General features: G+C 43.5%; 3 protein-coding genes across 5 annotated transcripts; 1 reads left to right on the top strand and 2 right to left on the bottom strand.

Moving 5' to 3' along the window:
• Nucleotides 1-3,347: 3,347 nt before the first annotated feature.
• LOC106612290 (arf-GAP with Rho-GAP domain, ANK repeat and PH domain-containing protein 3) lies at nt 3,348-51,845 on the bottom strand. The gene is made up of 32 exons (XM_014213320.3): nt 51,713-51,845; nt 32,176-33,326; nt 32,029-32,066; nt 30,978-31,060; nt 30,564-30,637; nt 30,054-30,290; nt 25,491-25,560; nt 25,255-25,375; nt 24,361-24,652; nt 23,769-23,968; nt 23,315-23,400; nt 22,823-23,005; nt 20,623-20,773; nt 18,775-18,879; nt 18,146-18,299; nt 17,856-17,958; nt 17,403-17,601; nt 16,585-16,648; nt 16,159-16,322; nt 15,594-15,806; nt 15,244-15,352; nt 14,463-14,610; nt 13,874-13,942; nt 13,720-13,794; nt 11,530-11,647; nt 10,031-10,159; nt 9,716-9,852; nt 9,449-9,567; nt 9,010-9,073; nt 8,669-8,812; nt 6,404-6,442; nt 3,348-4,856 (listed from the first exon to the last, which is right to left on the bottom strand). Exons 2-32 carry the CDS (start codon nt 33,243-33,245, stop codon nt 4,389-4,391), a joined length of 5,226 nt encoding a protein of 1,741 aa, XP_014068795.3. The 5' UTR covers nt 33,246-33,326; nt 51,713-51,845; the 3' UTR covers nt 3,348-4,388.
• A 1,243-nt stretch (nt 51,846-53,088) lies between these two features.
• Nucleotides 53,089-74,553, bottom strand: LOC106612291 (START domain-containing protein 10). Its single transcript, XM_014213321.3, has 6 exons — nt 73,970-74,553; nt 62,712-62,859; nt 59,196-59,299; nt 58,617-58,734; nt 55,276-55,328; nt 53,089-54,686 (listed from the first exon to the last, which is right to left on the bottom strand). Exons 1-6 carry the CDS (start codon nt 74,114-74,116, stop codon nt 54,465-54,467), a joined length of 792 nt encoding a protein of 263 aa, XP_014068796.3. The 5' UTR covers nt 74,117-74,553; the 3' UTR covers nt 53,089-54,464.
• Nucleotides 74,554-98,526: 23,973 nt separating this feature from the next.
• Nucleotides 98,527-116,645, top strand: LOC100195362 (transforming growth factor beta induced). Of its 3 annotated transcripts, NM_001140391.1 has the most exons (18): nt 98,580-98,722; nt 99,002-99,100; nt 106,718-106,782; nt 107,029-107,186; nt 107,475-107,639; nt 108,102-108,248; nt 108,489-108,630; nt 108,745-108,957; nt 109,387-109,524; nt 109,750-109,892; nt 112,624-112,760; nt 113,311-113,441; nt 114,507-114,631; nt 115,171-115,182; nt 115,335-115,437; nt 115,566-115,615; nt 115,780-115,807; nt 115,892-116,645. In NM_001140391.1, the coding sequence occupies exons 1-18, from the start codon at nt 98,607-98,609 to the stop codon at nt 115,951-115,953; spliced, it is 2,034 nt and encodes a 677-aa protein (NP_001133863.1). In that variant the 5' UTR covers nt 98,580-98,606; the 3' UTR covers nt 115,954-116,645. The 3 variants fall into 3 exon arrangements, with proteins under 3 accessions (XP_082811554.1, XP_082811553.1, NP_001133863.1); XM_082955427.1 differs by lacking the exon at nt 115,171-115,182 and having other exon boundaries at nt 98,528-98,722; XM_082955428.1 differs by lacking the exons at nt 115,335-115,437; nt 115,566-115,615; nt 115,780-115,807; nt 115,892-116,645 and having other exon boundaries at nt 98,527-98,722; nt 115,171-115,278.
• Nucleotides 116,646-120,669: the final 4,024 nt, after the last annotated feature.

Raw genomic sequence — 120,669 nt, forward strand, 5'->3', positions numbered from 1 at the left:
GTATGGTCATAGGCCCCTGGAAGGGATGTGGTCCCTGGAGCTGTTGGCAACACCACGTCTATATGCTGTACACCCAGGAGACGGCTTTCTATTATATAACAGCAGTTTATTATGCTAGGATTCTCAGTTGAATGGTGTGTTATCACATTTTACATATGATTCATAGGATTCTTCATATGATTCATCTGAATAATAATACTGACTGTGGTTATAATATAGTAATAACAGTATACTAATACATTTTGGGAGTTTCAACCTGTATTTTAAATTCAACAGTTCCCGGTATGTTGACTGTTGACTATATCCCAATAAAAGTTTCAATATCACAACTCTTGTGTCTGGTACCCTGAACTGGACTTCTCTGGTAAGGTTCTGTTGCAGAGATGGCATCACTTGAGCCATATGGTTTGGAGTGCAATAACTTGAAGCCGGTGCCAACAATGGAGTAATTGAGAAGGGGAAAGGGTCTGAGCTTGACTCGACAAAGCTGCAAAAACTCCCTCTTTCACTCTAATGAAGCTGTTGTCTGCTGAGTCTGTGTGGGGTTGGGGGGGCAGGGGGACGTGATTTGTCATACAATCTGAAACTTTAGGAGGGCCGGAGAAAGCCCTCCTCTCCATATGTCTGCTTATTTTGCATCTGAAAGCTACTGGTTAAGAGAGAAGGGGAGAGAAGGGGAGAGAAGAGGAGAGAAGGGAGGGAAGAGGAGAGAAGAGGAGAGAAGAGGAGAGAAGAGGAGAGAAGGAGAGAAGAGGAGAGAAGGGGAGAGAAGAGGAGAGGAGAGAGGGGAGAGAGAGGAGAGAAGAGGAGAGAAGGGGAGAGAAGAGGAGAGAAGGGGAGAGAAGGAGAGAGAAGAGGAGAGAAGGAGAGAGAAGGGGAGAGAAGAGGAGAGAATAGGAGAGAAGAGGAGAGAAGGGGAGAGAAGGGGAGAGAAGAGGAGAGAAGGGGAGAGAAGAGGAGAGAAGGGGAGAGAAGCGGAGAGAAGGGGAGAGAAGGGGAGAGAATAGGAGAGAAGGGGAGAGAAGGGGAGAGAAGAGGAGAGAAGGGGAGAGAAGGGGAGAGAAGAGGAGAGAAGGGGAGAGAAGAGGAGAGAAGGGGAGAGAAGCGGAGAGAAGGGGAGAGAAGAGGAGAGAAGGGGAGAGAAGGGGAGAGAAGAGGAGAGAAGAGGAGAGAAGGGCAGTGGTGGACCTGCCATTACAGCCAGGAGAGTCAACTGCCTCAGGCCCCACATCATCAAGGGGCCTCGTCAACTGGGCATAATAATAATAAATAATAATACTAGCAATCATTTATTTGATTTATCCGCTTGAGGCCCCCCCATGCTCCACTCGAGGCCCCCCCATGCTCCATTCGAGGCCCCCCCCATGCTCCATTCGATGCCCCCCCATGCTCCATTCGAGGCCCCCCCATGCTCCATTCGATGCCCCCCATGCTCCATTCGAGGCCCCCCCATGCTCCATTCGATGCCCCCCCATGCCTTCGGGCCCCCCCAGCTCCTCGAGGCCCCCCCATGCTCCATTCGAGGCCCCCCCATGCTCCATTCGAGGCCCCCCCATGCTCCATTCGAGGCCCCCCCATGTTCCATTCGAGGCCCCCCCATGCTCCATTCGAGGCCCCCCCATGCTCCATTCGAGGCCCCCCCATGCTCCATTCGAAGCAGCAATGAGGTGCTTTTAGAGTGGGCAGAGAAAATGTTTAAAAAAAATAAAGACGATTTAATTTGAACTAAAAAATGACTTAAATGCATTAAGTTCTTTAGTCAAAAAGACAGGTGCTGCTGATAACACTGCCATCGTCGTGGAAACAGAACACGTGCTGCTGCAGTCTGGCTATAAAGAGTGATGCCATCAGATATGTAGGCTACAAATAGTAAGAGCGTTTCGCTCTGTTTCGCTCTCTCGGATGCTTTCTCTGGTGACATAAATTCACAAGTGGCTGAAACCAAGGAAAGTTTGTGGGTGCACAGCGCACTGTTTGGATTATGGAATTATTTCGGATGAAGGTGCAAAAGTAACCTACTTTAAAATGGTTTTGTTTGACAATCAGATGGAAAACATCACTGTTTGTGTTCATGGCACATTAAAAAGGATAAGACATTTTTACAGTTCAATTCACTATAAACCCCATCAAAACAAATTGTGCACGCACATAGGAGGGGCTCAAACTGGCCTCTGCCTGGGGCGTCCAAATCATTAGGTCCACCCTTGGAGATGGGGAGCAAGAGGAGAGGTGGGGGGAGGGGGGTGGGGGAGAGAAGGAAGGGGAAGTGGTAGAAGCATTGGCATCAGGGAGGGATACATTTTTTTATTTATTTGTATCCATTCGAGCTGGAACAAATCTAAACCTGTATCAGGGATGGAAGTTGGAAATAAAGATTTTAAAAGGAAAATTACCTTTGGCAACAAGTAATAAAGTGTAACATTTATTATTTATACCCGTCTTTGACCATGAGGACGATAATTGACAAGGAAAGCCTTCTACACGTCCTGGTTCAGTTATTCGTTTAACCTTTTTCTAAATATAGATCCGTCTCAGGTTTGAAAAGGCTTCTCATTTCAGCGGTCAGTAGAAGCAGAATCCATCCTCTCTTGAAAAAGCTTCTCATTTCAGCGGTCAGTAGAAACAGAATCCATTCTCCCTTGAAAAGGTTTCTCATATCAGCGGTCAGTAGAAACAGAATCCATCCTCTCTTGAAAAAGCTTCTCATTTCAGCGGTCAGTAGAAACAGAATCCATCCTCCCTTGAAAAGGTTTCTCATATCAGCGGTCAGTAGAAACAGAATCCATCCTCCCTTGAAAAGGTTTCTCATATCAGCGGTCAGTAGAAACAGAATCCATCCTCCCTTGAAAAGGTTTCTCATATCAGCGGTCAGTAGAAACAGAATCCATCCTCCCTTGAAAAGGTTTCTCATATCAGCGGTCAGTAGAAACAAACTGATAATGTACAGATGACAAAAGGCACTTGTTAACTGATCTTCTCTTCTACCAACCTGGAATCCTCCTCAATCCTTTATCATAACTTGTTTCTGTTTAATGTTAAATCCCATGCTAGATTAAAACAATCCACTAAAACAAGGCTGACTTTAAAAAAGGAATGTGATTGGACAAAGAAGAGGTAAAATAATCACCATTCTCTGTATATGAGGTGTCACCATCAAGACAGTAAGAAGACCGAAGACCACAAGGTAATGAAAGAACCATGACTACGTTTAAACATCACTTACTCAGACACTAGTGCTGTGCTACTTCACACTCTACTTACATATACAAATAATGTGAAATGATAAATCATTGAAATGATAATTTTCTACCGTTTTAGGATTGAGAATTAAGAGATTGGACGCATCATAAAACTAAAAATAACATATTTAATATAGACCTTCATGTAGCGACAACAAAGTGGAATATTGAAAGGGTATAAGCACACAGAATAATGTACAATATTTACAGTAAGAATAAAACTAATGGACGACAATGCAAGCAAATGCATTATAACACACTATAGACACTTGGCAAAGGCAGTCAAATTGGAATATCTTATCTATTTAGATTGATGAAAAAGGGAGGATCTCGAATATGGCATATTAATGTAAAAGCAATAGACTTAGTAGTGCAAACATGAATTCAGAATATTTAAATGTAGTGCCACTAACAATCATTATATTTGGCTGTATTCACATCAGACAGTGGTTGCGCATGGTGAATAAAACTAAGAATCCATTTGTACTATCTAAAAGACAGTGTGGCATATTGCCACCTTCTGGCCAGATAGTGTAGCAACACTGGAATATCTGGGGCTGTCTAGACAGAAGATAGTTTGTCCATACTGCCACCTTCTGGTCAGACAGTGTCGCAACACTCTGGATTATCTGTGGTTGTCTTGAAGCAAAACTCTGCTTTTGTTACTTTCACAGCTTTTATAAAAAAAATAAAACAAAGTTGATCAAATATTCTTGAAAATAAATTAATACAGAGACTAACATTTCTATTTAAAATCCAGTTGTTTAAAACAAAACAAAAACAGTTTAATGCCTAACGCATCACAACCAGAAATGAGAGAAGCATCCATTTCTCTTCTCCCTCAGAGGTTTAGTAAACTATGAAAAAAACTACAAAAAGGTATCCCCCATAGTTCATAGCTTAAGCAATTAGCAAGGATGTTATAATCCAATAAGCATCTTTCAATATAAAACGGATATGTACATACCAGTGACAGAAGAACAGTAAGTAGTTTGTAGGATAAAACATAAGTAAAATGGTTATTCCTATCTGATTATATATTTTTGACACACCATCCAAACAAATGGGTTGCGTCTGTACTCCCATGCTATTACAGTCTTCTGTCTGTCTGGCCTGAGTCTACAATACAAGTGCACACATCTCTTCTCCTCAGATGACGTTCTTCTCTCCTGGCGGATTCTCCTCATTCTCTGTCTTCTTGGTGAAGACGGAGGACAGTTCCTGGAGGAGCAGCTCCTGAGAGGGGGTACAGGGCCTGTGCTGCTGCTGCCTCCTCCTCGGCACTGGCTGAGGAGACTCCTGGAGGTCCCCTCTTCCACCCAGGACCAGGGTATCCAGAGAACCAGCAGGGGGCAGCACACCCTCTCCTCCCAGCCCCAGAGAGTGAACCGGGTTGGGGCCAATCATGCGGTCCAGGGAGCCTGTCTTCCGAGGGCCCAGGCTGAGGCTCAGGGGCCTGTCAGGGACCTCCTGTGTCTCTGAGGTGTTGTTGGAGAGGAAGCTGGTCTCCAGAGACTTGAGGACCTGCAGGCCGAAGTCTCCTACTTCCTCATACAGGGGCTCTGGGGGTTCTGGCTCTGGATGCTCCTCGAACGAGTCCTGCTGCACCTTCATGGGCTGGGTGGAGGAGAGGGGGAGAGGAGGAGAGAGGAGAAGAGCGAACAGAGAGAGGTAAGAAACACTCTGAATTTGAACCAAACCCAGAGTTCTTGGTATGTTTGATTATACACTATGTAAAGCTCTGGAAGGTCCAAGACAAACGCAGAAGTAGAACTATTTTAATAATAAAGGGGGTTGAGGTGTAGCTATCTGTTAGGAACTTTAGGTAGGTAATAAGGAGGTGATCTGCTATTACATTGACAAAGAAACACGTGTGGTTAATTTAAAATGGGACAAACATCGTAGGGAGTTACCCTTCTTCGACAACGACGTTAAAAACAACAGACTTCCTCTTATTAAGGTCTGGCCATTGTTCTAGCGCCTCAAGCAACAACCTCAAGACAATTACTCAATACACTGAGGGACAAAAGAAAAATACAAGTAAAACAATTATCTTGTAAATGCGTTTGGGTCTGTGGTTGGGTTAGTTCCAGTAGGTACACCAGTAGCCTAATAGCCACAGCAGACGGTGTTCTGTAAAACACAAGAAGGTACTTCACTAAGCCTCCCAGACCTCCCCATCAAGGCAAAGGGCCATAAAACCTGAACAATACTGGAGAACAATATCTCCTTCCCAGTCCATCCTGTTGTCTACACTTCAGAAATCCACATCAACATCCTGATGCTCTAATACCAGGAAGTCAGGGCTTCCATCAGGAAGTGGAGGAGTGGTTGAGTCAGATATAGTCCCTGTATAAACCAAGGGAATGTCCATACACAGACAGAGAGAGGGGCTTTGGAGAAATGTTAGTTATGCAAGTTAGGAGAGCGTTAAACAAGTCCAAAAGCAACCTTCAAAATAAACATTATGTTTTATTGTCATCCTTAGCTTCTTGTTAGATGAGAGAAGTCAAATCAAATCAAAATCAAATTTATTTATATAGCCCTTCGTACATCAGCTGATATCTCAAAGTGCTGTACAGAAACTCAGCCTAAAACCCCAAACAGCAAGCAAAGCATGTGAAAGAAGCACGGTGGCTAGGAAAAACTCCCTAGGAAAAACTCCCTAGAAAGGCCAAAAACCTAGGAAGAAACCTAGAGAGGAACCAGGCTATGAGGGGTGGCCAGTCCTCTTCTGGCTGTGCCGGGTGGATATTATAACAGAACATGGTCAAGATGTTAAAAATGTTCATAAATGACCAGCATGGTCAAATAATAATAATCATAGTAGTTGTCGAGGGTGCAATAAGCACGTCCGGTGAACAGGTCAGGGTTCCATAGCCGCAGGCAGAACAGTTGAAACTGGAGCAGCAGCACGGAAGTAAACAAAAATAATACATTTGACATTTTAGTAATTTAGCAGACACTCCAGAGCGAGTTACAGTAGTGAGTGTATGCAGTTCCTCACTTTTCCCATACTGGTCCCTCGTGGGAATCAAACCCACAACCCTGGTATTGCAAGCGCTATGCACTACTAACTGAGCCCCCGGGATTAAGATTCAAAATGGCATGCAAAGCAAACATGTAACATTGAAATGACCAAGCACCAGGGTGTGGATACTTACAAAGAACATGGAGAGAGTCCTTCTAGCGTGAAGCTTTCGCTGCAGAGAAAGACAGAAGATACCAGTGTACACCGTGAAATATAGTCATTTAAGTGATGATGTCAGAGAAGCCGGTGTTTGGAGGATATATTGGCACGGGTGTTGTTGGGCCCGAGACTAAGTCGAGGACTGCAAACTGTGCCAATATATCCTCCAATCACCAGCTTCGAGGGCATTATCACTTTTATGCAACGGTTACCAACATATTCAAATAATGAGTCACATATTTTCAATAAATGTAGTGTATTTTCACTACACTACATTTATTCATACTATTTAATCCTTCCACAAGATATAGTCCCAACACAAATCTAGGGTTGCTACCCAAGCCATTTGTATACATTCATTCATAAGAATGAGCTAATGATGCACAATTTCACCTGGCATTGGAAATGTGCGCTTTCGTCAGGACACTGTTGTTCAGAGGAGCTAGCCAACAACACAGCTAACACAATCACTTCAAATTGAAGATGGAAAGACTGCAAATTAGCTGCTTTTTGTTTCGTTTGACCTGTTTTCCACTGACATTTCTTTGTATATGTCCATAAAAATGATGCTGATTCATGATTTTGACTGGTTGAGAAAAGCTGCCTGCCTTTGTCTCTTCCTGACTCCCAACCCATTAATTTACTATGGGACAGCTGGGGATCTAATTTCAATATTGAAACAATGTTGCAAATGTCAGAGAGACAGACAGCAAGTTTTATAAAATGTCCGCTATTGAAAAGAAAATGCTAGTCTAAAAGAAATGAGACATAATATCTAGATGCTTTTTACAGTGGAGATCAAGTTTAAAAATTGGCTGGCTGGGCTGATGAGACAATGGATTGCGTAGTGAGATGAAACAGAGTAAATAGGCATTTCAACATCATAGATTTAGCTGGTGGTAATTTGTGGAATAGACACAGGCTGCAATGTGGTTTTAACCAATCAGCGTCCAGGATTAGACCACCCGTTGTATAAACAGAGAAGTCTCAATCTGTGTCAGGGAAAAGGGCCCATAGTGAATGCTATGCAGTTTACCGATAGTATTTGAGGGATACTGAAGGATAAGGAATAGTAAAAATACTAGACACCAAAGGGGAGACAGAAAGGGGAGACAGAAAGGAGCGATCTTGATACAAAAACAAGCTGTGTGTGAAGTAAACAACTTGGGCTAATGGAATCATCTCAAAGTTTAAAACTTCAACCCAAATGTGCAAGAACCCCATACTAGGTTCAGTTGGCTAAAGGCTCCCCATACTAGGTCCAGTTGGCTAAAGGCTCCCCATACTAGGTCCAGTTGGCTAAAGGCTCCCCATACTAGGTCCAGTTGGCTAAAGGCTCCCCATACTAGGTCCAGTTGGCTAAAGGCTCCCCATACTAGGTCCAGTTGGCTAAAGGCTCCCCATACTAGGTCCAGTTGGCTAAAGGCTCCCCATACTAGGTCCAGTTGGCTAAAGGCTCCCCATACTAGGTTCAGTTGGCTAAAGGCTCCCCATACTAGGTCCAGTTGGCTAAAGGCTCCCCATACTAGGTCCAGTTGGCTAAAGGCTCCCCATACTAGGTCCAGTTGGCTAAAGGCTCCCCATACTAGGTTCAGTTGGCTAAAGGCTCCCCATACTAGGTTCAGTTGGCTAAAGGCTCCCCATACTAGGTTCAGTTGGCTAAAATACCTTTGCTTGAAAAACAAGAAAAAAAGCAGGAATATTACTTTTTGTCTCTTGAGATGCCGTAGCAACAACATAATCAGTATACACTTCCTCAATATAGTCAAAATTAAATCAAGAAATCTTTTATTTTTGCGTTTTTGCCAAGGAGGTCTTAGTTCCACAATTTTACATCTAAGATGTTTAGTGCAGTATTTCTCAAGTGAAAGAATTTACATGAAAACTAGTCATCTCTCATTGAATGACAACAAACACTTAATTGAAGAATCCCGTCCATAGTTCCCACTCCTACCAGGAGTAGTACTGTTGACCAATCACCGACGAAGGGGCATAGACTTCGACTAACGAACTTCCACTTGCCTCAAGGGAAAAAAACCTGCCTAACACCAAAACGCCACAAAATGTTGTCATAATACAGGTGCAAACTGGGAAGCGAGAGGTTTGTATCCTGCAAAACCATACCAGAGTCTGATTGGATACGAGCATAGTCGAGTGTAAACGTACCAGAGTCTGATTGGCTGACAGCATGGTAGGGTTGGAACATACCTGAAGTCTGATTGGTTGAGTTTAAACATACCAGAGTCTGATTGGCTGACAGCATGGTAGAGTTGCTCTCATGTCCGCCCCCTCTGATTGGTACTAGGGGCATGGTCCCAAACTTCTGTTTGGAGATGTCTGAGGAGGAGTGACGCCTCAACACCGGAGGTCGGGGGTCAACATTCTGTTAGAGGGGAAACAAGTGAATCCAAATGAATCAACATAGAATTGAATGGATAAAATGAAACAGACAGAAGTAAAAATCTAAAGCGTAGGTGTTACACCTAAAAAAAAGATGGGGGAAAGCAAACTGAATCATTTAAAAGTGATACAACACAACCCATACAGATGGGGAGGGGGGGAACAAGCTCCACAACATACCTGTGCTTTGAGGAAATTGGTGACCCAATCCCATAGGTCAGACTCACAAAAGCAACAAAGGTACCTGGGAGACACAAAAACACAAAAGCAGTGATTAGCCCTTAAAAAGGGGAGGGGAGGGAGATGTCATTTAAAGGGGAGGAGAGAGGCAGATCTAAAACAAGACATTCCACCCTCCCTCCCTTTAAACAATGTAGTCCACTTACATAATATCATAACATCTGATATCATGCAAAATCATTCACTACAGTAAACAACAAGGAATACTAAGAGGAATTTCCAATAGTTGAGAAAACATGGTGTGTGTCCTCTATGTTTCAATCTTATCCAATAGAAGTTGGATTCAAGATTTACAGACACCCTGTGCAATAACCCAAATAATGTGTAGCAAGATAGTGGTATTTCCTTTCATTGCCAGACAAGAGTTTAAAACACTTACAGTTGCTGTTTTTCCATCATGAGAGTAAAGCCCCATCTTGTTGGGGGTTTCAGCTTCTTTCGAATTCCCATGTAGATCTTCATAGATTTCAGAGGCCATTCCTTTTCAGGCTTGATGCTCTGAGCAGACAGACATGTTATACAGAAAGAAAATATTTATAGGAAAGACAAACTGACAATCACAGCTCTACCTGCAATAACTACATCAGTCCAAATTAGCGCAGAGTTCCAACTTCAAGATGTGACCGTGACGTGAGAGCAGAAGTACCTTTTTGTCCTTCAGCAGTAGCAGCTTGTGGTCTTTGATCTGAAAGGTGTGTTCCTGAAAGACTTTTCCGTGGAGGAGTTTGGGAGGCTCTTCACGACACTTCAGAACTCCCATCTTCATTATCTCACTCTCGTAGGCTGTGAATAAAAATCAGACTGTCTCCAAATAATATGTCACGTACGAACGTAAGAGCAACAAGAAATTGGGCTGATTACAAAAAGACGATCAAAAATCAAAGAGGGTCATTTGATTGTGATTGTTTGGATGGATAGACCCAAGCTAATGAGCTATTTCTCTGGTCTGTGCCGTATTCACCAGTGAGGATGTTGATGCCCTCTCCTTTGGGAACTCTCTTCACCACCAGGTAAGCTGAACTAGGATCAGCCATTTTACACCACTGTAGCGCCTGCTCCAGCACCTTCTCTTTGGGGTGTAGGGGGCGCTCTGTGGAAGACAGACAACATTTGAACATTATATAACAACTATTCTGGGATAGCTTCTCCTTGAAACATGAAGACTTTCTCAGTCCAGTTGTATTTCACAGAAGTTCATTCCAGGACATCATACTGTATAGTTTTTCACTTCAGTTTTTATTTTAGTGGTAGTTTTACTATTAGAGATAAGTACTATTTTGAGCTGTTTTAAGACTTTCTATAGTATTTCCCAGTCAGAGATGGCAATATCATGCTCCTCACCCAGTCAGAGATAGCAACACCATGCTCCTCACCCAGTCAGAGATAGCAACACCATGCTCCTCACCCAGTCAGAGATAGCAACACCATGCTCCTCACCCAGTCAGAGATGGCAACACCATGCTCCTCACCCAGTCAGAGATGGCAACATCATGCTCCTCACCCAGTCAGAGATGGCAACATCATGCTCCTCACCCAGTCAGAGATGGCAACATCATGCTCCTCACCCAGTCAGAGATGGCAACATCATGCTCCTCACCCAGTCAGAGATGGCAACATCATGCTCCTCACCCAGTCAGAGATGGCAACATCATGCTCCTCACCCAGTCAGAGATGGCAACATCATGCTCCTCACCCAGTCAGAGATGGCAACACCATGCTCCTCACCCAGTCAGAGATGGCAACACCATGCTCCTCACCCAGTCAGAGATGGCAACACCATGCTCCTCACCCAGTCAGAGATGGCAACACCATGCTCCTCACCCAGTCAGAGATGGCAACACCATGCTCCTCACCCAGTCAGAGATGGCAACACCATGCTCCTCACCCAGTCAGAGATGGCAACACCATGCTCCTCACCCAGTCAGAGATGGCAACACCATGCTCCTCACCCAGTCAGAGATGGCAACACCATGCTCCTCACCCAGTCAGAGATGGCAACACCATGCTCCTCACCCAGTCAGAGATGGCAACACCATGCTCCTCACCCAGTCAGAGATGGCAACACCATGCTCCTCACCCAGTCAGAGATGGCAACACCATGCTCCTCACCCAGTCAGAGATGGCAACACCATGCTCCTCACCCAGTCAGAGATGGCAACACCATGCTCCTCACCCAGTCAGAGATAGCAATATCATGCTCCTCACCCAGTCAGAATAGCACTATCATGCTCCTCACCCAGTCAGAATAGCACTATCATGCTCCTCACCCCTGTCAGAGATAGCACTATCATGCTCCTCACCCAGTCAGAGATAGCAACACCATGCTCCTCACCCAGTGAGAGATAGCAACACCATGCTCCTCACCCAGTGAGAGATAGCAACATCATGCTCCTCACCCAGTCAGAGATAGCAACATCATGCTCCTCACCCAGTCAGAGATAGTAACATCATGCTCCTCACCCAGTTGTCCTTCCTCTATGGTCTCGAACGTCAGCCACACGTCCTTCTCTCCTGCTGGGACGTTCCTCATGTACAGGACCTGGTTAGTCAACTCCTCAGCACCCATGGTTGGAGATACCTAAAGAGAAGCAGACCACAGAGAGATACCTACAGAGAACCAGACCATAGAGAGATACCTACAGAGAACCAACCAGACCACAGAGAGATACCTACAGAGAACCAACCAGACCACAGAGAGATACCTACAGAGAACCAACCAGACCACAGAGAGATACCTACAGAGAACCAACCAGACCACAGAGAGATACCTACAGAGAACCAACCAGACCACAGAGAGATACCTACAGAGAACCAACCAGACCACAGAGAGATACCTACAGAGAACCAACCAGACCACAGAGAGATACCTACAGAGAACCAACCAGACCAGAGAGAGATACCTACAGAGAACCAACCAGACCAGAGAGATGGCTACAGAGAACCAACCAGACCATAGAGAGATAGCTACAGAGAACCAACCAGACCATAGAGAGATAGCTACAGAGAACCAACCAGACCATAGAGAGATAGCTACAGAGAACCAGACCATAGAGAGATAGCAACAGAGAACCAGACCAGAGCTTCCTAGCTCTTCTATAGAGATGCTCATGTCTATCATGTATAGAATAGAGGATGGTAGATGGTTATTATTAGAAATCCCAGACCTAGGTCAACATTGGTACATTGTGGAAGCCCATCTGTCTGTCTAAAGCAGGAAGTCTCCAACCTTTTGGTAGCATGAGCTACTTTAAAAAAAATTAAACATGTTGTGAGCTACTATTTTTCTTTATAGCTTTCTCCTCTACCCTGCAACTCTTCCCCAGGTCCTTGGTGTACAAGAGATGTGTTTTCTGTCATTATAACTAGTAAATAAATGGTTAGTAAACAACTCTAAAAGGGGGCCACATAAAAATCATATTTAGTATTTTCCTGAATTCAGTTCTATGTTGTTTTTTCCTTATGTTTTTTCCTCTCAATATTATAATTTTTTGTTCTGGATAGAAAACGAACCAAACATTCTTTGAGTGTAATTTCCATTTAATTGCACATCGAGCAAGAGAGGAATGTGTCAATCTGTCATGTCCTGACCAGTAAAGAGGTTATTTGTTATTGTAGTTTGGTCAGGACGTGGCAGGGGGTGTTTGTTTAATGTGTTTCAGGGTTTGTTGGGCAATGTTCTATGTTAGTCTATTTCTATGTCTGTGTCTAGTTTATTTCTATGCTTAGTTTATTGGTTTGACCTTCAATTGGAGGCAGCTGTTCCTCGTTGCCTCTAATTGAAGGTCCTATTTAGTAGGGGTGTTTTTTCATGGGTTTTTGTGGGTAGTTGTTCCATGTGTAGCTGTGTGCCTCACAGGACTGTTTCTTCGTCGTTGTTTTTGTTTAAGTGTTTGTTTTGGTTTTCTTCTAAATAAAAGAAGATGAGCATACACATTCCCGCTGCGCCTTGGTCCCATCCTTACGACGATCCTGACACAATCTAGCGATGCTTCTGCCATCAGGCCTACTGCTGCAGAACGTGTCATGGCAGAGCTCTCTAAACAATCTCCACCCAATTGATATAGTTCTGTAAGATAAACCTACTTTGCATTTAATTGAGAAGGTTTTTGGGGATGGTCTTTCTGTCTACCCACCCACAAGACGGTTATCATCAGCATCGCTAACTGGCTACATACAGAGTGATAGACAAACACGCACCAAACAGACAGACAGGGGCAATATTTCTGGAAATTAATTGGCAGATATTGTATTAAATGTGGCTTTTTAAACCAATAGTTTCTAACCAGGGATGGGATAATGGCAATGTGGGTTTGATTGGATAGTAGCCAGGAGCTCTATGTCAATGATGGTTTGCATGGAACACATAAAAAAATGCATGTACTTCCAGAATTGATCACGAGCTACTCCTAGGTGGGCTGCGAGCTACTGGAAGGTGGGCTGCGAGCTACTCCTAGGTGGGCTGCGAGCTACTCCTAGGTGGGCTGCGAGCTACTGGAAGGTGGGCTGCGAGCTACTGGAAGGTGGGCTGCGAGCTCCTGTTGGAAACCCCTGTTCTAGAGAGACTAGTGGAGGGTGGAGAGGCGCCACCAAGTGGCTAAATAATAACACCTTTCATGAAATAAAATCAGAAGACAACCTGTCTCCACTTACCTTGAGAGTGATGCAGCAGTCTGCCATCTTCTTCTCCAGGTACACTTCAATGATCAGATCACCTGCTTGGGACAGCTGCACAGACAGGACAATTATTACAGACAACCAGGAAAAAAACTGTTATAACCCTTTATAAATCCTTTATAAAGTATACCTGTGTGTCCTTCCAGGTGGTAATGAGGCTGAGCTCCAGTTCTATCTGGGTATGTTGCTCCTCATCAATCTGAACAAACACAATTAAACATTTACTGATTATTCATTAGATTATACAGAACAGATTGACCTGGGGCATGTTCAGTAGGGCACACTGTAGCAAAACAATTTGCAATAGAATGTGAAGATCTGTGTTCTGAATGGACAAGTTCAGGTAGATAGTACCTCCCCGTTTCAATCCAGTCAAAATGCTTTCTACCTATGGAACACAACCCTGATTTCTAAGTGATGAATTTGAGCTTAGACCCCAATCTGGTTCGACACTAGTCACATCAAGACAGACAGGTAGTTGTCTATGAGACACTACTCATTTACATTTTACATTTTTAGTCATTTAGCAGACGCTCTTATCCAGAGCGACTTACAGTAGTGAATGCATACATTTCATATATTTTTTTTTTCTTCTCCGTATTGGTCCCCCGTGGGAATCGAACCCACAACCCTGGTGTTGCAAACACCATGCTCTACCAACTGAGCCACACGGGACCACATCAAGACAGACAGGTAGTCGTCTATGAGACACTACTCACATCAAAGACATACAGGTAGTTGTCTATGAGGTCTTCAACGATCTTCACCTCGTGTTCTCCTTTCCCATCTGTCTGGAAGAGGCTGGGGGCGAACAGCAGGGCCAGGTTCTTGGTACACATCTGGTTTAGGTCTGCACACTTCTGAACCCTGGGACCGAGGGAGAGAGAGAGAGAGAGAGAACACTTCTGAACCCTGGGACCGAGAGAGAGAGAGAGGAGAGAGAGAGAGAGAGAGAGAGAGAGAGAGAGAGAGAGAACACTTCTGAACCCTGGGACCGAGAGAGAGAGAGAGAGAACACTTCCGAACCCTGGGACCGAGAGAGAGAGAGAGAGAGAACACTTCCGAACCCTGGGACCGAGAGAGAGAGAGAGAGAGAACACTTCCGAACCCTGGGACCGAGAGAGAGAGAGAACACTTCCGAACCCTGGGACCGAGAGAGAGAGAGAACACTTCCGAACCCTGGGACCGAGAGAGAGAGAGAACACTTCCGAACCCTGGGACCGAGAGAGAGAGAGAGAGAGAACACTTCCGAACCCTTGGACCGAGAGAGAGAGAGAGAGAGAACACTTCTGAACCCTGGGACAGAGAGAGAGAGAGAGAGAGAGAGAGAGAGAACAAATAATGGCAACTGTCAACTTTTTTTTACCAACTTGCCAGTGAGGCTGTCTAAGTATGAAAAATTGTCCTGTTTAGGGTTGGGGTCAATTCTATTTGACTACAGGAAGTAACTCTGCTTAGTTGCTCAACTTTAAACCTGGTCCAGTTTGAGGCTATACTAACCTGTAGAGGTGGCTGATGAGAGCAGCCAAGGTAGTCCTGTTGACTCTAGGTAAACTACGGATGATCTCCTTGTATCTGTCCAGACGCTGGTTCTTATCCTTGGCTGTTCCTATAAAAAAAGGCACAAACAGGAACCAGTTAGACTTCAAAAGGATGCATTGTGGGTACATCCTGACCAGCAACAGTGACAGCTTGATGGAAGCCCTATAATTCTAAGGGGACCAAGAGGACTAGGTCAAGTGATTAAGTCAGAGACGCAACTTAGAAAACACAACAAAATAGTAGCTTCATATGTGTGCTGTCTGTGATAATAACTTAACATCTCTTTTGCCAGAGACACCTATACTTACGGACAGCCTCCTTCCATAGCTGATGCAGGTCAGCCATGAAGATGGGGTCGTCTATCTCCCTGAAGAACCTCTTCAACACGTCAGTCACATCCTCGATGAAGTTATCCCCCATCCGGAGCTTGACGTTCCGAGCATCATTCCTGAACTCCTCCATCAGTAGCTTGATCCTGGACGTGGCTCCGTTCTTCCTGTAGATCCCCTCATGACCCAGACCTGACGAGCAGATCACACATCCGATCCAGTACATCAGTCATCAGCTAGTATCTCCTGTCTCTGGCTGGTGTAAAGTACAGCTAAGCTGGGTAAAGAATCCCTTCAGTACACAGGCCACTGCAGAGTTATAATGAATTGATGAACTATTTATAAACCCCTTTTTATACATTGGTATTGTATACCTTAATATAAAAGGATTACCTCCACTGAAAATGCGTCAAATGCCATGGATCCTACCATGGATCCACAAGATCCCTGGAAAACGTGCCCTTTTGTTGTTGATGCAGAATCCTCTATCCCCTTACTATACTGTGTAATGGAATAGAATAGCCTATCCAGACTCCTCCCTTACCATACTGTGTGATGAAGGCGATGCAGCTGTCTACGATGATGGGGATATCATTCCTGCTGAGCTGCTGTTCTCTCAGGGTGTTGCCCTTCCCTCCAGCAGCTCTCTGGATGTCTGCGTACCACAGGGAGAAGTCTAACCGCCCCATCCCCTGGAGGTGCAGTGTCCTGGGGGGGGAGACATGTCGATACTCAGAGGTGATGGTTCAGAGAAAATAAACTCACTCTGAATCCGGCTCCAAAAAAACTCCTTTTACATGGTCAAATTACTTTCATTCTGGAAATTCCCCCCTAGTTGTGGGCAGAATTGGTGGGGAATGGAATTTCCAGAGTGAAAATAATTTGACCATGTAAATGAGTTTTTAGGCACCAAACTAGCCACGATATGTTGACATACTTATATAATGACAAAAAGAGACTGAAAACCAACCTTCCTTTTTCAACCAAAACCAGAATTTCCTTCTTCTCATGGTTTTGGTTCTCAGTTACTATACCTAGGAGACAAACACAGAACAAATGGAAGACAGACTACATTATTCATCAGCAGACAGGTGCTCAAAGAAACAGTGCTTGGGTTAGTTAAGGCAGAGAAATGTCCATGGTCAGTGTCTTCTGATCCCTCCTGTCTCAGCCTCCAGTATTTATGCTGCAGTAGTTTATGTGTCGGGGGGCTAGGGTCAGTCTGTTACATCTGGAGTATTTCTCTCGTCTTATCCGGTGTCCTGTGTGAATTTAAATATGCTCTCTCTAATTCTCTCTTTCTCTCGGAGGACCTGAGCCCTAGGACCATGCCTCAGGACTACCTGGCATGATGACTCCTTGCTGTCCCCAGTCCACCTGGCCGTGCTGCTGCTCCAGTTTCAACTGTTCTGCCTGCGGCTATGGAACCCTGATCTGTTCACCGGACGTTCTTTTTGCACCCTCGACAACTACTATGTTTATTATTATTATTATTATTATTTGACCATGCTGGTCATTTATGAACATTTTAACATCTTGACCATGTTCTGTTATAATATCCACCCGGCACAGCCAGAAGAGGACTGGCCACCCCTCATAGCCTGGTTCCTCTCTAGGTTTCTTCCTAGGTTTTGGCCTTTCTAGGGAGTTTTTCCTAGCCACCGTGCTTCCTTCACATGCATTGCTTGCTGTTTGGGGTTTTAGGCTGGGTTTCTGTACAGCACTTTGAGATTTCAGCTGATGTACGAAGGGCTATATAAATACATTTGATTTTATTTTGAGACTCACTGAGCTCTTGCAGACGTTTAAGGTTGATAATGTCCTCAGCTGCTCCGTCGTTCCCTGGGCAGATGAAGAGGTTAGACTTCTGAAGGACAAAATATCCCTCTTTCCACTGAGAAGGGTCTCGCATGGCCTTGTAACGCAGCACTCCCACCCGCTCAAACTCCCTCGTTAGCAGGCAGTGGCAGCTTAAAGGTGTGGCGGCCTGAGGAAGACAACACAGGAAGTGGTTCAAGTACAGGAGGGAACACTGGACAGACACATCCCAGGCTAGTACAGTACATAGACAGTGTTAGTTAGAAAGGAGGTAACAATTCACTGTAACCCCACCTTTATGTATGCATAGGGACATTACAACGTTCTGAGCTGGAAGAGCTGTAACTACGTCAGTAAAGCTGAGAATTGGCATCATCAGTGTGCAGGCATTGCACTCTTTTGAGATAGAAAGTCATCTCATACCTTTCCGATGGCCTTGACCCAACACTGCAGTGCATCACGAGTTTCCAATCCAAACTGATAGAGCTTCTCCGAGGACAAGTACAGTTGAAATGTATAGAGAAACCTACAACAAGACACAGGAACATAAGTGAAGGGCATTAGATCAACACTAGTTGGTAGATATCTGTACATTGAGTGGCAGTGATATAACCATTTCATGCTAAATGTACCTTTTCTCCACGCGCGTGTTTGAAAGAGACAGTATGATTGGCCGCCTACATTAGTTCCTGTGCCATGATTGGTCCTCTAACCTGTCAATGAAGCCGTTGTTGTTGCAGGAGTCCGGCCTGCTGACCCCCAGACAGACGATGTCTTTGACGTTGATCTTCATGCTAGGATCAGGACATCGGTCCGACTCATAGAACAGAAGAGACCTCTCCACCGTGCACCAGTACTTCTGGAAATCTGGGGGGCAAATAACAGCAAACATATAAGCCGTCACGTTCTAAAATAGTCTGGCGTTGCCGTACTTCAGAATCACGCTCATCCCTCGAATATTAGAGCGAACAAACGTGAAGAAGCCTGGAAATCGTGGTCCCTTTAAAAGAAAAAAAAAAACATTAGGGATTTTTATGATGGGCTGTGTTTTTAGAGGGAAATAAACTACAAGTAACTATGAGTGACTTTCTAAATCACAAAACTCTGTTTTACTGTAGAGAGTCCAGCCCCTAACAGTGAGTAGTGTATTTCCTAACAGAACAGTATTGGCCCAGTCAGTATTTGGTCATATAAAGTGCTTTGTTCTCTCCAGGCCTTTATGCTGATGTTACTGTGGAGGCAGTATTCCTCTATTCAATCTGTGCCAAGTGGTGTGTTGTTAGCACCTGCCAACACACACACACACACACACACACGTGCGTGCGTGCGCACACACGCCTACCTTCTCTGGTTTTCCTGGATAATGTCCCTTTGTTCATTGAGGATGACTTGTAGAGGTAGCCGGAGTGCAGCACGGCCTGCATAATCTCATCATACACACTGGGGTCTGAGAAAACAGGGAGGAACAGATGAAAGAAACTGATTTTGACACTCCAAAAAAAAAAAAAACACGAGTTGGGGTCTAGGCAAACAGGACAAAACATTAAGTCATACTTCATAAAGAGTTTCATGAATAAGCCATAATAAATGCATTTACAAGATGATAAATACTTTATAAATGATCAGACGTGTGCTGTTTCAACAGAGACAGCTCGGTGTGCTGTTTCAACAGAGACAGCTCGTTGTGCTGTTTCAACAGAGACAGCTCGTTGTGCTGTTTCAACAGAGACAGCTCGGTGTGCTGTTTCAACAGAGACAGCTCGGTGTGCTGTTTCAACAGAGACAGCTCGGTGTGCTGTTTCAACAGAGACAGCTCGGTGTGCTGTTTCAACAGAGACAGCTCGGTGTGCTGTTTCAACAGAGACAGCTCGGTGTGCTGTTTCAACAGAGACAGCTCGTTGTGCTGTTTCAACAGAGACAGCTCGTTGTGCTGTTTCAACAGAGACAGCTAGTTGTGCTGTTTCAACAGAGACAGCTAGTTGTGCTGTTTCAACAGAGACAGCTAGTTGTGCTGTTTCAACAGAGACAGCTAGTTGTGCTGTTTCAACAGAGACAGCTCGTTGTGCTGTTTCAACAGAGACAGCTCGTTGTGCTGTTTCAACAGAGACAGCTCGTTGTGCTGTTTCAACAGAGACAGCTCGTTGTGCTGTTTCAACAGAGACAGCTCGGTGTGCTGTTTCAACAGAGACAGCTCGGTGTGCTGTTTCAACAGAGACAGCTCGGTGTGCTGTTTCAACAGAGACAGCTCGGTGTGCTGTTTCAACAGAGACAGCTCGGTGTGCTGTTTCAACAGAGACAGCTCGTTGTGCTGTTTCAACAGAGACAGCTAGTTGTGCTGTTTCAACAGAGACAGCTAGTTGTGCTGTTTCAACAGAGACAGCTAGTTGTGCTGTTTCAACAGAGACAGCTAGTTGTGCTGTTTCAACAGAGACAGCTAGTTGTGCTGTTTCAACAGAGACAGCTCGGTGTGCTGTTTCAACAGAGACAGCTCGGTGTGCTGTTTCAACAGAGACAGCTCGGTGTGCTGTTTCAACAGAGACAGCTAATTGTGCTGTTTCAACAGAGACAGCTAGGTGTGCTGTTTCAACAGAGACAGCTAATTGTGCTGTTTCAACAGAGACAGCTCGGTGTGCTGTTTCAACAGAGACAGCTCGGTGTGCTGTTTCAACAGAGACAGCTCGGTGTGCTGTTTCAACAGAGACAGCTCGGTGTGCTGTTTCAACAGAGACAGCTCGGTGTGCTGTTTCAACAGAGACAGCTCGGTGTGCTGTTTCAACAGAGACAGCTCGGTGTGCTGTTTCAACAGAGACAGCTCGGTGTGCTGTTTCAACAGAGACAGCTCGGTGTGCTGTTTCAACAGAGACAGCTAGGTGTGCTGTTTCAACAGAGACAGCTAGGTGTGCTGTTTCAACAGAGATAGCTAGTTGTGCTATTTCAGAGACAGCTCGGTGTGCTGTTTCAACAGAGATATTTTACTCCTACAACACTAGAGGTCAACATGCAGAGGAAGACCAAACTGTTTCATCACAAAAGCTCTGGGTGCTCTATCAAACCATGAACCATGCTGTAATTACTTGAAAGCTTTTTCCAGAGAGCTGCTGAGCACACTACATTATACTGCACGGTCGCAAAATAGTCACATAATGCATCAAAAGTCCAGCAGGCAAATAAAGCCTGTCCCCTGTCTCACCTGAGGTTCCTTGCGGGAGGGAGTATTCCTGAGACAGATGCTTGTCATATCCATTAGAGGCAGCGAGGCGGGCTCGGACAGCCTCTGCCTCGGTGAAGATCTGGGTGACCGTCTTCAGCAGGTTTTGCTCGGTCACAGCAGTACACAGAACCTGCAGGGTAGAGAGAGAGAGAGGAGAGACAGAGAGAGGGAAGCATTAGGGGATATATTAGGGTGACGCAACAAACACACACACAGCATGTACGTACCACTAAAAGCATCCACAGCCACAGGGACAGACATTCAGCCTATATTACAAAAAGTCCCCTCTCCATTCAACTGGCTCCCTTTCATCTACTCTCTGTAATTGTTTTAGTTTCAAAGCACATTCCATGTCATTGTTGTTGGGATAAAAGTCTGGCTGCATGCTAGCTACAGGCAGCTATAGCCGTAACTTGAACCCTAGTATAGCTTACAGGTACTAAAACTACCACCAATACCATCTAGTCTAAATGTGTACCCTTACAGAAAAACACGTGAAATTCATGTGGTTTTTCCCGTAAGGGTAGTGAGCAGCAATGTTTGTTTACTGAGAGACAGAGCAGCCAGCAGCAATGTTTGTTTACTGAGAGACAGAGCAGCCAGCCGCTGTTTTTACTGAGAGACAGAGCAGCCAGCCGTGTGTTTTTACTGAGAGACAGAGCAGCCAGCCGTGTGTTTTTACTGAGAGACAGAGCAGCCAGCCGTGTGTTTTTACTGAGAGACAGAGCAGCCAGCCGTGTGTTTTTACTGAGAGACAGAGCAGCCAGCCGTGTGTTTTTACTGAGAGACAGAGCAGCCAGCCGTGTGTTTTTACTGAGAGACAGAGCAGCCAGCCGTGTGTTTTTACTGAGAGACAGAGCAGCCAGCCGTGTGTTTTTACTGAGAGACAGAGCAGCCAGCCGTGTGTTTTTACTGAGAGACAGAGCAGCCAGCCGTGTGTTTTTACTGAGAGACAGAGCAGCCAGCCGTGTGTTTTTACTGAGAGACAGAGCAGCCAGCCGTGTGTTTTTACTGAGAGACAGAGCAGCCAGCCGTGTGTTTTTACTGAGAGACAGAGCAGCCAGCCGTGTGTTTTTACTGAGAGACAGAGCAGCCAGCCGTGTGTTTTTACTGAGAGACAGAGCAGCCAGCCGTGTGTTTTTACTGAGAGACAGAGCAGCCAGCCGTGTGTTTTTACTGAGAGACAGAGCAGCCAGCCGTGTGTTTTTACTGAGAGACAGAGCAGCCAGCCGTGTGTTTTTACTGAGAGACAGAGCAGCCAGCCGTGTGTTTTTACTGAGAGACAGAGCAGCCAGCCGTGTGTTTTTACTGAGAGACAGAGCAGCCAGCCGTGTGTTTTTACTGAGAGACAGAGCAGCCAGCCGTGTGTTTTTACTGAGAGACAGAGCAGCCAGCCGTGTGTTTTTACTGAGAGACAGAGCAGCCAGCCGTGTGTTTTTACTGAGAGACAGAGCAGCCAGCCGTGTGTTTTTACTGAGAGACAGAGCAGCCAGCCGTGTGTTTTTACTGAGAGACAGAGCAGCCAGCCGTGTGTTTTTACTGAGAGACAGAGCAGCCAGCCGTGTGTTTTTACTGAGAGACAGAGCAGCCAGCCGTGTGTTTTTACTGAGAGACAGAGCAGCCAGCCGTGTGTTTTTACTGAGAGACAGAGCAGCCAGCAATGTGTTTTTACTGAGAGACAGAGCAGCCAGCCGTGTGTTTTTACTGAGAGACAGAGCAGCCAGCCGTGTGTTTTTACTGAGAGACAGAGCAGCCAGCCAAGACAGATAGTCATTTAGTTTTTATTTCATAACAACCTAGAAATGTTCTCCATTCGTACACCTTGTAGACTAATAAAAAGGGTTTATGATAAGAATATAGCCTATACAACACACCACATAGGGGTGGCAGGTAGCCTGGCGGCTAGGAGCATTGGGCCAGTAACCAAAAGGTTGCTGGATCAAATCCTCGAACTGACAAGGTAAAAATCTGTCGTTCTACCCCTGAGCAAGGCAGTTAACCCACTGTTCCCCGGGCACCGTGGATGTCGATTAAGGAAGCCCCCCACACCTCTCTGATTCAGAGGGGTTGGATTAAATGCAGAAGATACATTTCAGTTGAAGGCATTCAGTTGTACAACTGACTAGGATCCCCCTTCCCCTAGATCCTCTTATAGCAGCTATACAAAGTGTTCCTGTACCTTGAGCAGCTCCTCCTGTGTGTTGAAGTTGGGGTGGGGGTGTCGGTAGCGCCCCTCACGGTACTTATGGATGATAAACTCTCTCCGCTGGTCAGGTGTGGCATCATGGTCTAACTCGTCAGCTGGAGATAACCTGGCCGCCCAGAACTCATTGGCTCGGTCGTTCCCCAACATTATGAAGAGCTGACGAACACACAAAGACAGAACAGTTTCCACAAAAAACACAGAATAATCATAACTCATGAGGTCCTGACTATATTCACAGTCTATCGTCGGACTTTCAACTTAAAAATGTACAAAACATATTTAAACTCTGTTCCAATATAATGGATTTGTTGGAGGTGAAAATGGTGAGAAGTCCTTGATGCACAACAAAACAAACTCATTTCAGTATCCCGAAAAATATTTAGCCACTTAACTAAAATAAACGTGAGCATTTCCCCTGACTTTCTCCCTCCCCCTTCCCTGATGAAGCCCCCTGGTTCTTCTCACCTGCACGATCTCATTGCTCCACACGCTGGTGTCCAGTTTCAGGCTCTGTACTTTAGACACCATAGTTCCCAGACCTCTGTGTTGACCTGCAGGGGAAAAGGGACAAAAGACCGCCGTAATCACTCTCCTGGCACTAGACAGTGGTACTGTGTTGGTAACAGGACACTCAGGCGCTGCCTCGCTAGAGAGAACCACGAGACAGAGAAATGATGTGTGTATTTGGAAACATTTCACTTCACCTGGCACAGGTGGGATAAAAACAACACAGGTGAGAATGAAACGGTTGTGGCTCATGACAATGGGCTGATAACTAAGACACCTGGCCAACAGCTGCCAATGCTATATCATCAGTCACACGCACCCGATGGGACCCAACACCCAGCTAGGCCCTCTGGCATCAAACTGAGGGGGAGCCCGCCCCACCTATACAATAGTAGGGGAAACGCTGTCTCACCTGCACAGTTCTTACAGATGACAACGCAGAGGTTTATGGAGGCCCAGTCAGGATTGACTGCTTGGCAGTCAGCACAGAGCTTATTAAACCTGTTGGACCAGATCTTCTCAGCCACCTCGTAGTCAGACAGGGTCTCTGCTATGGACTCCTGTACAGCCTCCATCCAATCTCTCTTATCCCGCTCAGACTCAGCTGTGAAACTACAGGGACAACCAATCAATCAAAAACTTTCCTGGCTCAAATCAATCAAACACAATTGTCTCTGTTTTCAGGGATTCAAAAACAACAGCGTAGGAAGTTTATTTAACTAGGCAAGTCTGTAAATAAGAATTTGTTTTTAACTATGACGTCCTACACCAGCCAAACCCGGACGATGCTGGGCCAATTGTGCGCCGCCCTATGGGACTCACTGGCGGACGTGATTCAGCCTGGATTCGAACCAGGGACTGTAGTGACGCCTCTTGCACTGAGATGCAGTACCTTAGAACGCTGCACCACTCGGGAGCCCCGAGTGATGATGAACAGAATGTATTTGTTGCCAAAACTAGAGAAAGGTATACAAGTGTTATTCCCATGTCAGTAAACAACTAACCTGAATGTTTTGTAAGGAGTGATGAGGTCAAAGCTTTTTCCTTTGCCGTCTCTGATCGTAGCTCCTCTGGCCTCGATCAGCGTGATTCCAATCCCATTCCTAAAACACTGTTCAGTCTTGTACAGCCAGACCTGCTCTGTGTTGATGGCCACGTAGACTTTTGACTTGGTCCCTTTGAGCTCCAGAGGACCACTCCTCTGACAGTGGCTGCCAGGACCGAAGCGAGGGCGCCCAAACACAAGCTGTTCCTTCACCCTCCCCTGTAGGGTACTGCACCACTGATGTCTCTGCACTGAGAGGGGACAGGTAGAAAGATATCGGTTGGCATTACCATTTTTTTGTACTTAAAATGGTACAGAAAATACCAGGTATTTACTATGAAATTATATGGTAAAAATGGTAATTACACAATAACAATGTGAATTTATTGTTTGTGTCGTTTGGATTCAAACCAAGCATCCTTTTGTACCAGTCAGTTACCAATTGTACCAGAAAGTGTCTTTCGATACCAAATCATTTCCTAATAGATAAATACCAGAGGAATCAGTAGGCTAAAATAAAGTCGTAAATAAGATGTTTTTACTATGAGATTATGACAGAGGCTATTTTGCTCGTTTGGGTCATTTGAGTCTCCAGAGAGAAAAGAAGGTTATTGGGTCAACCTTCGTCCAACAGAGGTTGTCACATAAGTTGTTTTCTGCTTGTATGCCTTGAGGACTCCTCTATAGCTGCGTCCCAATCCTTCACGCTTCTCCTAAAGTACGCACTTGGACACTTGGATTTAATAACATCTATCCAATGCTTTAAAATCCACGATGGGAAATTGGGACAACTAATTTCTGTAGTTGCCTGTGTGTGAGATTTTAATTGTTTGTTGTTAAGTGCTTTGTTTACCTTCGTTATCAGCCCGGAAGACAAACGTCCTGTGACTTGTCACTATCTCAAATTTATTGTCTTTGGCCATGCGGGCCATCTGTATCGCAGCCAGAGGAATCACTCCTTTAGAGTACGGATCCTTGGAGAGAATAGTATAAAGAGGGAGAAATATTGGTAAAGAGACAAATATTGTAATGAACAATGCTGATTATCTCAATGTGATTACAGTCCATCATTCAGGAAAAAAGGCCTACCTTTTCACTGCCGAAGTACAGCAGATTTTTGCCATCAAACTTCACATAGCGTTTCTGGAATACATAGTTCCTAGAATGCCAAATACAAAATGATCAGTGTCATACCACTGCTTTAAAAAATATATAATACATAAAAAAAATTATATATATATATATACACACACAGTTGAAGTCGGAAGTTTACATACACCTTAGCCAAATACATTTAAACTCAGTTTCACAATTCCTGACATTTAATCCTAGTTAACATTTCCTGTCTTAGGTCAGTTAGGATAACCACTTTATTTTAAGAATGTGAAATGTCAGAATAACAGTAGAGAATTATTTATTTCATCTTTTGTTTCTTTCATCACATTCCCAGTGGGTCAGAAGTTTACATACACTCAATTCGTATTTGGTAGCATTGCCTTTAAATTGTTTAACGTTTCAGGTAGCCTTCCACAAGCTTCCCACAATAAATTGGGTGAATTTTGGCCCATTCCTCCTGACAGAGCTGGTGTAACTGAGTCAGGTTTGTAGGCCTCCTTGCTCGCACATGCTTTTTCAGTTCAGCCCACAAATGTTCTATAGGATTGAGGTCAGGGCTTTGTGATAAATAAATTGACTTTGTTGTCCTTAAGCCATTTTGCCACAACTTTGGAAGTATGCTTGGGGTCATTGTCCATTTAGAAGACCCATTTGCGACCAAGCTTTAGCTTCCTGACTGATGCCTTGAGATGTTGCTTCAATATATCCACATAATTTTCCTCCTCATGATGCCATCCATTTTGTGAAGTGCACCAGTCCCTCCTGCAGCAAAGCACCCTCACAACATGATGCTGCCACCCCCGTGCTTCACGGTTGGGATGGTGTTCTTCGGCTTGCAAGCCTCCCCCTTTTCCTCCAAACATAACAATGGTCATTATGGCCAAACAGTTCTATTTTTGTTTCATCAGACCAGAGGACATGTCTCAAAAAGTACGATCTTTGTCCCCATGTGCAGTTGCAAACCGTAGTCTGGCTTTTTTATGGCGGTTTTGGAGCAGTGGCTTCTCCTTGCTGAACGGCCTTTCAGGTTATGTCCATATAGGACTCGTTTTACTGTGGATATAGATACTTTTGTGCCCGTTTCCTCCAGCATCTTCACAAGGTCATTTGCTGTTGCTCTGGGATTGATTTGCACTTTTCGCACCAAAGTACGTTCATCTCTAGGAGACAGAACGCGTCTCCTTCCTGAGTGTTATGATCGGCTGCGTGGTCCCATGGTGTTTATACTTGCGTACGATTGTTTATACAGATGAACGTGGTACCTTCAGGCGTTTGGAAATTGCTGAACCAGACTTGTGGAGGTCTACAATTTTTTTCTGAGGTCTTGGCTGATTTCTTTTGATTTTCCCCATTTTGTCAAGCAAAGAGGCACTGAGTTTGAAGGTAGGCCTTGAAATAAATCCACAGGTACACCTCCAATTGACTCAAATGATGTAAATTAGCCTATCAGAAGCTTCTAAAGCCATGACATCATTTTCTGGAATTTTCCAAGCTGTTTAAAGGCCCAGTAAACTTAGTGTATTTAAACTTCTGACCCCCCGGAATTGTGATACAGTGAATGATAAGTGAAATAATCTGTCTGTAAACAATTGTTGGAAAAATTACTTGTGTCACGCACAAAGTAGATGCCCTAACCGACTTGCCAAAGCTACAGTTTTCTTTAACAAGAAATTTGTGGAGTGGTTCAAAAACGAGTTTTAATGACTCCAACCTAAGTGTATGTAAACTTCCGACTTCAACTGTAGTTATAAAATAATAAGCAGAGCTCAGTTTCAAGCGATATTAACTGTTTATCATTTAGCCAGAAACACAATGGGAAAAGGAAGAAAAAAAAGACACGAAGCAGAGAGTGCTTTCAGAAAGTAGTCACACCGTTGTGTCAATACTTTGTAGAAGCACCCTTGCCAGTGATTACAGCTGTGAGTCTTTCTGGGTAACATGCTGATATTGTCCACCCACACCAAATGCGATCAGGACATGCAGGTTGAAATATCAAAACAAACTCTGAACCAACTATATTGATTTGGGGACAGGTCAAAAAGCATTAAACATTCATGCCAATTTAGATAGCTAGCTTACTGTTGCTAGCTAATTTGTCCTGGAATATAAAACATTGGTTTGTTATTTCACCTGAAATGCACAAGGTCCTCTACTTCCGACAATTAATCCACAGATAAAAAGGTAAACCTTGTTAGTTTCTAGTAATCTCTCCTCCTTCAGGCTTCTTCTTCGGACTTTATATGCCGGTTGGCAACCAACATTAAAGGTGCATTACAACTACCAACTGGAATGGAGAGTGTACCTCAGTTCATCTGTCAATCACCCACGTGGGTATATGCTCCTAAAAACCAATGAGGATGTTGGAGAAATGGTACTTGCAGTGCGTCAAGCATCACAAATAGAACCAAGTTCTATTTTAACACCTGGCTATGCAGACGCTCGTTGACGCGGGCGAGCAGTGTGGATGTAATGATTTAATAACATGTATGTGTAAATGTATTGTGCACCGCTCGCCACTTGACATGAGCTGTGTGTTCGGCATGTAAGATCTTTGCACACCTCGATTGTACACTATTTGCACACTATTCTTTTTTAAATTCTTCAATCTCTGTCAAGCTGATTGTTGATCATTGCTAGACAGACATTTTCAAGTCTTGCCATAGATTTTCAAGACGATTTAAGTCAAAACTGTAACTAGGCCACAACATTCAATGTTGTATTGGTAAACAATGCCAGTGTATATTTGGCCTTGTGTTTTAGGTTATTGTCTTGCTGAAAGGTGAATTTGTCTCCCAGTGTCTGGTGGAAAGCAGACAACCAGGTTTGGATCTAGGATTTTGCCTGTGCTTAGCTCTATTCTGTTTCTTTATTCATCCTGAAAAACTCCCTAGTCCTTGCCGTGCAAGCATACCCATAACGTAATGCAGCCACCACTATGCTTGAAAATATGAAGAGTGGTACTCAGTGATGTGTTGTTGGTGTGGGATTTGCCCCAAACATAACGCTTTGTATTCAGGACATAAGTAAAAATGTGTAACAAAAATGAACTTTAAGTGCCTTATTGCAAACAGGATGCATGTTTTGGAATATTTGTATTCTTTAAAGGATTCCTTCCTTTCACTCTGTCAATTAGGTTAGTATTGTGGAGTACAATGTTGTTGATCCATCCTCAGTTTTCTCCTATCACAGCCATTAAACTCTGTAAATGTCACCTTTGGCCTCATGGTGAAATCCCTTGAGCAGTTTCCTTCCTCTCCGGTAACTGAGTTAGGAAGTACGCCTGTATCTTTTGTAGTGACTGGGTGTATTGATACATCATCCAAAGTGTAATTAATAACTTCACCATGCTCAAAAGGGATATATTTTCTATTTTGAGCCATCTACCAATAGGTGCCCTTCTTAACGAGGCATTGGAAAACCTCCCTGGTCTTTTTGGTTGAATTTGTGTTTGAAATTCATCGCTCAACTGAGGGACCTTACAGATAATTGTATGTGTGGGGTACAGAGATGAGGTAGTCATTCAAAAATCAAGTTAATCACTATTATTGCACACAGAGTGAGTCCATGCAACTTATTATGTCACTTGTTAAGCACATTTTCACTCCTGAATTTATTTAGGCTTGCCATAACAAAGGGGTTGAATACTTATTGACTCAAGACATTTCAGCTTTTCATTTTGAATTAACTAGTAAACATTTCAAAAAATATAATTCCACTTTGACACAATGAGGTATTGTGTGTAGGCCAGTGACACATCTCAATTTAAATATATTTTAAATTCAGGCTTTAACACAACAAAATGTGTAAAAATGTAAAGGCGTGTGAGCAACTTTCCCTCTAAACTGGGACTGCCGTGCAGAAGAAATATCAGCCCTGCAGAGAGAAACACGAGATTAAACTTCATTCAACTTTCTAGAGTTATCCCCATTAGTTAACATGTTCAGTCACCTCCTTGTCTGAAGGACCAGTGAATAAACAGGTTAATGTCAAGCGCTGCATGTTTATTTCAAAAGTCTCATGGAATGTAGGCCAACATCAAACACCACACATTGGCTGCGCCTGTAGTCTGAATGATAGAACAGCTATTTCCATGTTAAAATGTTATGGGATGCATTTTCTCCATTGTTTTTGATGGTAGGTCACTCTGGTAGGCCTACATTAGAATCAAATAGCCACAGTAGCCTACTTGACCACTTAAAACTAACTTAAAGCGGGTACAGCCTCAGTGTTCACAGTAAACGTGCGCAGGAAGTTGCACAGAAGTTTCATAACGTTCAAGTTTGTGCTCAGCAGACCAGAAATGTGCTCAGTGATGATTTTTTTTTTTTAAGGGAATGTCAGTTGTGAATACTTTCTGAAGTTACTGCATATTAACTTTTTAGCATTTAGCAAGACACACAAGAAGATTGGAGAAACACAGTGGGGAAGAAGAAGCGAGAGACACACCGGTTTGAGAGGACAGGCACGAGGCAGAGACAGTTCCTCAGAAGGGAGGAGAAGACAGAGGGAGGCAAGGAGGACCAGGACCAGGCATACCCTTGTGGTGATAGCTTATCCAGCCAGCCACAGATGATGGGTTCAGTCTGCTCAGAGAGAGAGGTGTAGCTGGCGTAGGGGGATATCGTCTGGTCCTCATCCGGCTCCGAGGGATACAGGTTGGGGGGTAAGGAGAGGCAGAGAGGGGGTGGTGCTGCCTCTCCTACTGTGCTGTAGCCCTGGGACTCACTGTGGAGGGCGTGGGACAGACGTTTGGCCCAGGAGAGTTTGGGTGTCCTGCAGTGTAAAAACAGTCTCTGTAACTGATTGATGCATTTGTAATAATCTTGACTCCAGCCGCTTTAGGTTTCTCTAGCGTAGGTAGCAGGCAGCAGGTAGCAGGCAGCAGGTAGCAGGTACCAACATTGGATTGAAAAGATGGAGCACAAATAACATTTTAAATCTACAGCAGACTATTTTCTCTCTATGGCTGTAGTCAGAGTTGTGTGAGAAGATGTTTAATTGGCAAGCCAGTAGCATTATCCACTCCTCTAGACACAATAATCTTACCCATGATCCTCTCCATGTTTCTCTTCCACCGCTCTTGTCATTCCTGTCTTTCCTTCACATCTGGTCCTTTCCGCCTTTGAGAAAACAACATGGATAACATATACATCAATGTCAGGAGAGCCAAAGTGACCACAAACACTAACACAACTCGGATGGGTTCTAATAACAGACCCAGGTCCCAAATGGCCCCCTATTCTCTATATTGCACACTATTCAGCACCCTATTCTCTATACGGCACCCTATTCTCTATACGACACCCTATTCTCTATATAGTGCACTACTAGGGCCCATAGTGCCATTTCAGACACCATTTGATGTTTCCTGGAAAGCCTATAGGGTTCTGGTCTAAAGTAGTGCACTACATAGGGAATAGGGTGCCATTTGGTACGCATCCTCAAGAGTCCCAGTCTCACCTCAGAGTGCTGCAGCGGTTGTCTGGTCTGGAAGACCGTTTCACAGTAGGGACTGATCTCCTCCTCTGGGTCCTCCATGGGGACTGCGGTGGAGGAAGAAATGACATATTATAAGCTTTGTTATAAGATACTATAAATAAATAAAAAAGTTCATACATGCTTATAGTATAGAAACAGTGTAGTGTAGAAAACCAGTACAGTCCCTCTCCTGAACACTAACTCACACCCCTCTGTAACTCTGGAAACAAGTAGCCTACCTGCCCCCCAACTCTGCCTGACCCTGCAGAGGCGGGGGATTGGTCCCCATTGTTTACAGGCTCCTCTGTTTACACCTCTGGAGCGCTCCAATTACATGCTACACACAGTGACCTCTGATTGGGACATTTGACCGCCCATTCACCACCTTTGACCCTGCCTACATGCATCTCCTCAGGACATTTGTCCAATAGGCAGATGGGACTGGAACAAGTATAAAAGCACAGTTCAGCCTAGTGCGGGCTCAGTTTTCAGCAAGCAGTGGCAGAGTAAGGAGCATAAACCTCTGTCAGGCACATCAACAGCTGGGTCACAACCCACAGACCATTTGTCCTGCAGCCCTGGACTCTCCCAACACACGTTAGGGCACCACTGACCAACAAAACCACTAAAGCTCTTCCACCTAGTCCACTTCCTGTTTGCAGTGTGTGTGTGTGTGTGTGTGTGTGTGTGTGTGTGTGCCGGTCTTGTGTGTGGCCATAAAAGTGTGACTTGTATCCCTGTCTCCTATTGGTCATTTCCATCCTCTACAGGGACGCCTTGACAGTTATATCTAAACCAGCACCTCTATTGGACACCACCATGCTCTTTTTCAACCAGCTATAAAGAATTTAAACTGGATGCTAAAGTGTAAGCGAAAAGTAAAGTTTGAGCGATGCAAAGTGTTAACAATTTCTTGAATGACCTTGATTTAAAAACAGGTCAAGGGTAATTTATAGGACTAAAGGGTACACAGTTATAAGGTCTAACTAAACCAGCTGTAAGGTTACTTTCAGAAAGTCATGGGTACACTTACCTCCGTGGGACGATTCACAAGAGTTGTTACTTAAAGTGCTGCAGACACACAAAACAAAACATTAGTTACACAAAACAATACTCTTTCGACATAGGCCTATACTTCTACCACATAGGTATATGATATTAAAGTGAAACGTTGACCTACCTAATTCTTTCAGGAGTGGTGTGGATCTCTGGCCGAGGTGGTGTTTGAGGAGCGTTGCAGGGAATCCATCCACTACTAGCTGCCGTGCCAGGTGAAGAGCCACAGTAGATCTCATTGGAGACCATCTCCATTGGGGAGCCAGGAGGGGAAGTGGCCAGAGAGGGGAATCCAGTGTTATCATAGGAGGATGAGGGAGGTGGGGTTGTCATGCACTGGTCCTGGTTTTGTTCAGTCCTTCCACCAGATGACGGTGGTGTGGATGTAGGTCCTCTAAACATGGCTGGAGGGGTACCTCGGTTCAGCCGAGGGGGAACAGGGGGCTGGGGACCTCCAGAGTCTGAGGAGTTACTCAGCCTCCTCTCTCTCAGGCTTAGGCTGTGTCTCAGGGTAGGGGTAGGGGCAGGGTTAGGGGTAGGCCCCACCATCACTGTGTCAGTGTTCAATTCACCTGAAGCCAAACCTTCCAATATGGTGAAACAGAGAGATTCCTGAGATGGTTTCCTGGTTAGGGTTAGAACCAGGGGATCTGGTGATGTCGGTGGTATGGGACAGGAGAGAAACCGGGCAGGTTCTGTTTTGTGTCTGTAAAACACCGTTCTAGGTTTTGGAACCGGTTTTATGACAACATTCCCATTGTACTGCTGCTGTTCTGACCCGGAGTTCATCAACATGGATGGAATGTTAGGAACAGAACTATTCCGGAACGCTTCAAACGGAATGGCCCCGGTTCCGCCCCCTTGGTCAGACCTCGGCCCGCCTGATTGGATGGGTGTGGAATTAATGTCAGACTCAGACTGACAACGGTCCAATAAGGGCTCCAAGGGCTCTGATGTCAACTGATTCTGATTGGTAGCCCTCTGAATGTGCTGGACCAGCCTCAGTATTCTCTTCCTGTGCCCGGTGGCAGTTTTACCCAGCTGGATAAGAGTTCCATTGTCTAGGTGGCTGAGGTCCCTGGCCAAGAGGAAGCCTGACTGGCGGAAGGTCTTCAGGTATCGCTCCAGGTGGATCGCAGCCAACAGGATCTCAACGTCAGTGTTTCCATCTATTGTTGCCATAACAACGTACATACATGGGCTTGGAGGGGGCCTTCAGCTGCTGTGGTCAAGACGACGTCCATCATGGACCTACACAGGGAGACTCCACTCCATCTGAAATTAACACGTTATTAAGAACTAGATAATAATATAATTAATGTTGAGTTACTGGTCCGATAAGAGAACTAAACTCACTACATCCCTTTACTATAAATCAAATGAAAGTGTATTTGTCACGTGCACAGGATATAGTGTGTGTAAACGGTACAGTGAAATGCTTACAGAGTAACACCGTAAAAGCTAAACACATAACATGCAGAGTAACACTGTAAACACTGTTAGACTCTAGTTTTTAATGTACTGATTCATGTTACTATACTACAACTCATGAATTACTTTACATGTAAAAGGAATGTATGTGTTGAGGTCAATGAAGGGTAGATGGGAACTAGGAATAAGGAAAGTTACGGTGAGCAGAAGCTTCATATTCTGCTCCATGTTTCTGAGGAGAGAGGTCAAAGGCAATTATTAGTCTCTGATAAGGCAGGCCGGCTGCGGAACTGGGGAGGAGTGCGTCTCGAGGTCAAATCAACAGATGAAGTGAGAAGAAACCTCTGGGGAGGGGGGGCCAGAGAGGCCCCCCACAATGTCTCTCCTACTGTAGTACTCTCCCACACATACAGTCCACACCCACAAAGGTTACAGTGAGAGGCAGGGCTGTGACTACACCAGTGAGAGGAACCAATTCAATTCCTACCGAGCAACAGAGATGTATTGGTTGTCTAGATGTGTAAAGGAGTTGACTCCGCCCAGTAGAGGGTATAAATACATGCGCTTGTGTCACCATGTCTTTTGTCTTTGCAGCTGTATGACCCAGTGGGTGAATAAAATTGGTTTGAGCTTTTTCTAGTTGTCCGTTTGACTTTTTACTCAGTTTGTTCATAACCGTAACATGCAGAGTAACACAGTAAACATTTAACTGAACTGCTATTAATAGCATGTTAACTTCCAGCAGTGAGTGAGTGAGTGAGTGAGTGAGTGAGTGAGTGAGTGAGTGAGTGAGTGAGTGAGTGAGTGAGTGAGTATGTATGTATGTATATATACACTCACTCACTCACTGCTGGAAGTTAACATACATGAGTGCATGTGGCTATATTGATCACATTTCTCCCAGTGAAGGGAGAAGCAGGGGGATATGACACCAGTAAAGGGAGAAGCAGGGGGATATGACACCAGTAAACCAGTGAAGGGAGAAGCAGGGGGATATGACACCAGTAAACCAGTGAAGGGAGAAGCAGGGGGATATGACACCAGTAAACCAGTGAAGGGAGAAGCAGGGGGATATGACACCAGTAAACCAGTGAAGGAAGAAGCATGCAAGAGGTTAATAGACAGAACACAGAGACATGAGAGAAATCGAATAAGGTAACAAATGTGAAAACTGCAATTATTTGATGAATTCTATTGAAGATGTGTACCATTTAATTGACGACAAGGCACCATTTCAAGTGTGTTCTTATTCAACATGAATTCAATAATAAGTTATACAAATGAATGGAGAAATAAAGAGAGTATCCAGGGACACAACAGCCTGCAGCAAGGGAGCGGTATGTCAGGGTTGTGGGCACGGCTCTTCCAAAGCCTCGATAGAAACACTTCCTGAAAAAGCTTGGAATGCGTTAAGTTTTAATGGCTACTTTTCCCTGGCTGGTGTGTGTGTTAAACCTGGTTTCAAATACCATTTTAAATCGTTCAAATACCTTGACCGTTTGCTCTAGCCTGCCTCGAGTGCCAGACGGGCGGTGTTTGCAGTTATGGGACTATTCTATTGGTTTATTACGATAAACATACTCAATCATGCACAGATAAAGTATTTGCAGTGATTTAAAATACGATTTGAACCCAGGTTTAGAGTGGGTGTCCCTGTGGGTGACTCAGCTTGAGAACCCAGTCAGAACTAAAGAGAATCTCAAGGCTGACTGGGGCAGTTTGCCAGCCTCGTGAGGGGGAGGCACACAGCACAAGACATCACACACATTCTAATAGGAGTTTAGGATAGAAAATAGTATTTTAATGAGGCCTTGGACAGATTAAGACAGATCCTTATTCAATTAGTTATGGGCACCAGATCAGAATGTAAAGTCTTCCTACAGAGCTACAGTTGACTGTAGGAACTCTTTGATCTAAAGTGTAGTTCTAGTTGAACAAGCAGAGTACAGTCCGATGGCAGCCATACTCGTATCATTTTACACACTACTGAGCCAAGCTGTGCCGAGCAGAGCTGTACTCGGCTGGCCATGTTATGTATACAGTCAGGCTTGGGTTGACACAATAGTGTGAAAAAGGGTGATATCTAACCCTTGAACAGTAAGGAAGGGGAACTAGTCCTCAGCCTGTAGGAAGGCAGCAGGGGAATGGGAGGAAAGCTGCTGAAAGGGGTCTGAGTCATATCCTTCTCTTCCTCTGTCTCCACTCTGTAGGTTAACCTTTGCCTCCAGCCCACTGATACACACAGAGAAACACAGGGCTCCAGTTGTGTGCTGAGAGCAGACCTGGGTTCAAAAACTATTTGAAATCTTTTAACTACGTTGAGCATTTTCTCTAGCCTGCTTCGAGAACCAGATGGACAGAGTTTACAGTTTTGGGACTGTTTTCCTGGTCCATTTAGCCAATCAATCTCAAAGCACAGATGAAGTATTTCAAATGATTTTAAAAATAGTACTTGAACCCAGGTCCGGTGCTGAGCGCAGAGAGGCAGGAAGCCGATGAAGAGGACTGATAACGTGTGAACTGAGGGAGGGCGGGAGATGGGTGAGAGGATATTGTCCCTCCCATCCCACGTCCCACTACAGAAGGCATTCTGATGAATACCTGGCCAGGATGGAACGGCAAAATGCCGGCTGTTTTAGAACCGAAGTGGGCAACCTGACAGCATCATTAACGTACAGCAGATGCATCTATCAATTTCACCAGATGAAACTACTGTACCACATTAAAACTACAACAACAAAGAAAAGAAAAGGGATGTGTGACATACCAACGTAACACCAAGACCACAATTTCTGCTTTGGTTGCTGAATGCAAGTCATAACAGAGGAAGAGATGTGTTGAATGCACCGAGCTGTCTGTTTGAGCTGCTGGCGCACAGCTAGGACACCCATGCATACCCCACAAGACATGCCATAAGAGGTCTCTTTACAGTCCCCAAGTCCATAACAGACTGTGGGAGGCACACAGTACTACATAGAACTCTATTCCACATCAAGTAACTGATGCAATTTGTAAGATTAGATAAAAAATAAAAAGATTTTTAAAAAAAAATACACCTTATGGAACAGTGGGAACTGTGAAGAGACACACACATAGGCACATGCATACATACACACATGTACACATGGATTTTGTACTGTAGATATGTGGTAGTGGTGGAGTAGGGGCCAGAGGGCACACAGTGTGTTGTAAAATCTGTGAATGTATTGTTATGTTTTTAAAATCGTATGAACTGCCTTCATTTTGCTGGAACCCAGGAAGAGTAGCTGCTGCCTTGGCAGGAACTAAATGGGGATCCATAATAAACCCCAGGAAGAGTAGCTGCTGCCTTGGCAGGAACTAATGGGGATCCATAATAAACCCCAGGAAGAGTAGCTGCTGCCTTGGCAGGAACTAAATGGGGATCCATAATAAATACAGGATGTTGGTCTTCAGAGATGAGCAATGAAGTGAGCGTGTTCTCCTCCTTCTACACAAGGCCAATGGTGTGTTCTCCTCCCTCTACACAAGGCCAATGAGGGATTTTCAGGGGTAAACACGTCCTACAGCACAATACACAAAAGTTTTGTCTAGTCTTCCTCGGTGTTTGTATGACTTCCTACCAGTCTTAAAATCTAGTTTACCAAGCTACCAATTACTTCACACTGGAAGAAGTTCAGCTACACTAAAGAAACATAACTAAAGTTACTTTGAAAAAAATAGTTCACTGCATCCAAACTACTTACTATATTGTTTTACTATCTAAAATGTCATAGAATACAAATTGCAAGAACAGATCACTCTGTAGTCAGATGTTCACAATAGAGGTCGACCGATTAATCGGAATGGCCGATTAATTAGGGCCGATTTCAAGTTTTCATAACAAATCGGTAATCGGCATTTTTGGACACCGATCATGGCTGATTACATTGCACTCCACGAGGAGACTGGGTGGCAGGCTGACTACCTGTTATGCGAGTGCAGCAAGGAGCCAAGGTAAGGTTCTAGCTAGCATTAAACATATCTTATAAAAAATAATCAATCTTAACATAATCACTACTTAACTACACATGGTTGATGATATTACTTGTTTATCTAGCTTGTTCTGCGTTGCATATAGTCGATGCGGTGCCTGTTAATTTATCATTGAATCATAGCCTACTTCGCCAAACGGGTGATTTAACAAGCGCATTCGCGAAAAAAGCACTGTCGTTGAACCAATGTGTACCTAACCATAAACATCAATGCCTTTCTTAAAATCAATACACAAGTATACATTTTTAAACCTGCATATTTAGTTAATATTGCCTGCTAACATGAATTTATTTTAACTAGGGAAATTGTGTCACTTCTCTTGTGTTCTGTGCAACAGAGTCAGGGTATATGCAGCAGTTTGGGCCGCCTGGCTCGTTGCGAGCTGTGTGAAGACTATTTCTTCATAACAAAGACAGCCAACTTCGCCAAACGGGGGATGATTTAACAAAAGCGCATTTGCGAAAAAAGCACAATCGTTGCACGAACGTACCTAACCATAAACATCAATGCCTTTCTTAAAATCAATACACTGAAGTATATATTCTTAAACCTGTGTATTTAGTTAAAAGAAATTCATGTTAGCAGGCAATATTAAACTAGGGAAATTGTGTCACTTCTCTTGCGTTCATTGCACGCAGAGTCGGGTATATGCAACAGTTTGGGCCGCCTGGCTCGTTGCGAACTAATTTGCCAGAATTTTACGTAATTATGACATAACATTGAAGGTTGTGCAATGTAAGAGGAATATAGACTTATGGATGCCACCCGCTAGTTAACGGAACAGTTTCGTATTTCACTGAAAGAATAAGCGTTTTGTTTTCGAAATTATAGTTTCCGGATTTTACCATATTAATGACCTAAGGCTCGTATTTCTGTGTGTTATCATATTATAATTAAGTCTATTATTTGATAGAGCAGTCTGACTGAGCGGTGGTAGGCAGCAGCAGGCTCGTAAGCATTCATTCAAACAGCACTTGACTGCGTTTGTCAGCAGCTCTTTGCTGTGCTTCAAGCATTGCGCTGTTTATGACTTCAAGCCTATCAACTCCCGAGATTAGGCTGGCAATACTAAAGTACCTATTAGAACATCCAATAGTCAAAAGGTATATGAAATACAAATGGTATAGAGAAATAGTCCTATAATAACTACAACTTCTTACCTGGGAATATTGAAGACTCATCTTAAAAAGGAACCATGATATGTTCTCATGTTCTGAGCAAGGAACTTAAACGTTAGCTTTTTTTTTTTTTTTTTTTTACATGGCACATATTGCACTTTTACTTTCTTCTCCAACACTTTGTTTTTGCATTATTTAAACCATATTGAACATGGTTCATTATTTATTTGAAACTAATTTGATTTTATTGATGTATTATATTAAGTTAAAATAAGAGTTCATTGTTCATTCAGTATTGTTGTAATTGTCATGATTACATGACAATTAGAGCATGGTGTTTGCAACGCCAGGGTTGTGGGTTTGATTCCCACGGGGAATGGGAAAACGGGGTATGGGAAAACATTTTTTTTTTTTAAATGTATGAAATGTATGCATTCACTACTGTAAGTCGCTCTGGATAAGAGCGTCTGCTAAATGACTTAAAAAAAAAAAAAAAAAAATATATATATATATAGTAAACTACCGTAATTTCCGGACTATTAAGCACACCTGAATATAAGCCGCACCCACTGAATTAAAAGAATATATATGAGTGAAGTAGGCAAGAAATTCCTCTGTTTTCCGACATCAGATCTTCCCAATTCTCACTTAAAACAGTTTTTCTGCTTAATAGGCCAAATTACACATTTTGTGAACTAGAGGTTGCCCGATTATGATTTTTCAACACCGATACCGATTATTGGAGGACCAAAAAAAAGCCGCTATTTATTTATTTATATATTATATATATATATATATATATATATATATATAAAAATAGCAGCTTTTTTTTATATATATAAATATATATATATTTATTTTTCCTTTTTTTAATCTTTTTTATTTGTGTGTGTGTGTGTGTGTGTGTGTGTGTGTGTGTGTGTGTGTGTGTGTGTGTGTATATATATATGCACACACACACACACACACACACACACACATATACACACACATATATACATATATACACATATATACACACACACACACACACACACACACACACACACACAAATAAAAAAGATTAAAAAAAGGAAAAATAAATAAATAAATAAATAAATAGCGTCTTTTTTTGGTCCTCCAATAATCGGTATCGGTGTTGAAAAATCATAATCGGGCAACCTCTAGTTCACAAAATGTGTAATTTGGCCTATTAAGCAGAAAAACTGTTTTAAGTGAGAATTGGGAAGATCTGATGTCGGAAAACAGAGGAATTTCTTGCCTACTTCACTCATATTTCATTTTCTTTCTGCAAAAAAACTAGTGTAGTTCCAGTAGTTAACTACACCACTACATGGTAACAAATTTAATTACCTACTCAATACACTACCAAGATGTACATTTAGTTCCACTACTACCGAGCTACTGCTACATTAATCTTAATTACTAGTTAAACTACATGTACCGTAAATTCCGGACTATTAGCCCCAACTTTTTTCCCACGCTTTGAACTTCGTGGCTTAAACAATGACGCGGCTAATATATGGATTTTTCCCGCTTTCAAATTTGTGGGTCCTGACAGCGTGGAGCATTGCCAAAAAATCCACTATCATCAACGGGTTTCGAAAGGCTGGACTGCTGTGTGTTGAAGAGGGCTCAGCGGGGGATTTGCCTCCGGATGAAAAGTGACGAGAGCGACAATGAAAACGATCCAATATCGGATGAAGCAATTCTGAGGCTATTCAACTGTGACACCGAAGGAGACGGTTTCAGTGCACAGGAGGAGGAAGATAGTGACCAATGACTTTCTTGGTAGGCTACTGTTTACTGCAATTTTTTTCTTTTTTGTTACAAGCCGTGTTTCGTTAAAGCCTATTTATTTTTGTTACAAGCCGTGTTTCGTTAAAGCCTGTGTAAAGTTCATTTGTTTCAATGTACCGGTAAGCACCTGCGGCTTATAGACATGTGCGGCTTATTTATGTTAAAAATATATATATTTTTTTAATTCAGTGGGTGCGGCTTATATTCAGGTGTGCTTAATAGTCCGGAAATTACGGTAGTTTACTACTCCCCAACACTGCTTCCTAGTCCCCTCCATGCAAGGCCAAAGTGGTGATGGCCGGGGGAGAGTTGTAGAATTATAGTACCAGTCAAAAGTTTGGACACACCTGCTCATTCAAGGTTCTCTTAATTAAAAAAATATATATTTTCTACATTGTACAACAATAGTGAAGACATCAGAACTATTAAATAACACATATGGAATCCTGCAGTAACCACAAAAAAGTGTTAAAACAAAACAAAATAATATGTAATATTTTAGATTCTTCAAAGTAGCCACCCTTTGCCTTGATGACAGCTTTGCACACTCTTGACATTCTCTCAACCAGCTTCATGAGGTAGTCACCTGGAATGCATTTCAATGAACAGGTGTACCTTGTTAGAAGTTAATGTGGAATTTCTTTCCTTCTTATTGCGTTTGAGCCAATCAGTTGTGTTGTGACAAGGTAGTGGTGGTATACAGAAGATGGCCCTATTTGGTAAAAGACCAAGTCCATATTATGGCAAGAACAGCTCAACTAATCAAAGAGAAAGAGACAGTCCATCATTACTTTAAGACATGAAGGTCAGTCAATCTGATAATTTCAAGAACGTTGAAAGTTTCTTCAAGTGCAGTCACAAAAACCATCAAGCGCTATGATGAAACTGGCTCTCATGAGGACCACCACAGGAAAGGAAGACCCAGAGTTACCTCTGCTGCAGAGGATAAGTTCAGTAGAATTACCAGCCCAAATAAAAGTTCAAGTAACAGACACATCTCAACATCAACTGTACAGAGGAGACTGCGTGAATCAGGGCTTCATGGTCAAATTGCTGAAAAGAAACCACTACTAAAGGACACCAGTAAGAAGAAGAGACTTGCTTGGGCAAAGAAACACGAGCAATGGACATTACACTGGTGGAAATCTGTCCTTTGGTCTGACGAGTCCAAATGTGAGATTCCTGGCTTGAACCGCCATGTCTTTGTGAGATGCAGAGTAGGTGAACGGATGATCTCTGCATGTATGGTTCCCACAGTGAAGCACGGAGGAGGTGGTGTGATGGTGCTTTGCTGGTGATTTATTTAGAATTCAAGGCACACTTAACCAGCATGGCTACCACAGCATTCTGCAGCAATATGTCATCCCATCTGGTTTGCGCTTAGTGGGACTATAATTTGTTTTTCAACAGGACAATGATCCAACACACCTCCAGGCTGTGTAAGTGCTATTTGACCAAGAAGGAAAGTGATGGAGTGCTGCATCAGATGACCTGTTCGCCACAATCACCCAACCTCAACCCAATTGAGATGGTTTGGGATGAGTGGGACCGCAGAATGAAGGAAAAACAGCCAACAAGTGCTCAGCATGTGGAAACTCCTTCAAGACTGTTGGAAAAGCATTCTAGGTGAAGCTGGTTGAGAGAATGCCAAGAGTGTGCAAAGCTGTCAAGGCAAACGGTGGCTACTTTGAAGAATCTCAAATATATTTTTGATTTGTTTAACACTTTTTTTGGTTACTACATGATTCTGTGTGTGTTATTTCATAGTTTTGATGTTTTCACTATTATTGTACAATGTAGAAAATAGTAAAAATAAAGAAAAACCCTTGAATGAGTAGGTGTGTCCAAACTTTTGACTGGTAGTGTAGATGAATACACTCAGACTGGTCTTCTTCAGCAGGAGAGGAGAGATCTGAAGTCATCACTAAGATCATGAAGGATCACCATGAGCGGTGACTCCAAAAACCTGATTTAGAATTTTGTTCCATCACCAGATATTTTTCATAGGGAGTGTTTACAGCGGCTACTCAGTTTCAAATAACATGTGAACTGTTACCTATACTGCGGGTCCTGCATACTGCAGGTCCTGTAATCAATCTCCTCTTCTCCCCTGACCATAGTCTTTATCTGGGCTAGAGATCTGGGCTCTGTCAGAGCTACAGAAAACACAGGATACAGCTGTCCCTTAAACACTGGAGGAAATGTCTTTAAAAAAAGACACCACACCCTCCACCCAACCTCCTCGCTTTCCTCTTCCACCCATTCCTCTCCCTAAACAATTCCTCTGGCCATAAACAAAGCCTTGTGACACTAGAAGAGAGGAGAGGCAAGAGTCGAGTGTTAAGCACTTTTCACACTACTGAGCCGAACCAAACCAAGCTGTTTGGTTCAGGTCCGCATGATAGTGTGAAGACGGTGGAGTGTTGTGGGTTAGAAGTGGTGGTAGGATGACCCTAAACTGAAGAAAAATAAATAAATTAAAAAAAAAATGATATATATATATATATTTTTTTTTTGTCTTCAGTTTAGGGTCATCATATATATATATATATATATATATATATATATATATATATATATTTCACCTTTATTTAACCAGGTAGGCCAGTTGAGAACAAGTTCTCATTTACAACTGCGACCTGGCCAGGATAAAGCAAAGCAGTGCGACACAAACACGGAGTTACACATGGGATAAACAAATGTACAGTCAATAACACAATAGAAAAGTCGATATACAGTGCGTGCAAATGTAGTAAGATTAAGGAGGTAAGGCAATAAATAGGCCATAGTGGCGAAATAATTACAATTAAACACTGGAGTGATAGATGTGCAAGTAGAGATACTGGGGTGCAAAAGAGCAAAAATGTACAGGTGCAATGATCGGTAAGCTGCTCTGACAGCTGATGCTTAAAGTTAGAGAGGGAGATATAAGTCTCCAGCTTCAGTGATTTTTGCAATTCGTTCCAGTCACTGGCAGCAGAGAACTGGAAGGAAAGGCAGCCAAAGGAGGAGTTGACTTTGGGGGTGACCAGTGAAATATACCTGCTGGAGCACGTGCAGCGGGTGGGTGCTGCTATGGTGACCAGTGAGCTGAGAAAAGGCGGGGCTTTACCTAGCAAAGACTCATAGATGACCTGGAGCCAGTGGGTTTGGCAACAAATATGAAGCGAGGGCCAGCCAACGAGAGCATACAGGTCACAGTGGTGGGTAGTATATGGGGCTTTGGTGACAAAACAGATGGCACTGTGATAGACTGCATCCAATTTGCTGAGTAGAGTGTTGGAGGCTATTTTGTAAATGACATCGCCGAAGTCAAGGATCGGTAGGATAGTCAGTTTTACGAGGGTATGTTTGGCAGCATGAGTGAAGGGGGCGAAATAGGAAGCCGATTCTAGATTTAATTTTGGATTGGAGATGCTTAATGTGAGTCTGGAAGGAGAGTTTACAGTCTAACCAGACATCTAGGTATTTGTAGTTGTCCACATTTTCTAAGTCAGAACCGTCCAGGGTAGTGATGATAGACGGGCGGGCAGCAATTGAAGAGCATGCATTTAGTTTTGCTTGCATTTAAGAGCAGTTGGAGGCCACGGAAGGAGTGTTGTACGGCATTGAAGCTCGTCTGGAGGTTTGTTAATACAGTGTTCAAAGAAGGGCCAGAAGTATACAGAATGGTGTCGTCTGCGTTGAGGTGGATCAGAGAATCACCAGCAGCAAGAGCGACATCATTGATGTATACAGAGAAAAGAGACGGCCCAAGAATTGAACCCTGTGGCACCCCCATAGAGACTGCAAGAGGTCTGGACAACAGGCCCTCTGATTTGACACATTTAACTCTGAGAAGTAGTGGGTGAACCAGGCGGGCAGGCATTTGAGAAACCAAGGCTGTTCAGTCTGCCAATAAGAATGCGGTGATTGACAGAGTCGAAAGCCTTGGCCAGGTCGATGAAGACGGCTGCACAGTACTGTCTTTTATCGATGGCGGTTATGATGTCGTTTAGAACCTTGAGCGTGGCTGCGTTGCACACATGACCAGCTCGGAAACCAGATTGCATAGCGGAGAAGGTATGGTGGGATTCTAAATGGTCGGTGATCTGTTTGTTAACTTGGCTTTCGAAGACTTTAGAAGGGCAGGGTAGGATAGATATAGGTCTGTAACAGTTTGGGTCTAGCGTGTCTCCCCCTTTGAAGAGGGGGATGACCACGGCAGCTTTCCAATCTTTAGGGATCTCAGACGATACGAAATAGAGGTTGAACAGGCTAGTAATAGGGGTTGCAACAATTGCGGCGGACAATTTTAGAAAGAGAGGGTCCAGATTGTCTAGCCCAGCTGATTTGTATGGGTCCAGATTTTGCAGCTCTTTCAGAACATCAGCTATCTGGATTTGGGTGGAATGTCGTGGGCTAGGAGAGGTTAGGGTGACACTAAACTGTGACAGCTGAATTATTTTCATTTCCCATAAAATCAGTTTGTCAGGCCACTATACTGAAAGAGGGAGGGAGAAAAAAATGTACAAAATGGCCTCCCACTATTTCACATGAGCTTTATCAAGAAATGATTCATTCAAAATTAACATGATCACTGTTTACGTTTTTCTGGTGACACATTTCGCAGAGCATGGCTTTAAAATATAGTACAAACTCACCACACATTATGCAATGAATCAGCTTCTCATTTTACACAGTGACAGATGGCTAGCGTCTTTGGTCATTCACACAAATGTAAACCTCCTTCCCTCTTTCATTGTTACAGACCTCATAATGTCTCACCCAAGACAACATGCAGCTACAAAACAGTCTTAATGAGACCTTCTGTCTGCATGACGTGGTCTTGACAGTTAGCCCTTCCCTGTTTACAGTAGTTTCATGTGGTTACTTTTAGTTTGAAAAATAGACAACTAATATTCTTTTGCAAGTTGTCCTGTTTAGGACTCTGAGTCTGTACTGTAAACAATTGTTTCTCAGAGCTTGTTGGTGTCTCTGTCTGACATTAGCTCGTACAACTGTAATTGCTTTACATAAAAGCATCGAACAAATTAACTGTGAGACTTACTGGGTTCATTTGCTCTTAATTGTTAACAGCTACAGTGAGGGAAAAAAGTATTTGATCCCCTGTTGATTTTGTATGTTTGCCCACTGACAAAAAAAGGATCAGTCTATAATTTTAATGGTAGGTTTATTTGAACAGTGAGAGACAGAATAACAACAAAAAAATCCAGAAAAATGCATGTACATTTTTTTTTAATTATTTGCATTTTAATGAGTGAAATAAGTATTTGACCCCTCTGCAAAACATGACTTAGTACTTGGTGGCAAAACCCTTGTTGGCAAATCACAAAGGTCAGACGTTTCTTGTAGTTGGCCACCATGTTTGCACACATCTCAGGAGGGATTTCAAATCAAATCAAATGTATTTGTCACATACACATGGTTAGCAGGTGTTAATGCAAGTGTAGCAAAATGCTCCTCTTTGCAGATCTTCTCCAAGTAATTAAGGTTTCGAGGCTGACGTTTGGCAACTCGAACTTTCAGCTCCCTCCACAGATTTTCTATGGGATTAAGGTCTGGAGATTGGCTAGGCCACTCCAGGACCTTAATGTGCTTCTTCTTGAGCCACTCCTTTGTTGCCTTGGCCGTGTGTTTTGGGTCATCGTCATCCTGGAATACCCATCCACGACCCATTTTCAATGCCCTGGCTGAGGGAAGGAGGTTCTCACCCAAGATTTGACGGTACATGGCCCCGTCCATCGTCCCTTTGATGCGGTGAAGTTGTCCTGTCCCCTTAGCAGAAAAACACCCCCAAAGCATAATGTTTCCACCTCCATGTTTGACGGTGGGGATGGTGTTCTTGGGGTCATAGGCAGCATTCCTCCTCCTCCAAACATGGCGAGTTGAGTTGATGCCAAAGAGCTCCATTTTGGTCTCATCTGACCACAACACTTTCACCCAGTTGTCCTCTGAATCATTCAGATGTTCATTGGCAAACTTCAGATGGGCATGTATATGTGGTTTCTTGAGCAGGGGGGACCTTGCGGGCGCTGCAGGATTTCAGTCCTTCATGGCGTAGTGTGTTACCAATTGTTTTCTTGGTGACTATGGTCCCAGCTGCCTTGAGATCATTGACAAGATCCTCCCGTGTAGTTCTGGGCTGATTCCTCACCATTATCATGGTCATTGCAACTCCACAAGGTGAGATCTTGCATGGAGCCCCAGGCCGAGGGAGATTGACAGTTCTTTTGTCTTTCTTCCATTTGCGAATAATCGCACCAACTGTTGTCACCTTCTCACGAAGCTGCTTGGTGATGGTCTTGTAGCCCATTCCAGCCTTGTGTAGGTCTACAATCATGTCCCTGACATCCTTGGAGAGCTCTTTGGTCTTGGCCATGGTGGAGAGTTTGGAATCTGATTGATTGATTGCTTCTGCGGACAGGTGTCTTTTATACAGGTAACAAACTGAGATTAGGAGCACTCCCTTTAAAAGTGTGCTCCTAATCTCTGTTTGTTACCTGTATAAAAGACACCTGGGCGCCAGAAAGCTTTCTGATTGAGAGGGGGTCAAATACGTATTTCCCTCATTAAAATGCAAATCAATTTCTAACATTTTTGACATGCGTTTTTCTGGATTTCTTTGTTGTTATTCTGTCTCACTGTTCAAATAAACCTACCATTAAAATTATAGACAGATCATTTCTTTGTCAGTGAGCAAATGTACAAAATCAGCAGGGGATCAAATAATTTCCCCCCTCACTGTAGGCACCATGAGTTCTGACCATAAATCCAGTCCCTGGCAACACTTACATTAGAGAGATTGGCAGAAGTCAATTTTTTTTTTTTTTTTTAATGGACTTCAATTCATTATGTTACCACTAAGTAATGTTTTGCAAAATCAAGCATGTCTCAGTGCAGTGTGGGTGAGGCAAAAATAACAGACTGAGGAGAATGTAATTGATTCACTGGTATGTTCAAGCGGTCTGAATGTAAATAACAACATCAGTACTACAACCCTTAACAGTTAGTCTACATGATGACATCACCCTAGGTAAACAGGAAGTTACATGGAAATGGACTAAACAACATTATGAAAGATACAATATGCCTGTAAATTAATCTGGAAGGCACCCATTCAAAACATGATCTTCCAGATACGTAATGTCCCCAACTTCAACTCTCCACTGGTTCTTCAAGTCAAACAATTAGCGGAAGCGGACAAGTGGTAAAATCAAAAGTTATTTGCAAAAAACGGAGGGAGGACCCACGTAGGGAGGACCCACGCAGGCCTCTGGAATACATACAGGATGCTGGCTGGGCTGGTTGGGGGTAGGCTGTATATATAAATAACAGTGAAGCCCTATTGTGAGACACATTATGTAATTGTTCTGCGCTAGGCTAGCTATGGCCGCCACGCTGCCTGGATGACAGTACAGGCAGTCCCATTTTGTGCTTCTCTCTCTCTCTCTGACTGAGAGTGTTTTAGTCAAGCACACACTGTCCCTATTCTTTGGGAGAAACAACATTCAGACAGTGTGAAAGGAGCATCTTCTGTACACACCCACACATGGTTAGATCTGAACACCACTTAGAGAAGTAAAAAACAGAGGAACTGCCAGAAAGTCATTACAGAGTTACATAAAGAGTTCATCTGTGTCCTCCCTGTCGCTCTATGAAGGAGAAGAGACGGCAGTACAAGACATAGATCTGTACACCTGGATGACCTTATCCTTTGTTAGGACAGGCCTAAGTATCCCTTTCAGACGCAGACCCCATACACCAATCATACTATATAGTACATACAGTGGATACATGAAAATCATTCATTTGATCTTTAGGATACAAGGCAATCAGTCATTTGATGTTTAGGATAATGATGTTTAGGACACATGACAATCAGTCCAAAGATCTAAAAATCCCCCTGTTCTCTCCCTCTAATTATTATTACCCATACACTAATGTACCTTTGATGGTCACTTATGTACCATACGGTCAAGCTGCTCCCACAACAGCTCAATAGGGTTGAGATCCGGTGACTGTGCTGGCCACTCCATTATAGACAGAATACCAGCTGACTGCTTCTTCCCTAAATAGTTATTGCATAGTTTGGAGCTGTGCTTTGGGTCATTGTCCTGTTGTCAGAGGAAATTGGCTCCAATTAAGCGCCGTTCACAGGGCATGGCATGGTGTTGCAAAATGGAGTGATAGCCTTCCTTCTTCAAGATCCCTTTTACCCTGTACAAATCTCCCACTTTACCACCACCAAAGCACCCCCAGACCATCACATTGCCTCCACCATGCTTGACAGATGATGTCAAGCACTCCTCCAGCATCTTTTCATTTTTTCTGCGTCTCACGACTGTTCTTCTTTGTGATCCGAACACCTCAAACTTAGATTTGTCTGTCCATAACACTTTTTTCCAATCTTCCTCTGTCCAGTGTCTGTGTTCTTTTGCCCATCTTAATCTTTTCTTTTTATTGGCCAGTCTGAGATATGGCTTTTTCTTTGAAACTCTGCCTAGAAGGCCAGCATCCCAGAGTCGCCTCTTCACTGTTGACGTTGAGACTGGTGTTTTGTGGGTACTATTAAATGAAGCTGCCAGTTGAGGATTTGTGATGCGTCTGTTTCTCAAACTTGACACTAATGTACTTGTCCTCTTGCTCAGTTGTGCACCGTGGCCTCCCACTCCTATTCTGGTTAGAGCCAGTTTGCGCTGTTCTGTGAAGGGAGTAGTGCACCGCGTTGTACAAGATCTTCAGTTTCTTGGCAATTTCTCGCATGGAATAGCCTTCATTTCTCAGAACAAGAATAGACCGACGAGTTTCAGAAGAAAGGTCTTTGTTTCTGGCCATTTTGAGCCTGTAATCGAACCCACAAATGCTGATGCTCCAGATACTCAACTAGTCTAAAGAAGGCCAGTTTTATTGCTTCTTTAAATAAGGACAACAGTTTTCAGCTGTGCTAACAATTGCAAAAGGGTTTTCTAATGAGCAATTATCCTTTTAAAATTATAAACTTGGATTATAGCTAATTCAACGTGCCATTGGAACCAAGGAGTGATGGTTGCTGATAATGGGCCTCTGTATGCCTATGTAGATATTCCATTAAAAAAATCTGCCATTTCCAGCTACAAAAGTCATTTACAACATAAAAAATGTCTACACTGTATTTCTGATCAATTTGATGTTATTTTAAAAATGGGAGAAAAAAAAAAGTGTTTTTCTTTCAAAAACAAGATAATTTCTAAGTGACCCCAAACTTTTGAACGGTAGTGTATGCCAAACAAAATAAATATTGATTTCAACATTTATACACAAGGACTACTTAGAATAACTTACACAGAAAATGTCACAAAAACATTTACTGGAAGAACAGTGCAGATGCAAAGTTTGGTAACAGAATTACAGTAAAATCTCCTTTAAGTTTTTTTGTGACCACGTTTTCCAAAAACTCTTAAATAACTGCTCCAAATTAAGATTCAAAGACGTCTGCAGAAAGAATGGGGTGTCAGCTATGACATGACATCTCGAGTTAAAAAATATATAGATATTTTTGTTGTTGAACTACAGTAAGTTAAGTGGATTTACATCCGGTAATGGAATTACGGTAAAGGAATTACATCATGGGTACCTGATCTGTATTATACAGAAATGCATAATTATGAAAATGATTATCTTCAGGGTGATATATTCTGAATAAGTACACAAAGATAGAAATATGCAATATCCTTATTTTGCATATTTGGGTATTATTCTACACACTGACTATTATTCTAATGAGCTCCGCTCCCAAACAAGAACACATTTGTCTGGTCCGGACCAGACCAAATCTGAACCAATCATAGACATCGATGTTTCACAAGTTTGGACATTAAAAGTAGAGATCAGTAGAGTAGAGTTCAGTACACTACAGTAAAGTAGATATGTTCAGTACACTACAGTACATTATACTGTACTTTAGTGTGCTCTACTGTACTGAAACTTTACTGTACAGTACTTTTCTTTACTGTCTGTCTGTCTGTCTGTCTGTCTGTCTGTCTGTGTATCCTTCCCAAATGAGTTGGTGAAATTATCCTCAAAATTGAGGGTATAATCCCAGCAACATGGGTGTTATTATGAATCAGTGTAAAAACATTATGGTTGTTTAACACAATGCACCTGACATCACTGAAACACAACACAAGTAAATAGGCTGTCTATGTTTCACTTGGATTTTAGACAGAAAATCAAAGTGAATTTAACATGAACTCAGGTGGTTTTAAGTCCATTTTAGGGTTGGAAACATGTTGAATACTTAACGTAATTGGAGCTACAGTAGTTCTTTGTTGATCCGTAGTGTGAAGTAGATGTGAAACTGTTACGAATATATGCTACTTTATACTGCGTCACATATAAAAACCTAAAAGGGGCTTACAGATAACGATGGCTGTAGTCTTCATCTATACAGACAGACAGAGAGGCCTCTGAAGGTCAATGTTTCTGGACAGTGTAACGTTGTGCATCACACAAAACATCTAAAGACTGAGCCACTTTATACAGTATGACTATAGAGGAACTATCGTCTGGGCCTTGCTGCAAGTGGCACTGACACCGAACAACATCACATTCAGCCATTTCATCTAAATGAATAATCTCACTCTCCACAATCCTAAAAAACAGACTAAAATTGGGAAGCATATTAAATGTTCCAGTGATTATTTTTAAACTGGTTATGTTTCTCTGTGCTCTCGTGTTGGTGCTTCACTATCTAACAAATAACTTACTGAATATATGTTGAAGGCTGCTCTTGATTCAAATCAGGTTTCAGCTGTGAAACGCTACAACTGACATTTCCAAGACCCCAAAACCCAGTCAATGCGAAGAGGAGGGTGGGATGTGCCCCTAGCAAATCTACAACAGGGTGGGGTATCTGTAAAACCATAGTTTACAGCAAAACAGACAGGTGATAGATAGTATAATGGGTGAAATGTTACAATAGGCTCACATTTCCAAACCCATGAGGCGTTATAAGATTGGCTACTCTTAAACATGGTAATATATATTTAAAAATGTAAAATAAATCATTACACAGAATCGAATGAATTATTCTACGGTCGGCCAACACACAACAACTCTACAAGTAAAATATAATGAAATTCTCTCATTATTCAGGCAGCTACTGTGAAAAAGACAACATTAGGCCTATAGTATTGAAGAAGTGCGCTCCATCAAATCTCCTGTTTGCTGGATGTCGCCCTTACACAGCGCGACCTACAGATGATCACTGAAACCTTGGAATCTATTCGTTTAAATATTCTAATAATCATGTTTTACCTTTTGCGGTGTTTCGATGTGCGTGGTTGTTATCTCAATGCAACATCTAAATACTTGAATCCTTCGGTTTTTCAGTTGTAACGGGGACCGCTCATGACTTGAGCAGCAGAGGAAGCACCGTCCTTGTCGGCAACTTTCTTGCAATGGTGAGTGAGTTTACTGCACAAAGTATCAAGGAGATCTTAATTAAAGGGGAGGGCGGCAGTGATGTTTCGCCGACGTTTTTCCTGTTCAAACTCATTATCCTTCAAAGTTGCACATACTGGTAATTCATAGACATAAATGCAATGTTTTCACTACACTACATTACTTTGAGGAAGACATTTAAGAAACGGAATAGGCCTACTGTTAAAGAATGGACACCTTGCAATCAGGTAATTTAATTTAATTATACTTATGCACTTGTTTTAAAAACATTCTCTATTGCCCATAAAATAACAAAAAAACTACACAGTATGTGCAATGTGTAGGCTACCGTTTAGTGTGCATTTAGTTAGGTTAGGTTAGGTTTAGTTAGGTTAGGGTAGCTTTAGTTAGGTTAGGTTAAGTTAGGTTAGGGTAGCTTTAGTTAGGTTAGGTTTAGTTAGGTTAGGTGCATGGGTGGAAAAAGGTACAATAATCTGGGCTTCAATAGGACTACTGATACGATACAATAGACCATGTGATGTGGTCTTCAATAGGACTACTGATACAATAGACCATGTGATGTGGTCTTCAATAGGACTACTGATACAATAGACCCAAACAACCTGATGAGAGATCAGAATTTTAAATAGCTACAAAAAATGTGGATGTTCAGGTGAAATTAAGATCTGGTCCTGGATCCCTCCCACCCCCTGCCTAACACATTTTGATATTACACATTTTTCACATTACCGTAGTTCAAGTTCCAGGGCTATCATGAATCACACACATTGTTATTCAAAAATCAAAGGCAGCTCAGATTGTGGATAATAAATGGATGATTTTAGGAGATCACGAGTGCACAGTGCAATAACATCACACGCTTTAATTTCTCAAAGATCGCTCAAAATGGAAGACATTTTATACAAGACAAAGCAATGAACTTTGAGTTATAAAATCAAAGAGAAGCTTTTGTGTTGTGTGAGAAATCTAGACAACAGAGGAGTTTCCTTTCCCTCAAAAACAATCCGACTGATGCAGACAGGAAATGGGACAGGAAGTGGCCTTGGGGAAACAGGAAGTGCCTGAGACAATACAGATTCTGAGGATTGGCCCCCAGCTGAATTTTTAAGTCTGAAAAAGGATACAGTCACACATAAACGTTCCTTATCGATGGAGAAAAACAAACAGTGCAGTTAAAATGGGAACTTGTACTTGGAAATGAAGATTAGGAATCAAGAGCATCAGCCGCGAAGGTCTTAAAATCAGGAGACAGCTTCTCTTTATTTAACGTGTGTGTTGCTATGAACATGATGTCTCTCCATTTTGGAAACATGTCTGAAAATCCTACCAAAAGACAGTTAGAATTCAATTAAACCACATGCCTAATAATAACTATGTATAAAGACAAAAGCTTTGATATTCAGTCAGGACAGGCAAGACCAAAGTATAACTGAGGTAATGACCTTTTAACAGCTAAACACGTTTCATGACCCCTACGGTTATAACAAGCTATAACAGATTATAACTGATTATAATGATTCTTTTTAAGGGTCAGACAGGAGCTTTTATTCCCTCAGGCGTTGTTATGCTGCCATCTCTCCTCCCCTGTGACTGTCATTAGGAGCCTCAGTGGGTCATTCACTGTACAAAAGCACACTTGTCTTGGTGCATTATGCTAATTCACTTCCTAACAAACTGACAACATTCCATTGTTCTAACCCAGCGTTTTCCCGAAACTTGGTGCACGTTTTTTTTTTTGCCCTACACAGGTGATTCAAATGATCAAAGCTTGATGATTAGTTGATTATTTGAATCAGCTGTGTAGTGCTAAGGGTAAAAACCAAAACGTGCACCGAGTTCGGGAAACAGTGTTCTAAACGCTCACGGCTTCCAAACACTGGGCGATGAGGAAATGTTATGACGTATTACTGCCACTGGGAGGCACTAGATACCAGGAAATATACTGTAGTAAGTAGGCTGCATGATCTTCTCTATTGGCAATGGCTATTGTATAACACTTCAAATGAAAGCGTAAGTCAAATCAAACATGAATATGAAAAAAAAAGAAAAAAAAACATGTTAGGGTCTTGCAATATTTAAATATTGTCTTGAAATTTGTTTTGAAATAGACACATGTTTACACTATTATTATCATAAATTCGATATTATACCATTTAATTGAAGGATAGCACCGTACATACGTTGTCCATTTTATTTCTATATGAAAATACCCTGTCAAACCCCTCTGATTCAATAAGTTATAGATCAATTACCAACTAAATGCAACAAGACAAAAGTCGCAGATCCAAATTATAGTACATCATACATGTACACACACACACACACACACACACACACACACACACACACACACACACACACACACACACACACACACACACACACACACACACACACACACACACACACACACGGAAACACACACACCAAACCCAACACAGAGGGTGTGTCCCAAATTGCACCCTATTTCTTATATAGTTCACTACTTTTGACCAGAGCCTTATGGGCCCCTGCACAAATGTAATACACTTATATAGGGAATAGGGTGCCATTTTTAACACAGCCACACAATTATATACAAACAGTGTCTTCACTCAGAGTTAGCCTAGGTCTCTTCGTCATCGCTGTGATGTTGTGCTTGTTTCTCCTCGGTCAGGCGGCTCTCATCAATGTTCTCCAGTGAGTCGGCTCTCTGTAGTACAAGGTCAGCCACGTTAATACACGGTAAGGTGTTCTGCTCGGGATAAATCCAGGGCTTCAGGTTAGGGTTGTGCTTCCTCTTCCACTCTGGATACTTCTGACAGGCCTTGTAGATCTTCTTCATGGCCTAGGGGGAAGGAGCACAAATATTCAGATTTTAAATGAATGTGTTAGTTAAGAGCCTCTCAGATAAGGCTTTTTTTAAAAACCTTAACTGACTTGCATAGTTAAATAAATAACAAATTCTTATTTACAATGACAGCCTAGCGGGGAACAGTGGGTTAACTGCCTTGTTCAGGGGCAGAAGGGCAGATGTTTACCTTGTCAGCTCAGGGATTTGATCTAGAAACCTTTCGCTTACTGGCCAAACGCTCTAACCTCCAGGCTACCTGCCGTCTTGCAACCAGGTTCTGAAGGGTTTTATAATTAGGCAATCAACTGTAAATGATTAGTTTAGAAATAGTTTATAAATGTGTAATAAACACATATAACACCATGGTATTACCATTCATGGTATTCTTGATAGTGATTTTGGAATCAAAACAAGTCAAAACATCTTTGGGAAGTGCATGAACTTCCTGAAACCACTACATGGAGACAGAGGTATCAAATAATATAGGCCACCCTTGTGCTTTGTTAGGCACACTCTCTATTTCTCGGGTTTCAAGATAGCACATTACCAAGACAGATTGATAATAATAATAATATACTATTACCTTTGGTGCTACGAACTGAGAAGCTCTATTCACCACCCACTTGGGAAGGGAACCTGTAGTCCAAACCAAAAACATGACACAGGCTTCTGTACAGACAGTGGCAAGTCAAATTCAAGGACTTTCAAGTACTTTTCCAAGCACTAATACTTATATTCAAGGACTATCAATTTGTAAATAGTTCTTATAATGACATTGTTTCTAGTTGCCACCCGATGGCAGTATATCGCAATAACCTAATGAAAAATAAAACATAAAAAAAAACTAAAAAACACCTAGTATTCATCACTACCTTACAAGTTCTACTCAGTAATACGTTGTTTTACTACTTATTTACTACATAAGTGGTAAGTCAGTACTGATGATGTTGTAATTTGAGTTGTGATGAGCAGAGTTTTGGGACATGCCTACTGGTGAACCAACATTCCCTATTCACATTACTACACAATTCCAGCTGAATGACTGTGTTTTTATTGGCCAATGGGAAATCTACTAATTAATAGCTATGAAAAAAGCTTCCTGCTTCCGACTGGCAACTTTGAGTGTTGCCGGCGGGAGAAGGGTAGGTGGGCTGTGTGGGGAAAACAGCACATGAACGGCCACCAGAACGGCAGGAGCACAGCTGCCGCTTGATAAAGCGGAATATCGCGGGCGACCTGTCAACGAGGCGATTGGCAAAACAGCTCTGGAGGTTGTTGCAGATAACAAGTAATATGATGTAAAACTGGCGCCAGCAGGATGGAGCGTTGTGTGGGTCTGACGCATTTTTTGCAACATACACGGTGTGGGTTGGTTGGGTCCAGTGATGTAGTGGTAAAAAATGGTGGGTAAACTTTACTGAACAAAAATATAAAACACAACATGTAAAGTGTTGGTCCCAAGTTTTCAAAAACATGAGCTGGCGCACACCCAGAAAAATAGTTTGTGTGGAGGTGCTGACTAATGGCGAATAAACTATCAAAATAAAGAAAGTCGCACACCATGTATAAACTCCCAGCAATGTAATGGGTATTTACCAACATTTCGGCATCACTGTGCCTTCCTCAGGGTCATGTTTTCATGAATTGAAATAAAAAAATCACTGAAATGTTCCATAAACACAAAAGGCAGGCTTGAATCTACATTTTCCCTGGATTTTAGCTATCAATGTGACGTTTGACGTCCCCTAATCAGCCAGTTCTGTACCTGAGTGGCAGTGTGTGTGGAATGAACAAGCTCGCCTGGCAACCACAGCACGAAACGTGAGGAAATAAAACTCGGTAGTTACCTGGAAATTAATTCGCAAGACCAATATATTTTTATAATATTTTTCATAAACATATTTGATCATTATCTGTTCTCCTCTCATTTTAATTCAAATACTTTTAAAGTACCAACTTGAGAAAATGTCTTATTCCAGTACTTGATTCCAGTACTTGAATTTCAGAGTGCCAAGCACCTTGTGAGAACCCTGATGAAAGTTTAACACCAATACAATAGCGCAAAAGTATTTCTATTAGGCAGGCCTATTAGGCAGGCCTATGAAAAAGGTGTTTTGCTCTCTTTAATAAAACACACTGCTTGCTTCCTGTTGATATAGTTCCTGCAGGACCCCTGGTTTACAGTATACAGAACAGAAGTGTTGCTATACAGTAGTTCCTGTGCGACCCCTGGTTTACAATATACAGTACATAAGTCTTGATATAGTTCCTGCATGACACCTGGTTTACAGTAAGGACAGTATACAGTAGATATAGTTCATGCAGGACCCCTGGTTTACAGTAAGGACAGTATACAGTAGATATAGTTCATGCAGGACCTATGGTTTACAATAAGGACATTATACAGTAGATATAGTTCATGCAGGACCCCTGGTTTACAGTAAGGACAGTATACAGTAGATATAGTTCATGCAGGACCTATGGTTTACAGTAAGGACAGTATACAGTAGATATAGTTCATGCAGGACCCCTGGTTTACAGTAAGGACAGTATACAGTAGATATAGTTCATGCAGGACCTATGGTTTACAGTAAGGACAGTATACAGTAGATATAGTTCATGCAGGACCTATGGTTTACAGTAAGGACAGTATACAGTAGATATAGTTCATGCAGGATTACAGTAAGGACAGTATACAGTAGATATAGTTCATGCAGGACCTATGGTTTACAGTAAGGACAGTATACAGTAGATATAGTTCATGCAGGACCTATGGTTTACAGTAAGGACAGTATACAGTAGATATAGTTCATGCAGGACCTATGGTTTACAGTAAGGACAGTATACATAACAGAAGTGTGACAATAGTGTGCCAGCTGTTTTCCATGTCATGAATTTGAGGTTTGCAACACGCGCACGCACGCACACACACACACACACACACAGAGTCTCTTCACACTCAAGGACAGAAATTAGGCTAGACTGTTGTTAAATTACAATGGAGCACACAGAGTAGTTGCAGACAATGTGGTGATCTGCTGCACCCTGACATTGGGTTTACAAAAGGTGCAAGAGAAGATATACTGTATACTATAGTGAAACGGTCTCTCCACACTTTAATCAGATGCAATGTCAGCATTTAATGGTTAAGTGTAACGGTTGTCCAAAGGAGTAGACCAAGGTGCCGCGTGGTAAGTGTTCATCTTGATATTTATTTTTACTCAGAACACTAAAACAAAATAATAAACAAAGGTAAACGACCGTCACTTCTTGCAGGCTTACCGAGCAGTACAAAAATAAGATCCCACAACTCAAGGAGGGAAAAAGGGCTGCCTAAGTATGGTTCCCAATCAGAAACAACCATAGGCAGCTGCCTCTGACTGGAAACCATACCTGACCAAAACATAGAAATATAAAACATAGAATGCCCACCCAACACCCTGACCTAACAAAATAGAGAAATAAACTGTCTCTCTCAGGTCAGGGCTTGACATTAAGCTTTCTTCAATAATGCCCTTCTTTAAAGTACAGTTGTTAAAAGCACCTTAAATATCTTGGATAGGAAGGATATGCCACAGGTCATATCATCGGCCTAATAGGTTTCAAAAAGTTACTTATGAAACGTAATCTTGTTGCGTTTGATCTTTGCCTGATTCCTCCTTAAGACCTATGTCTGTGTACATAGAGGTATTTCAACAGGACTCTCTCAGTGTGGAGTGAAGTTAGGGGAGTTTCAGCTAACAGGAATGGTGTTACGTACACAAACAGACAGAGCAGTCTTCTCATAGCACCCTATGACAGCGATGCACTGTATCCAGATCTGGTGTTGACCAGCATAGAGCTGTACTGTAAACACCAAAACATGATGTTATGTAAATCATTTAAAATGTACAGTACTGTATATAACCAGTTAAAAAGGTTTACCTTTGGGATCGACCTGCGTTAGGTAATAGAGAGTGGAGGAGTTTGCTCCGTTGGACTGAATCAGGTAGCCTGTCAGCAGAGACACCGCTCTCACATAGTCCTTTTTGGGCGGATATTGCTGAAATAAGACCAATCAAATCAAAGTATTATTCATTAATGAATTACCGTTAAAAAAAATTAACCAGTCAGCTGTTCATATTATGTTTATAGTTTTTTTGTTTATTAAACAACCCAAACTTCAACCCAAAGTTCACAACAGCAGCATGAAGAGATGTTGACCCCACTTCAACAGTAGACAGGGCCTCTGGCAGGGCTTTCTTACTGAGTCTGTCAAACAGCACTAATACCATCTGTCTATTGTACAACATTCACTAGAAGACATGCTCAACTTTAGATAAGTAAATGCATCTTTGGGTGCTGTAGCACAAAAGTAATCCTACTTGTATGAAAACGACGACCGGCCACTCGTCTATTGTGACAGCTGATAAAAAAAATACTGTATTTTGTGAGTGCTGGTTGTCTTTTTCATTGTGCAGTATTCCGAGCCAACTGACATCGTGTGTAGATAAAGGTTCATACCGGGTGTTTGACAGAGTAGTTGATGATCAGGTAGTCGTTTCCCAGAGGAAGCCATGATCTCATTGTAACAAAGTCCCTGTTCTTCAGGGGACTCGGGCACTTCCCTACAAACACAATGACAACATGACTTCAGTGGAAGATGTTTCAATGAGTCCAAATGTCCACATGCTGTAGCATTCTATTGTCTAGTTCTCAATGATTCTCAGTGATGAACTGCCTCACAACCCAGTCTATTCAGTCTATTTCTATAACTGATTAGATTGCGTGTTTGCTGTACCTTTCATCTGCAACATGTGGTTACAGTAGGCCTAGTCATAGAAACACCTTTTACTTTGAGAAATATTCTTTAGTCTACTACATCTGTTGAATCATACCGGCACATTGACTCACACTGACTGGCACATTGACTCACACTGACCGGCACATTGACTCACACTGACCGGCACATTGACTCACACTGACTGGCACATTGACTCACACTGACCGGCACATTGACTCACATTGACTGGCACATTGACTCACACTGACCGGCACATTGACTCACACTGACTGGCACATTGACTCACACTGACCGGCACATGGACTCACATTGACTGGCACATTGACTCAGACTGACTGGCAAATTGACTCACACTGACTGGCACAGACTGGCATATTGACACACACTGACTGGCATATTGACTCACACTGACCGGCACATTGACTCACACTGACCGGCACATTGACTCACACTGACTGGCACATTGACTCACACTGACTGGCACATTCTATTGTCTAGTTCTCAATGATTCTCAGTGATGAACTGCCTCACAACCCAGTCTATTCAGTCTATTTCTATAACTGATTAGATTGCGTGTTTGCTGTACCTTTCATCTGCAACATGTGGTTACAGTAGGCCTAGTCATAGAAACACCTTTTACTTTGAGAAATATTCTTTAGTCTACTACATCTGTTGAATCATACCGGCACATTGACTCACACTGACTGGCACATTGACTCACACTGACCGACACATTGACTCACACTGACCGGCACATTGACTCACATTGACTGGCACATTGACTCACACTGACCGGCACATTGACTCACACTGACTGGCACATTGACTCACACTGACCGGCACATTGACCCACACTGACCGGCACATTGACTCAGACTGACTGGCAAATTGACTCGCACTGACCGGCACTGACCGGCACATTGACTCACACTGACTGGCATATTGACTCACACTGATTGGCATATTGACTCACATTGACTCACACTGACCGGCACATTGACTCACACTGACCGGTACATTGACTCACACTGACTGGCACATTGACTCACACTGACTGGCACATTGACTCACACAGACTAGCATATTGACTCACATTGACTCAGACTGGCTGGCACATTGCCTCACACTGACTGGCACATTGACTCACAATGACTGGCACTGACCGGCACATTGACTCACACTGACCGGTACATTGACTCACACTGACCGGCACATTGACTCATATTGCCTCACACTGACTGGCACATTGACTCACACATTGACTCACACTGACTGGCACATTGACTCACACTGACTAGAACATTGACACACACTGACTGGCACATTGCCTCACACTGACTGGCACATTGACTCACACTGACTGGCACATTGACTCACACTGACTGGCGTATTGGCTCACACTGACTGGCATTTTGACTCACATTGACTCACATTGACTGGCATATTGACTCACACTGACTGGCACATTGACTCACACTGACCGGCACATTGACTCACACTGACCGGCACACTGGTCCGGCACATTGACTCACACTGACCGGCACATTGACTGGCAAATTGACTCACATTGCCTCACACTGACCGGCACATTGACTCACATTGCTTCACACTGACTGGCACATTGACTCACACTGACTGGCACATTGACTCACATTGACTCACACTGACTAGCATATTGACTCACACTGACTGGCACATTGACTCACACTGACTGGCACATTGACTCACACTAACTGGCATATTGACTCACACTGACTGGCACATTGACTCACACTGACTGGCACATTGACTCACACTGACTGGCATATTGACTCACACTGACTGGCCTTTTGACTCACACTGACTGGCACATTGACTCACACTGACTGGCATATTGACTCACACTGACTGGCATAAGACTCACACTGACCGGCACACTGACTGGCATATTGACTCACACTGACTCACACTGCCTCATGAATACTGATTCAATACGAGGAGGCTTATCATCCGTAAACAATGTGACACTAACTCACAGGAGTAATATCCTACATCTGAGACTAACTCACAGGAGTAATGTCCTACATCTGAGACTAACTCACAGGAGTAATATCCTACATCTGAGACTAAGTCACAGGAGTAATGTCCTACATCTGAGACTAACTCACAGGAGTAATATCCTACATCTGAGACTAACTCACAGGAGTAATATCCTACATCTGAGACTAACTCACAGGAGTAATATCCTACATCTGAGACTAACTCACAGGAGTAATGTCCTACATCTGAGACTAACTCACAGGAGTAATATCCTACATCTGAGACTAACTCACAGGAGTAATATCCTACATCTGAGACTAACTCACAGGAGTAATATCCTACATCTGAGACTAACTCACAGGAGTAATGTCCTACATCTGAGACTAACTCACAGGAGTAATATCCTACATCTGAGACTAACTCACAGGAGTAATATCCTACATCTGAGACTAACTCACAGGAGTAATATCCTACATCTGAGACTAACTCACAGGAGTAATATCCTACATCTGAGACTAACTCACAGGAGTAATGTCCTACATCTGAGACTAACTCACAGGAGTAATATCCTACATCTGAGACTAACTCACAGGAGTAATATCCTACATCTGAGACTAACTCACAGGAGTAATATCCTACATCTGAGACTAACTCACAGGAGTAATATCCTACATCTGAGACTAACTCACAGGAGTAATATCCTACATCTGAGACTAACTCACAGGAGTAATGTCCTACATCTGAGACTAACTCACAGGAGTAATATCCTACATCTGAGACTAACTCACAGGAGTAATATCCTACATCTGAGACTAACTCACAGGAGTAATGTCCTACATCTGAGACTAACTCACAGGAGTAATATCCTACATCTGAGACTAACTCACAGGAGTAATATCCTACATCTGAGACTAACTCACAGGAGTAATGTCCTACATCTGAGACTAACTCACAGGAGTAATATCCTACATCTGAGACTAACTCACAGGAGTAATGTCCTACATCTGAGACTAACTCACAGGAGTAATATCCTACATCTGAGACTAACTCACAGGAGTAATATCCTACATCTGAGACTAACTCACAGGAGTAATATCCTACATCTGAGACTAACTCACAGGAGTAATATCCTACATCTGAGACTAACTCACAGGAGTAATATCCTACATCTGAGACTAACTCACAGGAGTAATATCCTACATCTGAGACTAACTCACAGGAGTAATATCCTACATCTGCGTTGACAGTGAGCCTGCCGATATCGTGGGTGTCGATCATGTTGCTGTCCCATTTCTTCCGGTAGCTGGTGTCATGAAGGACGTCGTAAAGGGTCTCAGCAGTCACGTCCTTGCACACTATCCTCATCTGAAACAATAAGTAAGACACAAAAATGTATTGAGAAATACAATTACGTAATAGCCTATGCCGATAAACCCTGTTACCACGTTAACTACATAGAATTGACTACGTAACAACTTTGTTGCTACTACAGTTATTACTGTGTAGTTACATAGGACTGGGTTAGCTATGAATAACATTGGTAGAACAGTGACTGATTCCACTTCCCTGAACTGCGTTCTCTGAAGCTGTCTTTAGTATCAATTAAGTTTAGAATGATGCATTTTATAATGAGAAACAAGAGATCTGACACAAAAGCTGTTACAGTCTCTCTTCCAGAAGGATTGATGTTGACACGTTGTTATTTGGAATGTTGCCCATAGATCAGTCCCAAGTTTTATAGAAAACATTTCACTGTTTAGAAAACCAGGTGAGAATACAGTACAGTACACCACCATAACAACAACAACATTTGAAGTTGAGGAAGCTGAATATATTATATTGCTGTAATATCTGTGTGACCACATGGAACCAACGGAATATACCAGAACCTACCTAAATTAATTAATTTACAATATGAGATATATTAGTTGAATTAATAATAAACTATATGAAGTGTTTCCTTGGAGATATTACGTAAGATTACAACTATCTTAATGCGCTCTGTTATTAAACTCCATCCAGTGTAGTGTACATCATATTAAACTCTATCCAGTGTAGTGTACATCATATTAAACTCTATCCAGTGTAGTGTACATCATATTCAACTCCATCCAGTGTAGTGTACATCATATTAAACTCTATCCAGTGTAGTGTACATCATATTCAACTCCATCCAGTGTAGTGTACATCATATTCAACTCCATCCAGTGTAGTATACATCATGTTAAACTGTTTACAGTAGACCTAGCTACAAGCCAAGCATAGTGTATTATATTACAATGTAAACAAGCAAATAAATGGATTTCCCCCATATCTCTGATGCATCAGTGGCTGATGAATATACCATTCTGCCTGCATCACAGCAGCAGAGTGGAATAGGATCATGGGATAGCTGGGGGCCACTGTAGCAGAGTGGGATAGGATCATGGGATAACTGGGGGCCACAGCAGCAGAGTGGGATAGGATCATGGGATAGCTGTGGGCCACAGCAGCAGAGTGGGATAGGATCATGGGATAGCTGGGGGCCACTGTAGCAGAGTGGGATAGGATCATGGGATAGCTGGGGGCCACAGCAGCAGAGTGGGATAGGATCATGGGATAGCTGGGGGCCACAGCAGCAGAGTGGATAGGATCATGGGATAGCTGGGGGCCACAGCAGCAGAGTGGGATGGCAACGTGGGATAGCTGGGGTCACTGCAGCAGAGTGGGATAGGATCATGGGATAGCTGGGGACCTTAATGCCTTTCCTTCTGTTTGGGTTTGAGTGTTTTTATGTCCAAGACAAATGTACATTATCTTATTTGATCAGATCTCTTCAAATGTTGGCGGCCCCAAGCCTTTCCTTGTGTTTGGGTTTGGGAGAGGAAGGAAGGACTAGGAGAGAAGTTTAGTGTTTGTATTCAACCATGAGGCTGCAACAGGACTTTCCCTTAACACTTCCAATGGATACCCTCTTCATCAAGCATTATAAGCACATGTATAACACCTTATTAGCTGTGTATAATGCATTATAATGCACAACTTAGTTTACTTTCCTGGTGCTCTCCATAGCTGTAGTAAATGTGTTTATTTTGACTCTTCTGTGATCAATGAGCTTTATTCTAATTAGTTATCTTCAGTGGGGGAACATTGGTCATTTGGCTTCTGTAACAACAATGGCAGATCAAATATTGAAAGGATTCAAGATGAATGTGGAAACTACAGGACAAAGAGATGAAGCATTCAATTCAATTTGACCCATTGTCATAGGGGTGTAAAGTACAGGATAGGAATAATGTAAAGAAGGGTTAGTCCTAGCCCAGAATAAGCATTCCACTTCCTTCCATTCTAAATATTACAGGATAACTTTAGTTGACCAGTGTGCAGGGACTACAGTGCTGTATATAGCATGCCAGGTGCAACACGATCAGATATTGTGCGTCGGGTCAACGTACCAAACGGCTCCATGTAACTCAATCAGTAGATAGCTGACGTTGAGTTAATAATTCACCATCACATCCCCCCTGTCCAACCCCCGTCCAGGCCTGGCTTCAACAGAAGGCTTAGTCACTCCTCATTTCCACTACCTGGGTTGGCTCCTTAGGTTAGGTTATGTCCCTCTGAATGGAATGTCGTCAATACCTCGACGCGTATGTTCTATTATTCAGGAGCCAAGAAGTTCATCACTGCCCCGGAAAGATTCATGCATTATAAAGAGAGGTCTATCTAGCCATCATCTCCTGTTATGTTGACATTTGTGCTGGGTGTCAAAAATGATTTTCTCATTTATCCTTCTAAACAATCCATCATTCCTAACGTTTCTTAATTTCCCCTCTTTATTTACCCCATCTGGGTTCCCAACGGGGTCAGCTGGAGTTCCTTCAGTAAGGGCTGTTACCCTCTTGGCCTGGCAGCAGGGGGGAATCAGGTTTCCTCATTACTAGCTGCTAGCCATTACCACAGTTTTCCACTGTTAATTTTTCAGGATGTCTCCTGGGTGGACGTCACCTCAGAGACCCAGACTGCCTTTCCTTTCTGACAGAGAGAAACCAGAGGTCTACAGAGGCATGGTCAGACCATCTACTATCTTGACTAGAACCCAAACATTTGATCATATTACTCCAGTGCTACCCTCTCTACACTGGCTTCCTGTTAAGGCAAGGGCTGATTTCAAGGTTTCACTGCTAACCTACAACACATTAAAATTGACTTGCTCCTACTTATCTCTCCAATTTGGTCCTGCCGTACATACCTACACATACGCTACAATCACAAGACGCAGGACACCTTATTGTCCCTAGAATTTCTAAGTAAACAGTAGGAGGCAGGGATTTCTGCTACAGAACAAAATTTTTATGGAATGGTCTTTACTGAAGACTCATCTCTTCAGTAGGTCCTATGATTGAGTGTAGTCTGGCACAGGGGTGCGAAGGTGAACGGCAAGGCGCTGTCTCTGCCTGGCCGGTTCCCCTCTCTCCACTGGGATTTTCTGCCTCTGACCCTATTACAGGGGCTGAGTCACTGGCTTACTGGTGCTCTTCCATGCCGTCCCTAGGAGGGGTGCGTCACTTGAGTGGGTTGAGTCACTGACGTGATCTTCCTGTCCGGTTTTGTGCTCCCTCGGACTTGTGCGGTGGAGGAGATCTAAATGGGCTATACTCAGCCTTGTCTCAGGGTAGTAAGTCGGTGGTCTGTTGATATCCCTCTAGTTTTGTGGGGGCTGTGCTTTGGCAAAGTGGGTGAGGTTATATCCTGCCTGGTTAGCCCTATCCGGGGTATCGTCGGACGGGGCCACAGTGTCCCCCGACCCCCCGTCTCAGCCTCCAGTATCTATGCTGCAATAGTCTATGTGCCGGGGGGCTAGGGTCAGTCTGTTATATCTGGTGTAATTCTCCTGTCTTATCTGGTGTCCTGTGTGAATTGAACTATGCTCTCTCTAATTCTCTCTCTCCCTCCACTCCTGGAGGACCTGAGCCCAGGACAATGCCGCAGGACTACCTGGCCTGATGACTCCTGGCTGTCCCCAGTCCACCTGGTCTGGGTGGAACCCTGACCTGTTCACCGGATATGCGACCTTGTCCCGAACCTTCTCTCTCTCTCTCACACACACACACACACACACACACACACACACACACACACACACACACACACACACACACACACACACACACACACACACACACACACACACACACACACACACACACACACACACACACACACACACACACACACACCTGCTGTCTTGACCTCTGAGTCCTCGACTATGAAAAGCCAACTGACATTTACTTCTGACATACTGACCTGTTGTACCCTCAACAATCTGGCCTTAATGGCCAGGTCCCTTATAATCTCCACCCGGCACAGCCAGAAGAGGACTGGCCACCCCTCAGTGCCTGGTTCCTCTCTAGGTTTCGTCCTAGGTTCCTGCCTTTCTAAGGAGTTTTTCCTAGCCACCGTGCTTCTACATCTGCATTGCTTGCTGTTTGGGGTTTTAGGCTGTGTTTCTGTACAGCACTTTGTGACATCTGCTGATGTAAAAAGGGCTTTATAAATACATTTAGTCTTACCTAGGACTACAGCATAGCTGGCTTCTACAGAGGCATGGTCAGATCACCAAGTCTTCACAGACAAGTGGGCCGTAATGTCGTCTAGTGTGTTGAGGGTTCTGTTTCTGAATGACTTGTTTGGACCCTACTTTATTACAGTATGCATCTACATAGGCTATACTGCTATACTACTATACTGCTATACTACTATACTTCTACCCTGCTATACTACTACCCTGCTATACTACTACCCTGCTATACTGCTATACTACTACCCTGCTACACTACTATACTTCTACCCTGCTATACTTCTACCCTGCTATACTACTACCCTGCTGTACTACTATACTGCTACCCTGCTGTACTACTATACCGCTATACTACTAAACTACTACCCTGCTATACTACTATACTGCTACCCTGCTATACTACTATACATCTACCCTGTTATACTACTATACTGCTATACTGCATTGACCCTGGCCGCCGGAGCGGGATGAAACAACAGGGCCCTGACCGACCACTATTGCTGCAGTTTGCGCGAGGATGTCCGTCGGGAGTTGGCCTGCAAGGACACCACCCTCACATTTGACCAGCTGGTGGACCTGTCCATCCGGCTGGATAACCTGCTGGCCACCCGCGGACGTCCAGATCGGGCTCTGTTGGTTCCATCCTCCAGCACCACTGCTCTGATACCTATGGAGCTGGGAGGTGCTGCGCTTAGGGAGGCCGGAGGAGGGGCCTTCGCGTGCACCATCTGTGGCCACAGAGGTCACACTGCCGGTCGGTGTCGAGTTGGTTCCTCTGGGGGTCGAGGCAGCAGGCAGGGCACTCTAGCGTCACCCCAGGTGAGTCGGCACCATTCTCACCCACACCTGTTTTTGCATGTTTTCCCCGCATTCCCAGCATAAGGCGCTCATCGATTCAGGCGCGGCTGGGAATTTTATAGACAGAGCATTCGCTCATAATTTAGGGATCCCCATTGTTCCAGTGGCTGTGCTCTTCCCAGTTCACGCCTTAGACAGTCGACCATTAGGGTCAGGGTTGATTAGGGAGGCCACCGCTCCCCTGGGCATGGTGACGCAGGGGGGTCACAAGGAGAGAATCAGTCTCTTTCTCATTGACACTCCTGCGTTTCCCGTGGTGCTAGGCCTACCCTGGTTAGCCTGTCATGACCCCACTGTTTCATGGCAACGGAGGGCTCTCACGGGGTGGTCGCGAGAATGCTCGGGGAGATGTTTAGGGGTTTCCGTTGGTGCTACTACGGTGGAAAGTCCAGACCAGGTCTCCACCGTGCGCATTCCCCCCGAATATGCCGATTTGGCTCTCGCCTTCTCCAAAAAGAAGGCGACTCAATTACCACCTCATCGACTGGGGTTTTGTGCAATAAATCTCCTGGTAGACGCCTCACTTCCCAGGAGTCACGTGTATCCCCTGACACAGGCGGAGACGGCGGCTATGGAAACATATGTTTCCGAATCCCTGCGTCAGGGGTACATTCGGTCCTCTACTTCACCCGCCTCGAGTTTATTTTTTGTGAAGAAGGAGGGAGGACTGCGCCCGTGTATTGACTATCGATCCCTAAACCAGATCACTGTGAAGTACAGTTACCCGCTACCTCTCACAGCCACAGCGATTGAGTCAATGCACGGGGCGCGCTTCTTCACCAAACTAGATCTCAGGAGTGCTTACAACCTGGTGCATATCCAGGAGGAAAACGAGTGGAAGACGGCGTTCAGTATTACTTCAGGGCATTATGAGTACCTCGTCATGCGGTACGGGTTGATGAATGCTCTATCAGTCTTCCAAGCCTTTGTAGACGAGATTTTCAGGGACCTGCACGGGCAGGGTGTAGTGGTGTATATTGATAACATTCTGATATACTCCGCTGCACGCGCCGAGCATGTGTCCCTGGTGCGCAGGGTGCTTGGTCGACTGTTGGAGCGTGACCTATACATCAAGGCTGAGAAATGTCTGTTCTTCCAGCAGGCCGTCTCCTTCCTAGGGTATCGCATTTCCACCTCGGGTGGAGATGGAGAGTGACCGCATTTCAGCCGTGCGTAATTGGCCGACTCCCACCACGGTAAAGTCGGTGCAGCGGTTTCTAGGGTTTGCCAACTACTACCAGAGGTTTATCTGAGGTTTTGGTCAGGTAGCGGCTCCCATTACCTCACTGCTGAAGGGGGGCCCGGTACGTTTGCAGTGGTCAGCTGAGGTGGACAGGGCTTTTGGTCACCTGAAGGCTCTGTTTACCTCGGCTCCCGTGCTGGCCCATCCGGATCCCTCTTTGGCATTCACAGTGGAGGTGGACGCGTCCGAGGCTGGGATAGGCGCCGTGCTCTCTCACCGCTCGGGAACGCCACCGAAGCTCCGCCCCGTGCCTTCTTCTCGAGGAAGCTCAGCCCGGCGGAGCGGAACTATGACGTGGGGGACCGGGAGCTGTTGGCTGTCGTCAAGGCTTTGAAGGTGTGGAGACATTGGCTTGAGGGGGCTAAACACCCTTTTCTCATCTGGACTGGCCACCGCAATCTGGAGTACATTCGGGCAGCGAGGAGACTGAATCCTCGCCAGGCAAGGTGGGCCATGTTTTTCATCCGTTTTGTTTTCACCCTTTCTTACAGACCAGGCTCCCTGAAGGTGAAGGGAGACGCACTGTCCCAGCTGTATGACACAGAGGAGCGGTCCATGAATCCCATCCCGGCCTCTTGCCTGGTGGTGGCGGTAGTGTGGGAGCTGGACGCAGACATTGAGCAGGCGTTACGTGCAGAGCCCGCTCCCCTCCAGTGTCCCGCTGGGTGTCTCTATGTTCCGTCTGCTGTCCGTGACCGGCTGATCTATTGGGCCCACACGTCACCCTCCTCTGGCCATCCAGGCATCGGTCGGACGTTGTGCTGTCTGAGTGGAAAGTACTGGTGGCCCACTTTGGCTAAGGACGTGAGGGTTTATGTTTCCTCCTACTCGGTGTGCGCCCAGTGTAAGGCTCCTAGGCACCAGCCCAGAGTTAAGCTACACCCCTTACCCATTCCACAACGGCCATGGTCGCACCTGTCGATCGATTTCCTTACCGATCTCCCCCCATCACAGGGAAACACCACGATCCTGGTTGTTGTGGATCGTTTCTCTAAATCCTGCCATCTCCTTCCTCTGCCCGGTCTCCCTACGGCCCTACAGACTGCGGAGGCCTTGTTTACGCACGTCTTCCGGCACTACGGGGTGCCTGAGGATATAGTGTCTGATCGGGGTTCCCAGTTCACTTTGAGGTTCTGGAGGGCGTTCATGGAACGTCTGGGGGTCTCGATCAGCCTTACTTCAGGGTTTCACCCCGAGAGTAATGGGCAGGTGGAGAGAGTGAACCAGGATGTGGGTAGGTTTCTGCGGTCTTATTGCCAGGACCGGCCGGGGGAGTGGGCGGCGTTCGTGCCCTGGGCCTGAGATGGCTCAGAACTCGCTTCGCCACTCCTCCACTAACCTCTCCCCCTTCCAGTGCATACTGGGGTATCAGCTGGTTCTGGCTCCTTGGCATCAGAGTCAGACCTTAGGCTCCTGCGGTGGACGACTTGTTCAGGCGCGCGGAGGAGACATTGGATGCCGCCCATATTCACCTCCAGCGGGCCGTGCTGTGCTAGAAAGCCAGCACAGACCGTCACCGCAGTGAGGCACCGGTGTTCACACCGGGGGACCGGGTCTGGCTCTCGACCCGAAACCTGCCCCTCCGCCTGCCCTGCCGGAAGCTGGGACCGCGGTTTGTGGGGCCAATTAAAGTCCTGAGGAGACTGAACGAGGTGAGTTACAGGTTACAGCTTCCCCCCGATTATCGTATTAACCCCTCATTCCATGTGTCTCTCCTCAGGCCGGTGGTGGCTGGCCCGCTCCAGGAGTCTGAGGTGCGGGAGGTTCCTCCGCACCCTCTGGACATCGAGGGGGTCCCGGCATACTCTGTTCGCTCCATACTGGATTCGAGGCGTCGGGCGAGGGGCCTTCAGTACCTCGTGGACTGGGAGGGGTACGGTCCGGAGGAGAGATGCTGGGTCCCGGTGGAGGACGTATTGGACCCTTCAATGCTGCGGGAGTTCCACCGTCTCCATCCAGATTTCCCTACACCTCGTCCTCAATGCCGGTGTCGGCGCGCTGCTGGAGCCGCGCATCAAGGGGGGGTACTGTCACGACTTCCGCCGAAGTCGGTCCCTCTCCTTGTTCGGGCGGCGTTCGGCGGTCAACGTCACCGGTCTTCTAGCCATCGCCGCTCCACCTTTCATTTTCCATTTGTTTTGTCTTGTTTTCCTGCACACCTGGTTTACATCTCCTCATAATTACTATGTGTATTTAGCCCTCTGTTCCCTCCATGTCTGTGTGGAGTATTGTTTATTGTCACGGTTGGCACGCTTCCGGCTGGTTTGCGCCGGGTTTTGTTTTGTACCTGTGCTTTGTGGCAGCCGGTACTTTGTACTTGCTTGTTGTACTTTGTGCTGCCTCACTTGTTCGTAGGGCATTTGTTTTTGTGACGCGGTTGCGTTCTGTTCTAATAATTGCCTCAGTAAGGTGCTTGGTCCACTCATCTCTGCTCTCCGGCACCTGACTTCTATGCACCAGCTATACTCATCTTTGACACACAAGCCTTTTGCTACACTCGCATTAACATCTGCTAACCATGTGTATGTGAAAAATCTAATTTGATTTGATACTACACTGCTATACTACTATACTGTGCCACTATACTGCTATACTACAATACCGCTTTAATATACTGCTATACTATACTACTATACTGCTATACTATACTGTAATACTACAATACTACTATACGGCTACCCTGCTATACTACTATACTGCTATACTACTGTACTGCTATACTACTATACTATTACCCTGCTATACTACTATACGCTATACTACTACTCTTCTATACTATTATACTGCTATACTACTGTACAATATTACACTACTATACTACTACCCTACTATACTGCTATACTATGCTACTATACTACTACCCCGCTATACTATACCACCGCCCTGCTATAATACTATACTGCTATACAACTACACAACTATCCTACTATACAACTATCCTGCTATACTACTATACTGCTATACTACTATACTGCTATCCTACTATCCTGCTATACAACTATCCTGCTATACAACTATCCTGCTATACTACTATCCTACTATACAACTATCCTGCTATACAACTATCCTGCTATACTACTATACCATACTGCTATAATACTATACTACTACCATGCTCTGCTACTATACCGCTATACTACTACCATGCTCTGCTACTATACCGCTATACTGCTATACTGCTACCCTGCTATACTGCTACGCTGCTATACTCTAGTGCAGAATTAGGAGCCACCTGAATTCCTATCCAATGATGCAATCACAAACCTTCCATGAAATATGAATTCATCCTCTGGAACTGATGAGGATTTTAGGACATGAGTAGGCTATGTTTTGGGAAACCTCTGAATTCTTGGTTAAGGAGAGCAACATTTCACTGCATAATGTTGCTGTCCTAAACGATCATAAATGAGAGGAAGCTCTCCTGCTAATAACTTAGGATTCTCTCTCTCTCTCTCTCATCATTATATCATCATAACCCTATTCACTAAACACCCAATGAGACATGAAACTCAGAGTGAATAAACTGCTCTCGTATCAACAAGCATTTGCTGCAAGATGAGAAACCACTGCAGTTATTTATCTAGTGAGTGTTACAGTATAGGAGAGGAGAGAGAGTATGAGAGCAGACACTGCAGTATGGGTAATGGAATGCTCCAGGGGTCTCTGAGGGGGAGGACAGAAGAGAACCACAGCAGTATGGGTAATGGAATGCTCCAGGGGTCTCTGAGGGGGAGGACAGAAGAGAACCACAGCAGTATGGGTAATGGAATGCTACAGGGGTCTCCAAGGGGGAGGACAGAAGAGAACCACAGCAGTATGGGTAATGGAATGCTCCAGGGGTCTCTGAGGGGGAGGACAGAAGAGAACCACAGCAGTATGGGTAATGGAATGCTCCAGGGGTCTCTGAGGGGGAGGACAGAAGAGAACCACAGCAGTATGGGTAATGGAATGCTACAGGGGTCTCCAAGGGGGAGGACAGAAGAGAACCACAGCAGTATGGGTAATGGAATGCTACAGGGGTCTCCAAGGGGGAGGACAGAAGAGAACCACAGCAGTATGGGTAATGGAATGCTCCAGGGGTCTCTGAGGGGGAGGACAGAAGAGAACCACAGCAGTATGGGTAATGGAATGCTACAGGGGTCTCCAAGGGGGAGGACAGAAGAGAACCACAGCAGTATGGGTAATGGAATGCTCCAGGGGTCTCTGAGGGGGAGGACAGAAGAGAAGCACAGCAGTATGAGTAATGGAATGCTCCAGGGGTGTCTAAGGGGGGAGGACAGAAGAGAACCACAGCAGTATGGGTAATGGAATGCTCCAGGGGTGTCTAAGTCTACTGTAGACTATTATGTGCCACTAATATGGTTAAGAGACCAGCACATATTCTAATAACTCATGGTTGACTATGTTATTAACAGTCACCAGTGCATTACAAAGCCTAAACCCTGGTTTACTTAATGACCTACCTAATCATTACTGAATGCCATGGTATTCACAAAGGTAAACCTACATCTCAAGTCTAGCTACTCTAGTCTACTCTGGACACAATATCATGAATAAGGCTGTATACAGTATTAATGAATGGTTATATTGATTTAAACATTAGGAAAAGTATCATTATGATCCACACAGATTGGAACCTGTTCTGTTATTATCATATTTTTGTATCTTATTAAGAGGCGCTACAGTAGTCGGGTTTCTCTTGGAAATCCCAAGTCCCACACTTCCAGTCTTCTCTCCTCTCAGCAGTGCAGTGCATTCACTTTAAGCACAGCATCAGACCTATCAGAAGGATGCTGTAGTAGCGATATACTTGCCTTTAGTTTCTGGATAGTTTTACACTCTTCATCCCTGCACCACACCGTCACGCTTCCCTTGTTGTAGCGCGCTGTCCATCCTTCGTGGTTTTCACATTGTTCCTTGAAAGAGCTAAAGTCTGTATCGTCTGGAATCTGAACGGGCATCTTCCTGTACCCTACTTGTGATGTGGTTCAAATATATCAGTAGGAGACTGACGACAGACAGAGAGTGGTAAATCCCCTTCTTCCTTTATCTCTGTTAGCTCCCACTGCAATGCCGAGTTTGATGGTGATGGTAGATGTCAGCACAAAGTGCATTCCAGGGGAAATTCAGTTGAAGTCCCAATAACAAGTAGAAGCGAATTTGATGGTGGAGCTATGACTAATTGACGAGGACTTTTGTCCGGAGTCCTGTTGATACTGGCACTTACTTTCAGCAGGTGCACCTACGTCGTACTAATGTCCCCTGGCGCTCTCACCCCCTATCATCGTCACAGTGGTGGAGCACGGTAAATAGATAGAGGCGTCATGTTACCGATATCCCGATTTCAGGTGCGGTAGTCCTAGACAACATGGCGCGTATTCAGTCAGACTGACAGATGAACAACAAGATCAGGTGTCATGATTTATGATGTAGACTAGAGGAGATTTCTTTCCGTTCCATCTGTGTTTATTTGGTCTAATTGTCTGCTGGTGAGGGTAGCTGAAAAAGCGCTGCAATTTATCCAACAACCTGTAATCAAGTTGTAATAACCCTAGAAAAGCATCTGTAATCACTTTATAATCGCATTTTATTCATTTTGCATATCTAAACGCATCACTCTGCCCACTAATGAGTTACTGTATATAAGGACAATGATTTAGGCTACAACAGATTAGGCATATTATATATTTTGTAAAATAGCCTAAATTGTTGTACTATGATTTTAGATGTGTTTTAAGGTTTTATTTCAGCTTTGCATTGCCACAACCACTGGTGGCCACCTGAAATGTTACAGAAAGTATGAACAATAGTTTTCAGGAGACATCCTACCATGAGAGGGCACTCATCCACCTGAAGAGCAATCATGATGATGATGATAATGATGCTAATGATGATGGTGATAATGATAATAGTGGTAATAATGATGATAATAGTGATGTGATAATGATAATAGTGGTAATAATGATGGTGATGATGACGATTATAATGATAATAATGATAATCATAATGATGATAATGATGGCGATAATGATAATAGTGGTAATAATGATGGTGACAATGATGATTATAATGATAATGATTATAATATTGATAATAATGATGATGATAATGATGACGATAATGATAATAGTGGTAATAATGATGGTGATAATGACGATTATAATGATAATAATGATAATCATAATGATGAGAATGATGGCGATAATGATAATAGTGGTAATAATGATGGTGACAATGATAATTATAATGATAATGATGATAATATTGATAATAATGATGATATAATGATGACGATAATGATAATAGTGGTAATAATGATGGTGATAATGACGATTATAAAAATCATAATCATAATGATGATAATAATGATGGTGATAATAATGCTGGGTTGACTGGGGTGCTGGGGTTGGAAATCAGCGACGAGACCTGAGTCCAAGATGTCCACAGCAGTGACCTTGCACCTCTCCTCTGGGCCATAACCCTCCCAGTCAACCAGGTACTGGAATCCCCTGCCCCGAGGTCGAACCTTCAGGAGACGTCTCACCGTGTACACCGGTTGGCCGTCAATGAGATGGGGAAGAGGGGTGGGCCTGGAAACAGGCGACAAATGGCTGTGAGACATGGGTTTGATCCTAGACACATGAAAAGTGGGATGTATATGGAGGGCACGGGGTAACAGAAGACGAACAGCAGAGGGGCTAATGATCTTGGAGATTGGGAAAGGGCCAATAAACCGGGGGGAGTTTGCGGGACTCCACCCAGAGGGGCAGATCTCGGGTGGACAGCCATACCCTCTGCCCGAGACGATACCAGGGAGCCGGGGTCCGGTGGTGGTCCACTTGTCGTCAATACCTGGAGGTGGTCTTGAGAAGAGCCGACCGGGCTCTCTTCCAGGTATGGCGGCAGCGGCGGACAAACATCTGGGCCAAAGGTATGCCGACCTCTTCCTTTTGCTCTGGGAAAAGCAGGGGCTGATAACCCAGGGAACACTCAAAGGGCGAGAGACCTGTGGCAGAGCAAGGAAGGGTGTTGCGGGCATATTCAAACCACACAAGTTGCTGGCTCCAGGTGGTGGGGTTGGCTGGGACCAGGCAGCGAAGAGTTGACTCCAGGTCTTGGTTGGCTCACTCCGACTGGCCGTTTGACTGGGGGTGGAACCCGGAGGACAGGCCCAATGAGTGTGCAGAATGCCTTCCAGAACTGGGACGTGAACGGAGGACCGAGTCCATGGATCCGGAAGATGTGCATGCACCATGAGCTGGGACACTCTTTGGCAGAGGGTAGCTTGGGGAGAGGAATGAAGTGGGCGGCTTTGGAAAATCGGTCCACTACTGTCAGGATGGCGGTGTTGCCATCAGACGGGGGGAGACCTGTGACAAAGTCCAGGGATATATGAGGCCAGGGACGGTGAGGAACAGGCAGAGGTTGAAGGAGACCAGCTGGAGCTTGCCGGGGAGTCTTGTTCTGCGCACAGATCATTCATGCAGCGACAAACGCAGAGATGTCAGGAACCATTGTAGGCCACCAAAAGCGTTGTCACACAAAGGCCAGGGTTCGATGGGAGCCCAGGTGGCAGGAAAGCTTGGAGGAGTGGGCCCACTCCAGAACCGATGAGCGGACAGCGTCAGGAACAAACATCTGGTTATTTGGGGGCCCCCCCCATGGTTCGCTGGGAACGCTGCGCCTCACAAACCTTCTTTCCTATTCTCCAGCTGAGTGCCGTTGCCAAGCATGAAGTGGGAAGAATGATCTCGGGTTCTGAAGGTGTAGCCGCGGGGCTATAGTGGTGTGACAGCGCATCCGGCTTGACCTTCTTAGATCCCGGTCAGTATGAGAGGGAGAAGTTGAACCAGGTGAAAAGCAGGGCCCACCTGTTTTGCCTGGAATTGAGACACTTGGTGGTGCGGAGATATTCCAGGTTCTTGTGGTCTGTCCACACAATGAACGGTTGTTCCGCCCCCCCAGCCAGTGTCTCCACTCCTCCAATGCCATCTTCACTGTGAGAAGTTCAAGATTCCCCACATCGTACTTCTTCGTGGTGATGGGAGAAGAAGGCGCAGGGATGTAACTTGAGGTACAGGGCAGAACACTGGGACAGGACAGCCTCCACTCCGACATCTGAAGCATCGGCCTCAGGGACGGGTCAGGATGAACCAAGATGGGAGCTGTGGTGAAACGATGTTTGCGATCCCAGAATGCCCAGTCAGCAGCTGAGGACCACATGAACGGAACCTTGGGAGAGGTGAGTGCAGACACGTGGGGAAGCCAAGGTGCGGTAACCCCGGATAAAGCGGCGATAGAAGTTGGCAAATCCCAGGATGTAAGCTGGGTCCAATACACCAGCGCTCTCACCTTCCCGGGATCCATCTGTACACTCCCTGCAGCGATGATGTAAACAGCACGTGTTCTTGGGCGGAGCGGGAGAAAACGAGGATGTCGTCAAGGTAGACGAAGACGAACCATTTCAACATGTCGCAGAAAACATTATTCACCAGAGCCTGAAGCAGGGGCGTTGGTAAGGCCAAATGGCTTGACCAGATACTCGTGGTGACCGCTGGCAATGTTGAAGGCAGTCTTTCACTCGTCCACTTCCCGTATCCGCACCAGATGGTAGGCATTCCGTAGTTCCAGCTTGGAGAACACGGTGGCCCCCTGGAGTGGCTCGAAGGCCGAGGAGATGAGTGGTAGCGGATAGCGGTTCTTCACTGTGATGTTGTTGAGGCCCCGGGAGTTGATGCACGGGCACAGGATTTTGTCCTTCTTCTCCACAAAGAAGAACCCTGCGCCGGCGGGGGAGGCAGAAGGACGGATGAACACTGCAGCTAGGGAGTCTTCAATGTAAGTCTCCATAGCCTTGGTCTCCGGACCTGACAGAGAGTACAGTCATCCCCAGGGTGGAGTGGTGCATGGGAGAAGGTCAATCCCGCAGTCATAGGGTCGGTGCGGCAGGAGCGAAGTGGCCCGGGCCTTACTGAACACCAGGTCCTGGTACTCCGCGAGAATGGCGGAGAGGTCCGGGGAAACTTCTGAGCCCCCAGGAAGATGTCCCGGTGCAGGCTGTGCTTACTTCAGGCAATGAGCGTGGCAGAATGGGCTCTAGCCCATGATGGCACCAGCAGACCAGTCAATAAGGGGATTGTGTCCCTGGAGCCAAGAGAACCCCAATACACGGGAACCTGAGGAGACTTAATAAGCAGTAATAGGATCATGTTGCTGTGGTTCCCTGACACACGTAGGTTGATGGGGCTGGTATTGTGGGTGACCCGGTCAATAGAGCGCCCGTCCACCGCTCTAACATCCATAGGAATGGAGAGGGGCTGAGTGGGGATGCCCAGCTCGGACGCCAGGGTAGCGTCCATAGTCGATGAGTACCCAGAGAGATTGACTGATTCCCCCACAGCAAAATGGCATGAAAAGGGGAGTGAGTAAGGGTAGAGGAAAAGTTCTCTGTATGGCCCACCAGAGTACTCGCTCCTACCGGTGAGCCTGGTCTTTTAGTGGACAGGTGGCCACAAAATGACCAGTAGTTCCGCAATACAGGCAACTCTTCGTGTGGAGCCTGTATAGCCATTCGGCTGGGGACAGCCTAGCTCTGCCTAGTTGCATCGGCTCGGGAAGAGGTGAATTGGCAGACTTTGGAGACTCTCAAGGGAACTCGGGTAGCCTAGGGTTCTCTCTGCAACGGAGCCGTCGAGGACTTCCGGGATGTTTCGGAGGCGAGGTGGAAGCCTTAGGCGGGCGAGTGAAATCGAACCTCCTCTCCTTCCTTCGCTCCCGTAGAAGCCCATCGATCCGAATGGTCAAGGCAATGAGCGAGTCGAGAACCGTCGGTAGTTCCCGGGCTGCAAGCTCGTCCTTTACTTCCTCCGATACTCCGTACAGGAACATGTCGAACAGTGCTTCCGGGTTCCAGGCACTGTCAGCTGCCAAAGGGTGGAAATCCACCGCACAGTCTGCCACACTGCGGGAGTCTTGCCGAAGCTGCAGTAACTTCCGTGCAGCCTCTCTCCTGGACAATGGAGCATTGAAAACTTTCTTCACCTCCACCACGAATTCCTCCAGACTGAAGCATACGGCCGACTGTTGTTCCCATACTGCCGTAGCCCAGGCGAGAGCCCTCCCGGACATCAGTGTGATGAGGTACGCTATCTTAGAGCAGTCCGAGGGGAAGGAGGAGGGCTGCAGCTAAATTATGAGGGAACACTGAGCGAGAAACACCAGACTCTCCATCGAAGCGTTCCGGGGGAATTCGTGGTGGAAAAAGACAGGATCTCCTTCCAATGGTGGCTCCTTGGGAGGAGATGGTGCTGCAGAGCTGGTCCGAGTCTGCTGGGTCAATCATGGCCAGTCCGTACTATCTCGTTTCAGGAGAAGACCCAGATGCAGACAGTGTCGAAGTAACAAAAGTTTATTACTAGAACAGAGGGCAGGCAAAAACAACAGGTCAGGCAGAGGTCAGTAATCCAGATCAGAGTCCATGAGGTACAGAACGGCAGGCAATCTCAGGGTCAGGGCAGGCAGAGGTCAATAATCCAGGGTGGTGTGACAAGGTACAGAATGGCAGGCAGGGTCAGGACAGGCAGAGGTCAGTAATCCAGGGTGGTGTGACAAGGTACAGAATGGCAGGCAGGCTCAGGGTCAAAACCGGGAAAACTCTAGAAACAGGAAATGGAAAAAGACAGGAGCACTGGACAAACGCTGGTAGGCTTGACGAAACAAAACAAACTGGCAACAGAAAAACAGAGAACAAGGTATAAATACACTGGGGATAATAGGGAAGATGGGCGACACCTGGAGGGGGGTGGAGACAAGCATAAAGACAAGCATAAAGACAGGTGAAACAGATCATGGTGTGACACATAATGATGATACCGATGACAATGATGATGATAATTATGTCAATAACGATAATGATAATAACAATAATGATATGATAATGATGACGATGATGATAGTAATGATGATAATAATAACAATGATAATAATGATAATGCCCTAACAGCGAAACCTAACCACAACCTCAGTGGTTGATGATTTTGGATTCCAGGAGACAAATGGTTTCCCTTTAAAGGGAAGGCTGTTCAACTTTACTACAGTTACGTGAGGCCACAGGCTTTGTGAGTCTATAGGTAGGCACAGTTCATTGGAGTTCATTGGGAGCTTGCAGTAAACATGGCTCAGAGCACTTTTGTGAGCAAAAGTGCGCTCCTTGTCACTTTCAAGACATCTGCTCTGGTAACATGACCTAACTACAAGCACAAAGCTACACTAATATGATAGCCGTTTCACCTAAATTACCATATGCTACTTTAAAACAGATTACACAACCTGTTCTTCTTAACGCTGCTGTGTCATTTGAGACCTTGATTGACGAAAGGTCTAATGCATTCTTTGCCAGTGAGATACAGTGGCAAACTGATAAACACTAGACAAAAAAGTGTTAGAAAAATGCTTAAAAATAATATTTATACTATTTATTCCATTCCTACATAGGTTGGAGTGACCAATTGACCAATATTTGGTCCCGGCTACTTTGTTTCAAAAGGTTTGTAGAGTATAAGGGGTTGGATGGCTCTTATGACTCAGATTTATGCTCTGAGAATGTTTACAGGAGAGATTCTGGAGAACTTACGTAACACTACATCAGCTTTGTCTTTATACACAAAGACACCCGTTTGTCTGAGCTGAGGAACTCTCTCTGTGTTTTTTAAAGTAACCACTGTTGTTGTTCTGAATGTTTTCTTGCTGAGTCGCTAGCTATTGCTTACACTCGCCAAAACCACCTACACTAATACCACAGCACATGCACACTTATATTAACTGTCCTTTTGTAACTTTTACTGAGTGATTATACACATCTTTCCATTAGAAAATATCTACATTTTGACCAACTTGTCATGATCCTCTTTCTCCTTAAATCGGTTATTAGCTTTGGGGGTGCATTGCATGTCGGTGTAGTTGCAGAATGCGTGGTGGACGTGATACAGTGAAGTGAGCACAGTCAGGGGAAGGGGGGTGTGGCTGGTGTTCCAAGTTTTATTTTGTCTACAGCTAATGCCGTACCCATGACAACCACGGATTGTTTTGTAGTTGAAGTGAACCTTAACATGTGTGGTAAAGAGGTAGACAGGAAGTAGTGGCAGACAGTGAGGAGACCTGTCCTAACCCTGAGGAGCTTTCTCTCTACAGCTGCTGGTTTAGAGTGGGAAAACACAGCTACATGGGTTCAAATACTATTCTCTCTACAGCAGCTGGTTTAGAGTGGGAAAACATAGTTACAAACACACATGGGATCAAATACTATAAAAAAAAATCATTATTCCAAATACTTCATCTGTGGTCGATTGGTTTAATGGAACCAGTCAGTGGCGGTTGGTGCCGTTTAAGATGAGGGATAATTTTGTTTATGAGCATGGCCTTATTTATTTCTATTACAGCATACTGTCATTCATTTTCCATTCTTCCAGCTCAATGTAACATTGATAGGTTTAGGCTACTACATGATACTCAAATGTTCCCTATACCCATCATGAGTTTGCTACAACCTAGCCTATGTAATGAAATTTACAACGCAGGTGACGACAGGTTGAGAAATGTGAGAAATCAAGGTAACAGACAGTGACACATTCAATACCACCTTGCACAATCTTGCCTGCATCTAGCTGATCTAGGGTGTAATCATCAGTCCAACAGTTGCCAACGAGAGTTTCTATTGGACAAATTCAGGTATGTTTATCCCCGTTTTTAGTTCAGTTTGCTTCCATTTAAGAAATGTTTTTCACCAGAATTGGCGGAATGAATACACTCCTGATCACACGCAAAACAAAGTTTACTTTCATAGCAGCCACATAAAAACAGCATGATGCCTTTGATCGTTGGATTATTCCTTTTTGCATCTACCCGCTCTCCTGTCACCTTTTCCTTTCGCTTGTGAACTTCAGTGCACACAACACATCAGCTGTCCGTGACCAGTCGTAAAACCCCTATCATAACTGCTAACCGCTACACAAGGCCAACATCGTTAATGTCACCATATTTGCTAAAGTCATAGCTAGTCAACATATCTACTAGAACTAACACGTTAGTAAACCCACTAGCTACAATCATGCAGTACAGTGTACAGTCAGCAAGCAGTTTAGCAGTTACACCGGAGGGCCCTGGGGGCAATACATTTATAAAACCAAAAGCTTACCTTGACTGGGAAGAGTTCCAGTGTTGAATAACCATAGCCAGCTAACGTTAACTAACATAGCATCCCTCTCTGTTTGAGCCGGGTGTTTGAGTAGAGTAAACTAGCTAGCTGCATTCGCTAGCGAAGTAAGTGAAAGTGAAAAAAACCAACTCTCTCTCTCTCCCTATCTCTTTCTCTCTTCCTTCATTTTTGAAGAACTTAATTTGTTCAAAACTGTTCAACTATTGTCTCTCTCTTCCAGTCAACTACTCACCACATTTTATATACTGCAGCTTGCTGTAGTTTGTGCTTTCAGTACTAGATTAATTATCTGATCCTTTGATTGGGTGGGCAACATATGTCAGTTCATGCTGCAAGAGCTCGAATAGGTTAGAGGACGTCCTCCGGAAGTTGTCATAATTACTGTCTATGGAAGGGGTTTTGTATTGAAGTCATTGTACTCAGAGGAGGATGGAAGATAGCTGTCCTCAGGCTACACCATGGTGCTACCCTACAGAGTGCTGTTGAGGCTACTGTAGACCTTCATTGCAAAACAGTGTGTTAATAAATTATTTGGTGACGTGAATATTTTTTATATAGTTTAACCTAAAAAGGCTAACCTTTTTAATGTTTCACAATTTGTATTTTTATGAAATTCACTGAGGAGGATGGTCCTCCCCTGGTACCAAAAGAGTAGTCCAAAAACTGCAAACCTCCAGGCAGGCATCTGAAACTCAAGACAGTCTAAAGCCAATTCTTAAACTATTTTAAAGATTTCAAATAGTATTTGAACCCAGGTGTTCAGTAGAAAACCCAGATACAATGTGACTGGTCTGGAAGATGCTGCAGGCTTGTAGCAACAGACAGACACACTTTAAAGCAGAGAGAGAGAGAGAGAGATTCCCTCTCCTTTAAAAAAAACTTTAAAGGTGAAGAGGGTGGCAGAAGTCAGCGGAGCAAGTTGGTAGCAGCAAGGTCACACTGCTTGTTCAGTCAGGAAGGTAGGAAGTCTAGAAAAGAGAAGGAAGGTAGCATCAGACAAAGCATTGATCTCAAGCCCCAGATTGACTCCACATAGAGGGAGGCTATACAACTTCCACTGGGGCCTCCCTCAGGTAGAGCAAGCTGCCTGAACTAATACAAGTTGGGGAAAAATAAACCACATTTCCATCCTGTTTCCCTTCCAAAAAAACATCTTCAAATTAATAGTTAAATAGATTAGAAAGAGATATATAATTGTAGCCTCATCTAGGGACAAGCACTGGACATGAACCTAAACTCAAATGTGATGATATAATCCCATTTACTTGTGTATTAAAGGTTTCAAAATCTTTGAATTGTATGTCCCTATGCAAATAAACAAATTAAATAAATTAAATGAAAAGTGTGTATCATTCCATTGCTCTGTTTGATTCTCTCTGTGTTCATAGTAAGTTCAGCTCTAGGTCCCATGGCAGCAGTATAGTTAACTGTTTAGCTCTAGGCCCCATGGCAACAGCATAGTTAACTGTTCAGCTCTAGGCCCCATGGCAACAGCATAGTTAACTGTTCAGCTCTAGGCCCCATGGCAGCAGTATAGTTAACTGTTCAGCTCTATGCCCCATGGCAGCGGTATAGTTAACTGTTCAGCTCTAGCTAGGTCCCATGGTATCGCAGTCCTGTTGGACTTGGCCATAAAACCCTGCTAGAAGAAACAGATGACTGTCCACAAGGTAACCTGTCATATTTCATCTCTGTCTTCTTTCAATAACTATAGAAGAAATACAATCCCAACAACTACTCTCTCAGATAAGATTGTGTACAGTATCTATGCATCTGTATGTGTTACTTTGAAAATGTGACCCTGCTGGCCACTTTTGATGTGGAGAGCTTGTACATTAACATCCCACACACTGGAGGCTTGCAGGCGACACTTCCTTCAGCAGAGAGACTCTACCCTTGCTCCATCAAATGATTGCATCTTGCAACTCAATGAACTGGTATTATCCAATTACTACTTTGTTTTTGAATCAGACTTTTTCCTTCAAATTCGGGGAGCGCATAGGCTCCCCCTTTTTCCACAACGATGCGAACCTGTATGTGGGACAATTTGAAGAAGCGCTCATTTACAAAACAGAGACACCCCCAAACTGAAAAGACAGTTAAAACAACCCATAGCTGAACACCACAGCTTAATCAGGTGTAAGAAAACTGACTATCCAGTAGCAGCTCACCTTGTTGAAGCTAACCATCCTATCTCCTCCCTCTAATACACAGGCATTGAGCATGTTGCTCTACCAAGGAGAGGAGGTAACATGGAGATCCTACTACTACAGAGGGAGGCTTACAGGATATCCTGTCTAAAAACATTGACCCCCTAGTGGTCTGAATATGAACAATTCTTCTTTGTTCTCTTTATAACCACATCTTATAAATGAATATATTCTTTCTACAGGTTATCAGCGTACACTCAATATGTTCCCCCGTTGACGATGCTTATTATGCATTATGGTTGAAACAAAAGATTACATGTTACAAAAATTAAATTAAATTGGAAACAATAAAATATATATGTGAAATTAAATTAAACAATATTGTATGTTGATGCTAATATTATGTACAATATCTAATTAAGTTGCCATATGATAACAATAGCCTAATATAGTCAACATACTGAAAACTATTGTCTTTCAACAGTTTCACTCAATTAATTCTAATCAATCTAATAATTATGACACACCCTTCACTATTGTCATTGGTTGCACTAATTGCACTGTTTCTCAGCAAAGAAAGACACATCCCTTTTTCAGGACCCCGTCTTTCAAAGATCATTCGTAAAAATCCAAATAACTTCACAGATCTTCATTGTAAAGGGCTTAAACACTGTTTCCCATGCTTGTTCAGTGAACCATAAACAATTAATGAACATGCACCTGTGGAACGGTCGTTAAGACACTAACAGCTTACAGACAGTAGGCAATTAAGGTCACAGTTATGAAAACTTAGGACACTAAAGAGGCCTTTCTACTGACTCTGAAAAACACCAAAAGAAAGATGCCCAGGGTCCCTGCTCATCTGCGTGAACGTGCCTTACGCATGCTGCAAGGAGGCATAAGGACTGCAGATGTGGCCAGGGCAATAAATTGCAATGTCTGTACTGTGAGACGCCTATGTCATGATGTGGCCCTTTCTGGGTATAGATCGTGGCATTTCTCTTTCTCTCGCTCTCTCTCTCTCCTACACCCAGGTTCTGTTATCTCAGGTCATAAATTCCTGGAGGAGACTCTCTCCTGCTGGTCAGGCAGTACAGAGAGAGTGTTTCACAGTAGAACAAAGGAACTTCTTCTACATCACAGAACTTGAGAACTGAACAATATCCATGTTTTGGAGAATGTGTAAACGGTCGGTGGAGAAGCCAGCTAGGACCCGGTCCGTTTTGTTTCATGTTTGTGACCTCATGAAAGACAATACAGCCACATTACCATAACTCTGTTTATACAGGAGCCTCCGTTATCAGGTTTGTATTTAATTATTGTATAAAATGAATAAGTAAAGATGAAACTATTTGTGAAATGATGTAATGTGATTTTAAACCGTTAATGTGAGAGAATTGTATTCCCTTTAAAGTTTAACTAAGTCATTGACCGGCTCCCATGAGCACAGTGTCACGTCCTGACCCTAGTAAGATGTCATTTTCTATAGTAGAGTAGGTCAGGGCGTGACAAGGGGTGTTTTGTGTTTTTCTATGTTTTCTATTTCTATGTTTGTGTTCGAGGTTTTCTATTTCTATGTTGTTGTTTTTTGGGTTGATCTCTAATTGGAGGCAGCTGGTCCTCGTTGCCTCTGATTGGAGATCATATTTAAGTAGGGATTTTTTCTTCCTGGGTTTTTGTGGGTAGTTGTTTTCCGTTTTGTCAAGTGTCCTGACGGAACTGTTGTCGGTCGTTTTGTTGTTTTGTTCAAGAGTCTTCATTAAAAAGTAAATATGAGCACTATACACGCTGCGCCTTGGTTTCCTTTATACGACCCGCGTTACACACAGACATGATCTGGCTCATGGGACAGCCCTTTTCTACTGTTACGAATAAAAACCCCACCTGAAGAAATCCTCTTCAGACCATGCGTACCTCGGTCAGCTGAGGGGGCAAAGGTTTGAGTAGAGACCACAAAAACCTCCGTATAAGCTAAGGTTGTAATGGTTGTTGAATTCCTAACCATACCACATGGGGCATTGGCTACACGGATGGAAATGGTTAAACTCTGAGACTATCGATCCCGACAGAATAAGAGCAAATCTTAGATACTAATTACTAGTCTGCAGCTAGAAATTGTTAACCTGGGATGCGAAGTCTGACAACTGCCGAAACATCTATTCTATAAGAACATTTCTGAATGGTACTCTGAAGTATCTATTCTAACCACGAAAGACTTCAGGGAAGCAGAGAGATGCTCGGATGACCTTTCCAACAGAAGGACTGACGATTCCAACAGAGATCACGATGACACACGGGCGTAAATATATATTGATTGCAATTGGTGTATGGATGATTCATAGTAAAGGCTGGGTTCGTGCAGATAACCAACAATTTACAACGTTTCGAATGAGACTAACATGAGGTAAAGAATAATTCATTAATTAGAAGACTAATTGATCAGATATTAAAATATCTGAAGAGTTATATTAGGAAAATTATAACTTTGTAATCTGAAGATTTTTCTTGGTGCCCCAACTTCCTCGTTAATTACATTTACATGATTAGTTTAATCAGGTAATAATAATTACAGAGAATTGATTTGATAAAATAACAGTCTTCAATTTAATGATGCCAAAGACACAACACCTAAGACAGCGTTACAGGGAGACAGGACGGACAGCTGATCGTCCTCGCAGTGGCAGACCACGTGTAACAACATCTGCACAGGATCAGTACATCCGAACATCACACCTGCGGGACAGGTACAGGATGGCAACAACAACTGCCCGAGTTACACCAGGAATGCACAATCCCTCCATCAGTGCTCAGACTGTCTGCAATAGGCTTAGAGAGGCTGGACTGAGGGCTTGTAGGCCTGTTGTAAGGCAGGTCCCCACCAGACATCACCGGCAACAACATCGCCTATGGGCACAAACCCACCATCTCTGGACCAGACAGGACTGGCAAAAAGTGCTCTTCACTGACGAGTCACAGTTTTGTCTCAACATGGGTTATGGTTGGATTCGCATTTATTGTCAAAGGAATGAGCGTTACACCGAGGCCTGTACTCTGGAGCGGGATCGATTTGGAGGTGGAGGGTCTGTCATGGTCTGGGGCGGTATGTCACATCAAACTGAGCTTGTTGTCATTGCAGGCAATCTCAATGCTGTGGTTACAGGGAAGACATCCTCCTCCCTCATGTGGTACCCTTCCTGCAGGCTCATCCTGACATGACCCTCCAGCATGACAATCCTCCCTCATGTGGTACCCTTCCTGCAGGCTCATCCTGACATAACCCTCCAGCATGACAATCCCACCAGCCATACTGCTCGTTCTGTGCGTGATTTCCTGCAAGACAGGAATGTAAGTGTTCTGCCATGGCCAGCAAAGAGCCCGGATCTCAAACCCATTGAGCACGTTTGGGACCTGGTTCTGGAATGTCCGGCAACTTGCAGGTGCCTTGGTGGAAGAGTGGGGTAACATCTCACAGCAAGAACTGGCAAATCTGGTGCAGTCCATGAGGAGGAGATGCACTGCAGTACTTAATGCAGCTGGTGGCCACACCAGATACTGACTGTTACTTTTGATTTTGACCCCCCTTTGTTCAGGGACACATTATTCAATTTCTGTTAGTCACATGTCTGTGGAACTTGTTCAGTTTATGTCTCAGTTGTTGAATCTTGTTATGTTCATACAAATATTTACACGTTGAGTTTGCTGAAAATAAACGCAGTTGACAGTGAGAGGACATTTCTTTTTTTGCAGAGTTTATATACAGTATCAGTTAAAGGTTTGGACACACCTACTCATTCAAGGGTTTTTCTTTATTTTTATTATTTTCTACATTGTATAATAATAGTGAAGACATCAGCACTATGAAATAACACATATGGAATCATGTAGTAACCAAAAAAGTGTTAAACAAATCAAAATATATTGTCACGTCCTGGCCAGTATAAGGGTTAATGGTTATTGTAGCTTGGTCAGGACGTGGCAGAGGGTATTTGTTTTATGTGGTTCGGGGTGGTGTGTTTGTTGAAGGGTGTTTGATTTATTATTTCCGGGTTTTGGTTTATGTTCTATGTTTAGGTATTTCTATGTTTAGTCGAGTGAGTGTATTTCTATGTTAGGTTAATGGAGGGGTTGGGACTCTCAATTGGAGGCAGGTGCTTCCTTGTTGCCTCTGATTGAGAGTCCTATATATGGGTAATTGTTTGGTGTAGGTTTTGTGGGAGATTGTTTCTTGTCTAGTGTGTGTGAGCCTGAGAAGACTGTTTCGTTGATCGCGAGTTTGTTTTGTTATTTTGGTGTTCATTTTGAGTTAATAAAAGTTCAAGATGAGCAACCACATACCTGCTGCATTTTGGTCCTCCTTTCCCAACGACAACCGTGACATATATTTTATATTTGAGATTCTTCAAAGTAGCCACCCTTTGCCTTGAGGACAGCTTTGCACACTCTTGGCATTCTCTCAACCAGCTTCATGAGGTAGTCACCTGGAATGCATTTCAATTAACAGGTGTGCCTTCTTAAAAGTTAATTTGTGGAATTTCTTTCCTTCTTAATGCGTTTGGGCCTGTCAGTTGTGTTGTGACAAGCTAGGGTTGGTATGCAGAAGATAGCCCTATTAGTAAAAGACCAAGTCCAACAAACACATCTTAACATCAAGTGTTCAGAGGAGACTGCATGAATCAGGCCTTCATGGTCGAATTGCTGAAAAGAATGGCGCCGGAGAAGAAGGCAGACGTTTTACATGTCCCCCACCGATTGTACTTTTTTGTTCGTTTATTTGCATTTTTTGTAACTTATTTTTATTACTTATTATGTACATAATAATCTTATGACCGAAAATAATTTCTGGACATCAGGACTGCGATTACTTACCACGGACTAGCAGAATCCTTTTTTTCCTTTAACGAGTCTGACGAGCCCGACGTGAACGATATAATGCTTTCTTGGTAACAGGCCCAGATCCCCATGATTTGCGTGAAGAGGAGGCGGAGAAAAAGAAGCCAAAGGGTGGGCTGCATTCTGAAAATGTTTAGACTATCGAATAAACCCCCGCTTCCTTCCATTCTGTTAGCAAACGTGCAATCTTTGGAGAATAAAATTGATAACCTACACACAAGATTAAACTACCAACGGGACATTCAAAACTGTACCATCTTATGCTTCACGGAGTGGTGGCTGAACGACGACACTATCAACATACAGCTGGCTGGTTATACGCTGTACCGGCAGGATAGAACAACGGCGTCTGGTAAGACAAGGGGTGGCGGACTCTGTACTTTTGTAAATAACAGCTGGTGCACGATATCTAAGGAAGTCTCGAGCTAGTGCTCGCCTGAGGTAGAGTATCTCATGATAAACTGTAGAGCACACTATCTACCTAGAGAGTTTTTATCTGTATTCTTCGTAGCTGTTTACATACCACCACAGTCAGAGGCTGGCACTAAGACAGCATTGAATGAGCTGTATTCCGCCATAAGCAAACAAGAAAACGCTCACCCAGAGGCGGAGCTCCTAGTAGCCGGGACTTTAATGCTGGAAAACCTAAATCCGTTTTACCAAATTTCTATCGGCATGTTACATGTGCAACCAGAGGTAAAAAAAAACTCTGGACCACCTTTACTCCACACACAGAGACGCATACAAAATCTCTCCCTCGCCCTCCATTTGGCAAATCTGACCATAATTCTATCCTCCTGATTCCTGCTTACAAGCAAAAATTAAAGCAGGAAGCACAAGTGACTAGATCAATAAAAAAAGGGGTCAGATGAAGCAGATGCTAAGCTACAAGACCGTTTTGCTAGCACAGACTGGAATATGTTCCGCGATTCCTCCGATGGCATTGAGGAGTACACCACATCAGTCATTGGCTTCATCAATAAGTGCATCGATGACGTCGTCCCCACAGTGACCGTATGTACATACCCCAACCAGCAGTCATGGATTTCAGGCAACATCCGCACTGAGCTAAAGGCTAGAGCTGCCGCTTTCAAGGAGCGGTACTCTAAACCGTAAACTTATAAGAAATCCCGCTATGCACTCCGACGAACCATCAAACAGACAAAGCATCAATACAGGACTAAGATCGAATCGTACTACACCGTCTCTGACAGTCGTCAGATGTGGCAGGGCTTGCAAACCATTACAGACTACAAAGGGAAGCACAGCCAAGAGCTGCCCAGTGACACAACCCAACCAGACGAGCTAAACTACTTCTATGCTTGCTTCGAGGCAAATAACACTGAAACATGCATGAGAGCACCAGCTGTTCCGGAAGACTGTGTGATCATACTCTCCGCAGCCGATGTGAGTAAGACCTTTAAACAGGTCAATATTCACAAGGCCGCAGTACCAGACAGATTACCAGGACGTGTACTGCGAGCATGCGCTGACCAACTGGCAAGTGTCTTCACTGACATTTTTAACCTCTCCCTGTCCGAGTCTGTAATACCAACATGTTTAAGCAGACCACCATAGTGCCTGTACCCAAGAATACTAAGGTAACCTGCCAAAATGACTACCGACCCGTAGCACTCACATCTGTAGCCATGAAGTGCTTTGAAAGGCTGATCATTGTTCACATCAACACCATTATCCCAGAAACCCTAGACCCACTCCAATTTGCATACCGCCCCAACAGATCCACAGATGATGCAATCTCAATTGCACTCCACACTGCCCTTTCCCACCTGGACAAAAGGAACACCTATGTGAGAATGCTATTCATTGACTACAGCTCAGCGTTCAACACCATAGTGCCTTCAAAGCTCATCAATAAGCTAAGAACCATGGGACTAAACACCTCCCTCTGCAACTGGATCCTGGACTTCCTGATGGGCCGCCCCTAGCTGGTAAGGGTAGGTAACAACACACCCATCACGCTGATCCTCAACACAGGGGCCCCTCAGGGGTGCGTGCTCAGTATCCTCCTGTACTCCCTGTTCACTCATGACCGCACGGCCAGGCACGACTCCAACACCATCATTAAGTTTGCCGATGACACAACAGTGGTAGACCTGATCATCGACAACGACGAGACAGCCTATAGAGAGACCTGGCCGTGTGGTGCCAGGACAAAAACCTCTCCCTCAACGTGATCAAGACAAAGGATATGATTGTGGACTACATGAAAAAGAGGACAAAGCACGCCCCCATTCTCATAGACATGGCTGCAGTGGAGCAGGTTGAGAGCTTCAAGTTCCTTGGTGTCCACATCACCAACAAACTAACATGGTCCAAGCAAACCAAGACAGTCGTGAAGAGGGCACGACAAAAACTATTCCCCCTCAGGAGACTGAAAAGATTTGGCATGGATCCTCAGATCCTCAAAAGGTTCTACAGCTGCACTTTCGTGAGCATCCTGACTGGTTGTGTCACTGCCTGGTATGGCAACTGCTCTGCCTCTGACCTTAAGGCACTACAGAGGGTAGTGCGAACGGCCCAGTACATCACTGGGACAATGCTTCCTGCCATCCAAGACCTCTCTACCAGGCGGTGTCAGAGGAAGGCCCTAAAAATTGTCAAAGACTCCACCCACCCTAGTCATAGACTGTTCTCTCTGCTACCACATGGCAAGCGGTACCAGAGCGCCAAGTCTAGGTTCAAGAGGCTTCTAAAACAACTTCTACCCCCAAGCCATAAGACTCCTGAACACCTAAACAAATGGCTACCCAGACTATTTGCATTGCCCCCCCCTCCCCCTCTTTTACACCGCTGCTACTCTCTGTTGTCATCTATGCATAGTCACTTTAATAACTCTACCTACATGTACATATTACCTCAACTAACCGGTGCCCCGCACATTGACTCTGTACCAGTACCCCCCTTGTATATAGTCACGCTATTGTTATTTTACTGCTGCTCTTTAATTACTTGACTGCATTGTTGGTTAGGGGCTCGTAATTGAGCATTTCACTGTTGTATTCGGCACATGTGACTAATAACATTTGATTTGATTTGAAACCACTAATAAAGAACATCAATAAGAAGAAGAGACTTTCTTGGGCAAAGAAACACGAGCACTGGACATTTGACCGGTGGAAATCTGTCCTTTGGTCCAAATTTGACATTTTTGGTTCCAACCCCATGTCTTTGTGAGATGCAGAGTAGGTAAATGAATGATCTCTGTGTGTGTGGTTCCCACAGTGAAGCATGGAGGAGGAGGTGTGATGGTGTGGGGGTGCTTTGCTGGTGACACTGTCAGTGATTTATTTAGAATTCAAGGCACACTTAACCAGCATGGCTACCACAGCATTCTGCAGCGATACACCATCCCATCTGGCTTGCGCTTAGTGGGACTATCATTTGTTTTTCAACAGGACAATGACCCAACACACCTCCAGGCTGTGTAAGGGCTATTTGACCAAGAAGGAGAGTGATGGAGTGCTGCATCAGATAACCTGGCCTGCACAATCACCTGACCTCAACCTAATTGAGATGGTTTGGGATGAGTTGGACCGCAGAGTGAAGGAATAGCAGCCAACAAGTGCTCAGCACATGTGAGAACTCCTTCAAGACTGTTGGAAAAGCATTCCAGGTGAAGCTGGTTGAGAGAATGACAATAGTGTGCAAAGCTGTCATCAAGGCAAAGGGTGGCTACTTTGAAGAATCTCAAATATAAAATATACTTTGATTTGTTTAACACTTTTTTGGTTACTACATGATTCCATATGTGTTATTTCATGGTTTGGATGTCTTCACTATTATTCTACAATGTAGAAAATAGTAAAAATAAAGAAAAACCCTTGAATGAGTAGGTGTGTCCAAACTTTTGACTGGTAATATATATATATATATATAGCTTACACTTTGAAAATGTGAGAAATGACATCTGAAATACTTTTCGATTCCTGTCCATTATTTAAAAAGTATGAGCTAAATAACTGTACACAAACACATGCGCGCACGACACACACGCACGTAGTGATTCTCTGTTTGTTTGAGGAGGGTAACAGTGTACCTGTACAGGTCTCAGGGGATCACAACCTTTCAGTTTTCCCTGACGATGTCCAGCTCTACTCTGACCCACCTCTCCCTGAGAAATGCCTTTTAAAGAATTTGAATGTTTGTTGATCCCCCGTCCAACAAACCAGCCAGTAAAAAAAAACTGAGCCCCACAAACGTAGACAGCACACATACCAGGCAAGCCATTAAACGTTAAAAACATTTAATGGGAAACACTTGGTTAAGAGAAAGCCACTCTAGAACACATAGACAGGAAGATAGAGAAGGTCACTATAGAACACATAGACAGGAAGGTAGAGAAGGCCACTCTAGAACACATAGACAGGAAGGTAGAGAAGGCCACTCTAGGACACATAGACAGGAAGATAGAGAAGGCCACTCTAGAACACATAGACAGGAAGGTAGAGAAGGCCACTCTAGAACACATAGACAGGAAGGTAGAGAAGGCCACTCTAGAACACATAGACAGGAAGGTAGAGAAGGCCACTCTAGAACACATAGACAGGAAGATAGAGAAGGCCACTCTAGAACACATAGACAGGAAGGTAGAGAAGGCCACTCTAGAACACATAGACAGGAAGGTAGAGAAGGCCACTCTAGAACACATAGACAGGAAGGTAGAGAAGGCCACTCTAGAACACATAGACAGGAAGGTAGAGAATGTCACTCTAGAACACATAGACAGGAAGGTAGAGAAGGTCACTCTAGAACACATAGATAGGAAGGTAGAGTTCACATAAATAATGATGTTTACTGTAGCACACCTACAACAATGAACCTTGGGTCTCAAACAGTGCACTGTAGTCCTTATACTGAAGATGTGGCTTCTGAATGAGTTTAATTAGCAGTATTCCACAGCTCTATGTAATCTAAGGGATGATGGTAGACGTGGGACCGGGTGGAGTGTATTAGCCTGACTCCCTCCACGCAGCATCCTGTATACCTGCTGGGTTCGACTGTTTCTGAATAATTGCTACATTGTTACAAAGTCTGGGTATTTTTCCCCCTTGGCATTAAAGAAACCTGCACAGTTTATGGTAAACACCAACTAAATATCTCAGAATTAAGTCACGTGCTACAACATCCATTACTCACACAAGTTCCAACAGAATAAAGACATTTCAAATGTCATATTATGTCTATATACAGTGTTGTAATGATGTGCAAATAGTTAAAGTAAAAAAAGGAAAATAAATCAACATAAATATGGGTTGTATTTACAATTGTGTTTGTTCTTCACTGGTTGCCCTTTTCTTGTGGCAACAGGTCACAAATCTTGCTGCTGTGATGGCACACTGTGATATTTCACCCAATAGATATGGGAGTTTATCAAAATTGGATTTGTTTTCGAATTCTTTGTGGGTCTGTGTAATCTGCGGGAAATATGTGTCTTTAATATGGTCATACATTTGACAGGAGGTTGTGGGCAGTGTGCACATAGCCTGTCTTCTCTTGAGAGCCAGGTCTGCCTACGGCGGCCTTTCTCAATAGCAAGGCTATGCTCACCGAGTCTGTACATAGTCAAAACTTTCCTTAATTTTGGGTCAGTCACAGTGGGACAGGTATTCTGCCACTGTGTACTCTCTGTTTAGGACCAAATAGCATTCTAGTTTACTCCGTTTTTCTGTTCTTTATAATGTGTCAAGTAATTATCTTTCTGTTTTCTCATGATTTGGTTGGATCTAATTGTGTTGCTGTCCTGGGGCTCTGGGGGTCTGTTTGTGAACAGTCTCTCTCTCTCTCTCACCCTTGACCCTCCAACTTCTGTCTGTCTGTCTGTCTGTCTGTCTGTCTGTCTGTCTGTCTGTCTGTCTGTCTGTCTGTCTGTCTGTGTCTGTCTGTCTGTCTGTCTGTCTGTCTGTCTGTCTGTCTGTCTGTCTGTCTGTCTGTCTGTCTGTCTGTCTGTCTGTCTGTCTGTCTGTCTGTCTGTCAGTGAGCTAGTAGAAAATACCACATGGTCAATGGAGCATTATAACGGTATGGAGGGGAACAAGAGAGGTCTTTTAGAGACTGGTATTGTAGATTTATTGGTCCCCCTTCAGACCTGACACACCCTGGAGGCTACAGGTCCTGCAGCTGGGTGGAAATGATTCCTAAAGCGTGTCTGACTGACTGGACTGAGGTTTAGCTTTATGTTCAGTCAGTCTTCCTGAAACCCTCTAGAAACTAACGCTCCATGGCCGCTTTGGTTGATTTGGCAAGACCTCCTGTGTTCAGTCAAATATTTGTGTGGTAGACCTGAATAAACATGTAATTATTACCAAGGCTGTAGAGGTAGAGAGGTATTACTTTACAGTCTGGGTGTTTTTCCCCCTTGGCATTAAAGAAACATGCACAGTTTACGTTAAACTCCAGCTAAATATCTCTGAATGAAGTCACAGGCTTGAACATCCATTACATGACATAAATGCTACACTCCTACAGGTGCATCTGAAATAGCATCCTATTCCCTATATAGTCTACTAATATTGATCAGAACCTCTAAACCCTGACCCTCCAACCTCTCTCTCGCTCTCTCTGTGAGGAACTAACCCCCAAACCTCCAACCTCCCTCTCTCTGTGAGGAACAAACCCAACCCTCCAACCTCCCTCTCTCTGTCAGGAACTAATCCGACCCTCCAACCTCCTTGCTCTCTCTCTCTCTCTATCTAAGGAACTAATCCAACCCTCCAACCTCCCTCTCTGTAAGGAACTAATCCAACCCTCCAACCTCCCTCTCTCTCTCTCTCTGTAAGGAACTAATCCAACCCTCCAACCTCCCTGCTTCATCTCTCTCTCTGTAAGGAACTCATATTTGTATAGCTTAACTAAACTTCTGGGTTGGCATCAAAGCTGCAGCAACTCCCAGTCTCCCTCCCTAGATCTTGAGGGCTTTAAAACTGTTCTGTATGGCATAAAAGCTAAAGCCATGTCTGAGGGAAACACCTTGGAATGTTTCTTGTTCCATTTGCCCAAATACTACCCATCAAGGGGAGACAGGGCAGACATCAGAGCTCTGTAACAGTTAGATATGCTCTAGAAACATATGATCCTGTAGCTCTTCGCCTGGCAATGTAACTTGATGATGTAATGTAAATGTGTCAGTCCGCCTGGCAGTGTGACTTGATGATGTAATGTAAATGTGTCAGTCCTCCTGGCAGTGTGACTTGATGATGTAATGTAAATGTGTCAGTCCGCCTGGCAGTGTGACTTGATGATGTAATGTAAATGTGTCAGTCTGCCTGGCAGTGTAACTTGATGATGTAATGTAAATGTGTCAGTCTGCCTGGCAGTGTAACTTGATGATGTAATGTAAATGTGTCAGTCTGCCTGGCAGTGTAACTTGATGATGTAATGTAAATGTGTCAGTCTGCCTGGCAGTGTAACTTGATGATGTAATGTAAATGTGTCAGTCTGCCTGGCAGTGTAACTTGATGATGTAATGTAAATGTGTCAGTCTGCCTGGCAGTGTAACTTGATGATGTAATGTAAATGTGTCAGTCTGCCTGGCAGTGTAACTTGATGATGTAATGTATTATGTTACTTATCACTGTTAGCTTATCACTGTTAGCTTGTTAGCATTATTATCTTTTTACTGAAACATGTTGGATACACTCTTGAATAGTTTGATACATTCCTCATAAATGTGCATAATATCACTAGAAATAATTCATCAGTGGTTTGGTTGCCTTTCAAGTGTCAGTTTGGTAACTCTTTATTTGGATAGTCCATCTGAAGATGCTCTACATACTATCAGTAACATTTCAACTAACTAACATTTCAACTAACGATCTACTAACCTTAACCCTTATCCTAACCCTAAACTTAACCCTTCCCCTAACTCTTATTCTAACCCTAACACTAACCGAAACGTTAGCAAGCACTTGTTTATCAACAGACGGTCTGTAGAGCATGTATAGATGGACTACTATCCGGACAATCCAAATAAAGTGTGAATGTCCGTTGTTTTTCTTCAAATAACAGAAGGATTTCTGTTGTGCGGTTTGTTTCTATGGTAGCGATCAGGGAAAGAAGCCAACAATAACTACTGCTTCAGGTCTGCTGAAGTAATTCAGGTCTCAGTTGGTGACATAAAATAAAAATCAGAAAGACTGTATGTCCTCCTTGGACTGATGGAACTTTACATCTTTCTCAGGAGGTCCAATGCATCTGTGCTTTTTTTTTGGTTTACCAGTTCTAAATTCAAAACTTAATTTATATAATAATATATACCAGCAGGAAATGAACCTATAATCGTGTCATTGCTCTAGTGCTGTGCTCTACCAGCTGAGCCACAGAGTAAACCCAATGAAACAGTTAACAATGGAATGAATAATCCCTGCTGAAACACTCTGGGTGTGGGTGAGACAGATGTATTAACAAAAAGGAGTTTTGTCAGAGTTCCCAGTCCAGGCCAATGACTAAATCAACTTTGTTGAGGTCAAACTGAGACGTTCTGTGGTAAAATAGATGTCCTGGCTATGATACTCTCTACAGTGGATGTCCTCAGAAGGTGAAATAACCTTAATGTGTGGCTGACCGGGTTTAAACCCGGGTCATGTGTTCAGTGGCGGTTCTAGACCATTTCAACTAGGGGGGGCCAAGCTGGGGCCAGTTGTACTGTTAGAGGGGCCAGTTACATTAGACGTTATTGTTGTCATATCGTTTTCTTCACTGCATTAGCAGGCATTAGCAGGCAAAAGACCATGTTCATAGTCATTATCGTTGCCACTGTCTAATAACGGATGTAACCGCTAGTACATGTGTTAGGTAACTGAGCTAAAGCCCAGGCATCAGTGTGAGGAGCTGATGCAAGTCTTCATGTCCCAGGCGAGGGATGGCATTACATTTGTGATTAATTTGATGACAAATAATGATATCTCTAAAATATATTCGTTCACATGAATTAATCAATTTTCGTTTAAATCGATTCTACACATTTTCTTTCCATATCATTACTGTATTTGTGGTAAAAAAAAATAAGATCGACTCCGTTAGTTTTACATTTTATTTTTTGTGTGTGCAAAAGTGTCTTGGCTCACTCCCCACGCCCCTCCCTATAACCGTTGAGTCCTTCACTATATATTCCTGGTCGCACCGTTCCCCGACTTGTCAGGAGTTCGGAGGCCAACAGAATAAAGGGAAAAGGCCAAGATGCAGCACTTAACTTTATTGACTTTGGCGCTCACCTTGATTGCAACGATTTGTTTTGCAAAGTCACCCTATCAATCAGTTCTTCAGCACAGCAGAATAAGAGGCAGACAGCATGGGTAAGGCGCATACGTTATTATTCCAATGATAATGTGCACATAGAAAGTTCTGAAATTTCAAATGGCAAAAGCAAACATAACTTTTGGTTCGTATAATTACAAAGCATGATTTATGTTTTATGCTATAAAATATATAGCCTTCTAGAGCTACTGATTTTTAATGGCATACTGTGTTGTACTTCACAACTAATTCAATATAAGTGATAGGTAAACTCAAAGTGTCTACTGTAATGTGCCGGCAAAATAAAACTGAATGAAATATTCTCTCATCTCTTTTAGACCCAACGTGTGCGCGATGCAAAAGATACAGGGGACCGACAAGAAATATTTCACCAACTGCAAACAATGGTACCATCGCAAGATCTGCGGCAAGCCAACGTGAGTGTAATATAAACATGTTATTCACATGCACGTTCATTTGAATGGTTGACAGTGAGTTGATTTATTACAACATGCTGCGTCAATATATTGGTATTATAGCCTACTAGTGTAGACTATACATATAGTGTGCATGGATAAGCTGGCTATCATAAGGAAGGAAGATCTGAAAACTTTTTTGTCATTTGTGCTGAGCATATCTTCATTTAGATATGAAAACAATATATTCTAAGTAAGATTGATCAGTTTTCCACTGGGGTAAATAAGGAATTTTCCTTTTGTGTGGGTTTATTGAAGGAGAACTCCCAACTAAGATTGTCAAGCTGAACGAAAAGTAGCTGAAACATTTAACCTTCACCTCTACACTGCTGAAGGCAGCAGGGCTAAAGACAGAAACCAACAGAAGAACTGAGTTCTACCATGACCTTTGCATCCCAAATTGCACCCTATTCCTTGTATAGTGCACTACTGTTGACCAGGGCCCATTTGGGACGTAACCATATAATAGAGATAGATGGTGTACAGGGAGAAGGAATTGATTTCACTGAGCTATGCTAAATTGGTACATTTTCCAGTCCAAAACACCAGCTTGCATAACATCTAAACCTTCAGAGAGAGTAAGCATGATGAAGGTGACAGTTATAAGGAGCACATAAGTGAAATTCCTTCCTGAAACAGTAGCCCAACTATTTAAGTCGCTAACCATAATAACTTGCTGTTGAAAAAGTGACATGCAGTGAGGTCTGTTTTCAATCATCTGCTGGGATTAACCTTGTTCAGATTGGTTCAGTAAGGCAATCAGCTAGCTCCACGTTGAAGTGGGAAGTTCTTTTTCTTCATCCTTTTATGAGAACCTCTCCTGCAGTCGTTGGGTCCTGCCAGGACAGTCTGATGCCAGTGTAAATGAAAGAGAGTGTACGTCCTAAACGGCACCCTATTCCCTATATAGTGCACTACTTTTGACCAGAGTCCTATGGCCAATGGCACCTTATTCCCTATAGTGGGAATAAGGTGCCATTGACACCTTATTCTCTGCAAGACGTCCCAACAGTCCTGGGAGAGAAAATATCCTGTAAAAGGTGTTAGAGACTTAATGGTCCAATGTTTAAAACGTTCAGCTGTATTAGTCTCTGCTCTAGTTGTAGTAGTCTGTAGTCTAGCTGTAGTAGTCTCTAGTCTAGCTGTAGTAGTCTCTAGTCTAGCTGTAGTAGTCTCTAGTCTAGCTGTATTAGTCTGTAGTCTAGCTGAAGTAGTCTCTGGTCTAACTGTAGTAGTCTAGCTATAGCAGTCTGTAGTCTAGCTGTAGTAGTCTGTAGTCTAGCTGTATTAGTCTAGTCTAGCTGTAGTAGTCTCTGGTCTAGCTGTAGTAGTCTCTGGTCTAGCTGTAGTAGTCTCTGGTATAGCTGTAGTAGTCTAGTCTAGCTGTAGTAGTCTCTAGTCTAGCTGTAGTAGTCTGTAGTCTAGCTGTGGTAGTCTCTGGTCTAGCTGTAGTAGTCTCTGGTCTAGCTGTAGTAGTCTCTGGTCTAGCTGTAGTAGTCTCTGGTCTAGCTGTAGTAGTCTCTGGTCTAGCTGTAGTAGTCTAGTCTAGCTGTAGTAGTCTCTAGTCTAGCTGTAGTAGTCTCTGGTCTAGCTGTAGTAGTATCTGGTCTAACTGTAGTAGTCTCTAGTCTAGCTGTAGTAGTCTCTGGTCTAGCTGTAGTAGTCTCTGGTCTAGCTGTAGTAGTCTCTAGTCTAGCTGTGGTAGTCTCTAGTCTAGCTGTAGTAGTCTCTGGTCTAGCTGTAGTAGTCTCTGGTCTAGCTGTAGTAGTCTCTGGTCTAGCTGTAGTAGTCTCTGGTCTAGCTGTAGTAGTCTCTGGTCTAGCTGTAGTAGTCTCTGGTCTAGCTGTAGTAGTCTCTGGTCTAGCTGTAGTAGTCTCTAGTCTAGCTGTAGTAGTCTCTAGTCTAGCTGTAGTAGTCTCTAGTCTAGCTGTAGTAGACAACATGAAGCATGGACAACTATTTCTAGACCATTTTGTTTTACTAGCTTATTGATAATATATATACAGTACCAGACACACCTACTCATTCAAGGGCATTTCTTTATTTTGACTATTTTATACATTGTAGAATAATAGTGAAGACATCAAAACTATGAAATAACACATATGGAATCATGTAGTAACCAAAAAAGTGGTAAACATATCAAACTATATTTGAGAATCTTCAAAGTAGCCACCCTTTGCCTTGATGACAGCTTTACACACTCTTGGCATTCTCTCATCCAGTTTCACCTGGAATGCTTTTCCAACAGTCTTGAAGGAGTTCCCACATATGCTGAGCACTTGTTGGCTGCTTTTCCTTCACCCTGCGATCCAACTCATCCCAAACCATCTCAATTGGGTTAAGGTCAGGTGATTGTGCAGGCCAGGTCATCTGATGCAGCACTCCATCACTCTCCTTCTTGGTCAAATAGCCCTTACACAGCCTGGAGGTGTGTTGGGTCATTGTCCTGTTGAAAAACAAATGATAGTCCCACTAAGCGCAAACCCGATGGGATGGTGTATCGCTGCAGAATGCTGTGGTAGCCAAGCTGGTTAAGTGTGCCTTGAATTCTAAATAAATCACTGACAGTGTCACCAGCAAAGCACCCCCACACCACTACACCTCCTCCTCCATGCTTCACTGTGGGGACCATACATGCAGAGATCATTCTTTTACCTACTCTCCATCTCACAAAGACACGGCGGTAGGAACCAAAAATGTCAAATTTGGAGTCATCTGACCAAAGGATAGATTTCCACCGGTCTAATGTCCATTGCTTGTGTTTCTTGGACCAAGCAAGTCTCTTTTTCTTATTGGTGTCCTTTAGTTGTGGTTTCTTTGCAGCAGTTCGACCATGAAGGCCTGATTCACGCAGTCTCCTCTGAACCGTTGATGTTGAGATGTGTCTGGTAACTCTAATGAAACTTTCAAAGTTCTTGACATTTTCCGGATTGACTGACCTTCATGTCCTAAAGTAATGATGGACTGTCATTTCTCTTTGCTTATTTGAGCTGTTCTTGACATAATATGGACTTGGTATTTTACCAAATAGGGCTATCTATAATATATTTCAATTTGTTCAACACTTATTTTGTTACTATACGATTCCATGTTATTTCCTATTTTTGATGTCTTCACTATTATCCTACAATGTAGAAAATAGTAAAAAATAAAGAAAAACTCTGGAATGAGTAGGTGTGTCAACTTTTGACTGGTATTATATATATATATATAAATAGGATATATATTATTTAGTTTCAAAAGAATGGCTGACAAATTAATATATTAGTAGTAACAGTAATGGAAATTGGTTTGCGTTAGTTTTTGATCTTCATGTTAAGCTCATGAGTTAGACACAATCCTGTTAGTTTGGTTCTCAGCAATGAGGAAATGACTCATCCAGGAATCATTGAGTCATCAACTTTGTTGCTGTATCCTCATCTCTTTTTGTGACATCAACAACGATGGGAAGTTTGACAAGTTTTAGTGTTAGTTTGGACAAAATAAATTACTGGGTTAGCTATGTAGTTGGTTTGGGGGAGATACATGATGGGTAGTTAATTTGGACGAGATAAATGCTGGGTTAGCTAGGTAGTTAGTTTGGAGGAGATACATGGTGGGTTAGCTAGGTAGTTAATTTGGACAAGATAAATGCTGGGTTAGCTAGGTAGTTAGTTTGGAGGAGATACATGGTGGGTTAGCTATGTAGTTAGTTTGGGGGAGATCATTTCTGGGTTAGCTAGGTAGTTAGTTTGGGGAGATAAATAGCTGGGTTAGCTAGGTAGTTAGTTTGGAGGAGATGCATGGTGGGTTAGCTAGGTAGTTAATTTGGACAAGATAAATGCTGGGTTAGCTAGGTAGTTAATTTGGATGAGAAATGCTGGGTTAGCTAGGTAATTCGTTCGGGGGAGATAAATGCTGGGTACTTAGTTTGGGGGAGATAAATGCTGGGTATTTAGTTTGGGGGAGATAAATGCTGGGTATTTAGTTTGGGGGAGATACATGGTGGGTTAGCTATGTAGTTAGTTTGGGGGAGATCAATTCTGGGTTAGCTAGGTAGTTAGTTTGGGGAGATAAATAGCTGGGTTAGCTAGGTAGTTAGTTTGGGGGAGATATATTCTGGGTTAGCTAGGTAGTTACACAGTAGATAATGGATACCTTGTATCTCTCTAATCAATCAGTCTGGGTAGTGTTAAATAGCTCGACCACCTCAGAGTATAAAAGGACAACTCAGGTTACCAACATCAATCTTCCAGATAGGCCCTGTCCTGGACCTTGGGCAGTCAAGGCACTGACAGCCTTCCACAGTAGTGGCGGTTTGATTGACGTCAATGTTAACATCCCTGCAGGGGGCAAGATGGTATTGGTTATTGCTCTGTCTAACATTCCTCTGAGATTGTGTTGTAGGTTTTGCATGGCATGGGAAAGCCATGTGTCGACCATTGCACCATTATACTGCCTTTGGAATGGGTGTGCTAAGAAAACATGCATTTGCTATTTAGGATGTGTGTGTGTGTGTGTGTGTGTGTGTGTGGTGTCTTCTGTTCCTGGCTTTTTCTTGTTATTTGATCTCCCTTGATAAGTATTGTGAAATTATCTAGATGTTTCCTGTAGAAAATTGAACCACAGACACGAACTTGATGACTTTGTAATGGGAGACGTTTGCTGGCGATTCACAACAGTGTTTCTTTCATTGGAAATCTCATGAAAGTTGAAGAGGAAGTGAAACTTTGCTGTGGGCGCTGGATGTTTGGAGGAAATGATGGCTTTAGAGGGCACTGTTGAGGGACTTCCATCCATAAACACACACTAATCATTCATAAGGGAGCCAGGAAAATTGACTTTTTCCATAGCAAGCTAGACCTACTGTGTCAATTTGAGAGGGCTGGGACTGGGAGTTAGAGAGTTGCGTTCAAAAGGACAAACCTGGGCTTGTGTCAACAAAGGTTCCAAAAAGCTTTTATCAGTTTAGATTTAATTACATTTACAGACAGACACAGACATCCATGGAAAGAGGGAGCTGACCTTTTAAAATACTATTCAGAATATTTATTATACTTTATCATTTTCTCTAGCCTGTCTGAGGTGCCAAATGAGCAGTGGGTTTGTTGTTTTGGGACTATTCTATTGGCCTGTTAGGCCAGGCAAGCAACAACAACAAAAAACACAGAACATTTTTTAAGTGATTTCAAATAGTATTTGAACCCAGGTCTGGATGGAGGGGAGTTTTGAACACTGAGGTGTGTTAGCAGCTTTCATTGTGCTGAACTGAACAATCCCTGTCTGTGTGACTGTGAGTGACCACTGGGCTTAACAGGTAATGGGTTAGAATGCAGGCCATGGGGACATGGTGCTGCTGGTGCTAGAGGTTACAGCTCACTTGAGGGGAGACCTCATAACTCTGAGTCACCAATAACCCTAACAACACCCCTTAGTTACCTCCCAACAGCCCTTAGCTACCTCCCAACAGCCCTTAGCTACCACCCAACAGCGCTTAGCTACCTCCCAACAGCCCTTAGCTACCTCCCAACAGCCCTTAGCTACCTCCCAACAGCCCTTAGCTACCTCCCAACAGCCCTTAGCTACCTCCCAACAGTCCATAGCTACCTCCCAACAGCCCTTAGCTACCTCCCAACAGCCCATAGCTACCTCCCAACAGCCCATAGCTACCTCCCAACAGCCCATAGCTACCTCCCAACAGCCCTTAGCTACCTCCCAACAGCCCTTAGCTACCTCCCAACAGCCCTTAGCTACCTCCCAACAGCCCTTAGCTACCTCCCAACAGCCCTTAGCTACCTCCCAACAGCCCTTAGCTACCTCCCAACATCCCCTAGCTACCTCCCAACAGCCCTTAGCTACCTCCCAACAGCCCTTAGCTACCTCCCAACAGCCCTTAGCTACCTCCCAACATCCCCTAGCTACCTTTAAAGTCCCACTCTCAACGCCAATGCATTGGTTCTTCTGTTTTTCTCAGCAATCACACTATGTTTTGAAGTAGTAACATTTGACTAAAGGTGAATCCCGGAGCTAAGTAGTCTGTAAAGCTTTATACACGGTCACTTTTACTACAAATTACATCTTGTTTTTTTTGTCTGGGAAAGGAACCTTTTAGTTTTTTGATTAAAAAAACAATTTTTTGGATATAGTACCTATGAATAGAAAGCCAGAGTGAGAGATGACTGTGTGGGACATTCTAATCTATCTAGCATGCTAATTTCATCATGGAACCCATAAAGTTAAATGGACCTTAACTCTCTTCTTTAATACTTCTGTCTGGTGGATAGCTTGCCTCAACACTTGGAAGTCTCAATGTACGCTGTGTTTGAATTATGCGACTTTACTGTTTATTTTGTCAGAAATCCATAGCTACCATCTTTGTTTATGCTTGTGGAGAACAAATCGAAGTTGAGTTACCATCTGTTTTGAAAATCTGACTGGTTTGGTTTCCAGGCTACTGTGTTTTAAAGGGTTTCCCCATAACCACCCCACCCTCGCTGAATGTTAGGATTGTCACCTAACCATGTTTCTGAGCTGCCAACTACCCTCTCCCTAGGAGTTTAACAGTAGCTAATTGCTCAGATCCTCGCCTGGTCTTTAACAGCTTTTACAGTATAGTTCATTATGCTGGAGTTAACTAGGGTTGACGTGACAAGTGGGTATAGATGTGTCTGGCTCAGGTAGTTTTCCATTGACTTTCATCAATGTTAGGACTCAGAGTTGATCCTCTTTTACATTTTAGTTATTTAGCAGACTATTATCCAAAGCGACTTACAGTTAGTGCATTCATCTTTAAAATAGCTTGGGCAGGAACTCTGCTGAAGAGCTTTGAATGGGATTTGACGCCCCCCCCAAGATGCCAAATCATTTTTGCGTAGCTTTCCACACCTTTTGCCTTATCTTTTTTGACTGTGTTATGTATTGTTAATGTTGCCACTGTGTGTTCCTCACTATAACCTATGTGTGCCACTGTTTGATTAGCAATACTAATGTTTACACAATGGACTAGCATCCTTTATTTATTGTTTTCTGGTTGTATGAAGAACTTGCCACCGAATGTAGCTAGTTAAAACCTTCCTTTTCGTGGATATAGACCACTTATTTTTGACTTAACTTTAAGGTTCACATTTTTACCCGGTACACCTTCGCTTGGCCGCTCTCTCTTTGTTTTTACTGGCAGGAGCCTGTGTTTCAGTATCGCTCTCTTAGTCCCCTTTCAGGAGTTTCCTTTGGCCAACCCTGGGTCTGTGGGTTCCTCTCTCTCTCTCTCTCTCTCTCTCTCTCTCTCTCTCGCTCTCTCTCTCTCTCTCTCTCTCTCTCTCTCTGAGGAAATTAGCTTTTTATGACCTTCCAGGAGCAGCTGAGCCCAGTTCAGATTTATTGTGGAAATATCTCAAATGCACAAAATGACATAACTATGTGTATAGCATGTGGCTGTATCATTTAACCTAAGACACATTGCTCAATCTTTTGTAGCCTGGTCACAGATATGTTTGTAGCAAGACAACACACTTCAAAGGGTAAGGAGAAACTGACCTGTTGTTTTCATCTCTGATTGGCTGCACGTCATCCTTAACATGTGTTCTTATTGGTCAACAGGGTGATCAGCTATGAGTGTTGCCCCGGTTATGAGAAGCTTCCAGGAGAGAAGGGGTGTCCTGCTGGTAAGAAGAAATCTGCTTTATTAGCCTGCAAATCAAGTTATAGCTCAGTCACTTACTATCCATATAATGCAACAGCTAGTCATCAATTCATGTCATGACCAACTTGGGATAATTATTTTTAGACAAGAAGCCTTTCAAACAAAATATGGCATCTCACTTTGATTGTCAAATATACATCCATCAAATCAACATTTGAATTTCATACATTCCCCCATACGATGGTTAAGACTTTAAAATGTTTTCCAGCCTTGCCGTTAGTGAACATCTACAACACGCTGGGTGTGGTTGGAGCCGCCACCACTAAGATGTACTCAGAGAGGGCTCAGCTGAGGGAGGAGATCGAGGGACCAGGGAGCTTCACCTTTTTCGCTCCCAGCAACCAGGCCTGGGCGGCCCTACCCAATGTGAGTGTGTCAGGAGGACAACTCTCCCTTCACAGGAGAGGGATACACTGAGAAAACTGGAAATGAAGTATAATTCACCCCAATCCTGTTGCATCTAGAGATATTGTATAATGCTGACCTCAGACTACGTGTTATCAGCCTAACCAGCCAAGGTAGCGTATCAGCGCTTTTTAGGAGCAGTAGATACTAGAACCAAGTCTTTGGTCAGTATATGTAATGGTACGAATGGTTAACTTGTGACTGATCGTTGTTCTGATGAAAATAGGACTCTGGTTTTTATGGTTGTAGGAAATCCTGGATGCTCTGGTGAGCAACGTGAATATTGAGCTGCTCAACGCACTCCACTACCACATGGTGAACCGCCGTTTGACCTCTGAGGACCTGAAGCATGGATCTGCCTTCCCCTCCATGTACCAAGACTTCAACGTTCACATCCACCACTACCCCAACGGAGTGAGTAGCATTTGTCCAATGTTAATGTTGCATTATATTGGAAGCACTGGTGGCACCTTAATTGGGGTTCATAGTAATGACTGGAATAGAATGGTATTGACACATCAAACACAGGGTTTCCATCTGTTTGATACCATTCCATTCACTTCATTTCGGGTCATTTATTATGAGCCATCCTACCGTCACCAGCCTCCTGTGATTGGAAGGTATATGATGTTGTGACCTGGCCTGGTCCCAGATCTGTTTGTGCAGTATGATCTAGGCCATCTGGGACCAAGCAAGTTGGAAGCTCTAGAGAGACAGCTCAACAACAAAAGAGACATGAACAGATATGTCGTCAGCTAAAAAATATTTACTGTACAATTTTGATAATTTTTTCAAATGGTCACATGTTGACCATCGATCGAAAGCCAGCTAAATCATGAGACAACTTTTCTTTTCTTTTTTCTCTCGTCATTGCAGATTGTAACAGTGAACTGTGCTCGTCTGGTGAAAACAGACCAGCATGCGACCAACGGGATCGTGCACGTCGTGGACAGAGTCATCACCGCGGTTACCAACGACGTGCACACTTTCATCGACACCGATGATGATCTGGAGACTCTTCGTGTAAGTAAACGACTTTAACAGTTTGTCACTTCATTCATTCATTCACAGAACAGTCTATCACACAGAACTCTCTTACCATTTCCTACATGTTGAACATATGCTATGCAATGTTGTGTCAGCTATCGGAATGTTACATTCACTGATCATTGACACGGTCTCAGTCTTTTGTATTGTATGTGCAATTTGAATCATGTAGAGAAAAGCTGTGTTGATTCAGTGTGTTGATTCTCTGCGTTTTAGACTGCTGTTGCTGCTGCTGGTCTGACCCAAATGCTCGAGAGCGATGGTCACTACACGGTGTTCGCTCCAACCAACGAAGCCTTCGAGAAGATCCCTCCTGAAATGCTCAACAGGATCCTGGGAGACCCCGTGGCTCTGAAAGGTTGTTTTTTTAAGGACAGTTGGATATAGAACGGGGAGATAGATATTGGAGACGGAAAACCAATGACTTATTAACGTGAACTAAGTTCTACTTGTGTCTGTACTCTCCATCCAGACCTGCTGAACTACCACATCCTGAAGAACATGCAGTGTGCAGAGTCCATCACATCTGGTACTCCCCTGGAGACCCTACAGGGGACTGTTCTAGAGGTGGGCTGTGATGGGGCTGACATGACCCTCAACGGGAAGGCCATCATCCAGAAGAAAGATCAGCTGGGGACCAACGGAGTTATCCACTACATCAACGAGCTCCTCATCCCAGACTCAGGTAATTCAGACCAGAGCAATAGATAGCCGTCTGTATATGACTTGGAGTCAAACTATTGGACCTCTGGCTCCTTAATGTCATGATAATTACATTATCAAGCTCCTCATCTCAGACAGGTATTGAAAACCAGTCTTAAATTGAGAGTTGCGTCAACGTCAAATTTAAGCCTCTAATCCAAACCAATGAATCCCTGCCTTCTTTTATGAGATTATTAGTAATGATGAGTCACGTCTGAAAAGGTCTCTGACTGTCATAGGAGTTGAAAGTCGAGTCTAAGTCTGTCTGTCTGTCTGTCTGGAAGGCTACTTCAGTGAATATGAAGTAGATTCAACTCAATGGTTCATGTTGAGACAAGACCTCAAGGCTACTTAATGAAGAGTCTCTCTGTTCAATGAGAAATGTTTATTTATGTACTGATCTCTTTTTAAGCTAAGACTTTGTTGGAGCTGGCCCAGGGATCTGCCGTTACCACAGCAACCAAGCTGTTTGTTGATGCTGGTCTTGGCTCCCACCTTTCTGGCTCAGAGGCTCTGACCATCCTGACCCCTCAGAATGAAGCTTTCAAAGGTAACATCGATCAATGGCGCTATCTCTCTCTCCATCTGTTTCTCTCCCCATCTCCATCTCTCTCTCTCTCTGTCCCTCTTTCTCTGTCTCTCTCTCCCTCTCTCTCTCTGTATCCCTCCCTCCCTCTCGCCTCTCTCTGTGCTAACAAACAGCAGTGACTTGAGCCATGATTCTTGACCCATTTCATTGAATCAATCTGATAAATTCTGTATCTATTGTTAACAGAGGGTGTGACAATGACTGGTGACCTGAAGAAGCTGTTGAAGAACCACATCCTGAAGGAGCAGCTGTCTTCAGGGTCACTGTACTACGGACAAGAGCTAGAGACTCTGGAAGGAATCAAACTCCGAGTGTTCGTCTACCGTAACGTAAGTACCCTGTAGGACCTACAGCTGGCATCAGATGGTATAAAAGCCGAGGTGCAAATTGATCAATTGAGCTGAATTAAGAGAGTGATCTGAAAGTCTGAGCACAGTTGTTCTTATGCAAAAAGACAACTCATTACAGAGATTACCCTCTTCCTAAGGGTTAACTCATTAGAGGTTACCCTCTTCCTAAGGGTTAACTCATTATATAGATTACCCTCTTCCTAAGGGTTAACTCATTACAGAGATTACCCTCTTCCTAAGGGTTAACTCATTATATAGATTACCCTCTTCCTAAGGGTTAACTCATTACAGAGGTTACCCTCTTCCTAAGGGTTAACTCATTACAGAGGTTACCCTCTTCCTAAGGGTTAACTCATTATATAGATTACCCTCTTCCTAAGGGTTAACTCATTATATAGATTACCCTCTTCCTAAGGGTTAACTCATTATAGAGATTACCCTCTTCCTAAGGGTTAACTCATTACAGAGATTACCCTCTTCCTAAGGGTTAACTCATTACAGTGATTACCCTCTTCCTAAGGGTTAACTCATTATATAGATTACCCTCTTCCTAAGGGTTAACTCATTACAGAGATTACCCTCTTCCTAAGGGTTAACTCATTATAGAGATTACCCTCTTCCTAAAGGCTAACTCATTACAGAGATTACCCTCTTCCTAAGGGTTAACTGATTATATAGATTACCCTCTTCCTAAAGGCTAACTCATTACCGAGATTACCCTCTTCCTAAGGGTTAACTCATTATATAGATTACCCTCTTCCTAAGGGTTAACTCATTATAGAGATTACCCTCTTCCTAAGGGTTAACTCATTACAGAGATTACCCTCTTCCTAAGGGTTAACTCATTATATAGATTACCCTCTTCCTAAGGGTTAACTCATTACAGCGATTACCCTCTTCCTAAGGGTTAACTCATTACAGAGATTACCCTCTTCCTAAGGGTTAACTCATTATATAGATTAGCCTAAATACACTATCCCAAACTATACAAAGCATTATTGTGCTGTTTTCATATTAACAATGAACAGTTTATGGCTGGTCATCATTTTCTCCAAATGAGTGACAGAAGGAGGCAGCCAGATTAGTGGACCTTTACCCCTCGAAACATGTTTTGATCCAATGACACGAGAGAGAGTCCCTCTACACATCCTCATACTGTAGAATAGTTATCCAAGAATGTTGTTTCACACCGTTTTTCACAGCTCTGCTCTGTTCTCTCCTGGGTGGCAGATGAAGGTTGTTCGGGCAGCAGCTCTCACATTTCTGCTTTGTAATGGAATTTCCAGATGACCACAGTAAGCTTTTTTCCAGAGAGAGAGAGAGACCACTTGTGAGCCATCATTTCAGAGTGAAGGGCAGACAGGAAGGAAGCCATGTGCGTCCCTAATGGCACCCTATTCCCTATATAGTGCACTACTTTTGACCAGGGCCCATATGGCTCTGATCAAAGGTAATGTTCCCTCTTAATTTTTTGGGGGCACTGAGCACATTTCAAGTCTGCTGAGCGCATACTTGAACATTGTGAAAATTCTGTGCAACTTCCGGCACACTTTTACTGTGAACTCTTGAGGCTGTACCTACTTTAAGTTACAGTTTTAACAGTGGTCAAGTAGGCTACTGTGGCTATTTGATTCTAATGTAGGCCTACCAGAGTGGTCTACCATCAAAAACAATGGAGAAAATGCATCCCATAACATTTTAACATGGAAATAGCTGTTCTGTCATTAACAGACTACAGTAGCAGCCAATGTGTGGTGTTCAATGTTGGCCTACATTCCATGAGACTTCTGAAAAAAACATGCAGGGCTTGACATTAACCTGTTTATTCACTTGTCCTTTAGACAAGGAGGTGACTGGAAATGTTGTGTTGTTTGATGAAAGAAACCACTTGACAAAATAAAATTCATTATTATTCTCATACCATTTTTAGAGAGAAACAGACACATTATGCTTCCCTCTGTCTATTCACTACTAAGCTTATTCAAGCCTGTCTCAAATTACAACACTGTCCCTTTAAGACATTAAAAAAAAATCTCTCTACCTGACTGGCTTTTCGAAGATGTCTAGAAATGCATATGTTTTGTGCTCTTTTGGGAAACAACCACTCCACCAATGTTGACTAGAAATGAACTATAACTGGGCTAATAACTCACTAACTAGCAAAGGATATGAACAAATGTTCACAGGTGGCTACATGCAGCTTTGATCTCAAAACAAGCGCTCATGCTTTAAACGCAGTCCAGTTGAATGTGAATGGCACAGATCCATATATAGCAATGGATATTTGCCTATAGGCCTACTGCAGCTCTGATTGGTTATGGCGCACCGATTACGGGCCTGAGTCGTGCCTGTCAATGCAATAGAATCATATACTAATGCGCTCTGCCTACAATAAAATATCTTGCACAGTTAGTTTTGCATACTAATAAGTCTTGCATAGTTAATTTTTTTTCGATATGTTACATTGAAAGTGGCTAGTACTGCGTTGATTCGATCACAATTCCCACAGTAGAGTGAAACGTTGATAGTGTTAACTAAAGGGGACAAGTAGAAAGTTGAGTGGAGTTCCATCTTGCTACATGCCCGTGTGCAGGTTAGAGGGAACACTGGTCCAACCCAGTGCCCTATATAAATAATACGATGCTATTTGGGATGTTGTCATGGTGACGGGTAGAACAAACGTCTCTCTCTCTCTCTCTCAAAATAACAGAGCCTGTGCATTGAGAACTCCTGTATCGTTGCCCACGACAAGATTGGCCGTTTCGGTAGCATGTTCACAGTCGACAAGGTCGTGACTCCCCCAATGGGCACCATCATGGATGTCCTGAAGGCTGATAACCGATTCAGGTGAGAGTCAATGAATCAGTGAATGATTCAATGAAAAGGATTACCAAGTTTGTCCTCAATAATATCTTGAGGCAATATAATTCAATTTCATAAGAACAAGAACAGACATGTAGCATATGAGCAAAAAAAGATAGTAGCTTCTGCCTACGTTCCACAGCGTGTGTTCTGCTTCTGTAGCTAGATATCCTGAGAAGTCCCCCCATGCGTCTAATGTTTTATCCAGAACTGAAAGGCAATATGCTGCTTCATTTCCACCCACGTTCAGAGACCTGGCTCTTTTCTGTTTACTCTGTATCTTTTCACTACCAGTGATCTGTTCTGCCATGATTCAACTCATACATGTTCAGTAAATTTGGCACATCAGAAACCACAACTCATCGATGCTTTTTAAAACTTTCCTATTAGTCAACTGTCAAGTTCTGTTTCGTCCTCTGAAGTTTTTTTTTAGTTTTTTTTAACTGTGTGTGTTGGAAATCAGTCAGTTGTCAAGTCTTCTTTCTTCCTCTGAGGATGGTCTTTCTAAAGTGTGCGTTCCCTTCTTTTTTTCCAGTCTGTTGGTCGGTGCCATCCAGACGGCTGGCTTGACAGAGCTGATGAACCAGGCCGGTCCCCATACCGTGTTCGCTCCCACCAACGATGCTTTCAGCGCCTTGCCAAAGGCTGACCTCAACAAACTCATGCGTAAGGACATGCCTGGCTCCAGACATTCTAGTTTTTCTCGAACAAAACCAGTCTCAAACGAGAACACAGGGTTGAGGTCTGGTAATGTGAGACTAGGATAGTTATAACAGACACCTCTCTGCCATATGTGCTCTATCACATGCATGCCATATGTGGTGTATGCCATATGTGGTGTATGCCATATGTAGTGCATGCCATATGTGGTGCATGCCATATGTAGTGTATGCCATATGTGGTGTATGCCATATGTAGTGCATGCCATATGTGGTGTATGCCATATGTGGTGTATGCCATATGTAGTGTATGCCATATGTGGTGTATGCCATATGTAGTGTATGCCATATGTAGTGTATTTGGGTGACTGGCATACTGCCTTAACCAAACTGTGAACAGGTTTCATGACTGGCTTTGCAAAACAAAGCACTTTTCCAGCAAATAAAGAATCAATGGCACCTAAGGACAATCTGATTTGTCCCACAGTGAGAATATGTTCGGCAGACAGACAGAACTATTGGAATGAACCTAATAACCCATCTACACCCAGGAAATGATGACATGATGGAATGCATCTTGGATGCTGCCACTCGTATGAATGCCAAACAGCTGTGGGTAACTGGAGCCAGTTGTTCAGTTACAGTATGACCTACCTACAGTATACTGCAGCTATAATTACACTCGTTTGGGTATATAAAATCATTTATAAAAACAAAAAACCACTGCTGTTTGTTAATTATTGCCCTAACCGTTTCGCAAAACAACTATTCAGATGAGCAGGACCCGTTTATACAAATAACATTAGCATCATGTTGAAGAACTTCATGTTCAATAACTTGGCCACAGCAATAAGAATGTAGCTGTAATGCTAAAGTATATGCCAAATACCTTAACTCATCAGTTCCATGTTGTATCTTGCACAACCAATTCCTTTTCACTTTTTAAGCAATATTCATTCTTCAGTGTTTTAATGCGGACTAATAGTTTTCCTAATTCCTCTGTTTGTAAACGTCTAGACCATAGAGATACAACATGATCCGGTAAGTGTTCTAATATCAGCTTGTTGTCTAGGTAACCCCAAGGAGCTGGCCAGTGTGTTGAAGTACCACATGGCTAAAGAGATTCTGGTCAGTGGAGGAGTGGGCTCCCATACCAGACTGAAGCCTCTGCAGGGAGACAAGCTGGAGCTGAACATGGTACAGTAGGCCCTTATGACTGTTTGATCCTGGAACACATGATCCTGGAACAATTTAATCCGGGAACAATTTGATCCTGGAACAATTTGATCCTCGAACAATTTGATCCTGGAACACACGATCCTGGAACACACGATCCTGGAACACACGATCCTGCAACACACAATCCTAGAACACATGTGATCCTAGAACACATGATCCTAGAACACACAATCCTGGAACATTTTGATCCTAGAACAATTTGATCCTAGAACACACAATCCTGGAACAATTTGATCCTAGAACACACGATCCTAGAACAATTTGATCCAAGAACACGTGATCCTGTAACAATTTGATCCAAAAACAATTTGATCCTAGAACACATGATCCTAGAATAATTTCATCCTAGAACACATGATCCTGGAACAATTTGATCCTGTAACACACGTTTGATATTGATACTACTAACATGTACTACCATGTAATATCAGTACTACCATGTAATATCAGTACTGACATGTACATGTTTTTCTTTTTATTGATGATTTTGTTTTCAGTGGAGAAAAGAGGTACTTATTTTGTTGTGTACTTCTATTGCTTACATCACTTGTGTACAATGTATTGATATACATTCTTTCAACATGACTTGATTGTCTTGAACCCCTGTAATAAAAATATTAAGTATCATCTTATAAATGCCCTGTATGTTTTTCTCCTTCAGAGGAACCAGACCGTGTACATCAACAAGGTCCCAGTGGTTGAAGCCGACTTGATGGCCACCAATGGAGTTGTCCACGCTGTGGGAGCCATCATAAAGCCACTGCGTAAGAGCAATCGCTTTACTGTCCATGAATACTGAATAAACCATCTCACATTACTGTATATAACGTACTGTATTATCCTCCAATTGTCATTCCAACTCTGTCTCGTTCTCTCTCTCTATCTCCTCCAGCTCCTAAGGTTGACAGGGAACAGGCTGATGCCCCCGTCTCTTCCATGAGAGTAAGACATTTAGACGGTTAACTTATCACGTCTCTTTTGACTGTCTTATTAGATGACCGTCGTTGTAAATCGGCAGCTATGTGAATGTTCATTATCTTAAAAATATGTGGTTTTTTGTATTTGCTAATTTATATCTAAATATTGTTGTATTCCTTTCTTCACAGACGGACTCAAGAATCGGAGTCAAAAATGGTAACTACTCTCTGATCTATATATCTCACAGTCTCTGTTGTTGAACTGGTGTTAAATGTTGTTATAATCTTTGTTTTTTTTCAGATGATCTCTTCCAGAAGGTCAGGAAAAGTCTCTCCAGCAGGACGATGACTCGCGCCCAGTAAAACAAATTTAAGAGGAGAAAAAAACATAATTGCCTACAGTACATTAACACAAAATCAGGGTATTGTTCCTTTTGTTTATGGAAAATATTATTTTCTAGAACTCTAAAAGGGAGTCTTATCGATCCAATTTTGTCAAATATGATCAATAATAACCCAGCGTTAGATGAAGACAGAGATGGGATATCTCTTAGTGGAATATGTTATATAATTGCTTTCATATACCAAAAACCGAAGATTTAAATTTAATAGAATTACTTGTCTGTTTTCTTGAATGTGAAAATGGTCATTCAAAAAAAACAGCAACTAGCTATGACTACATATACTGTAGTTTCATCAAAGTGTTTTGAATGTTCACACGTGTCTTCTGTTTTTAAATGTAAACGCAGAACAGATTTTTTGGGGGGAGAAATGTATACTGTATTTTGTTTTGATATGATAGATGTAGCATGTTCTGCATGTTTAAGCTGGAACGGAAAAGCTATTCGCAAATTAAGGTTGAAGTCATGACCTCTTGAGTTCTGATTCTGATTCTCTTTCACTTTTTTTTTGTCATTAAACCTGTTGAAAACAACAATGCACCCACAGTCAAGTCACATGCTTTCCATTTGTAACATACTGTAGCAATATATTTTTGTGTGGAAAGCAAAGAGCAATGGTCGCACATTTCAAAAATAAAATGTTCATTTTGTAAACCCCAGAATTTGTTTGGATTACTTAAACTTCTATCCACGACAACACGTCAGTGTTTCAAGATATTGGCACGGCAGTTGTTTATATTATATCATATCTGCGTTCCAAATAGCATCCTATTCCCTTTATAGCGTACTACTGGGGCTCTGGTCCAAAGGCAGTGTACTGTATAGGGAATAGGGTGCCGTTTGGGACGTAGCCTATCCAATGTCTGAGAACAATGTCTTCCTTCTGTTTGAATTAAACTAACTCCTGCTGAAAACCACCCTCACAGATCCTTCTGTAGAACAAAGTCAACACCTCAGTGTACAGGAACTGTAAAGGACATTTTTCTCATCCATGTGATTGTGATATCAATAATACTTGAATCCAAGACCAATACTTTCAATTCACCACTCACTAACATTGACTTTAATGTTAAGTTTTAAAATCTTTTTAAAGTTTGTGTATGTATTTTCTCTGGAGGGGGGGAAAAGGAAGAATTGTTATCAGTCAAGAAATTAGAACATAGGAACCCTTACTGTGAGTTCCAGTTTCTTGGTTGAGCCTCGGGAGAAGGGCCGTGTACAAGAATGTTGTAAGGTAGAGCGAGAGAGGGAGAGAGAGAGACCGATATATGCGTGCAATAGCCAGCTCCCAGTTGGCAGGTCTCCCGGCAAATGATCCGGAACAATGAATGAAACATTCCAAAAGTGTTTTATACTCTGGAGCAGACACTACCAAGCTGTTGGAGCTACAGGGGGCAGAGAGACCACTGGCTAGGAGCCCTGGTCAGGAACTGAAGGCCACTGACTTTTCTGGATGCCAAGAAACAATTTAACAAGTCTAAATATTGTGAGACAGATTATGGAGAAGGCAAAGGTCACGGCACTCATTAGAGTTCTGGAATTCCCACCGGATTCTGGAACTCTCTAATGTCAGAGTTCTGATTTTATAAGAGACTTGTTGCTCAAGGTAACAGATGGAGCAAAGAAAGTCAGGAAGCGTCATGTTGTTACATCCTTATTATTACATCAGTAACCAAACATGTAGTGACTTAATGTTGTTTCTGGATGTCATGTAGTTTATTACATGCTACTAGTAGCCTATAGTATATTGTGCAGCAAGACATGGTAGATTTGCACACCATTTTAAATGCAAAAGTCATGCAAGTTCAGAGGGTTTCTATGTCAATGTACCCATTGTTTAAGTTCAATCCTCTGTTTGATTCCTTCTTTACCTTAACTGTCCCCTCCTGGACTATGAGGAAGTCGGGCTAGCGCCCGTTATTTCCCTGTAATATGGAACATATTAAAAACACCTTGGCACGTGTATAAGATGAATAAATTGAAGGTAAAAGCCGAAGTGTTTATTAGTTTACTCCAATTGGGGGAACGGTGGTAGGGTTTGAGGGGAATAATAATAAAGGTATATTCTTTAAAAAAGTATGTATGTCTATATATGTATGTGTATGTATATATATATATGTGTATATGTATGCATGCATGTATGGATATATATATTTACCAAAACAATATATGGGGGAATGGAAATGATGCAGACAATTACATTGATGGAAGCAATATTCTTTCCGCAATATTAAGCTGATCCACCCCTAAAAATAAAAACAGTTAAAAATGAAAAATAAATGTAATAAAAACCACCTTGGCTTTAGTACTGCTTTCACCTGATGTATTCCTCTACTGGTCCTGTTCCTGTGCCTTTAACACTTCTTCAAGACACCTAGCCATAACACATTCATCCCCGAAGACAGCTGTTACCCATACTAGGAGAGGAAAGACAGGTAGCCTACTAAGCCAAGCCTAAGAGCTTTGTTCTTCCTATATTAAAGATGACATTTCAATAATGATCACTCATCTCTGACAGAGCAGGATGTTTCACGACATCAGTGAAGAGGGTGTCTTGACCTAACATTCACCAGTTGTACCTACATTTTTATATACACTGGTCCAAGATCAGTTTGTGCTCTATTTCCAACTCCTAAAGGTCATTTTGATGACCATATTGATGATCATAAAAGATCCTTATTACATAAGATTCTGTCTTTCTCTCTGTATTGATAGAGGCAGATGTTTCTCACCAGAACAGAAGGCCTCCAACCCGTGTACAATGGTTGACCTGTGGTCCATCTGTTGCCCCCCTGATACACCCTATTAACATGACCAGGCTTGACCTACAGTGGCCCACTTATGTCAAGAGGAGAACACCCAAGATGCGGCCGGGAATTTGGGGAACAGATCAAATGGGTATTGTATCTCCTGCGATAAATGTGAGAGCTGTCAATAAAGATCTACAAACCAATTCATTTCCTTTCATCAAAGGGAGAGTATCTGTCTATAGGTGATTCGTAGAGTATGGAACTTACAGGCTAAAAGAATAGCCTATAGGCTAAGTAAATAAATGAGGACTTAGAGTAAGCTGTAGGCCTATTTTAAACCTTTAATGAATGAATCGAACATAAATGAGTGATAAAGGAGATGAGTGAAAACCACAAGGCAAAACAGGATTTCTGTACCTCAGGTCTTGAAAGACAGTATCACCATGTCCCTTCCATCTGTTATTGACATTGCTGTGTACTTACATTCTGATCCAGGAGCGCCTTCCCTCGCAGTTCTGTTTCCGTCTGTTGAAATTCTACACCCGTTGTAGGGGGTTGGTTTCCTCCGTCTCCCCAAGAGCATTACCGTACTGCTTTTCATTCTGAGGAAACAGTGGATACATGGTTCTCCCATAGGTTACAACTGTATCATTGTTGTTGTCTTAGGTCTCTCTTTATTTTATTTTTCATTTTATTTAATTGAACCTTTATTTAACTAGGCAAGTCATATTCCAATGTCTAATATACTGCTCGGAATTTCTCTGTCTGTCTGTCTGTCTGTCTGTCTGTCTGTCTGTCTGTCTGTCTGTCTGTCTGCCTGCCTGCCTGCCTGCCTGCCTGCCTGCCTGCCTGCCTCCTCCTTCCTTCCTGTCTGTCTGTCTGCCTGCCTCCTTCCTTCCTTCCTTCCTTCCTTCCTTCCTTCCTTCCTTCCTTCCTGTCTGTCTGTCTGTCTGCCTGTCTGCCTCCTTCCTTCCTTCCTTCCTTCCTTCCTGTCTGTCTGTCTGTCTGTCTGTCTGTCTGCCTGCCTGCCTCCTTCCTTCCTGTCTGTCGGCCTCCTCCTTCCTGTCTGTCGCTGTCTGTCGGCCTCCTCCTTCCTGTCTGTCGCTGTCTGTCGGCCTCCTCCTTCCTGTCTGTCGCTGTCTGTCGGCCTCCTCCTTCCTGTCTGTCGCTGTCTGTCGGCCTCCTCCTTCCTGTCTGTCGCTGTCTGTCGGCCTCCTCGTTCCTGTCTGTCGGCCTGCTCCTTTCAGCTTGTCTCATCAAAAAAGAACTTGCTACGTGTGAAGGAAGACTGCCCACTAGTGGCGGATCCTTCCAGTTGCATCTTTTGGAGCAGCTGTAGCCACTGTCTTTAACAAACGCCACAATAATAGTGATGAACATACGCCGATTGGACGTGTCGAATCAGACAAACCACAACCCAACAAACACAGACGAGCGGCGCACACCTCACCAACTGTGTTTTTTTGGTCGGTGGTTGTTCAATTGCGTTTGTTTCAGTTTGTTGCGGGGGTGTGTAAGCAAGCGGTTTCACGTGATTCTCACTTGTCCACACGTTACTTCATAATTTCATTCTAAGGTGAAAAGACAAGTGCCATAGAAAAGATAGCAGCTGGAAAACGTGTTTGTCGCGGGAACACAAGTAAGTAATTCATTTGGTAGGGAAAGCAACATTACTGCGGGACACTTTCCATTGGTCGCCTCTCTCTCTCTCGCGCTCTCTCTCTCGAAGTGAACCCCAGACAGACTGGAGCCAACTTGTGTGACGTACCAGAGCCGAAGCACAACCCTAGAATTCAAAGCTCGAAATATTATTACAATGTAGCCTAGCTAAACTATATACTGTTACAATTAATGGAGACTATTGCATGTATGTATAAAATATATAGTCAAACATGAAAAGCAATGCAATTCAGAAATGTATTCTAGCT

The sequence above is a fragment of the Salmo salar genome, chromosome 09 (assembly GCF_965601325.2).
Source record: "Salmo salar chromosome 09, fSalSal1, whole genome shotgun sequence".
Taxonomy (NCBI): Eukaryota; Metazoa; Chordata; class Actinopteri; order Salmoniformes; family Salmonidae; genus Salmo; species Salmo salar.

What these genes read in the sequence shown, in the direction of transcription:
- LOC106612290 (XM_014213320.3), bottom strand. Translation starts at nt 33,245, where the DNA reads ATGTACGTTGTTATGGCAACAATAGATGGAAACACTGACGTTGAGATC. An exon ending in AAACATGGAGAGGATCATGG is followed by an intron (nt 30,291 to 30,563) that starts GTAAGATTATTG and finishes TTTACACTGCAG; the next exon opens with GACACCCAAACTCTCCTGGG. An exon ending in CTCATCAGCCACCTCTACAG is followed by an intron (nt 14,611 to 15,243) that starts GTTAGTATAGCC and finishes CCTCGGTCCCAG; the next exon opens with GGTTCAGAAGTGTGCAGACC.
- LOC106612291 (XM_014213321.3), bottom strand. Translation starts at nt 74,116, where the DNA reads ATGCCCGTTCAGATTCCAGACGATACAGACTTTAGCTCTTTCAAGGAA. An exon ending in AGATGTAGGATATTACTCCT is followed by an intron (nt 59,300 to 62,711) that starts GTGAGTTAGTCT and finishes TTGTGTTTGTAG; the next exon opens with GGAAGTGCCCGAGTCCCCTG. An exon ending in CTCAGTTCGTAGCACCAAAG is followed by an intron (nt 54,687 to 55,275) that starts GTAATAGTATAT and finishes CCTTCCCCCTAG; the next exon opens with GCCATGAAGAAGATCTACAA.
- LOC100195362 (NM_001140391.1), top strand. Translation starts at nt 98,607, where the DNA reads ATGCAGCACTTAACTTTATTGACTTTGGCGCTCACCTTGATTGCAACG. An exon ending in AAGGCTGATAACCGATTCAG is followed by an intron (nt 112,761 to 113,310) that starts GTGAGAGTCAAT and finishes CTTTTTTTCCAG; the next exon opens with TCTGTTGGTCGGTGCCATCC. An exon ending in CCCCCGTCTCTTCCATGAGA is followed by an intron (nt 115,616 to 115,779) that starts GTAAGACATTTA and finishes CTTTCTTCACAG; the next exon opens with ACGGACTCAAGAATCGGAGT.